We start from the raw sequence: 136,061 nt of genomic DNA, 5'->3' as shown, positions 1-136,061 counted from the left end.
ATATTGAGCAATTATAAATGAAACACGTTATATAGATTTTATGTGTATGCAAACTTACGTAATTTTATAACAAATCAAAATATTAAATTAATTTTAAATAACAAACTATTTTGAAATTAGATTTTTCTTTTAGTTCAATATTCTTCTAGTACTTACGTATAACTCTCTTTACTCATTTTTATGAGTTAACTCTATAAAAAGTATCTTTTTTAAAAAAATTCCTATTCACTTTAGTATATCAAAAGAGAAATAAAAAAAAATTACTTTCGACGTAAATAATTCATCCTTCGAGGTATCGAAATAATCTATTTCAATTCAACTTTAAAAATAAGTCAAATTAATTTTATTTTTAAAAAAAAACCTATGACCACTAATTTGTGACGGTCAATATTTTTGTGTTCTATTGATTAATATTTTAAATTTTTTTAAAAAATATAAATACATCCCACACAAACGAATGAAATATTTTTTCTAGTGAAAGTAAAAATAATAAGCTATATTAGTAACATTCCACATTAATTGTATCATCTTCACCTTCCAATATACGAGATGTGTATCCATGCATGGAGCCACTTTACGCGAAGGGTGGTTCAGTACATATTCATCGTTCAAAAATTATATGACGTAGGAAGGTTAAATATTAGTTATTATAATTATATATTTAATTTCTTGCATTCCTTACTAATTAAATTTCTGTCTATTATTTCCGACCCACTCCTAACCCTCATTCCCATTACCTACGCCCTTACTTTTACATTTCTACTTCTTATAACATTTATCTAAATTATATATAAATATTTTTTTAATACTGTCAATTACTTTAAGTATCAAATACAAGAAAATAGCTAAGGAATCTATTTTTTTGTATGACCGTGATGTCTGTCCAAGTCAACTTTCGTGTTCATCGACTAATTTCATGAGATATTTATCTGAAATTCAAATATGAGACATCGTAATTCTTAATCAATTTACTGATCACTAGACCATAGGTATTTTTCAAAAAATACTTCCTTTTTTTTTTGTTTCTCATATGAAAATTTGCAAACAATTGGACCATCACATTGAAACGACAAGGCCATCAAGTTGAAAACGACGTTGCCGTCACGTAAATTAACCTCGAAATTCTCAATTTGTTTTGCGAATGTGAAGTTAACGATTGGGAGAGACAACATCAAACAAGGGGAAAAGGAAAATCACAGGAAAATGCAACCTTTGTCCTTCTGTTCCTCTTCTATAACTTTGAACAAATCATTTTCTTCTTCCCATCTTATAATAGTAGCTAAGAGGAGTGGATTATTCGTCCATATTAGTAGTCGTAATATTACTTTTATAGTTTGTTATTATTTTATTTTTCTTGTTGTATTGTTCTTTTACGATTCGCTATTTTTACTCTATCGGTTTAAATTATGTTCTTGAGTGATTTCTATAATATGTGTGTTGTGTATATTGCCTTACAGGTTTAGTTAATACTCATTGTGTTCTTATTCATTTGTCGTCTTTGTTACTTAATATTTGTCATTTTCACAAAATCAATGCATAAATAACACTATTCATCCTATTTTATCCTTATGAGTTATTAGGTTCGAAAATTAATGTACATTTGACTAACATAGAAAAACTAAGTAAATAATTCGTGTTTATTGATCAAATATTAATCAAATTAAATTAATTCTTGTTCATTTATTAAGAACTTGACTTCAAAAAAAAAAACATAAGATAAGGATAGAATAGTAAACTTACTTAGTTTCTTAATTTCTTAATGCATATGAAATCTAAAATGATGACATATAAATAGGAACTGAGGGAGTACGGAGTACTTTAGTTTGACTTGAAATGAAATTTAAGAAAAAAAATTAAAAAAATTTAGTCTAAAATAAGTGATAGATGTTTGTGTAACAAGAAATTTTTTCATTAAGGATAAAATAATAATTTTAAAGTTGAATATTTAGGAAAACTACATAATTAGACATTCTTCTCTATCATATGTACTATTATTACCTATATTTTAAAATATTATGTATCTTACCATATATTGAAGAAAAAACATTATTTTTGCAATCATATAAATAAAACATAGGGGAAAGGCAAGCGAAATTGGGGAGGGAGGCGAGCGTGATTTACATGTATCAGATACATGCGAATGATACTAAATACACACTAGATACATATATATTTATGTATCTGAAGTGATTCACATGTATTTAAGATATCTGATACATGAAAGAGTAATGAGTGAGGCAAGCGAAATTTGTTGTGTATCTCAAATACATGTGAATTTACGTGAATATAATGTTGATCACATGTGTCTAACATTCACATAACTATAATATCCGGAGGCACCAACATCTGATAAGATGCGTAAAATTACAAACTAGATTGTATCTAAGTAATTAGCTCCTAAAGTAGTGAAATTTATTAGTTCCCCAAATTATTATCCTTCTTCCTTTTGTATTAACTGAATTTGTAAGGCAATGCATACCTATTAAGAAAAAAAAGTATTCAAGGACATAATTTAAATCACTTTTTTTCTTTTGTTTAAGTTATTCTTAAAAATACTACAATTTATCTTCAAAAAGTATACAACTTCATTAAAGAAAAGGGAAGGACAAATAAGGGGAAAAATTCATAACATTTATCTTGAACTTTAAACAATAAAAAAAGGTTCAGAAATTCATTTAATATAAAAAAGAGATAGTATTAAATATAAAAATGTGTCATTTTTATAGAATTGACTAAGAAAAATGTCAATCATATAAATTAAAATAGAGAGTATTATATTATTTGATGATGCGAGGTGGAACACAAAGTAAACATACAAGTATTAACAACATATGATTATAGACAAACAATTTAATGACACTAATTATTGTTGTTGCTGGTTCAGAGAGGAAAAAGAAGATGACAAAATCAATCAAACAAATATAAGCAAGAGATCACAAAATCAATCAAACAAAAGTCATACTGCATGATTGTTTTATGTGTGTTGGCAGTTCGAATTCAAAATGAAGAAGAAACAAATTAATTAGTTGCTGCAACAACTAAAATTTGGTTCTTTTGTCCATCTTCAGTATCGTCCATCTGTCGACTTTTAGCCTTTGTATACATGACTCACTTTTCTTGTTGTGGACATAACATTAAATGAGTGAACAAAGTCTAACATAAGGTTTATATGAATATTCTAATGATTAATTTTTTTTAAAGAAAAATCATATGAACTTAATTCAAAAAATTGAATAATATCTTTCTATGTCAAAGATTAGCTATGTATTTTGGATTTGTTTAGCCCATCAATTGGTATTAATAATTTGGGGGATAGATAAAAAGATGACAAAGTGATGATATGGAGCTTGATTTATTATCTTTAGTTTTTTATACATGTCAAAAGGTACTTAGAGACTCATGCTCATAAGTAGTTAGACTCTGGGTTTTAGTGACCATAAATATTCGATCATATGGATAACATAACACATAATGAATCTCAAAAAAATTGACATGTGAATCGTGTTGATGAGTCATAAACTACTTTGGGTTTTAGTGACCATAATATTCAATCATATGAATAACGTAACACATAGTAAATCTTAAAAAAAAAAAAAATTAACGTGTGAATCGTGTTGACGAGTCATGTGGAACTTAGTTGGAGGAGCTTGTTGATGGGCTAATTGTTGTGGGGGAATGTTGATATAGGTCATGCATAATTTAGTTCTAGGGAAAGATGGTTAAAATATGCTAACAAAATTCCATATTGATAACTGGAAAAAAAATGAAGCTACATATAAGATGTATGAATATTTTAAATGGCATAATACGTATCATTTAACTTAATCTTATTTCATATTTATATACTCTAACTTTGGATATGTACAAATAGACATTTTAATTTGTATAAAGTTAAATAAGTAGACACGTGACATAATACACGTAAGAGACCACGTAGAATGAAAATTTTCATGTAAGATGTCACATACTATCCGTGTGTTTATTTGCTTAACTTTATATAAGCTTAATTGTATACTTGTGTACAACCAAAATAAGAGGGCATAAATATAAGCAAAAGCCAAATTATGACATTTTTAATAGTGTAATGCCTTGTAAGAAAATCATAAAAAAATGAAGCTACACATAAGATGTATGAATATTTTTAATAGTGTAATGCCTTTTCAAGAAAATAATACTGACTTTAAGTTCGAAATAAATAATATAACACTATTTTATTAAAAATATGCTTGAGCTGATTTAACCCAACAGGTAGACATTTGTCACTCTCCTGATATGTTTATTAAAACCATCACTATCCAATGTCTTTCAAAGAAATTGGATTTCATCATTATTACATGAAATTGTGGAGGATATATGGTGAACACATGTCATCCATTCCAATTCTTTATATTTTGGCATAGCCTAAAACAAGCTGCACTTGCCAGTGCATCCCCCCCAAACAAGAGGAAAAAATGAAGACTACTAGTTGGTAATACATTGTATTTGGCTGTATATGCATTTACTCTGTTATGTGTTTGTCATGGACCATAACTTATGGAAGAGTTTCTCATTGTTCAAGTTGTTCAATAACATAATGCATAAACAAACAATCAAACTAAATCACAGCTAGCAAATAAGTACCTTAACCTAATCTCTACTAGCACCTAAGCGTTCTACTCCTCCTCACTGTGTCTCGTGGACACATAAATTTTGAAGGTACCTAGATATTTATTTTAAAAGTTAGAGTGTTCAACTAACACAATAGAAACGAGTTGAAGTACCTAAAAGTGCATGCTCAAAATTAGAGAGTTTACTTGACAGTTGAGGTCAAGTTTGAGTGTTTGCTTGTGTATTATTCCTTATTTAATCATGACTTGATACAATTTTTTTAAAAATAATCTAGATTCTTTGAACTTGGCAACATCAAAAAGATGAATACTGATACATTAAGATGGATGTAGCAGACAAATCAAGATTTCAATGTCTAGATATTCTAAGCTTAAAATTAGGTGCTTGAAGTGATCAGTATAGAAAGCAGCTTCCACTCATTGAAAATGTTTGGAATAAAGATCAATGGGCCATTTCTCCTTATCCTGAGCCAGGAAGGCGAACATTCTGAGACGCATCTGGCATTTTGAATTTACAACGAGTTTTCTTATCCCAGTAAAACAAAAAACTCGTTAAAAGGCTTACTTGAAGTGGACCACTCAATAAGCTGAAAGCTGACATTATGCCTTGCAACATCACTCGACAGTAGCTACACTTTAGGTGCATTTGCTTTAGCTCGATTGAGTGCTTTCCTTACACTGTAGAAAACAACAACTACGACAAAAGAAATGTTCAATGCCAAACAAGTTGGTAAAGTTGATGAATACTTGGAAGCCATTATATAACCAACCAAATCCCATCACCAAGAACTCCATAATCATCTTCTTACAATTGAGTATTCACATTCACTTAGAAGCTTCAAAAGAAGAAATAAAGGTTTAATATCATTCACATATGCTCGAATAGTAACAAATAAGAAACTAGAAAATAAAAACTTGCATATATATATATATATATATATATATATATATATATAATGGATTAGAGTATGATAAAACACGTCACCTTCAAAAGAGATTTCAATTCTTGGCCCTGATCGAGTTGTTTTCCTTGATCCTAGCTCGGTTATCTAGCTTGACAAAGCATTTAAGGCCCTCTTAAAGGAGAGACTCAATGTCTTTCCTTCTCAATTTACTGAGTGCAGGACATTTATCCAGCATGTGCCCTAGCCATTCCGAGTATTCTGAGTCCTGCAATATATTAGGATTTGCTCCATCCTTGGGGATATTTGCTCCAACAACTGCAGTGGCCTTGACTTCCTTGCTGATTGTTCACGCCTTTGAAGCATCGGCAGCTGCACCCCCTTTACCACCCTTCTTTGATTTACTGCCAGCAGCAAATGTTCTGCAGCCTCCCATTTGAATCAACTCTTTGGGAATTGTTCATGCTTCTCAATGATCTGAGGTAGATCAATGCCATGTCTTTTTGCCTGCAGCAACTGTTATGATTAATATAATATGATCAGTTCCACACGGAAAAAGTCAGAAGAGGGCAACTGTTAATCTTCTTGTAGCTGATGCATGTTAATCATGCATGATCATAAAGCTACAGTAGAGAAGAAGATGAAGAAAAGAAACAGAGAAGAACAGAGAAGAACAAGGAAGAAGAAGCAGTATAGAGGAAGGATTCGTGTGATCCTTGTGTATTTTCTCAGTGTATTTGTAACCTGTACATTCAACTATATATACAAGAATAACAAATTGAATTTATTCTAACTACTCTAACAATCTTCTAACTACTTTAACAACTTCTTTGATGGATAGTCCTCTTAATTACAATTATTTACATAATGAACCTAACACTAAAGCTTTAAGTAATCCCTTCTTTAATACTCCCCCTCAAGTTTGTAGGTATGAATAGGTTCAATACACCAAACTTGGATAGGAGATATTCATGTTGAGTTTTTCCCAAGCCTTTTGTTAGCATGTCTACTTCTTGTTCTTTGGTGTTCAAGTATTGAGTTTGCACTAATCCATTCTGTATCTTCTCTCTTATAAAATGACAGTCCAACTCTATATGCTTTGTCCTTTCATGTAGCACAGGATTAGCAGCTATTTGAATAGCTGACTTGCTGTCACTGTATATAGTTACTGGAGTGTGTACTTCAACTCCAAGTTCTTTGAATAGCTTCACTAACCACACAACTTCAGCCACTGCACTTGCCATACTTCTGTACTCAGCTTCAGTTGAGCTTCTAGAAATGGTTGCTTGCTTCTTAGACTTCCATGATATTAGTGAGCCTCCCAACTTTACCATGAAACCTGTAACTGACCTCCTTGTATGTAGACAGCTACCCAAGTCTGAATCACAGTAAACTTGAAGTTCTTTGCTCTTTGCACTTGATAATAGAACACCCAATCTAGCTTGCCTTTTGACATATCTTACTACCTTGAGGGCAGCATTTAGATGAGATTGTTTGGGCTGATGTAGAAATTGACTTAGAGTCTGTGTAGCAAATGCAATATGTCTGGTCTAGTGACATTTAGACTAATCTTCTGTACACTGTTGGCTCTGTCAACAATTTATCATCTCTGTTTGTTCCATTTATTTCATCATATCTTTAGTAGTTAACTGTACATAAGGATCCAATGGAGTAGCAGCAGGTTTTGCTGCACTAAGACCTGCCTCAGATATGATCTCCAAAGAATATTTCCTTTGATGCATTACAATGCCCTCTTGTGATCTTGCAAACTCAATTCCAAGGAAATACCTGAGATTCCCTAGATCTTTCATTTTGAAGTTTTCTTGTAAAGTGCTTTTTGTTGAATGAGATTGATATCACTTCCAGTGATGATCAAGTCATCTACATATACTAAAAGTATAACCAGAGATGTACTAGTTTTCTTGATGAATAATGAGTAATCAAGATGACTTTGTACAACTCCCAATTTGACAAGAACTTCAGTGAGTTTTTCATTCCATTGCCTAGGTGCTTGTTTTAATCCATATAGGGATTTAGTGAGCCTACACACTGGTTTCTCCCCCTGCACACTAAAGCCCTTTGGAGGCTTAAAGCCAAAAGGAAGTACCATATAGACTTCATCATGTAAATCTCCCTGAAGGAATGCATTAGACACATCCATCTGATGAACATGCCAATGTTCTTTTGCAGCTAAGGACAGTAACACTCCTAACAGTCACCATTTTCACAACTGGAGAAAAGGTTTCCTGATAATCCAGCCCTTCTCTTTGATTAAATCCTTTTGCCACTAGACGTGCCTTAAACCTGTCAATCTCACCAGAGGCATGATACTTGATTTTAAAAATCCACTTGCACCCAATAGCTTTCTTGTTAGTAGGTAAGGGAACCACCTGCCATGTTTGATTGGACTCCAAAGCTGATATTTCAGCTTGCATTGCTTCAACCCACCTTGGATCCTTACAGGCTTCCTCAAAAGAAGTAGGTTCAACTTCAGTACCAAATGAAGTAAGGAAGGCTCGATAAGAAGAAGACAAGTTGTCATAGCCAATGTACTTATCAATGGAATACAGAGGTTTATTGGATTGAAGCTGAGTAGATGCAACATAATCCTGTAGCCATAAAGGAGCTTTGGTACTTCTTTGTGATCTTCTTATAGAAGAAGTATCTTGAGCTGGAACTAACTCAGTATTTACAACTGTGGTAGGAGTAGGCTGGAACAAAGGTGCAATCTCTAAAGATTCATCAACCTTAGGGAACACTTGCCATGCAGTAGATGAAGGAGAAGCAAATGGAAATATAGTTTCTCTGAATAGTACATCTCTGCTAATGAAGAATGTTTTGTCCTTGATGTTGTATAACATATATCCCTTTGTATGAGCACTATAGCCCATGTGTACAGCAATGACACTCCTAGAATGAAATTTGTCCTTAATGTGCATGTTTTTAGCAAAACATAGACAACCTATCACCCTCATATGCTGTAGGGAAGGTTTACACTTGTGAAACATTTCGAATGGAGATTTACCATGCAAAACAGATGTAGGCAATCTGTTTACAATATATGCAGCATTAAGAATGCAGTGCCCCCAAAATTTGATAGGAATATTTCCTTGGAATCTGATGGCTCTAGCTACCTCAAGTATGTGTCTGTGTTTTCTTTCAGCTATACCATTCTGTTGAGGAGTGTGTATGCAGGTTCTTTGATGAACAATACCCAAGCTTGTATACAAATGTGTACACTCAGTGTTAACAAACTCAGAACCATTATCAGTACGAATGCTTTTAACTAATAAGTTGAATTGAGTTTTGACTAGAGTAAAGAAAATTTTCAATACAACACAAACATCACTCTTCAACTTTATTAGAAACAGCCACAACATTCTAGTACAATCATCCATTATAGTGACAAAGAATCTATTGCCATCATATGTAGGAGTATGAAATGGACCCCAAACATCTATATGTAAAAACTGGAATGGACTAGAAGATATAGTAGAGCTATTTGGAAAAGGAAGTCTTGGTTGTTTAGCTAGAGGACATATGGTACAGTTGTGAACCTCATCTGAGCACTGTGTAACTGGAAGATTGAGAGTTTTAGCTAAAACATTAGATGAAGTATGACCTAGTCTTTGGTGCCATAGAACAGTTTGTGAACTTGATAAACCATCATGAACCAAATGAGAGTATGCTTGAGTACTAGCTGCAGGAGATGAAGGATGAGGAATGAGATAAAGTCCAGCCTGTTCTCTACCAATCACCTTCACCTGCCCACTGGAGAGATCCTGAGTAGTCACAAAGTCAGGATAGAAACATACTGCACACTGTAGATCCTTTGTAATTTTTGAGACTGACAATAGACTGAACTTAAAGTCAGGAATAAGAAGAACATTATTGATAATGTCTCGTGAGGTCATACTACTAGAACCTGTATGTGTGATCAATGTACTATCTCCATTTGGTAGTTGTACACTTCTAGGTGCATCACTAGGCAATGGATGTTTGTTAATCAATAATTGTGAGTGAGGAGTCATATGATTTGTTGCACCAGAGTCTATAATCCATCCTGTATGTGCTATACTAGCTGAAAGAGCAGTGACATTACCTGATGAAGGATAGTTCTCTTGAGCTAGATTTGCACTGGAATGTGAATTTGAGTCTCTTTCAGTGGTGTTCTGCCTATTTGATTGGCCAAGCATCTGCAATATTTGATTATATTGTTCCTGCAATGCATTCAATCCTTTGTGATAATCAACAGAATCAGCTTGACTATCACCTCTACCACAACCTTGATTTCTTGGATTCTCAACTCTATTAAAATCAGAATGATCAGTGTCACTAATTGCATTGTTAGCAGATGGATATGATCTCCTATCATTACTTGATCTTCCTCTCCCTTGACCATTGTAAGTAGGACCAGTAGAACCTCTCTTCTTTCTTTCATAACCAGGTGGATATCCATGAAGCTTATAACACACAGCTTGCATGTGTCATGTTCTTTTACAGTACTCACAAAATGCATTTGGATCATAGCTTGAACTAGTATTAAACCTTGGTTTGGGAATTGATGATTGAGCAGTAAACAAGGCATTTAGATCAGATGAACTTGAACTGTGAGAAGTTTGTGACATGATACGTTGGCTTTCTCTTTCAATAAGCAGTGAGTATGCCTTATTTATAGTAGGCAAAGGTACCATCATTAGTATTTGGCTTCTAGCTTGCTCATATGAGTCATTTAATCCCATGAGAAACTGCAGTAACTTCTGATTGTGCATGAACACTACAAATTCTCTTGAATTCACACAATCACACCCAGGAACAGGTGCCAAACTATCATACTCTACCCACAACTCACGTAGCTTAGAGAAATAGCTTGAGATCGAGCTTGTACCTTGGCTAACAGTAGCAATCTCTTTGTGTAGTTGAAAGATACGTGATCCATCAATCTTGTCATATCTTTCACATAGATCCTTCCACACAGCTGCTGCATTGGTAGAATAAACAATACCTCCAAGTAACTCCTTCAAAACACAATTCATAATCCACGACAGCACTATAGCATTACATCTTTCCCACAGATTTGTCAAGTTAGGACCATATAATTCTTTTCTACATGATCCATCAATGAATCCAAGTTTATTGCGACCTATAATTGCAATTTTCATAGCTCGACTCCATACTGAAAAATTATCAGCTCCAGTTAGTTGAATTGAACTAAGTAATACGCCTGAATTATCTATTGAATGTAAGAACAAAGGATGATTATGGCTCAGCTTCTCAGGCAACTCATTATCGACAATTGCCATGGTTTTGGCTGAGATCTTGAAGCTCTACTGTGCTGGCTCTGATACCATGTTAATCTTCTTGTAGCTGATGCATGTTAATCATGCATGATCATAAAGCTACAGTAGAGAAGAAGATGAAGAAAAGAAACAGAGAAGAACAAGGAGGAAGAAGCAGTATAGAGGAAGGATTCGTGTGATTTTTGTGTTCTTTCTCAAAGTGTATTTGTAACCTGTACATTCAACTATATATACAAGAATAACAAATTGAATTTATTCTAACTACTCTAACAATCTTCTAACTACTTTAACAACTTCTTTGATGGATAGTCCTCTTAATTACAATTATTTACATAATGAACCTAACACTAAAGTTTTAAGTAATCCCTTCTTTAATAGCAACACATTATCAAGATCGTCCATTTAGCATCACAAAATTAAGCCAAAAACACATCCCTATATCTGTTATTTGACCTTGGAATATAATCGATAACGTGCTAGAACAGGATCAATAAGGCAGAACTCCTAGGACCTTTCTTATTTATCCTCCACAAAAGTCCCACTGCATCCTACGCACAGGTTCATACAATGTTTAAGGTAAGTATCGCATGCAGGCCAGATCCATGGTGCCAAATAATCTTGACCATAACAATTCAGGACTGACTACCGACACATTTTACAGAAGACGCGCAGATGGGGAATGTAATTTCTTTCATGACACATTTGAGATCCTTGACTATAAGAAGCTGTATTGGCAAGTTGTTCATGCATCAAAGAGAATCTAAAACACTGGTTCATTTTAGGAACCTTAGGTTCTCCATGGATGCAGAGATCTTTTGATATTTTTGTTTTTGCCATCCCCAAAGGAGAGACGGAAAACTTTTGAATAAATAGAAAGGGGCACAATAATAAGGTGAAAGGTTTTAGAACGTTGAAGATGTTAAAGAGAAGAAAGGGAAAACTAGAAAGAAACATAAATGAAGAATGATCATTCACCTTTTGTGCTTTCAAAATTGTGAAACAAAAGTAAATCTTCCCTGATAAAACATGAATGTACTGCAAACAGGACCAGCACAAGCATACAGTAATAAGGACAAGGACAAGCAATTATGGGATGTACTCATTGATGAATTAACTCAACATCAATTCTGGCAGAATCCTACAGCTGAAAGGCAGTGTTTTCATATATTTGAAGATGACATCTGCATCTAACTAGTTAACACGCAGGAACCACTCATTTAGTCATTAATCAGAAATACACGAGGATATGGTGTATATACATCTAAGGATAGAGGCTTATTCCTCAATTGAACAGTATGAGTTAGAGTTTGGTATTCTGACACAACACAATTGATTCACTAGGTTCAACATCTATTATTTATACTTATTTAGTGGATCTTTTAACATCTATAAAGGGCCTAAGCCAAAGCTACTAGGTTCGGATGAACCCATAAGTTACCTTCTACATATACCTGGTAAAGACTATTACATGGGTTATTCAGGAAATGAATTCACTTTCAGACTTCACTTTTGGTAATAAAGAGTCCTAAGTTTAACATCAGTTAACAAATTAAAACATAAAACCAAGATTATATATTTACCAACATTAGCACAATTAAGTAAGTGATCAACTACTATACAACAAATTCAGTGCAGTCTGCGGAGGGAAGAGTGTAGCCTTAACTTGGAAGGTAGAGTGATTGTTTCCAATAGATCCTCAGCTCAAGAAAAGTAAATGAAAGCAGTTCGGAAAAGAAAACAACGGAAGTGAAGAAGACATGACAAAAAAGTGAAAAACTACTCTTCTGAAAAAGTAAAGCAAAGCCAGTCCTTTACAATGCAAAGCTAGAAGAAGAGGTAAATTTGATGCAATTACGAATGAAATTGTAGATTCTGATGCAAGAACAATTTGGATTTTTCACTTGTAATTTATAACTTTCTCATGTGTTGGAAACCTATGTTGCTATGCCTCTTTAAAAATGACTATGGATGTGAGTCGGATTCTCCAAAAGTAGTGCATTTTTGAAGAATCTAACACAGGCGCAGCATCGGTTTTGGAGAGTCCTGAGCAACATAGCTGAAAACTAATAGCAGTAACAAAATGATTATTAAAAATTCATCATTTATTACTTCATACAAAAATTGTTACTATTATTTCGCAGCATAGTAGCACAGACTCACAAATTAAGATTCATTAAGCAAAATAAAAATTGCAGGTGAATACACAACACATAGTAAATCCGATTCAGTGAATGATATTATAACAGCTGAAATTCATCGAAAAAGGATTATAGAGATTTCGTTTTGTGTGTGAGAGAGTATAGATCGGAATCAACAGGCAAAAGAGGAAACTTACAACTGAATTTTGCCGGAAAATGAGACGGCGAAGAGTTCACCGGAGGAAGAAACAGAAATTGTGAGACCCGAAGAAGCTGGACCGGATTCAAAAATGGGCCAAAAGTACTCAAAAAGATGGGTCCTGTATTTGGATTATCCATGGATAAAATTAAAACAATAGCCTCTTTCAAACCATTTAATTGGAATATAGTCATTGTTATCGAGTTTTCCGCAAGTGACATTTCATGATATTATGGTGTAATTTCAATTCAGAATCTTAAATTTCGTCATAACAAATCTAAATTCTTCTTATAAGTTTGTTGTTAAGTAATTGCGTAAAGTAAATTATTTTTTAATGATATAATTATAAAGTGATTAGTTTACTTTATGCTATTACTTGATTACAAACTTGCACGAACGAATTTAGATTTGTTATTCTATGATCCATAATAACGGCTAAATTTTCTAATTTAGCAATTGGAGAGAAATTCAAAAATAACAACCCATTTAAATAAAAATCAAAATTTCAGGTTTAAACTTTAAACTATTAAGCCTTGAGTCTATATTTAAGCTTCGACATAATCCAAATATAGAACTGTTTGTTTGGATTGAAGTTTTGATTTTTCATACTTCAGACCTTCCGATATCCAATTAGGGAAAATTATGCACAATTAACATACCTTCGGCTTATATTAGGTATTATAACTGCAGTTTAAAAAAATAATATTAGGTATTATTTGACTGATTTGTATAAAAAAGAATTTGTAAAGTTTGATTCTTGATTGTATAAATGCAGAAATTTGAACATGCTTAATCTAACTATCTGTATACGATTTATGAAAAAAAATCATAATAAATTACCTTTTTTGTATATCAGCAAGCGAAATATACAAATGTAGTTTTAAAATATTCCTAAATGCATAGATACAAAATTTGTATATATTTATCCTATTTGTATATTCACAACAGAAATATATAAACCACAACCTTCATAGTAAAAAAATTTATAAGCATAAAACACAATTATCGAAACTATAGCTATAAAGCCTTATTATGTTTGTTATTTCTACAATTTTCTTCAGAGCAACATCAACTAAATTTTAAATAGACTCAGAGCAGCTGGTGCTATTATTTTAAAGTTGAAAGTATGAGTAATGTGAAGGCCCAAATGAGGCAAAGACCTCAGTCCATAAAGGCTCAAATGGTTCCAGCAGCCCGGCCCACATTTACAGACAAATAAAAGCAAAATGGAAGGTAAAGAACTTCCAAAACCGCTCATTCCATTTTCTAAACTTACTCTCTCTAAAACCCCTCTTTCTCTCTCTAGAATACAGAACCATCAATGGCGTCTCCACGTGAAGAGAACGTGTACATGGCGAAGCTTGCTGAGCAAGCTGAACGCTATGAGGAGATGGTAGAATTCATGGAGAAGGTCGTCGCGGCCTTGAACGGTGAGGAACTTACCGTCGAGGAACGCAACCTTCTCTCCGTCGCATACAAAAACGTGATCGGAGCTAGGAGAGCATCGTGGCGTATAATTTCATCGATCGAGCAGAAAGAGGAGAGTCGTGGTAACGAAGATCACGTTGCCTCCATTAAGAAATACAGATCTCAGATCGAGAATGAGCTGACTTCGATCTGTAACGGCATCCTCAAGTTGCTTGATTCCAAACTCATCGGTTCAGCTGCTACCGGAGACTCCAAGGTTTTCTATTTGAAAATGAAGGGAGATTACTACCGGTACTTGGCTGAGTTCAAAACCGGAACCGAGAGAAAAGAAGCTGCAGAGAATACTCTTTCGGCCTACAAGTCTGCTCAGGTATTTAGACTTTCATTCTTTATAAAATGTGGAGGAAAATCTCATATGAGTTCTGCGAACGGGAATGTTCTATGTGTGTTAAATTAGGAAATTGCATAAACAAGTACTGCAAGTCACCATTTTTATTTAGAAGAGTAACCAAAATCCATTAGAATTCGTCGTCCAAGGGAAAAAATGTTTCCCGTGGTGAACCATGTAGTATTATTTAATCGAAGCATGAACATGACGTCTCTCTCTTTTTCAGGATATCGCTAATGGCGAATTGGCCCCAACACATCCAATCCGATTGGGTCTAGCTCTCAATTTCTCAGTGTTTTACTATGAGATATTGAATTCTCCTGATCGTGCTTGTAATCTCGCCAAACAGGTAACAAATTTATTGTATTCCTTGTTTCTTAATTGAGCATCCAGGGTGATTTTGGAAAGAAAAATAGATGTTTGTGTCTATTCAATGATGTTTATGGTTTGTATGGTTGTGTAATAGGCCTTTGATGAGGCAATTGCGGAGCTTGACACCCTGGGAGAGGAGTCCTACAAGGATAGCACTTTGATTATGCAACTTCTGCGTGATAACCTCACTTTGTGGACCTCGGATATGCAGGTAAATCCTTGTGTTCTTTTGTTAATTTGATTGTTTTGCTTATTAGATTGTTTGGCTAATCCATCTCTTGTTGACTTTACTTCTTCAGGATGATGGAACTGATGAGATCAAAGAACCATCAAAAGCTGATAATGAGTAGTAACATCGTGAGTGAAACTTCTTTGCTTAGAATTGACAACCGATGATGTAATTTTACTCATTGATCAAAATTGGCTGTTTGTAGTCCTTATCCTGTGATTTGTAATACCTATTACCTAAAGGCGCTGTTTCTTGCCATTTGTTGTTTTCATCAAAGATTACCTTTTGTCTACGTATTTCTCTTGTATTTGGATGCTCTGATGAAGCTCTCTTATTTCGTGGAAATGAATATTTATTTTCACGAAGCAAGTAGTACTTTTTATTTCCTTTTTCTCGAAGAAGTAGAGCATTGTGGATTGATCTTCCTTCATATTCTGCATTTTGATTGTCTACTCCATTTTGTTCACTTGGATATGTGTCTATTAATTTTGAATCAAGTCAAGATTAAACTTTATTGAAGGCAGTAAGTACATATCCATCCATACCTTTAGCTTGGGTTTTTAAAGAAGAATATGACTTAATATTCCATCTGTTTTAATAGAGGCCCTTTTTTTGGTAGGCATTTACAAAGCATATGATAGATCTATGTTTACCTCAGTAGTTAGAGGGGTAAGGTTTCTGTATAAACTGTGGGATTACGCTACTATGTTGTTGTTTCTGCTGCTGCAGCAACATGATAGATCTATGTGACAATTCTTGGAAATGACGTTTGCTCTGTTTCTGAGTTGGCAAATGTTGTAACTGGTTGTTGACTTTTGGTTTCATTTTGTCTAATTTAAAAATGTATTGCCAAGCATGATGTGCATACTAGAACCGTCCTTTTTTGGTCTATAATGAGTGGCCCGCCATGGTCCATGCTTTCATTGAATAAAGTTCTCACTTTGGGGCGGCAGCATCTCATTGGCTAGCTGTAGTTTATTCAAGATTCTTTGATGAAATTTAGGTTGGAATTTCAAACTTCAATTACTGTAAATATTGGTGATAAATTAGTGCTCTTTTGTCTTTACCCTTTAGTAATTATGAAACTGTTTCCAGCCATCAGTACACAGAAAATTTGACTGGCTAAAGGCAACATAACTTTAACTGATATGCTAAAGCATTCTTCTTGATGATTAAAGCTGACACTGGACTCTTTTTGTTCCCCTTTACCAATTTTCACAGTTTGATTCTCGAGTCTTGCAAAATTATTGGTGCTTTGGTGTACTTTTCATTGGATCTGTTACTTATTGCTGATAGTGCAACCTAACATTAGTGTTGGGGTCTCAATTGAACAGATTGGTGACACAATGCGCCTCCGCTCTCTCCCTTTCTTTCAGAGTTATTACTGGGTTACACGATGTGCTTTTAGATAAGCGTGCACTTTGAGTAATGACATTCAAAGTGATTCCAACAGAAGTGGCTTCAACTTGAAGGAGTTGGACTAATGTTGATACCATTGTATATTGGATACATAAATTAGTTAGTTTTAGAGAAAAGACATAAAGGCACCATTGAAGTTGTCTCGTATTTTTATAACACCCTAACTTTGCAACTATCCTATTACCCCACTAAATAATTTTGAAAATATATTATTATACCATTTTTTGATTAGCCCCAAATCTTAAAAAGCAAGTGAATTCACACCCCAATCACTACATGACACGTGTTAATTTAATTAAAAACATATTTTTTCTTTATCTTTTTCTTTATTTATTTCTTTCTCTCTCTCTTACTTTTTAAATTTTAATTTTGATATATCTTAAGTTTCATTTCACCTTCCATCTCATTTCTTTTTTTTCTTCATCTCACCCCCCCACCCCCCCTCATGTCAAATTGAAACCCATTTTTTTTCTTCTTTTCTTCGATCAAATTCTTTATAAAATTCATATTATTATTTAGAATTTATTGAATTATTGATAACAAAATTAATTATTTTTTAAAGAAAATTTAAAATTTTGAAGGTACCATCAACTACCCATTTTTCATATATATTAGAAATTATAATTTTAAAAGAATCAATTAATTTCTCAAAAATTGAAAGAACTTAATTGAAATCGAATTAAAAAACTATATGATACTTCCTAATCACCTTGAAATCTAATGAGTTTATTGAATGTAAGAAAATATTTAGATAAAATTTTAAAACTAAAGAGAGTAAAATTAATAGTAATAAAAAAAGAAGGAAGGTGAAATTGTGATAAAAATGGTGACATGGAAAGTAAAAAGCTTTTGAAAAGAAAGAAGAAAGAAAGAGAAAAAATAAAAAGGAAAAAAAAAGTTAAAATAATAAGAAAACTAAGAAAATATATTTTATGATAAAATATTTGTAAAAATAAAATTATATTAATTATTTTAGGCTGCTCACTCTCTTTAAGAGAGTGCACACCACTCTCTATGTTTGATGGACGAAAAATGATGTAATTATATCTATTCAAAATTGTTTAGTGGGGTAATAGTACTGTTGCAAAGTTAAGGTGTCTTTTTAAAAATTCGGGACAACTTCAATGATGACTTTATGTCTTTCCTCTTAGTTTTAATTGCACTAGTGGTTTTCCGCTTCCGGCCTCATGAGACTTGGTAGTTTTTTTGCGTTTTTTGCCTTTATAAATAGTTTTTTCTCTCTTCCACCCCTAACATGCAATGGCTACTAGTTTTGTTGCGTGTGCCGTGGATGTCTCCTCCAATTTGAATACATGTGTGAATACAACAGAGCTTTGCAACGCCTTTGATTGTGAATTTGTGCCTGGTTGACTTGCAGAGTTGCAGTAATTTGAAGGCATTTTGTCCTTTAACCCTTACAAAAGGGCATTAAATGGGGCTCACACAAAGTAAACGTTCTTTGAAGTTTGCAATGCCTAGTGGGTCCAGATTTTCATCCATCCATACTGTGCGGCAGGTTTATTCCGTCTCAAAAACATTAAATTGAATGACTTCTCAAAAATCATTCAATTAATTGGGAAATTGAATAAGCAATAATGGTAGAAAAATACATCTGAAGATAATTTCTGCGAGTTAACAATCTGAAGTTTGTGTTTCTTGGCTGAACCATAGCCAATTATTTATCAAAATATGCCTCAAAATTAATAAGTCTTTTGTCATGTGCACGAAATTTTATGGGCAAATCACATTGTGACATGCCTTTTAGCGATTGTATTACAATACTTGATCTAGTCAATTTTGAGGTGTGTTTTAATAAAGGTATAATACATAAATGTTCTTTTAACTTAGCTTCGAATCATATCTATGTCCTTCAACTTTGGGTGTGCACAAGTAGACACTTAAACTTGTATAAAGTTGAACAAATAGACACACATGTTTTACATGTCATTTTTTGTCCTACGTGTATTTTGTCATGTTGGGATCATGTGTTTATTTGTTTAAAAGTTGAATAATTAAAGTGTCTGTCTGTGCATTATGAAATTTGAAGGTCAAAATTAAAATTTGAAGTTAAGTTTAGGGTACAATATATGTGGTATGCCTTTAATAAATATTGGTTAATACCTCAAGTAAGAAACACAAAAAATATACCTCAACTGTGTTTTTGGCCATTATCTTTTTTGTTCTTATCATAATCTTTGAGTCAACTTGCACGTTATGTTTAATTTCAGTTTTCACAACACAGCTGCTATGTCATTTTAGCACACAATTTTATCCACCAAAACTTGAAAAAAAGTCATGTTTAATTTCAGTTTTCACGACATAGTTGCTATGTCATTTTAGCACATCTATAACTTTATCCACCGAAACTTGAAAAAAAAGTGACAAGTTCAATAAATTAAAAATCAACAAGTTGATGCAAAACATTTACCACACAGGTCTCCTAAAAGGCAATAATATCCAACTCTCTATTATAACTTGTGAAGACAAATAGGAAAAAATATTGGATCCTTTCAATTATATGTACTTTAAAAAGCTACTACAACTTAGAATGATGATTTCAAATTTTGAGTTGTTTGATAGTACCCATGTGAGCAGCAAGACACAAGTACATTCCATTTCATACAAAGGGCAAATACATAGATAGCCCTCTAACTTCGCACCAAATTTTCATTTTTTAACATTCCATCTTAACGAGTTTGGCATTTAAATAGACACTTTTAAATCATAAACATCAAAAGGGGAACTCTCTATAAACACACACCAAAACGGACCGTTCGCCAATTTATGAGTGAATTATAACTATTATCTCTTAACGCTGTCATCCCAGTTAAGTCCAAATCCATCCAAAATAATATCAAACAAACTCTAAAGATAGTTCACCCACAAATGGGCGAACGACACGTGAATCTATCTCTTTCTTCAACTATAATAATCTTAATAAAAATAACACCCTATACACATTTAAGGTTATATATATCAAGTTATAAACTTACTTTTTAAAAATAAATTACTTATAGCAGATTATTATCGAGTTATAGCATATCAATTAAAAATATATTTAATTAAAAATAAATTATAAGTAATTATTTAAATACTAATTAATATGTTTAAATATTTATTTTTATTTTTTACAACTAACTTTTTATTTTTATTTTTAGATAAAATAAAAAGAAAAAAACGTTTATGTATGAATTGGTAACCAGCACTAATTGTGGGATTTGAATTAATTTTGATTAATAATGGATAATTAACAAATTAGCACATGTTAAGGAATTCAAAAAGGACTTAAATTATTCAGTTTCCTTAAAATGCTCAAACTAGTTTAAATCAAATTAAAACATGATTTTTTTCTCTCTTTTTCACCTTTTAAGGCTTTTAATATAAATAATAAATTATTATTAATTAAATTTTACATTATATAGTTACCTTTTAAAAAATAAAATCTAAATAATAGGGATTTGATTTTAATTAATTCCCTATTATACGGTTGCCCAATAACTATCCACCCCCGTCTCAACCAATACATACATAAACATCTTTCCCCAATACACTCCATCTCTCCCCAACACGCGAAGATATTTTGATCTTTCCCAAATCCTGTCTCACTCATCATCTCTTTCCAACACACAAAGATTTTTTGTTCTTACCCAAATCTCGCCTCACTCATCTTCCCCATTATCCCTCTCAGATCAGTTCACTCAAAATCCAAACATACCTCTCAGATCAGTTCTCCATTTAGTTCATACAAAATGTCTAGGAAAGGTAGTGAAACCCCAAGTAAAAGTAAAAGATTGGTCGATGAGACTGATGACTTTCATGTTCCTTCATTCAATATATTGTCACAAACTCAAGCACAGAAATCAAAGGGAAAAGAGAAGTGTAGTTCAGTTAATTCGAAGATGGAAAAAAAATCAAAGAGGCATTGAAAGTGATCGATCAACAAGAAAGTTTTCAAAAAAAACATCAGGGATACAAGCTACAAATAAACCCAAAAAAATTGATAAAGTCAGTAAAAAGATTATTTCAAATTTGGATTACAATGTGTTGTGTTAGTGTATTTAATTTTTGCTTTTATTTGTCAATAGTATACTACATGAAATTGTATGATTTATGTATGAGTTGAATTTTTAATATTTTATATTATAATTAAATATGAATATTGAATGATTTAGTGTTGTATGTTTTGTATATGATATAATTTGAATATATCAGTATATGATTTTATACATAATAATGTATTAGTTTTGTATGATTTTGTGTATGAAATAATTGGTCATTATCGATACAGGAGTGTATGCATTATGTATTACCTTTGTATCATATATGTATGAAATGATATTCTTGTCCTGTTAAATATATGTGTTTGAATGATGTATTAATGTTGTGTATCCTATAATTTTGACTATTATAATAAGTATTGCAACTATATATTTTATTTTGATTTTGATGTATGAATTGACATATTCATACTAAATGAGTTTAGTATGTAGTTTTAAAGTCACATATTAGTGTTTTTTTTAAAATCGTATATGTATTAATATTGTATGAATTGTGTATGAACTGAGGCATATAATTTGTATGATTTCTGTATGAATTGAATTAAATGTCCATCGAATATGTATTAATATTGTATGAATTTTGTATATAATTTGTATGATTTGCGTATGAAATTGAATGTCAATTTAATATAGAATTGTATATATGATTTTTTCTATGGAATTTTATAGTATATAAAAAGTAATAATTTAGTTTTACAAATTTTATAGGAGAAGAAGGTTCAAACACATTTATCTTTCTGTATCAACATGATTTTGTTTGCTAATTTGTTGACCTTCCTCGGTCAAGATAAGTTTTAGCAATTTTTACAAGAAATTTCATTTGGATTTTTTTTATGATTTACATAACATAAAAATCTGATGTCAATTGTTGCGTCATACTTTCCTTCTTGAATTTGAAACTGGCAGGGATGACATGTTCATTATCAATGTAAAATGGTACAGAGTTACGTTTTGACTTAAAAGAGTTGATCGTTGTAACCGATCTAAAATCTTGACCAATTTCTGATTTTGTTTCTGATCCATCTGTTTCAAATAGATTAATTGCAGAAAATTTCGGAGAGTTTGACAAAGTCCCCAAGTCAAATTTTTACCACAAGTTTAAATTGGAAAACTATTGGAAGAAGATGACCATTTATAATTAGTTAATATAATTCATACACACTTTATACACATTTAATATATCATTCACTGTCCTACAAACTACTCCAATTAAATAAACACAATATAATTTCAATAAAAAATTAATACAAAAACATATATTCTAATTTCAATAGAAACTAGAATATTTTTTTTTTTAAAAAAAAGGACTTTCATAAACATTTGATACACGTTTCGTATACTTTTCATACACTAATAATACAAACTCCAGACTTCAAATAAGCTATACGTAACATGACTATTTCATTCAAAAAAAATAATATACAAACTGTTTTCAGATAATACAGTTATCAAAAAAATCTAACACTGTTCTACATGTAAAAAACATTAAATTAATTAAAATAAACAAATCATAATTAAAAACCAACATGATGAATTCCACTTTCCATCATGTTCAATTAATATTGACATAATGTTCTTCATCACATCAAATCAAATTGTTTCAAACGCCAAAATTTATCAGGTTACTAAAAAAACGAACTGAAATATGCAGATCTAAAAATAATCGTGAAATTTTGGGAAAAAATGACTTCTACGTTGATGCCAATCTGAAAATAATCGTGAAAATTTGGAAAAAAAATGAATTGTAACGATGATGCAAATAGATTTCAAAATGCCAATTTGAAAAAAATCTAAAAATAATCGTTAAAATATGGTAGAATTTTTTAAGAAATTAAATAAAAAAATAATAATATCATTTAAACTAACTAGAGATATTTAAGGCAATGATGCTAATCTGAAAATTTTTGATATCCCTAAAAACATATTAATCTAATATTAATTTTTAATTAAAATTCCTTAAAACGTGCTAGTGTACAGTTTCAAAATGTGCTAACTACATTTAATGTAATTAATAAAATATCTCATTTTCCATTATTAGTTTATCCGTTTGTTAATTAGGTATATTATTGTTAATTTATCCCTTTTTTTATTAATTTTTTAATAACAATTCTTTTTAATAAATTATAATTAACATTATATTTATTAATAAAATGCTATAGATTGAAATATTAAATGTTATACACTGAAATTCAAACTCTAATGCTATAACTTGAGAATATTACTATATAAAATGCTATATACCTAATTTACACATAATCTTAAAAGTCTAATACATACTACATAGAAACTGAGGTTAAGTAAAAATAACATTGAACTAATCAACTATAATATATTTCCAAATCAAATAGAAAATCAAAAACGTCCAACAATTATTTTTTCTCTTCTTCATTCAATTTTCTTTTCAAAATACAACTCTCCTGCTGGGTTTCATTAACCATATTCTTAAAGTGATTTTGTTTTTCTTCTGATTCTTTTAGCAATGTCCTTTAAAGATCTCTATCTTCTACAAATTTCATATTGGCGTTTGAAGTGAACAACTTACTTTCTTTTTTTACCTTTGAACGCGCAAAACTCTAAAACTTACTACCAAAATTTCTCGGAGTCCTTGATGTTTTCATTTACAATACTCTTTGCATTTACAAACATTTGGTTCAATTGAGTACATACACTTTCCGGATTATTGGGACATAACTATCAAATTTCAAAAATCAAAATATAAAGTATACAAATGTAGAAGATGTACGAGAAAATGTGGAGTGAATAATTCATACTTATAGTTGAAGAAAGAGATATATAACTTCTCACGAGGAAGAAAGAGATATAGATTCACGTAAGGAGTTAATAGAAAGAATTGTAATTTGCTCATTTGTAGGTGAACTACCTTTAAAGTTTGTGTAATACTATTTTTGATGAATTTTGAGTTAACGGGGATGGCGGTGTTAAAAAATGATGGTTATAGTATGCCCATAAATGGGCAACTATCCGTTTTGGTGTATGTTTTTAGAGAGTGCCCCTTTTGGTGATTAGGATTTAAAAAGTGTTTGTTTGGATGCCGGACTGCATCTCAACATTGTTCCATCTTAATCCCCCAACTTCATCCATTTGAACCATTATTTGAACTTTAAAAAACTGATTAAAAAACAACCTATTAACTTGCTACTAAAAAAGAACACCACTTTAAGAGATGCTAATGTCTATGTTCCCAAAAATGTGTTCTTGATTTTATTAAGCCTCTTGACTACGTCTCTCATAGTTATCGTTGACTCTGGCATTTCCTTTGTGCAATCCAAAGCTAATTCCATCATGGAGGCTATGCATATTTCACTTTTGAAATTGACAGATTCTTCCTCATGAAAAAGATTGACATCCACGACTTCCATAATTGTCCCGGGAAATGCTCGTCTTATCCACTGCCTCAAGCCAAGATTTTCGTTGAATATCTCGTCTTCAGTTGGTCTTCTTTTTGTCAATACCTCATCATCATGATGCCATAGCTTTAAACATCACCACTAATGGACAGTACTCCTTCCAAGCCATATTCTTTAGAAGAATGAAAATGAATAATATATTACAGTCCGAGGATAATAATTGTTTTGTAAAAGGAAAGACTTGATTTCTATTTAGTTCCAGAATTCGGAAGAGCTTAGTTCTGATACGATAAAGGGTTAATGATTAGTGAAAAAGAACGAAACTAGCGTATGTACCTGGTGCAATGTAACCAAGAGTGCCTAGTGTCTCAGTATGTACCATGGACTTACTTACAGCTAATATTTAAGAGATGCCAAAATCACCAACATGTGCCACCATTTCTTCATCCAAAAGAACGTTGTCTGGCTTTAGGTCGCAATGAACTATTGGAGTATAATGACTGTGGTGTAGATATTCAATTGCCACAGCCACATCAAGCATTATGTTGACTCTTTGAAGAAGGTTCAAGTGGCAATCTTCTCTGTACAACCAATTCTCAAGACTTCCATTGGGAATATACTGCAGAACAAAGGCTCTTATGTATTCACTAGAACAAGTAGTAATCACTGAAATAAGGTTTTTGTGCCTAACATTTCTCATCACTTCACATTCAGTATCAAACCTCTTGCATACTTCATCATTTTGCAAATCGAGAACCTTTATTGCCACCACAGTTCCACTAGATAATGTACCTTTGTACACAGAGCCAGAACCTCCTGTACCAATTAAATTGGATCCATCAAAATTGTTTGTTGCTCATTGAATTTCATGATAAGAAACCAATTGATAAGTCCTGATATCTGGTACCTTTTCCACGTCTTTGGAATTTCCTTTCGTCTTTTGTTTCATTATTATCCAAGCTAACAACACCATCAATAATATCACAAAGGATGAAGTAACCACTGGAATAACAATTTTCAGCACAAGATTCTTAGACTTTTGATTGTTTTCCAGGATTAGTGATAGCACAAGCAGGAATCTCCAATATGTGTACTCCACATAGACCTTTGTTCCCGAGAAATGATTGCAAAGTGGAATTTGAAAACACACCACCACTAGGTATCTCACCATCTAAATCATTAAATGAGACATTGATGCTTTTAAGGTATGAAAGCTTTTCCAAAGACTTAGGAATAGTACTTGACAAATGCATTGAAAGACAAATTCAAGTATTCTAGACTTATCAAATTGGCAAAGGATAATGAAATTGAGCCTGAAAATGAATTGTTTGACAGGTCAAGAACTTCCATGTTTTGGAGATCTCCCAATTGGATTGGTATCATGCCGGAAAAGTGGTTACCAGAAAGATCTAGTTTTACAATGGTCTTCAATATCATGTGGAACTTCTCCCTGTATAGAATTTTGTGACATGAAAAGATAGAGAAGGCCACTCATCTTCCAAAGACTCAAAGGGAAGCTTTGATGAAAATTTGTTATAACTCAATGAAAGAACTCGTAGTGTGGTAAGATTTTCTAAACATTTTGGGACCACCCTGGAGAGCTCATTAACATGCAAAAATAATGTAACCAAATAAGGTAATGACAAACTACCTCTGGAATATTCCCTTGCAATTTGTTGCCATAAAGATACAGACCTTGGAGTTGTTCAAGCTTACCGACTTCAGATGGAATGGCTCCCATCAAGTTTTTATCCTCAAATGCTAGCGACATTAGACCGCTCATGTTTCCTATACTTGTGGGAATGAGGCCACTGATTTGTGCACTTCCCACGTGAATTATTCCAATATTTTTGGGTATTTCTCCAGTTATCTTGTTGAAAGATATGGACAACGCTTTGAGCTCTGCGAGCTGGCAAATGTTGGAAGGAATGTTGCCAGAAATTTGGTTGTTAGATATTGTTAAGGACTCTAGATTTGACACAATGTTCCCTTCATCAAGCAAGAAAGGGCCGGAAAGGCTATTGAATGCTAGAGATGCGACAAGAAGCGAGGAGATATTAAATAGTGCTGCAGGAATTGAACCTGTTAATTGGTTATCGAACAAGGACAAAAATTCAATTTGGCTGAGATTACCAATTTCCTTTGGAATGTTCCCACCGACTCTATTCCCATACAAACTGAAGTTCAGCAACTTTGTGGCATTTACAATAGGAGGAGGGATTATGCCTGTGAGGCTATTGTTCCTGAGATTTATACCATGGCCCTTTCCACATTTCACCACCGAGTTTATTGAAAGCCAATGAAATGATTTGAACTCTCTGGTGTTGAAATAGACTTGTTGGAATACTTTCTTGGAGCTGATTGTTTTGAAAATCAATCACTCGCAAGCGAGGCAAGTGGCCAAGTCCGTAAGGAATGCCGCCATGGAACTTGTTGTTCCGGAGATTGAGCAGGCTGAGAAAGGACAAATTGGCCAAAGACGGGGAAATTGTGCCTTGAAGTTGCAAATCAGGAAGAGTCGAGGCCACAACCCTTTGCCTTTTTGGACTGCAAGTGACACCAAACCAAGAGCAAAAAGAAGTATATTTGGTCCAATTATTGGCCAAAAATTGACTCGTACTTGTAATAAGATTTTGGAAAGCTAGTAGAGCTTCTTGGTCCGTATCATTTGAGGAAGCAATTGATACAGAAAACTGAACTAGAAAGAGAAGAGTCAATAAAAAAATGTGCTTCATCATGCTGTTACTATGCACTGGAAAGGGAATTTGGATTAATTTGTGTGTCTGGTTTTGCCAAAGATCAAAGTTACTCCACAATATTTTGAAAATGTGAAAACAAATTAATACGGAGGAAGAAAATAAGTAGCAAGAAGATTAATGTGCTAAACAGATCAAATAACTGGCAAAAAGAGTAATGTGAAAATAGATCAAAACTAAAGGAGCAAAATAAGTGGCAAAAGAAAAAAGAATCTGTCCACTTCACTTGATAGTTGACATTAGTAGCTAACTCGAAGAAATTATTTTTTCTATATTGTCAAGTATAAATCAGAGATAAGTACTTGAAGAATTTGATCTCCTATATCATTACATGAAGGAAAGAATACATATACATGAGTTTAGTCTCCTAAACCTAAAATCTCCACTAAAAATATTCCTATAGCATATCTTACAATATCTAATAGAATATTACATCTCTCACATATACAATATAAACTTACTATGGCAATTTGATATCATTGATAATGCTAGATTTGGCAAGAAACAACTTGAAGGGATCAAGTCCGCTTCAACTTGTGTTTATAAAAATAATATTGTTTTCGGTGTTATTATTCCTGCCTCTGTAGCTATAGGTTTATATTTTTACCCAATCTTGTTACAACTTCTGTTTACCATGAAACTACACTTGGAAAGAAGTAAAAATTATACATTAAGGGTTTGAAATCAATATATATACAGTAAATACCACTTTCATCCGCAGTTACTTTTGAGTATTGTGTTCCCAAAAATTAGATTACTTATCTTTTTTTTTCTTCTCATCGTCAATCAATACATATTATGATTTTTTTTAATGATAAATTTGGTTGAGTGATTTTGTCAATACAAAGGTTTAAGTTGAGTGATTTTATAAATACAAAGCGAAGTTTAATGACTCGAATGAGAACTTGTGCGTGGTTGACTTGCAGAATTGCAGTAACTATGAACCAATTATGTCCTTCAGTTGACCCTTACAAAAGGGCATTAAATGGGGTTCACACAAAGTAAACGTTCTTTGAAGTTTTGAATGTCTAGCTGGTCCTGATGTTCATCCATACTGTGCAGCAGGTTAGTTTCTTCTCAAACATTTATGAAGATTGACAACTTCATCTTATCACGCTTGACTAATTCTGCAGGTATCTGCTATATCTTATCATCACACAAATATCAATACCGATAATTTTGTCCACCAAAGCTTGAGAAAAGGTGACCAACTTGAACAAATACACACGTCGACTCAAGTTTTTGCAAAAGATTTACCACAACCAGGTAAGCTTAAGGCAATAATATGCAATTCTCTATAGTAACATGTGAAGACAAATAGGAAAATTATTGGATCCTTTCCTTTATTTGTACTTTATTTGCATATTAACACAGCTCAATTTTGTGCCGTATAACATTTTAAAAAATACTACACAGAATGTAATTCAAATTTTGAGCTTTTTGATAGAACCCATGTGAACAGCAAGATGCAAGTACATCCACACAAGGTCAAATACATTGATAGCCCCTCTAACTTGCACCAAAATTTCATTTTGGTACTTGTTTCATTTTAACCCTCTAACGTCATTCCTTATAAACCAATTAAACAGAAAAAGCTGATTAAAAGACAACATATTAACTTGCAACTAAAATAAAACCACTTTAAGAGATGCTAATTAATTTCTATGTTCCCAAAAATGTGTTCTTGATTTTGTCAAGCCTCTTGACTACGTCTCTCATAGTTATCCTTGACTCTGGCATTTCCTTTGTGCAATCCAAAGCCAATTCCATCATGGAGGCTATACATAGTTCACTTTTGAAATCGACATGTCCTTCCTCATGAAAAAGATTGACATCCACAACTTCCATAATTGTCTTGGGAAATGCTTGTCTTATCCACTCCCTCAAGCCAAGATTTTCATCGAATATCTCGTCATCAGTCGGTCTTCTTTTTGTCAATACCTCTATCATCATGATGCCATAACTGTAAACATCACCACTACTGGACACTCTTCCTTCCAAGCCATATTCTTTAGAAGAATGAAAATGAAAAAATATAAATTATAGTCGAAAGATAATAATTGTTTTTTACAATCAGAGACTTGATTTTTATATATTTCTAGAAATCGAAAGAGCTTAATTTTGATTAGAGAAAAGGTCAATAATGAGTGAAAAGGAATGAGACTAGTGTATATACCTGGTGCAATGTAACCAAGAGTGCCTAATGTCTCAGTATGTGCCATGGACTTGCTTACAGCTAATATTTTAGAGATACCAAAATCACCGACATGTGCCAACATTTCTTCGTCCAAAAGAACATTGGCTGGCTTTATGTCGCAATGAACTATCAAATTTTCATGACCATGGTGTAAATATTCAATTGCCAGAGCCACATCAAGCATTATGATGACTCTTTGAAGAAGGTTCAAGTGGCAATCTTCTCTGTACAACCAATTCTCAAGACTTCCATTGGGCATATACTGCAGAACAAAGGCTCTTATGTGTTCACTAGAACAAGTAGTAATCACTGGAATAAGATTTCTGTGCCTAACATTTCTCATCACTTCACATTCGGTATCAAACCTCTTGCATACTTCCTCATTTTGTAAATCGAGTACCTTTATCGCCACCACAGTTCCACTAGATAATGTACCTTTGTACACAGAGCCAGAACCTCCCGAACCAATTAAATTGGATCCATCAAAATTATTTGTTGCTTGTTGAATCTCATGATAAGTAACTAATTGATAAGTCCTGATATCCGGTACCTTTTCCACGTCTTTGGAGTTTGCTTTCTTCTGTCGTCTCATTATCCAAACTATAACGAACAAAAATATCAGAAAAGAAGCAGCAACCACCGGAATAACAATTTTAAGCACAAGCTTCTTAGACTTTGATTGTTGTCCAGTTGTAGTGATAGCACATGCAGGAATCTCCAATATGTGCATTCCACATAGACCTTTGTTCCCAAGAAATGATTGTAGAGTGGAATTCGCAAACACACCTCCACTCGGTATTACACCTTCTAAATCATTAAATGAAACATTAATTCTTTTAAGGTATAATAGCTTTTCCAAAGACTTGGGAATAGTACCTGACAACGCATTTAAAGACAAATCCAAGTATTCTAAGCTTATCAAGTTGGCAAAGGATAATGGAATTGAGCCTGAAAATGAATTGTTCGACAGGTCCAGAGTATTCATGTTTTGCAGGTCCCCCAATTGGCTTGGTATCATGCCTGAAAAGTGGTTACCAGAAAGATCTAGTCCTACAATGGCCTTCAGTCCTCCAATATCCTGTGGAACTTCTCCCTCTATAGAATTTTGTGACATGATTAGATAGAGAAGACCACTCATCTTCCAAATGCTCAAAGGAATCTTGGATGAGAATTTGTTAGAACTCAATCTAATGGCTTGTAGCATGCTAAGATTTCCTAAACATTCTGGAATTAATCCAGAGAGCTCATTACCATCCAGACTTAACTGAACCATATTAGATAAATTGCATACCGCCTCTGGAATATGTCCCTGCAATTTATTGTTATTTAGATACAACCCTTGGAGTTGTTCAAGCTTAACAACATCAGAAGGAATACGTCCCGCCAAGTTGTTCTCTCCAAGGCTTAGGGTTATTAGACCGCTCATGTTGCGTATACCCCTGGGGATGGGGCCATAAATGTGTGCATCTGATATATGTAAGTATTCAACAGTAGATGAAAGATTCCCAATAGAATTGGGCAGAATGCCATTCAACGGATTGGAACCCACTTGTAGATATCGCAACATCCTACAGTCCGACAAAGAATTGAAGAACTGCAACTCATGCTCTCTTGGTTCATTGGTAAGTTGATTATGATGTAGGAACAGTTCTTGCAGCTCATGAAGATTCCCCAAATTAGTAGGAATAGTGCCTGTGAGAAAGTTATTTTCTAGCCCCAATATCTCAAGCTTAGAAGCATTTGTTATGAACAATGGAATTCCCCCTTCGAGCTGATTGTGTCCCAAGAAAAGTTCTTTAAGGTTCTGAACATGAAGACCTGATGTGGCTGGAATTCTACCCGAGAGGTTACTGAAACTGCAATCAATCATTTCCAAAGAAGATAGGTTAAAAATAGCCTTTGGAATTTGCCCCACTATACGACTGTTTCCACAGTAAAGATTTCGCAGAGTGGAAATATTGCCCAATGAAGTGGGAATAGTCCCTGTTATTGGATTATTACCAGCATAAAACTCCTCGAGTTTTGATAAACAACCAATATTTCTGGGTATGTCTCCAATCATATTGTTATATGATATGGACAAAATTTTGAGCTCTGTGAGTTGGCATATGTTAGAAGGAATGCAACCAGAAATTTGGTTCTTAGATATACTTAGATACTTCATATTTGACACAATATTCCCTTCATCAAGTAAGAGAGGACCAGAAAGGCTATTGCTTGCCAGAGATGCTCTAATTAGCGACGAGATATTAAACAGTGTTGCTGGAATGGAACCTGCTAATTGATTATTGAACAAATGCAACTCTATAAGTTGGCTGAGATTACCAATCTCAGTTGGAATGACACCATTGATTCTGTTCCCAGACAAACTGAAGTTCAGCAACTTTGTGGCATTTCCAACAGAAGAAGGGATTATACCTGTGAGGCTATTATTCCTGAGATTTAGGATTCTGAGTTCGGGTACATACCATGGCCCTTTCCACATTTCACCACTGAGTTTATTGTAAGCCAATGAAATGATTTGAACTCTCTGGTGTTGAAATAGACTTGTCGGAATACTTCCTTCTAGCTGATTGTTTCGAACATTAATCACTCGCAAGCGAGGCAAGTGTCCAAGTCTGTACGGTACGCCACCATGGAATAAGTTATTCTCGAGATTGAGCTCTCTGAGAAAGGACAAATTGGCCAAAGACGGGGATATTGTGCCTTGAAGTTGCAAATCAGGAAGAGCCAAGGCCACAACCCTTTGCGTTTTTGGAGTGCAAGTGACACCAAACCAAGAGCAAAAAGAAGTATTTTTGGTCCAATTATTGGCCCAAAAATGACTCTGACTTGTAATAAGTTTTTGAAAAGCTAGTAGAGCTTCTTGGTCTGTCTCATTTGAGGAAGCAATTGATATAGAAAATTGAACTAGAAAGAGGACAGTCAATAAAAATATGTGCTTCTTCATGCTGTTACTATGCACTGGAAATAGAATGTTTTCTGTGTGTGTGGTCTTGCCAAAGATCAAAGTTATACTCCACTATATATGTAAAAGATGTTGAAAAGGATAGTCTACATAATTTCCAAAATGTGAAAGCAGATTAATGCGGAGGAGGAAAATAAGTATGTGAAAACAGATGAAAAGTAGGAAAATAAGTAGCAAAAGGAAAAAGAATCTGTCCACTTCACTTGAGTCACTTGCAGCAGTCCCATTCCTTTCCAAAGGAGGGTGGGGTGGCCTTGATAGTCAATCAACTTGTATTGAGAAAAAATAGAAACTCTTCATATTTATATGGTTCAGAACTAAGTCAATGGGAAATTATGCAGCCCAGAGAAGCTGTCTCATAACTCAAGTCAATGGGAATCACTTACTGGCAAAAAGAAAGTTCTTTGTTAATAGTATTTTGGAGAAGAATAATTTATATTTGACTAATCAATTTTAAAAATATTTTACAATACTTGATCAATGCTCCAAAAGGGGTTCTTGGAAAAAAATACTATTTTAACGAGGCATCCTAACGACTACCTCTCCCTCCTAGCTTACCAAAGCGGAACCTGATTAAATACTTAAAAAGGGTGATAAAATTAATAGTTTGAGTTCACGTTACATATATATACTGTGTAAGAAATGTTGAATCACTAGATCTGGCATTTCATTCACCTGCAAAATTCACAGAGTCTAACTAAGCATTTCCATTTAGCAAATAGTTTAATATGACAGAAGAAGCTAATGAATCAACATATGAAGGAGAGGAAAAAGAGGTGCAACTCTAAACATTCATAATATTTCTTCATTTAATTCTTAATCTACTCAAATCTGAAATCACAAAATGAGGGAAATGCAACACTATAAAGTACAAACAATACATGACTCAGAAACCAGATAACTGAAAAAAAAAAAACATATTAACTTGCAACTAAGAAAGAACCTAACCAGAAGAGATGCTAACTTTTACAATTCCCAAAATGCGTTCTTGATTTTGTTAAGTCTCTTAACGACATCTTTCATGGTTATTCTTGATTCTGGTTTTTCCGTTGTGCAATGTAAAGCCAATTCTATCATGGAAGCTATGCAGATTTCACTTTTGGAAGTAATTTGTTCTTTATCTAGAAAAAAAGATTGGCATCCACAACTTCCAACATAGTTTTTGGAAATCCTCGCCTTATCCACTTCCTCAAGCCAAGATTTTCATTGAATATCTCTTCATCAGTTGGTCTTCTTTTTGCCAAAACTTCCATTAGCATGATGCCATAGCTATAAACATCACCACAAGCGGACACTATTCCCTCCGAGCTATATTCTTACAAGAATGAAAATGGAAAAGATTACTCACTTGAAATATAACAACAATGCTGGTACTAGAAAAGACTTGCTTTTTATATATATAGTTCTACCACTTGGAATGGCTTAATTTTGATAAGAGAAAATCAAAGAGAGAGGTTTAATGTTTAATTAGAAGGAAGAGAGTAGTATAGGTACCTGGTGCAATATATCCAAGAGTGCCCAATATCTCCGTGTGTGCCACGGATTTGCTTACAACTAAAATTTTTGAAATGCCAAAATCACCAACATGAGCCACCATATCCTCATCCAAAAGAACGTTGGCTGGCTTTAGGTCGCAATGAACAATCGGAGTATCATAACCATGGTGTAGATATTCAATTGCTATAGCCACATCAAGCATTACGGTGACTCTTTGAAGAAGGTTCAAGTGGCGATCTTCTCTGTACAACCAATTATCAAGACTTCCATTGGACATAAATTGCAGAACAAAGGCTCTTATATGATCACTGGATTCCAAGTAGTTATAACTGAAACAAGATTTCTGTGCCTAACATTTCTAATCACTTCACATTCAGCATCAAACCTCTTGCATACATGCTCGTTTTCCAAATCCAGAACCTTTATTGCAACCACAACTCCACTATATAACATGCCTTTGTACACTGAGACTGAACCTCCCACACCAATTAAATTTGATACATCAAAATTATTAGTTGCTCGTTGAATCTCATGATAGGAAATCAATTGAAAAGTCTTGATCTCTGGTACCTTTTCAACATCTTTAGACTTTCCTTTCTTCTGCCATTTCATTATCCAAATTGAGACCAACAAGAGTATCACAAAGGATGAAATAATCACTGGAGTAACAATTTTTACCACTACCTCTTTAAGGTTTGATTGTTGTCCAGGATAGGTGACAACACAAGCAGGAATCTCCAATATGTGCGCTCCACATAGATCTCTGTTCCCAAGAAATGATTGCAGAGTGGAATTTGAAAACACACCATCGCTGGGTATTTCACCTTCTAATTCATTAAATGAAACATTGATGCTTTTAAGGGGGAGTTTTTCCAAAGACTTAGGAATAGTACCTGACAACGCATTCAAAGACAAATCCAAGAATTCCAAGCTTATTAAGTTGGCAAAGGATAATGGAATTTGGCCAGAAAATGAATTGTTTGACAGGGCAAGAGACTGCAGGTTTTGGAGGTCACACAAATTGCTTGGTATCATTCCTGAAAAGTGATTACCAGAAAGAACTAGCTCTACAATTACCTGCAGTTGTCCAATATCTGATGGAATTTCTCCCTCTATAGAATTTTGTGACACGTTAGAAAGAGAAGACCACTCATTTTCCAAAAACTACGGAATTTTTGGTGAAAATTTATTAGAATCCAAATAAAGATGTTGTAGCATGCTAAGATTTTCTATACATGCTGGAATTATACCAAAGAGCTCATTACCTTCCAGATTTAATCGTCCCAAATGAGATAAATGGCATACCGCCTCAGGAATATGTCCCTGCAATTTATTATTATTTAGATACAACCCTGGGAGTTGTTTAAGATTACCAAACTCAAGAAGAATATTTCCAGTAAAGTTGTTATTTTGAAAGACTAAGGTTGTAAGACCACTCATGTTGCCTATACTTGTGGGGATGAGGCCATTAATTTGAGCATCGCTTATTTCAAAGAATTCAATAGTAGATGAAAGATTCCCTATTGAGTTTGGCGGAATGCTATTCAAAGGATTATAACCCACATCTAGATATTGCAACATCCGACAGTCTGCCAAAGATTGGAAGAATGGCAACCCATATTCACTGGTAAGATGATTATCATGTAGGAAAAGAAGTCGTAAATCACGAAGACTTTCCCAATTAGTTGGAATACTGCCACTGAAAAAGTTGGTTGCTAGCCCCAACCTTACAAGCCTGGAAGCATTTGTGATGTGCAGAGGAATTTCCCCTTCAAGCTCATTGCCAGACAAGTAAAGTCCTAAGAGGTTCGGAAGATGAAGACCAGCAGAGGTTGGAATTCTCCCCGAGAATTTGTTTAAAGTTAACGCAATGTAATTCAACGAAGATATATTAAAAATAGCCTCTGGAATCTGACCAATAAGATTATATTTTTTGTTCAAAATCGAATTCTATCAAGTTTGACAGCTTCTCTACTTCTGGAGGAATTGGCCCCTCCAAGTTATTGCTTGCGCAGTAAAGATTACGCAGAGTGGAAATATTTCCCTGAAGTGGGAATAGTCCCATCTATTGGATTATTACCAATATAAAACTCCTCGAGCTTCTTAAACAATCAATATTTTTGGGTATTTCTCCAGTTATATTGTTGAAAGATATGGACAATATTTTAAGTTGTATGGGTTGGCAGATGCTGGAAGGAATGCGACCAGAAATTTGATTGCGAGTTAAACTTAAAATCTCCAGATGTGATAAAATATTTCCTTTACCAACCAAGAGAGGACCAGACAGGCTATTCTTTCCCAGAGATACAGAAAGTAGTGACGAGATATGAAACAGTGCTTCAGGAATGGAACCTGTTAATTTATTATCAGTCGAGGACAAAACTGCAAGCTGTCTCAGATTACCGATCTCCTCAGGAATATTGCCGTTGATTCTATTAACAGACAAACTAAAGTTCAGCAACTTTGTGGCATTTCCAATAGTAGGTGGAATTATACCTGCGAGGCTATTATTCTTGAGATTTTAAGACTTTGAGTTGGGGTACATACCATGGCCCTCTCCACATTTCACCACTGAGTTGATTGAAAGTCAATGAAATTACTTGAACTCTCTGGTTTTGAAATAGACTTGTTGCTATACTTCACCGTTGAGCTGATTTTTTTTAACATCAATCACACGCAAGCGAGGCAAGTGGCCAAGTCCATAAGAGATGCCCCCATGGAATAAGTTGTTCTCGAGGTTGAGCTCTCTGAGAGAGGACAAATTGGCCAAAGACAGGGAAATTGTGCCTTGAAGCTGTAAATTAGGAAGATTCAGGGCTACAACCTGTTGGCTTTTTGAACTGCATGTGACACCAAACCAAGAGCAAAACGACGCATTCTTGGTCCAATTATTGGCCAAAAAATGACTGGGACTTATAATAAGACTTTGAAAGCTATTAGAGCTTCTTGGTCTGTCTCATTTGAGGGTGCACATGATACAAATGCAGAGAAATGTTGAAGTAGAAAGAGAAGAATCAATAACAAAATGTGCTCCTCCATATGTTTTATTTGTTTTGTTGCCAAAGTTACACCATTATATAGCAATCCTTGCTGTAGAATATTATTTTTCCACCAGAATCTTTTGTCTCCTCTAATTGGCTACCGTTCTTATGTCATACAATCATATTGTTCTAACACAAGGCAATGAGATTCCCTAATTATTAAGCTACATTAAATAATTAGTATAAGTAAACTATTATTATATCTCATCCTATATTATCCACGACTTGACTACTTCCGGGGGGTGTTTGGTTTAAAGAATGAGAAGAATTACTTGTACAAAGTCTACTTTTGAGTGTAAAATTTAGTAACTAACGTATTCTCTGAATAAATAATACAACGTTGATTTCTGATATTTAACTCCGTCTATGTTATGCAAAGTTATTTTAATATGGAAACCCACTAAGATGTTCCATAAGAACATACAATGACCTTTCCTGCCCTCAGGCTTGATCTTTAATAATATTTCTTAATTTTATTCCACATTCAAAACATATTAAAGACTCTGAAGTACAAACAGTATATGACTCCAAGAAACCAGGTAAACAAAAAGCAACATGTTAAAATGTAGCTGAGAAAGAACACCACTAGAAGAGATATGCTAACCTCTATGTTTCAAGAAATGTGTTCTTGATTTAGTTAAGCCTGCTGACTACCTCTTTCATGTTTATTCTTGATTCTGGCATTTCCTTTGTGCAGTCTAAAGCCAATTCTATCACGGATGCAAGGCACATTTCACTTTTGGAAGTGATCTGTTCTTTCTTAGTAAAAAGATTGGCATCCACAACATCCATCATAGTCCCTCGACATCCATGTGTTATCCATTTCCTCAAGTCAAGATTTTCATAGCATACTCTTCATCGGTTGGTCTTCTTTTTGACACAATCTCCATCAACATGATGCCGTAACTATAAACATACCAGTAGTGGACACTATTCCCTCCGAGCCATATTCTTAGAAAAAAATAAATTATTCAATTGAAATATAACAATAATTATGTCCTAACAGACACTTCTTTTATTTAGTTCTAGATTTTGGAAGGACTATATTATGATTTGTGAAAATAGAAAAGAAAGGGTCAATATAAGTGAAATAGAAAGAGACTAATACCTGGTGCAATATATCCAAGAGTGCCTAATGTCTCAGTATGTGCCATGGACTTGCTTACAGATAAAATTTTAGAGATGCCAAAATCACCAACATGAGCCACCATATCTTCATCCAAAAGAACGTTGGCTGCTTTAGGTCGCAATGAACTATCGGAGTATCATTACTATGATGCAGATATTCAATTGCCTTAGCCACATCTAGCATTATAGCAACTCTTTGGTGAAGGTTCAAGGGGAAATCTTCTCTGTACAACCAATTATCAAGACTACCGTTGGGCATATATTGCAGAACAAAGGCTCTTATATAGTCACTAGAACAAGTAGTAATCACTGGAACGAGATTTTTGTGCCTGATATTTCTCATCACTTCGCATTCGGTATCAAACCTTTTGCATACTTCCTCACTTTTCAAATTCAAAACCTTTATAGCCACCAAAACCTTTGAAATTAATTAATTTTTTCCATTGTACCCTTAGTATTATGTGTTGTCAAAAATAGGCAATATTAATTGTATAGAATAGAAATTATTATTAGTTTGAAGAATTCAAAAGTAGTGAGATTTATTTAAGAGAGACAAGTGTAAAGTAGAGTATTCAAGCCTTGACCTTGGATGATGCAATATTCTCATTCTCTTTTGCCAATTCTAGTTCAGACTCTAGATTTTCCATTTTATTTCTATGTTGAAATGACAATTTCCTTTTAGTTATAACTAGTTCCTGGACACATGTATCGCACGTGTTATTCAATGTCAATTGCATCATAGAAAATAATTTTAAATTGTTTATTTAACTTTTTAACTTTATTTTTTCATCACCACAATAATTGATTTTAAAACTAAAGATCTATTGAACTTTGGTAAAATAACAGGAAACAAATTTTAGAACTTAATTAAATAAAAATAATAAAACAATATTGTATTTCATCTATAAATAAAGTAATTATAATAAACTATAAATAATGAACTAATTAACTAAACTAACAAAATTACTATACCGGAGCAATCAATTATCAAAGCTTTTGAAGCTTCCTTTTGAGTTTTTAAAAATAATTTTAGTGGCAATTTCAATTATTTTTGTTTCTTTCAAGATCAACAATCCATCTAATATAGTAAAATTGCATTAATACTCTAATTTATTGATATTTGTAATCATCATAAAATTCAAATTAAAGATTTGTTAAATCTTAGTAAATAATGACTTGGAACAAAATTTTAGAAATTAATTAAATAAAAATAATTAAGCAATATATTATTTAAGACTCCCAACAAATACACTATACAGTGATAACATATTAAATTGTACACATTGTTTTTCATCTATAAATAATATAATCATAAGAAACTATAAAAAATAAATCAATTAATGAAAATTATAAAAATCAGTCTTTCAAAGAAACCAATCTTCTTTCTTTCATACCTCATGAATCTTGCTAATGTTGATGATGGAAACGGTAACCTTCATATATCATCCCACAAAGTTTGAATTTGGCAATTCTTTGATTCCATTATATATTCATTAAATCTACATTCTTCACCATCTATTATTTCATGCAAATGTTGTTTTAAAGAAAAGGGGAAAATGATGAAAAAGAAGTCGAAAAACAAAGATAAAAGAAATCCTACTCAACTGAAACATGTCCATGAGAAAAATGGAAACAATTTTCTTTGATGTTCTTTGGGATTCCTTTAACAGATTTATTAATAGTATGTATTAAATTAAATTAGTCTACATTTAATTACTATAGAGCTTTTAAAATTCTGCAAAATATATATATATATATATATATATATATATATATATATATAAAAGAAGTTGGAAAGACATTACTAATTGATAAATTACCATTAAGAAAATAACTTTTTACGATAAATAATAAATGGTACATGTCATATCTATATATATATATATAAAAGAAGTTGGAAAGTCATTACTAATTGATAAATTACCATTAAGAAAATAACTTTTTACAATAAATATAGGACATGTACCATTTATTATTTATTGTAAAAAGTTATTTTCTTAATGGTAATTTATCAATTAGTAATGACTTTCCAACTTCTTCATTGTTTATCACTTAGAAATAATGTTTCATCTTCTTTTTTCTTTTAAAATTTCATGATTTTTGATAATGTAGTACAAATGAAATAGATACATGAACTCTCTAATTCCACATTTAATTTCTTTTTCAGTTTCTCTCAAGATAAAAAATAGTTAATGAATTTTGTATGTGCATTTAATATTTAAATAATTTGATGTGTTATCATATATTATTATAAGTGTGAAGCTCCAAAACCCAAAGTTGAATTACCATTTTACACCTATAATAGTTAATTATGTTTTAGATATTAGTTCATATGATAGATATTATTAAATAATACTTAGTGAAAGTAATAACATAATAAAGACCTAATTCAATTCTTAAAGTGGAAATTTATTGTCCTTCATTCATAATTGATTTCTAGATAAAATTTTACTAGATAAAAAAATATACATGCATTGAAATAAATAATTTCAAAAATATAGCAATAATGATTTAGCCTTTTAAGTTACCTACTTTTATTATGCTCTTTAAACCATTGTCATTTTTTTTTTTAAAAAAAAGGTTTAAGTCATATACCGCCCTTCAAAGTTGTCCGCATAATTCACTTAGACACCTCAATTGAGATTTGTACCTATTGAACACCTAAATTGTTCAAAGCATGTACCTGTTAGACACAAAATGTTGATATGGCAAAATAATGTGTATTGCACTTCCCTGAAGCACGTGAAAAGACTTAAAATAGTTTATTTATTTTTTTTACATTTTTTCTTCTTTTATTGACATTTGGCATTATAATTAACTTAAAAAATATTTTCTTCTTTATTTACACTTTTTTCAAAAAAGAAAACACCCCACTCCCTATCTATCATCTTCTTCATAATTTAGTTTACAAAACTTTCTTCATTTTAGCTCTAACACTATTTTTTTTCTTTTATTATATACAAAAAATTTATATCTTCCAAATATGAAGATAAATGAAAATCAACTATAAAGATTCAGATTTGAAAGAAAGTGTTCGTATGATTTATTTGAAATCTCATAAAAACAAGAAACAAGTATGAAGGAGATGAAAAAAGATAAATGATTTCTACGTATAAAATAGTTTTTTACTCAAATTCATACGTGGTCATTAAATTTATCAAAAATGATATAAAAAAATTTGAAAGAAATAATTTTGGAGCTATCAATTTCATTTTGTCATCGATGTAGAGTTGAATAACCGCCAACAAAAGTTTCTTTCTTCTTCACTCTTAGTATGAAAAAAAAAATTAATCTTGAAGTTATTTCAAAAGAATAAGATTTTGTAATTTGAGAAAGAATGTGTTTTGGGGAAGAAGATGAAGATGAAAGGGGGTTAGAGTGGGGTAGGGTAGAATAGGTTGACATTTTCATTTTTCTTTTTCTCTTTTACAAAATTAAATATTAAATGTTTTTTTTTTAATTTTTGGGCTCAATGTCAAATGTTATTTTTTAATTAGTCATTTTGCCATGTCATTTGCAAGTGTATCACACTCTTTATTTTTTTTATTGATTATCAAAAAATGTCTAATAGAAATGATTATTATATAGGTAAAAGTGTTCAATTGGTACTAGTATTAATTGAAGTGTCTAAGTGAATTATACGGACAACTTTAAAGGGCCACTGATGACTTAAGCCAAAAAAAAAAAAACTCATATGAAGGTGTTAGGTTAAAGATATTAAAAGGTCACTTCTTGAATTACTTAATTTGTAACGTTTTTATCTTCTATTAGCAGATTCTCCATTCTCCTGTATTATGTATTCTACTTTCTCATGTAATCATGTTATCTCTATTATTTTTTTATATGAGTTTTTTATGTTCAATGTTTTATTTATCTTTATTTTAACTCATCTATTTGTTGAATATTTCAACTACTAAAGAATTTTGTTTGACTTTTTTTATGAAAATACAGTTAAGAAATGACGTTAATATTTCATAGTAATGATGTAGTAAGTGAAGCAACACACATTGAACTGTTTCAAGTGGTATCGATTTCCAGGTAATATATATCATTGTTCCTTACATGCAATTAATTGCTTCTATGTAAGTTGATGTGGTCTTAATAAATTTTTTGTTTGATTTTTATACAAAAATCATTATATAGAAGTTGAGACGGAACACTTAATTGGATTCTCGAATAAAAAAAAAGAGTCTTTTACACAAGGAAAAGAAGAAAGACTTCTAACTTACTCACTGCATTCATGAAAATCAATGGAATATCCTACAAGACAAAAAGTTGATGTGATTTCTGTCCAAGTGAATCCAACTCACTAACAAAAAAATTAAAGAAAGATTAAAAAAAATTACCATATATATATATATAGTCTAAATTTATTTTTTGCAGTACAAACTTTATATGAAGGATTTTAGGATAAACTTGCAACGCACGTTCTCGGAAACTAGTAATATTTAAATTTGGTGAAGGACATTTTCGTAATTCAACTTTAAACTCAAAATCTTCCTACTTGTAATAATATATGATTATTACTATAAAAGGGAAGGGAACAATCTGAAGTACAAACCAATACATGACTCCTGTGGGGTTCATCCCCATGTATCAAATTTTGAATAACTCTCTGTCAATTTCAAAGTTTGGCAGATTTGGTGTGCTGATTTATTTTCAGCTTTTGTTATTATTCAAATATTGATAAGATGTGAAGACGAAAAAATTGTTTTTCTTCTGTAGCACATTTGGAGGGTAGTGTATTTGTACTCTATAAAAAGGAGGACAATTCTTCATTCTCAATGTATATAAAAAAAAAATACAAAGGAGAAAAAAGAAGAGTGAGGCATCATAGAGGAAATAGTCTGTGAGAAAAATAGAGAAGTGTTAACGATATTGTAGTAAGGTGGAAAAATCAAAAGAGGGTCATTTCTTTTGAGCGTGTGGTGGTCTTTGCAGTTTTACTCAGACCTACAATTGTAAAAGTCATTACTATAGCGATATCAATTGCTTCTCTCAGGTCGTGATTTTTTCCTTATTTATGAAGGTTTTCACGTAAAATCTTGATGTCATTATTTTTCTTTTATTCTCGTTGATTAATCATATTGTTGTGTTCCGCTTTTATTACCGCAAATATTATTTCTGTTACAGATTTATTTTCCAACAACTCCAAGTGGGATGTACGTCTTTATGATTGACAGACTTTATTTGATCCCAAATTTTGTAGATTTATTAGTGATGATCTAGTGAATGATGTTCTTTCGCTTTGACAAACTGACAATACTTTTTTGAAGTTTTGAGGTTACAAAAGAAGAATTCATGATTATCTAAAATTTTTGTATGTATTTTGTCCACGAACTTTTTGGAATATGTTGACTGACTCTGTTCAACACCAAATTTTGTAGGCTCATTTGAAACGACCTAGTGAATGATACTTGTGTTTCTCCAGAAATTGGCGTCACTTTTTTTGAGTTTGTGGGTCACGAATTAGGAATTCAGGTTTAATTTATCTTACTTATTTGTGTGTATAAGCTCATGATTTTTTCAGAAAATGACTAACGGACTCCGTTTGACCCTAAATTTTATGGCTATATTTGTGATGACCTAGTGAAATATACTTTTTGCCTTTACAAGACTGACGTCACTTATTTTGAAGTTTTGGGATCACAAAAGAGGAATTCATGTGTATATTTAGTCCATTAGTTGTTGGAAATTTGTTTGATCAATTCTGATTCGATTTTGCTTATCGTTTATTGGTTTGTAGACTAGCTAAACCATTAAGTTATCGACTCTTATCAGTTCGGTTATCGGGTTAACCATTAACATATCATACAATTTTTTAAAATAAAAATCACATGAAATTTCGAAGATTAATCCCACGCACTTTGCAAATTAAGTCTACAGAATTGCAATTTACAATTTGCACTTTACACTGCAATTTGTAGGCAGAAAGTGAAAACAATTTAGTTCACCAGAAATCATTACATGAACATGCCCTCTCATTGAAGTGATGGAATCTATTTGCATCTCTAATGACAATTTTTCGGTTTGTAATTCTTTATATAAACTTTATAATTGTAGCCAGGTTCTTTTCTAACTTCCAAATTTGCCAGCTGCTTCCTCAACTTAGAGACATTATCCCACGGAGTTGCACCAGCATATGTATTTGACAGTAATATACAAGTTGAAGGATATTTTGGTCCGAGAATTAGTAAGCGATTGGCGAACCTTACTCCCATTTCAGTGTTTCCATGTTGCTTGCAAGCACTTAACAATATTACAACTGTACAATACATATATAAACTTTGCAACACAAATATGAAATCTCACAGTAAAATAACATAATAAAGCAGTCAAAAACTGTAACATAATAATAGCCAACAGTACAAGCTACAAGCATGCAAGTTGCAACATTACAGAAGTAAAAAATTCAACACAATTCCAGCCTACCAGGCTGCCACAGTTCACACTCCACACTTCACACAGTCACACACAGACAAATTTAAAATAGCAGACAACAGACAGCAGTAACACAACCTGAAAATTAAGTCTAAACATAATAATAACTAGTCATCAATCCTCAAAAGTTGACGATTTTGGTTTCTGTTTTCCAAATAACCCTTAACATGCCTTCTTAAGGAGGCAGTCTCAGTATTGCGTGAATGGTAATAAACACAGCCACAATGAATACATTTTACCTTCCACGATCCATCTTCATTTTCTTCAAGTTTTTCATAGTGATTCCAAACAAGTGATCGATGCATGATGAAATCTGATTAGCAAAGAAACAGAGAAAGTATTAGATCAATAATAAATCAGATACAAAGACAAGATAGCACATGTATATACCTTCCTTCCTCCAATTTTACATGTCATCAATGCAAAGTTCTTTTCCAAGTTTAGCAAAATCTAAAAAGAAATACGATAACAAGTCAAGGCTCAAGACTTAAACAATAAAAGTATTAAATAAACAATTCACAATTTAACATCAATGAGATTCTTTTCTTACCTTCTTCAAGTTGCTCAAGAAAATCTAAATCTTCCTCAATACTTATGGGTTATGGCTCACTCCGAAGCCAATCTTGAAGGTACACTAGAGCTTGTACCAATCTAGGAGTTAATGAACTCCTAAATGAATCAAGTATGCGCCCTCCAGTACTAAAAGCACATTCAGACGCCACACTTGAAACGGGAATAGCCAACACATCTCGAGTCATCTCAGAAAGAAATGGAAAATCTAGGTGAGTTAACTTTCCACCAAATTAATACATCAAAATCTGATTTTTCAATTTCAATGTCTTCATCAAGATACTTAACTAATTCTGACTTTGAACTTGCACCTCCCTTTTCAAATTTATGTTTATGTAATTCCTCAAAAAAAATTTCAAATTCTCCTACAGAACTTGAAATAGAAGTATCCACACCAGTTCAAGAAAATTGGCCACTTTTATCATTTGAAATGGGGTTTGTATACTCATTAAACAAAGCTTCCATGTACGTTCGCGCACCATTTTCTATAGCATCCCCTTTTTCTCCAAACATCTTCTTAATTGCAAAGCCAAGAGTACTAAATTTGTGATGAGGATCCAAAACACATAGTATGAAAACCATCTTATTCATTTTTTCAGCATCACCCCAAATATTTGTCAAATTTCTCCTTCATATTTTCTGTCATTTTAGCCAAAACTTGATCTTCATTTGATATCAATTGATTCAAGTAAACACCAACTTGATAAATTTCAAGAAAATGAAGATTTGATGTAACATATCGTGAACCATATATCTTCAAAGTAAGATTAAAAAACATTTCAAGAAATTTTGTAGTTCTCTTTACGCCCTCCCAATCACTACTCAAAAGTGTACCTGTAGAATTTTTATCAACAAACTTAAGTATAGTGCCAAGCCAATATCACGATCGGCGTACTCTACAATTGCCCCTTCATATTCAATAACCCTGCTCAACATCATGTAGATGGAATTCCACCTTCTAGGAACATCCAAGCATAAAGACTTTTTAACAAGATTTTCATCTTCACAACATTCTTGAAATATTTTCCACCTAGCAGGAGATTGCCTGATGTATCTCACTGCTTGCCTAACTCGTTCAATAGACACATTTGCTTCTTTTGTACCATCTTGAAGAATAAGATTTACAGTATGAGTCATACACCTTATATGAAGGTGACTACCACCCATTAAGTTGGTTTCCCAATTAGTTAATTGCTTAGACAACTCAGTTATTGCCACACTATTTGAACCAGCATTATCAACTGTTACAGTGAAAATTCGATGCAATCCCCACTCATGTAAGCACTTACTAATAGACTTTCCAAGATCTTCACCTCTATGACTAGTGATTGGACAAAAGTTGATAATTCTTTTATGCAAAGTCCAATTTTTATCAATCCAATGAGCAGTAATGACCATATAATTGATTCTTTGTATGGAAGTCCAAGTATCAGTGGTTAAAGACACCTTTTGTTGTGTTTCCTTAAAAACAGCCATCAAGTTACGTTTTTCTTCATCAAAAGGAATAAAATAGTCACAAGTCACAGTGGTACGGGAAGGAATGTGAAAAAAAGGTTGTGCTACTTTCATAAATTGTTTAAAACCTTCTTTTTCAACAAATCTGAAAGGAAGTTCATCAATAATTACCATACGACACAAGGCCTTTCTACACTCTTCCTGATCAAATATCCATGGAACAACAACTACATCACCATTGTTACCCCCTATCATTTGTTGAAATGCTATTCTTGATTGTTTAATATCAATATTATAAGGTATCTTTGTGCATTTGTTTATATGAGTAAGCATTGACGTTGTACCATGTTCTTTTGTGTCAGCAAAATACTCTTTCTTACAATAGTTACAAACAACCTTTTCACTTCCATCAATATCAGTTTTACGGTAAAATGATCCCACGCACGAGATCTTTTTTTCCTTCCTTTCTTTACTTTAGACTCAATAGTTTGACTTTGATCTATTGCATTTGAATTAGAAGCCCCACTTTCACCAATAACCTTATAAATTATGATATTTTCAGCCATGTTACATTCACCAAAAACTGCGAAAAGATATAAACACTAAGTAGTTTTATTAAAGAAAGAACTACAAAGTACAAACAATAGGCTAAGTAGTATCAACTGGCAAATTTAAAATCAACAGTCAGAATGCCCTATACTAAATTGCAGTATCATATTCAAAAACAAGGTTAGTTATTTTCTATTTTCCCCAGGTATTATATATTTATATTATTACTAGTTCTCGAACACGTGCAACGCACGTGCATTTTACCATTTTAAACTACATAAACACACAATCAACTATGAACCTGTGTGCTCCAAGCATAGTCCATGTCCACATTTCAAAGTTCAAATATGCAAAGGCATTCACAGATCAACTTGTATCTGAATTTTAAATTTTATTGCAATAGAAGCTTTTCATAAATAGATATTATACTAAAAGAAGTGAATATGTTGCTAGCTTAGCAATAATACAAGAAGTGTTGGTCAATATTTGTAGCTAAATCAATTATATTGGAATAGATTTATCTGAAGTAATACTCTTTTTGGAGGAGAATTCTAACCAAAGAAGGCAAATGAAATAATTGGACAAACTCACCTTGTGATACACTTTATAGAGTATTTAACGAATGTTAAAAGATTGATCAGAATAAATATTATTGAGAAGATTAAACTATGTACAACCAATAAAACAGAGAAATTTTATATATTAAAATATGACTAATTAACTACCCGTAGGACTTTGTTTTGCATAACCATAGGGAAGTAAAAGTGCGAAAAAGAAGCTTTTTCTAAGCGTATATAGTGGTATAGTCCTTAATGCGCAGGAGCAAGAAAAGGGACCAATCCATACCTCTTCATGAAGATCTCCAGTTATTGGTTAGGATGGGTAGATAAATTATGTGTGATTTTTTGTCTACTCTATCTGGACAGAAATAATAATGATATGGCCGCTGCTGTTTTATCCTGCCACATCTTGCATAACTAATCGAACATCCAAACAAAAAAGAGTCTTGACTATACTCAGAATTATGTCTATTATTGTTTTACTTCTACCATGTATATACATAAAGGAGCAGAGATTATCAAGGTTCTGCACTAATCTGCATCATAGGGTCTTCGTGAGTTGTGCAACATTGCTCTTGCTCTTCCGATTCTGGTTGTGGATCTTCTTTTCCCCACAAAAGCAAGTACAATCCAGTAATGACAATTACTGCTCCAATGATGCTGAAAATGTTTTTAAGGAGCGTATTATATAGAGTAAATGAATTTGACCCAAAGAACAAATTGAGGGGGTAAGATCTCGATTGCTTACCTTCCTGTGTAGAGCTTTTCACCAAGGACGAAATATGCTACAACTGCAACTAGTACGGTTGAGACTGGATTGAACACTGTAATGAAAACTGGTCCCTTTTGTTCAATGCACCAGAGTTGTATGTACACTACTAAACCAGACATCACTATGCCCTATTCCAGATACAAACAATTCTAATTAAAATGTGCAAGTTCATAATTGTTTTGGTGAGAAACTATTGAACTTGAACCCTTCTTACCCCATACAAAGTAGACCACAATTCAATGTCTAAACCCATCGTCCAAGCTGTTCGTTTGTGTTGTACAGTTACCGTATAGAACGCTGACTGTGTTGCACCGACAAAACTCATCCATGTTGTCAGTGATAGTTGTGCTGGATATCTTTTCAAAGTGTAAGCCTGAAAAATTCCAGTGTCAACTTCTCATATTACATGCAAGTCGATATAGGAAGAGTTATAGTGCAAACCTGCATGATGTACCACATTGACCACGTAATGCAGCTTGCAGCAGTGAGGATCAAGCCTTTTGACCAATTCTCGTGGACAACACCATTCCCTCTGTGGATGTAGATGAGGGTACGTCCTAAGCTTTTCACAACAGGTCCTTTGTACAAGGTCATGCCCGAGACACCGGCCAAGGAAACCAAGGTTCCTATGACTTTTGCTATTCCTCTAGGATTTCGAATGTTAGCATCTTCCAACCTACACCAATAAAGACCATCTATGAACTTTGATTGCAGTCATATTTTCTTCATGATGGGAATTGTATGTGTTACCTCAGAATAACTGCTAGTACAAATGATAAGGCAGCTATAGTGTTGACCATCGAGGCAAGAAGAGTCGGAGAAGTGTAGTTCAAGCTCGCAAAGTACATGTTCAGTGTCAAACTCACTCTGTTATGAATGATATATACTGTTAACACTACATCAAAATTGATCTTTAGTGTCAACTAATTAGCAATTGCCGCTAAATATATATTTTTGGTGGCAATTAACATTCTTTATATATGTCTCTAGAGGCTTTAGCCATATTAGATCTAACGACACTTAACTAATACCGATAAATTAAGGTTTTAAAACTTTTTATTAATGTATCTATTTATTGCCGCTAAAAGTTATTTTTGTTATAGTATAATATTCCTCATCAAACAACATAAGAAAATTTGATGTTCAATAGATCTTACCCCAGTAGAGATAGTACAAATATCTCCAACAACAAAGCTATAGTTAACTTTGGCCTTTTATTTCTGCAGAAATCAACATAAACATCAGAAAAAATGCATTTCTGCATTGGAAATGAATTTGTGATTTACCTTTCAAGAAAATAAGCAAACGGTAGCGTAACAAAACCCGCAACGATATGTCGATAAGTTACATAAACGTGCGGATTCATTCCATGATTGAATGATGCTTCAGTTAAAAAGTACAACAAAGTATAAGCAAGTTGACCTAAAACCATAAGTATGTGAGGCTTGAACCTCTTGTATGTGTCTATGCTAGTCCCCATAACTACGTAGAAATCTCAAGTCTGAATTGATAACAAGAGAGGAAAAATAATTTTGAATTGATCGAAGAGTCCTGCGTACTTTTTAAGAAAAACATTTAGAAGTTAAAAGTTTGATGATCTTTTTTCGAGAAAATGCATGAGTATTCCCTCAATTTATGTTTGAAATCTCAAAAACACACTTATACTATTACCCGTTTAACTTATTTTATAAATAATTTTTTACCCTTTTTCGACCTATGTAGCACTAGTTTAAATAAAATGTCAACACACGCTGGAAGATAGTGTCACGTAGGACGAAAAAGGTAGAAAATCATTTATAAAATAAATTCAGGAAGATAATGAGACATTAATATGGTATAATTGTGTCTCTGAAATTTAAGACGGGTTGAGAAATACTTATCCATTATCCGTATCTTTTTTATGAGATTAAGTTTAACACTAGATTATATTCATTATATCATTATAATCAGGAGGATATGCATAGAGACATGAACTGTATTCAGTGAATTCAGAGGATAATTATGAACTGTATTCAGCAAATTCAGAGGATAATTAACTTTTTATAATTTTATTAAATCGTTAAAAAGCTTATCTTAAATATATTGAATTTTATACTTATTTTAAGAAATAGTAAATTAATAAAACTTTCGACATTTTTATTAAAATAACGTAAATCAGAATATTTCAATATACGTTTTTGTTCGTTTCATTACTTCTTTACTTTCAAATACAACATGTTTTTTTCTGTAGATTATTAAAGTGAACGGAACTAATTACTTAATTTTGTTCTCAACGTATTTTATTGAAAAGTTGCATTGTGTTTGACAAAATCAAATAAATTTTCAATATATTGTTTAGAGCCAAGTCCATTGGAGTCAATCTTTCAAATCATATCTTATAAAGTTGCGTACCATGTAAAAGAAAATAAAATAAAACGCAACACACATTCAATATTTTTCTTATAAAATATTTATCATTGTCTGTCGTTATTATACTATGCTATAGTAAGAAGATGCCAAGTCAAAAATTGAAAGACGAAGATATTCATAAAATGTTGAACTACCATTTTACCATTCACTTAAACATAATTGCTACTCGTATAATATTAATCTTGTATTGAAAAGTATTTAAATTTACCTTCCAAAATTTAATAAAGTTGTATTAGAATGATACTAAATGAGAAGAGAAATGTGTGCAATCAGCTATTCATCAAGTGTCTATACTCAAACACATGGTATACACATATTGATTGATTTAATTTGAACATTTGATACGAGTACATTTTTATCGAGTTATCTTTGAGCTTTTTCACAGGGGACATTATGTGAAGACACTCACTTATATGCTTGTACATCCAGTACCTTGACAGTTTGGAGAATGATTTTCAGAAATTTTCCACATTAAATTTAACAAACAAATTAAAGTTGTTGAAAGTCTCAACTTGTTGACTTGGCTATTTCCGGTTAAACAATATTAAGGGGTCAGTTAAACACCATTCGTTGAAAAATTATATTGTACATATAGATAAACAATACGAAATATATAGGTCAATGTAGTATATATTAATTCTTAAACATCCGTAGTGAAATTTCAAATTTTGCCACTAACTAGGTGGATTCAAAATTGAAGTTTATGCGTTATTGTATAGCAATTTCAAGTTCATATGCAATAATAATTCGGTTCAAATTCGATTTGTTGATATTTGATGATATTTTTTAGGACATATACAAAGTTCGGCAAACATTGCTATATATTTATTGATCTCCCATTAATATTTTGAATCCGCCACTTTTAAAATCCGATTTATTTAGTTAGTAGAACCTTCTTTAATCAAGTGAAGGTTCATGGACCAGACATATAGATGCAAATCTCATGAAAATTATCTTTGAAAAGCCCAAAGTTAATACCAGAAATACTATTTTTCTTTGGACATATTTGCGAAGTCCAAATGAAACCAAAATATCTAGAGGCAATTTGCACAAATAGCCAATTGAACTGCATAAATTTATCTTACAAATTTAGCCATTTCGAGATCAATATCAAAAGACAAACAATGCCTGAACTCTGAACTCTTAAAGTGATGTTTAGGAAAAGTTCAAATTCAAAAATCGTTGACAAGGATGATTAAACGTAGATTTCGTCAATACTAAATACTAGACATTTTTTGGTTTGAATTTTGATTCGACCATCTCAAACTTTCAAATAAAAATATCTAACAATTTTTTATTTTTGAAAAGAATGGTGAAATGAACTCAAATTTCAAAATTTGAACTTTTGAATTATTTTTTAATTTTATTTTAAAATTCAAATATGTAAATATGTTGACTTTCATTACAAGCTTAAAGTTTAGAATCCCAAAAAATGACAACTAAAAAAATTAAAATAAACAGTACATAATGGCCCAACTTCCAAATTCCAATCTTGTAACAAAAGCTAACCAATTCATTATAATTTGGTCCTACCTACCGCAACAAAAAATTATAAAAATTGGCGGCAAAAGTATAAATTATACAAATGAGTATTAAAATTGATATTTATTATTTACCACTAAAGTTTACCACTAAAGTTAATCATAAATAAGAACATTCAATTTTGTTCCTTATTAGCTAGAGTACAATAATTCTTATGTTGCTGCATAATTTCATAAATATATTGCCAATACATTAAAAATGATAATTTGGTGCATAAAATATTTTACTTTAGAAATGTGACATAGAAAAGTAGACAATCTTATCATAATATTCTTCCACCTAATCTATGTGATATTTTTCATATTTTCAAATTTAAACAATTCTTTTAACAACTCAAGCAAATCTATTTTTACGGTAATTTTTTAAATGTATATTTTACACAATTTTCAAATATGATAATCTTATTTAATAAACTTAAAAATTTCATGTCCAAATATATGATTAATATAAATTATTTTACCATCAAAAGTCACTACATGAATTAAGAGAAAGAGGAATATACCTATTAGTGATTGTTTTCTGACTCAAATTTGTTATTTATATTTAAAATGTTTTTTTTTAACTCATCCATTTAAAAAAGAATGTCGATATTTTCTTTTTAGTTTGTTTAAAAAAGAATAATTCCTTTTCTTTTTTGGCAACAATTTAACTTAAACTTTTCACGTGATATATTTAAGATCACTAAATTAAAGAACACTTTGATACATTTGATATAATTTTAATTTAAAATCACAAAATTAAAATTTTTTTTTCTTTTTTAAATTTCGTTCCAAGTCAAACGGAGGGAGTATCAATTATGTGAAATTATAGTTTCCACAAAAATCTCGACAAAGTGGCCCCCACAGATAGCTTCTCCTCCACTTTTCCAGCCATATTTAGTATTTTTACCCGCCAAACCCTACATAACCCGCTCTTCCATTTGGCGGGAAAATTTCAAAAAATTTCATTTCTACGAAAAGAAAAGAGAGGGAAATTCAAATACAAAAGTTCAAAGAATTGTTTGTTAAATGTTATATATACGCACAGATCTCACTGAAATTTAAGTAAATTCTTATAGTCTGACTTTCCATTTTTTTGTTTTGTAATCTGTTCCTTCTGCCAACTGTTTGACGAAATTCCTCACTGAAAAAAGAGAAAGGAACAATGTATGTTGTGAAGAGAGATGGGCGTCAAGAAGCGGTTCATTTTGATAAGATTACTGCTAGATTGAAGAAATTGAGTTATGGGCTTAGTCCTGATCATTGTGACCCGGTGCTTGTGTCTCAGAAGGTTTGTGCTGGTGTTTATAAAGGGGTTACTACGAGTCAGCTTGATGAATTGGCTGCTGAGACGGCGGCTGCTTTGACTGCGAATCATCCTGATTATGCTTGTGTGAGTCTCTGATTCGTGTTTTTTTAAATAGGGATTTGAATTTTTATGGATAAGGTGAAAAATCATGTTGTCAATTAAGTTGGTTTGCTCTATGCCTATTGATGTGTGTGATTGGATGTGTTGAATTTGGAAATGGTAATTAGACCAGGTATTTAGGTTAATTTGAGGTAATAGTATTTCATCTTCTAATGAAATGGGTTCCAGTAGTGGGAATTACCTTGATTATGCTTGTCTGTGTCTCTGATTTGCTTTTTTGTTTTAAAAAAAAACAATTGAGGATATATATGCGGAAAATGGAGATGAGATTATTAGGTGGGTAATTGAATTCTCATCAATATGGTGAAGAATTTTAGGTAGTCAAGCGGTGAGCTATTCTCCGATTTGCTTTACATTTGTTGATCTGTGTTTTGAGTATGTTGAATTTTAATGAAATGGAGTTAAATAGTGGGAAAATGTTATAGAAGATTCTTATATCAATACTTTGACTGTTAATATTTGATTGGAAATGGAGTTTAAGATATTGATTTAATTTAACCTACTGTATTAGTAGTATTGAAATAATATATCGTATTAAACCATTGATTGAGAAACTAGTTTGATAGAGAAGTATTATATCAAACTGTTAAAGACTGTTAAAGTTGAAGTCTAATGATACAGCTAGTGAAAGGCTGTGTTGAAAATGTTTTGAATATTGTGTGATTGCATTCAAGAATGTTTGACAACATTTCTATGGCTATAATCAAGATAAATTGTTTTTGATAATTCAAATTTAACAAGTAAAAGTGATCTGAGGGAGTATTTATTTTTGCCTTCAACCATTGGGGGAAGCAGTGCAGTAACCCAAAGAACCACATTTTGAATTTTTGAGAAAAAAAGAGATTAACAGTCTTGTTATTCAGTAATTTAAGATATGGTTCTTTGGGTTGCTGCTTTATTCCTTTTTCTTGATAATAATGGAATCATGATATGTTTGAGTTGTTGATTTCAAAGTAAATAAACTAAATTTGATTCCATTATTATCAAGAAAAAGAAATAGAGCAGGAGCTCCAAGAATTATTGATTGAACAAGTAAAAGTGATTTGAATGATTGTAGTTGTGTGTATATCTTCATATTAACTAAAAATATTTATTTAATATGAAAATACATATGTAACTGGTTCAATTTGAATAATCAAGAAAATAGTTTATCTTGATTATAGATATTACAATGTGTCATTAATTGGAATGGGGTAGTGACTATTCTGTTTTCTCCCCTTGCTGTTCAGATACAGTTCAAGCTTCTGTAGAGGAAACATCTAAATATGAGTTTTTGCTTTCTGATCATGGTGCTTTTAATCATCCATTTGCTTAAATGTACTTTTGTTGCAGCTGGCTGCTAGGATTGCTGTTTCAAATCTGCACAAGAACACAAAGAAAATATTTTCTGAGACGTAAGGGCATTATTTGTCACCAGTACTTTTAATTCTTTGAAAACAAAAGGTTGGCCTAATGATTGAGATAGAAAGGTGTTGCTTACAATATTGTGGTTTTCACAGGGTCAAGGACATGTATAACCATGTCAGTGAGAGATCTGGACTCAAGGCACCTTTGATTTCTGATGAAGTGTATGAGATTATAATGAAGGTATTATTGCCCTTTCTGAACATAATTTTGTGTAGGGTTATGATGAGATTGAAAGTTTGTTTGTTCATTACATAATAGCTTAAACGCAGTTGACTGGAGTAAAATATTGTAGAAAAGGTCATTGAATTTTGAAAGCACCAGTTTCCCTGAGTTTTGTGTCCCTTTATTATTCATATCAAAATATATGCATCCAGACTTGTTCCTGTGCTCTTCACTTGATCATTGTTGACATAGCTTAGTTATGCTGAACACTGTACCTGTATTTCCATTCAACCTTGAAACGTTATCCATTTTTCATGCACATGACATGTCCTTGCTGCTACTAAAACCAAGTAGTAATGAGATTGTTGCCAATCTTTCTGCCACTCATTAAGTATGCTGAGTTCCATTTTCAGGCAATAAGATATTTTGCTTTCTGTTAATTTTCAACCTTCTATCTATAAGTTTTTGGCTCAATATAAACATGATTTACTAAGTTGTTTCCCAAGGTGGTATGCCCAATTGAATGCTGATGAGATAGTATGAAGTTCAGAGGTCAGTTATTAACTTACTTATCTTCCACAGAATGCAGCTCGATTGGACAGTGAGATCATATATGACAGAGACTTTGACTATGATTACTTTGGTTTCAAAACCCTGGAGCGATCTTACCTCTTAAAGATTGATGGGAAAGTTGTAGAAAGGCCACAACACATGCTGATGAGAGTCTCTGTAGGAATACATAAGAATGATATTGAATCTGCCATCAAGACTTATCATTTGATGTCTCAGAGATGGTTCACTCATGCTTCTCCAACTCTTTTTAATGCTGGAACTCCAAGGCCTCAAGTATGTCTATTTGATTGGAAATAGCTTCTGAGCATAATTTCCAAACAAAAGTTGTTTAATAGTTTCTTCCTTGACTTGCAGTTAAGTAGCTGCTTCCTGATATGCATGAAAGATGATAGTATTGAGGGCATATATGACACTCTTAAGGAGTGTGCTGTTATTAGCAAATCTGCTGGAGGAATTGGAGTATCTGTGCACAATATTCGTGGCACTGGGAGTTATATTCGTGGAACAAATGGGACATCAAATGGAATTATTCCGATGCTACGTGTGTTTAATGACACTGCTCGATATGTTGACCAAGGAGGTGGCAAAAGAAAGGGTATACCTAATTACTTGTCTCTATTAGATTTATTATAATGGACCCAAGCCTTGAAATTGATTTTTTTCTGACAATTTTATGTTGTGTATAGGTGCTTTTGCAATCTATCTTGAGCCCTGGCATTCTGATATATTTGAATTTCTGGATTTGAGGAAGAACCATGGAAAGGTGTAGTTACTATCCTTTATGTAATCAACTCCCAATATGTTGTATTAGTCTCACAGGACTAAGGTGGCTTAATCAAACTGTTCTTTTCACTAGGACTTTTGTAATCCTTTCATGTCATAAGGCTTGTAATTGCAAAACTGAACGTGTCTATCTCTGCAGGAAGAGCATCGGGCCAGAGATCTTTTCTATGCTCTTTGGGTGCCTGATCTTTTTATGGAGAGAGTCCAAAGCAATGGGCAATGGTCTTTATTTTGTCCAAGTGAGGCTCCTGGATTGGCAGATTGCTGGGGTGATGATTTTGAGAAGCTGTATTCGAAGTATGAAAGAGAGGTAAAAGCAAGTCAACTATTGTGCTTAATTGCTTGCTGAGCTTGGAATCCTTAGATTACTTGATGTTTGTCAGCATATGATATATAATGATCCCATTTTGTCAATTCAGGGTAAGGCTAAGAAGGTTGTGCAAGCACAAAATCTCTGGTTTGAGATCTTGAAGTCTCAGATAGAAACTGGGACCCCATACATGCTATATAAGGTGACTTTTATATGGTTTATCTTGTTATTTTTGTTATTTGGATGCATTGTTCTTTCTTTTTAATCCTTTCTTCTGTTTGTTATCATAGGATACTTGTAACAGAAAAAGCAACCAGCAGAATCTTGGCACAATCAAGTCTTCTAACTTGTGTACTGAAATTATTGAATACACAAGTCCTACTGAAACTGCTGTGTGCAATCTTGCCTCAATTGCTCTTCCACGATATGTTAGAGAGAAGGTAGTTACAAATGCCATACACTTGAAAATATTGCTTGGTTTTAAGTTCTTTGTCCTGTTTTTAAGTACCTTTTTTTATATCTTGTAGGAGGTTCCTAGTGAATCACAACCATCTAAGCTTGTTGGGAGCAGAGGCGCTAAAAACCGGTACTTTGATTTTGACAAACTGGCAGAGGTTAGATTTTGTTCTGTCAAATTGGCCTTGTCAACTTCTGATGTTTCTTAGTTATTTATTTTGGATATCTATCTTACTGTGTTGTATTTTTCATGTGAGACAGGTCACTGCATTGGTGACTACAAACCTGAACAAAATTATTGATGTCAACTACTACCCTGTTGAAACTGCAAAAAGGTCTAATTTACGACATAGACCTATTGGACTTGGGGTCCAAGGTCTTGCAGATACATTCATATTGCTTGGCATGGCATTTGATTCACCAGAGGTAAGTCACCCTCCATCAAACTTTGTTATTTGTAACTGTTTCAGTGTGGGCTAATCTTATATTTTGTCTATGTACAGGCTCAACAGCTTAACAAAGATATATTTGAGACAATATACTACCATGCTTTAAAAGCTTCTTCTGAATTAGCTGCCAAGGAAGGCCCATATGAGACATATGCAGGAAGTCCAGTAAGCAAGGTATATTTGTAGCTTTTGCTTTAGTTGATGATTTGCTTTGTGGATTGCTTGGTTGATTGTCCAGGACTTCTGAAATAAGCTAGGGTTTAATCTGTGCCCTTCTTGATAAAGAATTGTGATTTTCTGTTAAGTGCGAAGATGATATCCAAGAAAAGACAATTAAAAATGTGCCAAAAGTAGAACCTGATATTATGGGGGCAAAAACCTGATGATTTGTCAGATGTGTGTTTGATTCACTATTGCCTATTTCTTTTTTATTTCACATTGTATTTTGTTAAGATTAGACTTTTCTGTTCAGGGTATTGTCCAGCCAGACATGTGGGGAGTAACACCCTCAGATCGATGGGATTGGGGTATTCTCCGTGAAATGATTGCAAAAGATGGTGTAAGAAACTCACTTCTTGTAGCTCCAATGCCAACTGCTTCAACTAGCCAAATTCTTGGAAACAATGAATGCTTTGAACCATACACATCCAATATCTACAGCAGAAGAGTTCTAAGGTTACTTTTGCTGCTTGTCCTTTAGCTCAATGCTAATAGAGTTAATTTTGCTGTCTTCAGATTTTAACTATGTATATTCTTTTCAGTGGTGAATTTGTTGTGGTGAACAAGCATCTTCTTCATGACTTAACTGAGATGGGTCTTTGGAATCCTACCCTCAAGAATAGGATAATTTATGATGATGGTTCTGTGCAGAAAATCCCTGAAGTTCCAAATGATCTTAAACTCATATACAAGTATGGACTTCTTTAATTGTTTTGGTTTGTTTGTCGTGTTCATTTTACTTCAAATTCCATGCTTATACTACCTAATGATGTCAGGACTGTTTGGGAGATCAAGCAACGGAACTTGGTTGATATGGCTGTAGACCGTGGATGCTACATTGATCAAAGCCAGAGTCTCAACATCCATATGGACCAACCCAATTTTGGAAAGCTTACATCCCTGCATTTTCATACTTGGTCCAGGGTATGCTTACCATTTCACATAACAGTTTGTTGTTACAATTATATGATTATTGTGATCTATCATTTCATTTCTACTAGTTTGGATATGCTCTTGCTTGAAATTCATGTGTGAAGATGGTTTGTACATGTCTTTGAATTTCAAGCTTGTTACTGGCAGGGTTTAAAAACAGGAATGTACTATCTAAGATCACGCGCAGCAGCAGATGCAATCAAGTTCACAGTTGATACTTCCATCCTGAAGGTAGTAAACCATTACATCTTTTACTCTCTCATCATAAACTCAATATGTTCCATCGTTACAGAACGCGTTTTGAACTTGAATGCAGGAAAAACCAGTGACTCCAGTTGATGAAGAAACTAAAATGGCCCAGATGGTGTGTTCTTTGAGTAACCGTGACGAGTGTATGGCTTGTGGAAGTTAGATGCTCCTATGCAGATAACCAGAAGCATTTTGAACTTTTGGCTTTTGTTATTTATCTCTCCCTGCCTGCTGGGAGAGCTTAGTATCAATATGCCATATCGAGACATGGCTAGTATTAATGTCCCTGGTTTAATTCTTTGTACATATATTAGGTTATAGTATCATCATGCTATTACTACCAAGTATTTTCCTTATATTAGTTAATGGTAAACTTGATGAGTCGATCCATCTAAGCGTTTGAATTTATCTTAATGTAACAGTGATGACATTGTGTTAATGCCAAGAAAAACAGATCTGGAATGCCTGTATTTCCTCTATTCATTTTTTTTAGGAAGATATAAGTCGAATTCTAAATAGAAATCAGAATATTAACTTTTAAAATAAGTTTTGTAGTTGATATTTTCCCGCTATTAATAGATTGTTTTATAAAATTCAAGTCAATATTAAGAATAAATGATGTATATAATAACTTTGTAAGCAACAAAGAAGTCAAAAATGTATGAATTATTTGTTATTTTGGTTTTTGCTAATTTAATTTAATAAAGCATTTAAAAAACGACACTAACCCATGAAATATCCAAACTCTTGTCAATTATTTGCATATTTTTGGGGTCTAATATTTGACTTTGACTTCCACTAATTGCGTAAACTATTTACGATATTGACAAATTATAAAACTTTTATACTTACATATTATAAATTAAGAATTATTTTTTTGTATGACAAAGATGATTATTTAAGATGCAAAATCTGTAAATTACTTATTGCAACTTGTAAAATTATATTACACAAAAGAAATAATGTGGAACTCTTTTACAATATAAAAAGAGGGCATAATTATATCATTTGATTAACGATAATTCATTTTTTTTTGTCAAATAACTAACAAAAAGAATATAATTATTTAATTTTGAATAGTTTAAAGGATATATTAGCTTCTCTTGACTAACCGTAAGAATTTATACTTTCTATAAGTTGTAATCATGTATGTATTAACAAAAATTCATCATATTGTGTTTTCAATTTTAATTATTCGCGTTGACTTTATTTGATTAATTAATTTGTTATGTTTAGGAATGTTCAGATCAACATAAAATCAAATTTGATATATTTTGCAATTTAAATAATAAAGCTTTAGTTTATTTGAATTCAATTATTTATGGCTAAAAATTTCATAAAGTTGGACCTAAACTAGCTCATACATGTGGAACAATTCATGCCTCATGAGTCATGATTGTTACTTTAAAAAGTCGATTCAAATTTGTGGACAAAATTTATCATTGAAATATTCGTTTTATATAAGTATTTATACAAAAGAAAATATTTATATTAATTAATAGGTGTGAGAAAGGTTTGACTTAACAAAAATTAAGAGATATAAAAATAGGATAAATTTATCTATATTGGATGTTTACATTAATTTAATACATGTCTGTCGTGTGTTTAAATTTACAGTTCATTTTTACTCAATTTAAATAACGAATATATTTTACTTCATTAAATTACGTAAAAATAAAATTACATTAATTTAATATAAAAATCGAGTGCGAATAAATTTTATTCATAAAAATAAATTAAAATAATATCAATAAAAAGTGTTTAATCTAGACATATGTGACACATAATGGATGATATGACCTTATATAATTTTCTTTTATATATAAATATAAAAAATTAAAGTAGATAGTAAAAGGCCGAGTGTGGTCACTCATTTGGTGGGATAGCAGTGTTTAGTATAATCGCATAATTTCTTATTTTTTAATATTTTTAAAAAAATTATATGTGGCTTCATTTTACTCTTTAATTTTTTTATTTTGCTGTTATTTTTCTTTCTTTTTTGCTATCTTTTTCTGAATAACCAATTCTCCTTTTGAAATTTGAGCTAAAGATTTATTGAATATATGTCGTTGTTATTATAATCAAATACAATATTTTTATTTTTCGAATGATTAGTAAACATTGGACTTTGTATTATTTTTCTCGTGAATAGATTAAATTCTTCCTTTTTAGGGTTGAGGAATAAGTCTGATGCATGCACATGTAATACAAGTGGACTTACGTTCTATTTAATATGATCAAAAAAAAATATTAAAAACATATTCGTTATTAAAAAAAGGAAAGAAAAGAACAAAACAGAAGTCTAAATGAAAAGTAACTCCCAAGAATGTATATACATCAATGCAAAATGGTCACATAAATATTATAATATATTAATATTATAAATTATTTTTAATATTGAAATTTTAAGCTTTAATATGATTTTATTATATTGAAAAGTTATAAATAAATTGAAAGTGAGGATATTACGTCTGCAGTAGTTACTAGCAGTATATGGAGGAATATTTTCTTTTTTGTCTAATTAATATACGCTATAATTGAGATTCGACTAATTTTAATTTAGATAAAAAAAATTCATGCACTTCAAGAGTAAATTGCTTGCAGAGTTATGTAATATTTTATATTAATGAAATATAGCAAGTGAAATTAATTTGAATGCATGCAAATTGAACCAACACGTTACTTCGATTATATATATTTTCTATTCACTTGTTAAATATTTTTAATGTAATTTTTTTTTATTTGTCATATTTCATATATCTCAAGAAAGGATAAATTTGTTTTCTTCCTATTATATTCACAATATATTTTTTCTACTGTTACTATTGACTTGATACATTTTTTAAAAAACAATAAATAATAGGTGTAATATTACAATATAATCATTTGACTTTATTAAATTTAATATTTTGAAAAATATATTAGATGATAATTATAATTTAATAGCAAAGTAAAATAGATACAAAAGGTAATTATCTTTTAATTTTCTAAATTAGACATGTATTGTTGGACAACTATTTTTAGTATGGTGGCGTTGGACGGAGGCAGTAATATTGAGTGAATGTCTTTAAAAAATGTAGTGAATAATATGTTTAAGATTTTATTAATTAATAGAGGTAAAACTGACTATACCAATAAACTCCTCTTATCTCTAATTACTTGTCCATTTTTAAATTGTTATACTTATTAAAAAAAATAATTGACATAGTAAGTTTATCATTTTATCCTATTAATTATGAAGTAGGTGAATTAAAAACTTAAGATTTTTAAAAAATTCTATCTTTTTTATAGTAATTAATTGAGATTATAATAAATAAAAAAATACTATGTCCTTTTTTAATTTATCAAAATAAATAAATAATTAAAAATAAAAAATATATTATTTGTTTAATGAATACGTCGAATTAAAACTCGTCTAAGTAAAAAAAGGACAAACAACTAATTTTTTTAATAAAAAAGACAAAAAAAATTACATGTGTGACAGTTACAAAACCGCGTTATATTTCACAGACTTTGACTAAAGTCAGCGTTGACCAATCACTTCCGCTTTTATAAATGATTTTCGGCGTCAGCACCGTCAATCTCCGTCGACAACAAAAAAAAGATTTCCCATTTGACTCTTTTAAAACTGTTTTAATACTTATTAATATTGTAGTATTTTTATATCTGAAGGTAGCATATTGAATAAGTATTTTAAATTTTTAGAGGGCCAATTCAAAATTATTAATTAATTAAGAGACGATAAAAAATTATTCGGATAATAAACAATCTTTTACTTTCAATCTAAAGATTATAAATTTGAATTATTACGAGAGGAAAAAGAACGAGAGTTTCTAAAGAAGAGTTAAAAACACTAATTAGTTGAGAAAGAAAAAAATTCAATTATCTCACCACCATTCATAATAAACGCGTTTAATTTATTAATTTAATAAAAGTATTGGATATGTATAATTTTTTTTTCTTTTATTGTTTAAATATTTAGGAATTTCTTGAAGAAAATATCATTGTATATAAATATAGAGTATAGAGTATTAAAAGAAGTTAGAATATTCTACAAAATATATATAAATTTAAGAAATTAATTTGACAAATTTCTTTTCAAAATATCTATAGCAGCTGGTCACTACTCTATTTTTAGAGTGTGTTTTAGTCAATGGTTTTCCAGAATATACTTATAAAACTACTTATAGGATAAGTCTCCATTATTATAATTGTTATTATAATATATAGTATTCTATCTTATTCTTCAAAAATTATAATTGTCATTATAATATATAGGATAAGTCTCCATTATTATACTTATAGGTGTGTATTGAATTCGTTAAAATATAATTTAGAGAATTTAAAACGAATATAACATCAAAAATAAAAAGTTCGTGCAATTAAATAATATTAACTCGTGATCGTTACTATTTACATATTGCATGTTTGGATCATTTTGGTCCCATAAGACTTGGTCATCTCAATTTTTTCAATTCATCTTTTTTACAAAATTGTAAGATCTTTCACCAAAATCAAATAGCTCGTCTCAAGCTCTTTTCCTTTAAATGTATCTTAAATAACACAAAATTAGTGTAATCAAATTTTTACAATAAATATTAAATACCGAGTGATAAATAAAAATAAGTAAAAATTATTATGATATATGCTTGAGTTATCACATATTTAAATCGTCACGCTTTATATAATTAAAAAAGATAAAACTTTACTGTTAAATTAATTAAATTTTTTTAAAATTACTTTATTATATAAGCGCTTTTGACAACTAGTAATTTTGGGTATATAATAACATTAAAATATTTAATAAAATAAGATATGAAATTCGATCAAATATGATAATCTAGATATACGTTTATTCAAAAGTGAAAATATTTATTTACGTAAAGTGCTATTTGGCACCTCTTTTGCTCAAAAATAGAGTCAGCTATTCAATTAATTGTGTCTTAACACATAAATAATAATTCCTTCTTTCGAAATTGTTTGTTATGTTACGCTCATCGAAAGTTAATTTGATTAATTTTTAAAGGTAAATTAGATCATATTAATTTAATATTTTAAACAAAAAATTAGATATTTTAAAACTACATAAAAAGTATTATAAATTACAATTTTTTTGCATATTAATATGATGAAAAAATATATCAATATTAATTAAAATTTTTATAATTTAACTCTAAAAATAAAAATTATGACAAATATATATATATATATATATATATATATATATATATATATATATATATATATATATATATATATATATATATATATATATATATATATATATATATATATATATATATATATATATATATATATATCGAATATTGAATCGAAAATAATTTTTTTAAGAAAAAACAAGTGGAATGGGTTATTCATGTCGGCCTTTAACCAATATTGGATTTAACGCCGACTGACCAAAGAAAAAAAAACGGCTAAAAAGATTCTCATCCTCAATTTATTACATCTCCCTTCACACGTACTCTTCACACTTAGCTTCTCTAAAATAATATTCCCTCTCCGTTTTAATTTACGTGATTTATTTTTTTAAAAAAATAATTTTTATATTTAATATTAACTTTTTAAATTATATTTTATGAAATTATATTATTAATATATGTTAATAACGTTTTAATTTACGTGATTTATTTTTTTAAAAAAATAATTTTTATATTTAATATTAACTTTTTAAATTATATTTTATGAAATTATATTATTAATATATGTTAATAACATTTATATAATGTAATTATAATTCTAAAATTTAAAAATATTTAAATATACAACAATCAACCTTTATATAATAATGTTAAATAACTATTCGTTCAACTTGAAAGAAAATCTATCTTAGCCCATGAGTTGACCAACCGATTCTAGCACTTCTTGTAGATTTGTTTTAATTTTTCTTTATAAACCTAAGTTTTTATTAATAAAAATAAAATAAAATAAAACTCGAGTTTACTTTTTTTTTCCTTTTGTTTTTTAGTATAATTTCAACTCCCAACTTTAGCTCCTTAAAATCTCTATATATTACGGTTTGTTCAAGGAATCTTTTGATAGAAAACAACCACTTAATTTTCTACTTCTTGTCAACCTTCTTGAAACCTAATTTGTTTTCTCTTGCGGGGGAAAATGTTCAGTGCATTAGACTGTCTGTCGATATTTAAACTTGTAATTTTATATATAGTAGTAAGTATTTGTTAGTACTATTATATACAATTAGCTTCTTCCTTTTTTGTGTGTGTTACATGTGTAAATTCAAGGTGGCGAATTATAGAAAGAAAGGGAATTATAAGGCAATTATAAGAGATGATGAAGAAGAAGAAAGTGGGATTAATAATAATGATAATATTAATGTGATGTTTTCTGGGAATATTAATAGAGAAGAAGAGATGTCTATGATGGTTACTGCACTGACACGTGTCATTACTGGTGAAGATAGAATATTAAATCAAGAAAATAATAATAATAATATTATTGGTTCTTCATCTTTGAATGAATTTTCTGGAGGCGTTGGAGAAAAAAGAGGACGTGAAGAGCAGCAATATTTCTTGTCTGATATTATTAGTTCATCAAAAGGTATGCAAAATAATTCTGTACTTTTTGCTTCATATTTTATTTCGTTTGTAGGAATAAATTTGGAAAACATACTGAAATATTTCGGTTTTTTCGAATTTCGTATATGAATGATAAGGTTTATATGTGAGTTTTCTATCTGATTTATCATCACATCAAATGTTTATTGAATCGCATCTTATCTATCATTTGTTTAGTTTTTCTATGAAAAACAGATAGTTGAAGTATGTTTCGATAAATATTTGATGATAATGAAATAGAAAACTCAAAAAGAATTAAATTAAAATACTTAAGTGTGTTTTTGACTCTTAATTTTTTTTTAATGTATACAAGATAGAGTTTATTAGTTGGTTTGGAAATAAGTCATACAGTTATTATTGATGTCATACTAATATAATATTTAATTTATAATTTCAAAACTCGCATTATATATTCGAAATTCTAACCCCGCGAAGCGGCTGCTCTTCATCTCAAAAACTAACTAGCATGTCAATATTGTATGTAATGTAAATCCATGTAAGATAACATGAAGTAAGACTAGAGCCTCAAATTTTACTTTAGGTCATGTTAGTTTATTTACTTTAGTTTAATTTTTATGTTCTTTAAGAGTATAATTAAGGAGCTTAGTCCTTATATATAATACTACTACTACTAATAATAATGATATCATTATATTTATAGACCATTTTGTACTATATATAATTAAATATGAAGCAAAAGGAATTTCATTTTGGACTATCAAGTTATCTTTATTTGATGAACAAGTAGTATTTATAAATTTTACAGTATAATAAAAAGAAGTATCTACCAAACTAAGTCATTATATAATTTTTTTTTAAAATTCTTACAAAATTAGTATAAACGTATTTCACAGTAACGTTTTAGGGTATATTTTATTTTTTAAAAGCTGACGGAGTTAGATTGATATACATTACTCATAGTAACGTTTTACTCCTAAAACGTTAATGTGAGTAACGTCTTACTCTTAAAACGTTACTTACAATAACGTTTTAGGAGTAAAATGTTACTCACAGTAACGTATATCAACCTAACACTGTTAATTTTTAAAAATTGAAATATACCCTAAAACGTTACTGTGAAATACGTTTATACTAGTTTTATAAAATTTTGAAAAAATATATTATTTTGATAAATTATTTTATATAATAGCTTAATTTGATTTAAAAAAAAGCTTACGCGTAGTTATCTTTTCTGTGATTTGACACGGTAATAAGTTTATTTATACTAAAAAGGTATATAACAACTAGACATTCCCTTAAAATTTATGTTTTCTTGAAATGTGTGTTTTTATGTTAATTTATAGTTGGTGAAGATTCAAGCATTAATAGAACTATTGCAAGCAACACACCAACAACAGAAGCAACATTCATATACACTACTCCAACATATGATCATAATAACAACACCAATATTATTGATTGTGATCAACCAAGAAGAAGATATAGAGGAGTGAGACAAAGGCCATGGGGAAAATGGGCTGCTGAAATTAGAGATCCATACAAAGCTGCTAGGGTTTGGCTCGGAACATTCGATACTGCTGAAGATGCTGCTAGAGCTTATGATGAAACTGCTCTTAAATTTAGAGGTAGCAAAGCCAAACTCAACTTCCCTGAAAATGTTAGGCTCTTGCCTACTTCTTCAATGGAAAAAGGGTCTCTGACAAACACATTTCCCTCAAACTCCGTGGAAAGTAACTTGGAATTTTTGACGAAGAAAAAAGTTCTGACAAGCACATTTCCTGCAGAAAATAATATGGTATTTTCAACAGAAAGACAGTTTATGACGGACACATTTCCCACGGAATATGTACCTGTTTCTAGTATTATTTCTCCTAATACTTCTCCAAATACTCTTTCAACAATCTCTTTTTTCCCTAATAGTAATCCAATAGCTCACACTCAGTTATCTAATAGCAATAGTGATGACATAAACACTCAATATTTCTTGAATGGTGATTTTCAAAGGGGCAATTCATCTCTAAGTTTGTTAAACCAATCCATGTTTTCTACAACATTCCAGTATTCTTCTTCTTCTCCATCATCGTCTTCTTCTTCTCGAGTTCCTTTTGTTCCGAGTATGTATTTTTCAGGTTCTCAACCTACTAGCCAGAGTAGTGAAAATGATTTTCGGGCTACTTCGTCAGATTCAGCTCATCACCCTCCAAAATGATCTAGTAGAAGTGACTAGTTAGGGTTTTATGTTTATCATATAAATGTGATATATGAAAGGATTGCGCGTGTAGGTGGACAAAGTCCCCTTTTTTGGTGATATTGTTGTGGTAGATTATAAAATGAGAGGTATTTTTGGAAATTTCTTGTTTTACCAAAGAATATACAAGATGATGATGGAACATGTAATGATTATAGCATAAATTATCACTCATGTTCCATATGTAGTAGGTATTTAACTAGACAAGAATCAAAATAAATTTAAGCATTTTGAGTACACAAATATCTTAACATATGCAAGATACTATAATTGTAATCATTACAAACAATTAAATAAGAGGTGATCAAGGCCATTAAGCTGGTCCTAACAGATGTTATTAAAGGTAAAATATGGTTGATAAGATTAAATAGCTCTCAAATACAAATTATGACATTTTTGAGCTAAGTCTCAATTGGATTCTTCCTGAAAATACCTCTTCTGTGTGTCTTTCTCATGGATGGAACAGAACAAGGAGGGAAATCCCCAGCTTAGGGTGTTAGTTGGAGCAATCCAAATGCTCGATAGAATTGAAAATCGTACAAAATGCAAGTATAAATATCTTGACATACTTGAGTAAACAAGACAGCACATGATTGATATCAACCTAGTATATTCTTCAATCATCATCTGATACAATTTGACGAATAACTCGAAGAGTATATTAACCTGTGATCTCTTAGCATAACTGAAAAACGTTGTTGAAAACAATGAGTAAAGCAGCATCAGGAGAACACAAAACAAGAAAGTGTAAGCCAGGGAAGTTGAGGAAAGCGAGCAGGCAGATGAATATAACAGGGGTGGAAGGATTGATAGTACGAGCTTTTTCCCCTTTGAGGGTCGGGCAGACAGACTGGAAAACGATTTCAATTTTGGCACAAAACTGCTCCTTGATTACAATTACCATAATTGATGAGCTACCTTTGGAGTCCTGCCAATATTTCAAGCCCTTATTGCAGCTTTGTGCACCATTGTCTCCTTATGAATTTGGTGGCAACTCTTCTCAACAAGGTCAAGCAGCTTTTCCAAATTAGAAGCCCAGGAATTTAGTATGTCATTGCTGTCTTTTGCAGATTGAAAACAGACTATACCCACAGGTCTATCAATCTTTGCAACAAGTGCTTTTGATACAACCATTTCTGAAAGGTGTTTTTCGGCTTCCTGAAATGAGACATCACCAGACGTTAATGGGTAAAACATGCAATCTCAATCAGGTCAGATGGATACAAAAGATGATCAGAAAGATTATGTGGAACTGAATAACAGATTCTTCAGCGATAAAATAATTAACTTAGGCCGCCAGATCACAGTTTTCAGTTTTTATACCCACTCAAACTAATACCCATCTACACTAGCAATATCAATTGCCAATGGAGCTTTGAGAATTTGGGATACTATTAAAATCTAAATTCAAAGACTAGCTATCAGGAGGGCTCTAAATTTGAGAGCTTTTAGTAGCTCTCAGGGTAAATTCAAGTCAACCGATTATTATTCACAACATCATGATTTTCTCTTCTTTTTTTCCTTTTCCTACAAAGATGGGAGCACAATTTTCAGGCTATCCATGAGAGTTAGTGAGTTACAGATGCTAGTGACAACACAGATTTTTCAAGAAACAATGTTAGCGACCCAAGGGGAAAGAAAACACAGTTACATTGCTATTTGTTACCGCGCGGTGTGTGTGTGTGTGTGTGTGACCCACGATGTTCTTGCAGCATATACATATTTTGCAATAGAGAATTAATATAAAGGAAATTTATATATATTTCAATAGTAAAACTTATAACGGAACATCTAAGATGTGATTTATAATCAGGAATAAGGAACCATGAATACCAACCTGGATGGAAAGGCACAATAAATCTGCTAATCTCTTCAAAGTTATTCTTGAGTAGTATTTTGAGACAACAAGAATGTTCTGCCAGGAAATAATCATAGGAAAAATGAATCAATAGAAACCATTAAAAGGAGCAAAACAGATACTTGCAGCATAGAGTATTACATGCTCTATAACTCTCAGTCTAAGATCTTCAGCTGCCTTGTCACCCAAAGGGCCACCAAGCATATTCTTCTCATTTTCAAACTCATCCTTGAAAGTATTCCATAATGATGTCCATTGAATGACTTCCATGGTAATTAATTGTTTCAGAAGCAGCCTAAAATAAAAGAAAAGGTAGATACTAATAAACCTTACACCAAAACTGATTGCCTACTGGAGAAGAAGGATTGAAGAAAATTGTAAATTTTCATATTGTAGCTGTTCCATGAAAGATGAGAAAAATTTCAACTAGTTTGCTTCCAGGTTAATAGTTTGAGACTAAGACGATGCCAACAATACCATATGGCTAATTCATCCCAAGCCATTATAAATTATTTCCCTTTAGAGTTTCTACTTAGAAAAAAAAAAGATTCAAAACTAAATTTTGTTAATACGGCATTAATAATCAAATTAAAACAATTTCTTTTAATGTTGGTTGTCAATAATGTGCGCTTAAAGTTCATAAAGAGAAGCCTCACCACTAAACTTGTTATCATATTATACACGATTACTTCTTGTAGAGGTTTTACTTAAAAACAGCAGTTTTGAGAAACTAAACTTTGTTAGTTTAGAAGAGATAACTATGTTATGATAATCTTCTTTTAGTACTTGTAAAGAAACAATATTTTGCTGAAGAAGCAGCCTAGTAAAGAGTGATATTCTTAAAGTCCATAAAAAGGCAGACTCGCTGCTCAATTTATTCCGACAGATGCACACTAAAAATTATCAGACATTCAGGCTGATGGCATCTAATCTTGACTATGTATTCAAGTCATTATGAGAACAAACATAATTTTACTTTGTTTAAGGTAATTATCATACAGAAGAAAATTCATATCTAGCTTGCATAAAGAGATGTAAGCTAAATCATGGGGTTTCTTCTCCACTTTATTCAAGAATAATTTACTACCTAATGTCAATTGATACAAAAGCAAGGATCTTTTCCAGAAAGGGTGCTGATGGTTGGAAAATATTGGGTAACATCTTTCCCCACAAGCCTCTATGGACAAATGAAAGATAATTGCTTCTCCTCAATTCCAGAGAACAATATTGGGCAAATAGAGTTTTCAAGAGAACCTGAAATGAGGGATCCCCGAAAGATTCTTGTCCTCCAAAGTTAAGTTATGAAGACTTGATTGCATAGGATCATGCGGTGACAATACCAAGTACCAGCAAATTTTCCTCAGCACCTGCATAATATAGAAACAGGATTCAGAATAATTTAGGGGTATCAGAGATCCTGTAGCCCAGCTTTTCATGTAGCTCTTAAGTGGCACGTAATCAAATACTTCTTTTGGATATTTTTGACAAAGCTGAACTAGATGTATCTGGTTATTATTGCAACCCCTTTCTTTATCAATTTAGGGGGAAAATGCATCAACTCAAGCTCCGCTTAAGTAGGAAATGTTTGCCATTTAAGTTCTGAACATATTGGATATGTCCATCATACAACACATATAATTCCCAATATACCAGGTTGCTCTATGTTAATTGGCCCCTCAAAGAGTTTAATAATTTCTTTAACACTATCAGCTCATCATAGATATCTATTGATTTCTATAGAAGTTGTTTGAGGAGTAGAAAAGCTAGCACTAATTCATTAGAAAGGGATTGACTTGAACAAGCATATAACAAAGTGTCTCCTTTTTTTTTTGTTTTCCCATGAGTCATCTTCCTGAAAAATGAGAAGGATTTCTCCTTCTTTCTTAGCTTAAAACAGACTACATGCAGAAAACAAAGGCCCGGTTTGTTTTTGCTTAGTGGAGGTTTGAATCCGAATCATTCATATCTCAACCCACTTAAGTACATTTATTATTCTTTACAACTGCTAGCACTGAAGATCTGATTCCTTCATATATAATGGATATATTTTCAAGATCATTAAAACATTTACTTAGAAACTTCTGCAAATACAACCTTTTACTACTCTTCCCAATGCCACTTTACAACCACCACCAACTTCCAGTCTTCCACTGTCATCCACCACTACCAATCTATGTTGCTCAGACTCTTCAAAAATGTAGACGGGTGTGTGTCGGATCCTTAAAAAATGTTGACGGGTGTGTATCGGATCCTTCAGAAGTAGTGCATTTCTGAAGGATCCGACACAGGTGCGGAATCATTTTTGAGAGTCTGTGCAACAAAGCTGCCAATTATCTAAGCACATTGCCAGCTCAATCAGTATCTCAAAAAATTGAGAACAGAACAACAAATTTCACTTTCTTTTCTTTACAAAGCTAATCCATTTCCCCATGTCAGAAAAAGGAAGATCACTGTATCGAGTAAATATTTTAACATTCAAAACCTTCTTTTACTTGTGTCACCAATGTTCATTGACATTTGATATCGCATGTCGATGTTATTCATTAGTTCTCAGTTTAAGATTGATAATTCATGGATGCCATCTTGAAAAAAGAAGATTTGCATATGAATTGACAGGTTACCATAGCACTTCAAAAATAGAACTGAATTAGGCTTACTGGTATCCACTGTGCTGGGTTTTCCTTTACAGAAGGGATTTCATATATGGCCTTGTAACAGCGACATATCTCAAGGTAATCATTGTTTTGAAAGTAATACCTGCAGCACCGGGATAAAAGAAATTATTGTGACAATTAACGACATACAATACAATGAAAACATTCCAGATGCAACAACAGCAGTCTCTATCTTTCTAGTAAGAGCTTAAAGTTATCTGAAAGCAACATAACTAAGCAAGTTCTTTTAAGCTCTAGAATTGACAAACTTGTAAACCACAGATGAAGTAAATCAGGTATGATCAACAGATCAAGTGCTTGCAACAGTGAGCCCTACTCACGCATAAACTTTCTGTGAGGGCATGAACTAAGTCTATGATATGAAGCATGACTTTTTTTGGAAAGGAATTTCCCACTTCACAATCAGGTGCCTGAACTTTAAGAGCTCTGATTTTAACAAGGTCATAATGGCAGATTGAATAGCTTATGCTGTTCTCATGAAGCATAGGTCACTGTTAGCCACTTTCTAGCTGCTCAGGGATGAACCCAATAGTCAATCTTTCCATGGCTTAGAAGTTCACCATTAGGTTAAGCAGGGCAACACTAAAATCCTCAGCTTCATGTAAGTCAGAGCACCCTGCTTGAGCGTGATTTTTTTTTTGTCAAACCCTGCTTGAGCGTGATATCAATTACACGGTAGAAGCATGACTTGAAAAAGAGGAGGGGTTAAGCCAATCACAAAGGTTAATTTAGATTTATGAAATACACGTTTTGCCACCCTCATAAACGGATGATAGAATCCACCATCCACATACTAACAATTATCATGCAAGTGAAAACCAGCACTAAAAAGTTTTTGGAGTGAAAAACTAGTATAGAAAGAAGTATAATTGACCTTCTAACAGCTTAATATTCCAGTCCTAGCGCAATCTTACGATGAAACTTTAAAGTCCACTCGATCAATCAATCAACTATGTTTCAATTCCAAACTAGCTGGGATCAGAAATGCAACATTTTCACCATGCATCAATTCCAGACTAACTAGAATAAGTAATGTAGCCTTTTCAATCAGACCATTTTATTACAGGAATTGAAGTCCATGCTCATAATAAAAAATAATCCTAAAAGACGGGAAATGAAAACTATCACTCTCAAATACACATCTTTGCAGAATTTGAATGAGGTCGGCATAATATCACAAGCATGAATAGCATCTCTTTGGTGGAAAATATAAATCCTTTGTGTAGAAGCCAAGTAAACACAGCATTTCCCTTGGTGTTACCGAATAGTTGATGACAGTAACAAGTTCTACATTGTATCATTGTCAAATTCCACCACCATAAGGACGATTAACTTTCAAGAAATTGCAATAAATCCAAATTCATTTATAAGACAAACCAAATTATAAGCAAAATGAGGACGGTCAAAATGTTTTTCTGGAATGTGGAATGCACATTATGAAAAGATTCAATTGTAATGGGGCCTGCACTACAAAAACAAGACAAACAAACATCCGAAAATATGGAGAGTCATAAAAGTTACACTTAGAATGCACATGTTAACCTTATTCAGTAGTAAAATGAGCAATGAACATCCAAGGGCCAGGATGCATTGAAAATCAACTAAGAAGCAAGTCAGTGAATTTTTTCGACACTAATCTGTTCAAATTAGGACCCACTACAATCATCAGTGAAGAAGATAGAGGCATCAACTACTAGTCTACAATATTAATCTGTTCAAGTTATGAGTTTGGCATAAATATGCTGAGCCTCTGAGCGCTTAGGGTAAGAATTGTCTAGTTTATCATCAAAATCAAGAGAAAATAACTCGAGGCACACTCCACATAAAATTATAACTCACCTAATCATCAATTCATAGTAAATCTGCTTCAACTCTAACAATGATGGAATATCTGGAGCAGGCTCTTCGACTACATTATCACCTTCTTTTGGTTTCTTCTTTTCTTTAGAAGGATCGGCTTCAAACACTTTGGGATTGATCTTTCTTGAGAGTATTTGTGCACGCACATAATCTAGACTATCCAAACAGAGACGCACCTGCAGAGTTCAGCATTACATAACTATCCTAAAGTCATGCTTCAGTTTTGTAGAAAGAGAGGGATCAATCATACATACTTGTTCAAGAATAAAAGCAATCTTCTCTGTTTTTGCCATTGCTCCAAAAGTTTCAACCTGTCCGTCAACATACCCATCAATGGGAACATTGCAAGTAAGTAAATCCCAAAAATCTTCCAATAAAAACTGTTGTTCAGTTTGACACTGATCTCTAGAGCAAAAAGACCAAGAAGTCACCAAGGAGAAGGTCAACAAATACTGACCGCAACTTCTTGCATCAAATTAGCAGCCTCAGCTATGAGTCCTTGTTCTTCTTTAATTTTTGCAAGCTTCTTAATCAGACGGGCTCTCTCAATTTCAACATATATCTACATGCAAGATTAAAGTCGTTCGGTGGGAAAGAAAGACAAAAGGAACCATGGTTTCTAATCTACAATAACAACAAAAAAGCAGACAAAAAGAACATTTACTTTTCCTGCAGACACATTGTTAAGGGTTTTGATGAGTTCTATCTTAGTTTCAAGATCAGGTGTCTGGTCAATATACTGCATCGCTTGTTGGACCATAGCCTGTACAGCCTGCACAATTTCAAATTAAAAAACACTAAACAACATTATTATACAGTGGTATAGGACAGACAAAACCATGAGATCATCCATCACCAGCTGAGAAACACCGCGTCTCACAGGTTTCTCATAGCAATGGATAGTTCCACGTACAATATGATATGTAAAGAACGGACGTGCACATCAGCAATTGGCATAAGCAACTAGCAGGAGCAGTTATTCAACACTATCATGTTAATTAAACTTTCCAAGTAAAATAGGCACATGACTAGTAGCCAAGCATTTCTAAGCATTTAGACATATACATGTCGCCACATCACACATCTGATCATGCAATTGATGAGTGAATTACACAAAAGGAAATCCTCGCCTCTACCTAAATGTGTATGACTTTTAATGATTATTTCTGATAGGTAAGTAAGCTAACATTAGAAAGCATCAACAAGGTGCAAACCAGTTTTATTAAAGTCTACATTAAGGCAGACCTCACTGTTCATGACAAACATATCAACTATAATCACTGCATACCACAAAAAGAGTAACTGTTCTTTCTTTGATACCCCAATAAGGAAATTACTCACTTTCATACTTCTAGTACAACACAAAGTAGAAAATAAAAGCATGTATATCTCCATCTAGAACAAGAGAAAATATTAGCTCCGTCAGGCCATCACCCTTTTCAATTATCCTTCCTTTCCAATTCTCACTTCTTAAATCAAAGATATTAATTGTCCACAACATACACTAGAATTTCAAACTACACGCTAAGGAATCAATAATTTCTTTGACATTTAAAAAATCCCTACCAGTTTGAAAAGGAAAAAGGTATCATTAAGTCCTTTATACTCTTTTCATGGGCTTCAAACTATCTAAGTGAAAGTGGGATTTTGACAACTATTCCCTAAAATATGTCCTTTCTTTAAAAAATAATAGATCATTTAGTAGTGCAGTCCGAAAAGATTTGGAAAAGAGAACTAGATAAGATAAATTTTGTTTTCCGGGGGACGAGGGATTGAAAAACATTTATTCATTTCTGACAATTCCAATACTAGTTCAAAATTTCCAATAACATATGATACATATATAAATCAAAAAGCATTTTGTTATAGCTCAACACTTTTAAAGGTGTTATTATGTTAATACACATTGTCCTCCTTATTGATGGAAGTTATCCTATAGATGTATTCATGCCTGTTCGAAACATGAATCACTTTTTTATATTTTATTTTTTTTCCAAATTTCCAATAACATATAATCCATATATATATATATATATATATAAACAAGCATTTTGTTATAGTTCAACATTTCTACTGACTGACACTATCAAAATTCAGCTCAGTCTAGCACATTACATTCTGCTACAAGGACACACATATAGTAATATGAAAAACGATACCTGTTTCAATTGTCCACGACGCTTAGACAATAGAACAATCTGCTCATTAAGTGTAGTCCATGCACGAGCCTCAAAGCAGAGCTGAAGAATATCAATGGCGGATTTCCTCGTACCCGCAACATCTCCAGCTTGCCGCATCTGCTTCTCCACATTTAACAGCATCTCTATTTTCGACTCCAAATTCCTATCACCTTCCTGAAATTGAGCAAAATTGAACAAAAACAAAGACATTGAACATACCGAAATGAGATCTGAATCGAATGAAAATACAGAGAAATTCAACATGAGAACAGTAGATTACCATTATGAATTCGATCGATGTGAACCCTAAGAGTGAGAATGGGAGTAAAGAGTCTTGAAGATGGTCTCTTTTACTGCTTTTTTGAGTCTATGCTTCTTTTTTTGTATTTTTTTTTTCCTCTCTTTCAATTTCAAGCTAGTTTTCTTGTAGAAGACGTTAGGAGATGATGAATGTTGCAAGATTTTATCTTCACCTTTAGTTAATTACACATTTTTATCAAATAATTTTTTTAGAGACGTATTAGTATATACAATATGAATAATAATATATTGGATATAATTACATATACAAAAAGATGTTATCGAGAAATTATTTTTTATATAAATAATATATTCTAGAGTGTGATTACTTAATATTAGGTGAATGTATGATTTTAATTTTTATCATTGAATTTAAATGTTGCCTAAAATTCATTACAAAACTTTTAATGACAACAAAGATGGCTATGAAATCTCATAAAAGACTTTCACGAATTTTTGGAGGCTACTAAAGGCCACTCTAAAAACTAGTTTTTCAAAAAAATAATTTAGTAACTAATTTTTTAGTTATGAGAAGCACCAAAATTTACTTCTCAATTCGAATTTCCTACTACACAATGTATAATAGTACATTTTGTATCGTCACACATGACATAAAATAAAACATATAGTATACTTCTCCTTGATTGATGTTATTCGTGATTTTTATAAAATTATTTCCATAACAGAAAAAAGAAGATAATTCTTATAATTTAGTGCTAAAAATTAGTGATAACCTTTAGTGATGATATTTTGAAACTTTGTGGTGACTTTTATCGTTACTAAAGGTCTTATTATTTCTTGTGGCGAATCCTATTTGGCAGTGTACAGATGGAGAGATTTGTCCCATATGGCCTTCCATCTCACTTAATCAACTCTTTTTGGTATTTGTGGTCTCTTGAAATAACATCCGAGATATTTTTTATTATCATAAAACTATTTTGCATAGTTTAGAGGCAATTTCAATCTTTTTTATTTTTTTTAAAAAATAATATCCTTACACTTCTCCATTCTAAACAAGTATAGCTAGACACAAAATTGAATTTTTAAAGTGAAAATGCGATCATATCAACAGTAACATATCAGATTTAATCAAAACTAATAAGTTAAGCACATGAGGATTCAATCCCCTTGGACACATAAAATAGGACAGAGGAAATAAGAATTTCCAGAGTGCAAGGAAAAGAATGACTAGATGTATACATTTTCAAAATCCTTCAACATATGTCCATTGTTCTTTCAAGAAATAATAACCAGCAAAAGACATTATAGAAGTCAGCAGATTATCTGTGTTTTGTGACAAAGCTGTTCTGTGTCTGGTCTCGTCCACCACGAAAACAGGTTGAGCCAGAATGACACCACGAAAGAACACTGGAGATGCACTTTCATGGCTAGCCACCTTAATGTATATCACATTTCAAATCTCAGAACTGACTGCAAAATCATTGCAGTAGATGGCTTTGGAAAGATGGCAACATAAGAGGAACAGTTCCTTTCACTTCATCTTCACCAGCCAGAATGGCGACTCTCAGACCTGGAAGAAAATTGCGACTCCAGACCAAATCCAAAGTCAAGCTCAGAACGACTTATGGGCGACCTGTCACTTCCTCTACCTCTAATATCACCAATATCTTGAGAGTTACGTCGTTGGGATATCTTCATCAGATCATCTCCAATCTCAAGATCGTCTTCTACCTTCACTCTTCTATCCTCATCAGAAATGTCAACTTCTGTTACTTGAACGTTGCCGCCTTTACTAGTCTTTGATGCCCCTTCATGTACATATCCGCGGAAATTGTTCTTTGAAGGTTCTATCTTCGAGCAGAATACTTCAACAAAACTGTTCATGCAACCGCGATAATACACATTGATTCTGTTGTCTCCTCTTAGTCCTCTGTGACGGAAGTTCTCATATGTGGTCTATGGAGTTGAATATAACTAAAACAAATCAAAATTATGCATGGGGAAAAGAATGAACAAGAACATAGTGACATCAAATCAACTGTCTAATCTATCATTCGACAGCCACCAAAGATTTTATCTTCTGACCAATGCACTCAACAGCAGACCATTTAAATCTCAATTTAAAACAAAGCAGTCCAATCCATTGATTGTAAACAAATGACCAAGCATACGACATAGACAGCTCAATGAGTTTTATGATTTGTCATACCAATTCACATAATTTGAATCGACCATGTCATAAGTGTTCCCTAACAGCTGTCTAGAAAAAGTATGGTTGTCGAACATTCCTACACATATATATTGACTCCAACATGCTGAAGCTAGAGAGACACATGTTCGTAAGCAAAAAAAATGATTAAGCATATAGAAACTAAAGCAGTACTGCAATTATTATGCTTGCAAACTGAAGGAATTGAATTATATATTGACATAAGAGGTGTAAAAGAGTAACCTGATTTCTACTTATGAGGTATAAATGGAAGCCAGTGAGACCCCCAACAAACCATAGAGAAACAAAACAATAAGCCATCAGCGCCACTGAAGCTGGCGATACTTTGACAGCCTTCCAAACGGTTCCACAATCATCCACAAGAAGTTTAAGATATAATGCCGACATCGAAAAGACGTAAACACAGAGGAGAGCAGTTGAAGAAATAAATAGGAAGAAGCAACGATAGTTGCGCTGTACACCAAAAAAGAAAGAAATGAGTCTCAAAAGGGCAACAAGGTGCAGCTAAAAGTAGCAAGCGAAGTTCTTTCAGATAAGACTTTTTATTTACATCCACATAAGCACAAAACAGGGAAGGCACTACATTTTTCTCCTGCCAGTTCCTTGCACTAAATGTCATGCCTCACCGTTGCTTCATCATATTATCCCTTCTTTTAAAGCATCTTCACCATTCATTAATTATAACATATGCACAGTCTTAAGTAAAGATTTACTCCCTTCCTTTCAATTTGTTTGCGTTACTTTCCTTTTGAGTTCATTTAGAAAAGAATGCCTCTTTTCTTTTTTCGCAGCTCCTTAATTCTAAATTTCAACATGGCATGTTTAAGACCACAAAAAACAAGATTAATGGAGATTTTGGTACATTCTACATATCTTTAGTTTAAGACCACAAGATACAACTCTTTTCTTCTGTGCCAAGACAAATCAAACAAACAAATTGAAACGGAGGGAGTATTTTAAAATGACATATTTTCAAATCAGTACATTTAATCATACACCTTTCTTAATATTGGGTTATGCTTTAGCTAAAATAGTTTTCAGTACATAAAGGGTTGCACAATACACATATGTGAGATGGAAGGCTATAAACATATAGCACAAATGCCAATTCCTGCACCTGCCAGTCTTGCCAAAGCTTACAGAAGCCAATCAGTCAATTCAACAAAAAGCAGCTTATACACGTAAAGTAATCACTTTCTACAACTACTAATCAACTAAAACACCGCTGATATTTTTCTGCAAAGCAGCAAACTTGAAGCTGAAGTGAATTTCTTAAAAGCAATAGCAAAGGTGGCAGCTTCATCTTCATGATGAGCCCATAGAGGTAGTCATATAAAGAAAAGGAATAGAAAGTGGAATCACAAACGAAAATTGAGAAAAGAAAAACCTCTGGAAGGAAGATTCATTACCTTTCCAATGCATTGACCAACCCAAGGGCAATGGTGATCAAACCGCTCCACACAGTTATTACATACTGAGCAATGAGAGCATCTTGGTGGACGATACAACATACATGTTTCACAATATTTAACTCTCACAGGCAGACCATTTACAATGATTTCTTTGGTGCGAGGCAAAGGCTTCCCAACATCAATGGAAGCTGAAGAATCATAACCTGATACTTCCTCTGGAGGATGAGAATTGCGTGGAACAATGCCAGGATCCTTAGTTGATGTTGAAAGTAGAAGAAACAAGACCTATTGCAACAAGCACATTATTTTTCACATTAATCACATATAAACTATGTTGCTCGAACTTTTCAAAAATGTGGACAGCTGCATGTTGGATCCTCCAAAAGTAGTGCATTCTTGGAGGATTCGACATGGGTGCAACAACAATTGGAGAGTCTGAGAAACATAGCAGGTAAGTGGGAAAAAATCTTGACAGTTGTCAGTTGCTAGGAAAATCAAGGGCAGCTGAAAAGACATAAAGAAAAGAGGTGGACGCTTTGGGGATGTTTGCAGAAACATAAACAGAAAGTTACAAGCAGAGTTCTGCTGATGAAAGTAAGAAGGAAATAAGTAATACCGGAACTTTGCCCCGCATATGAGAAAAATATTACAGGCCAAATAAAATAAAGTGTAAGGAAACTAACATAGATTGTGAAGACAACTGCTAAGACCAAAATTGCATATCCTATACTTCCAGCTGTGAATTTGTGAGCAAGATTACTTGCAACAAATACACAAAATATAACAACAGGGACAAGGATAAGCGTAAAGGTGATGATCAATGACTTAGCATCTGGCCCGAATATCAGCCTCCCACCAAGCAAGAATTTCTGCAGATAACAAACATTAACCAAAAAGAAAGTTAACTACGAACAAAATTTCAGCAAAGAACAAATCCTAGAATAGCATCTCATTTCAATAATAACATCAGCAAACTAGTGATTTCCCAGTGAAGCAATTTGTGAAGTCAACTACCTTGGGTGTTCCATATAGGTTCCAAGCATTTTATGTTATTTTTAGTTTTAGTTCTTTTTACTTCAAAAATACACCCATTTCAATAGTTCAAATAAAGAAAAGGCTAACTTAAATTTGGTAATTGCTTACTTGTCTTCATGGAAATGATACTTTACTTATCACTAGTTACTTTTGCAATAATGTGCAGCGGTGTATAGAAGGTCCACAACATTGTCAAATTGTTTATTGAAACCTAAAGTAACAAACTCAGCCTATTGGCCACTACATTTCAGTTCTGCACAATAATTTGAAGTGGCAATCAAGCATAGCACACTATAGCAGTCATCCCATCAACAAGCAAGAGATAATATATGCAATTAAAATCCAAATAAAGGAAACAATCCTTTAGCTTAAACAAGTAACAAACCAATACAACTAATCCAGTAACCAGGAAGTCCAAATTTTCTTTTCTTGACCAAGAGAGGCAAGTAAAGCAAACCCCCCAGATCAAATCCGACATTTCATTTCCGGAAATTAATCTATTTGCATAAGCAGTTAACAATACCATTCAAAAGCCATTAGCTTACTGAAAAAAACTAAAAAAAAACTTTATATCCAAGCATACATGATCGTTAAGGTAAAATAAATTATCAAGCAATATAACTAAATCCAGCAACCCAACAAGACCAAATCTTTTTTCCTTGTCGAAGGCAGGGATGCAAAGCAACAAAAAGCTAAATCAAATTCCCTCTAAAGTACACAAAAAAACGAGTTTTAACAATATATGCACACAGAAACACCCATATCCCTAAAAATCCATTAGCTTTCTAAAAATCAAAGAATAGTCTCTCCAAGTCAGCGTAATCCTTGACCTCAAAAAGAACAGTCAACTAATGCAATTCAATTTAGCAACCCGAACAGGCCAAAACTTCTTTTTTCGTAAAAGATAAGCAAACAAAGCTACAACAACCTAGATCAAACTATTCTGAAATACACAAAAGAAAAAGGAAAACGGAAACAAGTTTCAACACAATATATGCACACCAAATACATGTATCCCTAAAAACCATTAGCTTTCTAAAAATCAAAGAATACCCTCTCCAAATTTGCATAATCCATAAGCTCAAAAGTTAACATTCAACTAATACAGCTCAATCTAGCTACCCAAACACAGCCAAGCAAGTAAAAACCACAACAACAAAAAGTTAAATTCCACTAAAACAAACCAACCCATCGAGCTTTAACACATTATATGCATACCCATTTACTCATATTTTTTCAAAACCCACAAGCTTCTAGCAACCCCAACACAACCAAGCAAGTAAAAACAACAAAAAACCCAAACCAAATTCCACTAAAAATAAACCAACCCATTGGGTATTAACACATTTTATGCACACCATTTAGCCATATCTTTCAAAAACCACAAGCTTATAACAACCCCAATACAACCAAGCAAGTAAAAACAACAAAGACCCAAATCATATTCCACTGAAACAAACCAACCCATCAAGTTCTAACACATTATATGCACACCCATCTAGTCCATTTAGTCATATTCTTCAAAAATCCACTAGCTAACTTAGAATATTTTTTGACAAAAAGTACAGTATACTGTATACACAAGCTTGAATAATGTAAAACAAGTAACAAGAAGCTCTCACATTGTTCCCTTTCCAGGACTGGTACAGCCTCTTGGGCTTAGCCATGAAATAATAATGATTCTTGATTTGTCACTTTGCTAAAGCTGAAAGAATATGAAAGAAAAAGAAAAGAATAGAAGAAGGGGAAGAAAACATGAAAACAATTTGGAAATCTTTTTGCTTTCATTTTACTGTTCTATCTTAGTATAAGAGTTATTTTTTAAAAAAAAATAAAAAAATCATAGTACTAAAGAATTACTTATAATTTCAAATCATCATTAATAAGTTTGATTTCATATTTATTTTAATAATGTGTTCAATTAATTAGGGGTTCAAGAAATATAAAACGGAAGGAGAACGAAGAAATAGGTATTTCATTTTATTTTAATATAAAGTATTTTGAAAACACTGTTGTTAGCTTTATTTCAAATTATTGCAAATTTTAATAATATTTTATTATTTAATTAACTGAATTTAAGTATTAGATATTTTCTTTATTTTTAAAAATTAAAAATTAAATATTTTCATAAGAATTTGAGATTACTCGATATATCATATGACATATATAATTTTAAAAAATATTTTTCGCTGCATCATCAATTTTTTCTTGTGATGGAGAGATTCATAATATATATATTTGAAGAAGGACTCGAGTGGACCCCTAAAAGCCACATGGATATGCCCCTGATCAAAATGTATCAAATAAAAATTACATTTTTAAAATTATTAACCCCACTTTGTTCAATTTATAAAATCAACGAAATAATTTATTTTATGTTCATTTCACCAATTGCATAACACTTGTTTAATATTATTTTTCAAACATTAAATTTAATAAAATCAAAAAATAATATAATAATATTGTCTTCATTTTTTATTGTTCCTTTTTATCTCTAATTATTTGTTAATCTTTTAGTTACAACTGACATAGTGAATTTATCATTTCTCCATTTAATTATGAAGCATATGACTAAAGACTTAATATTTTTAAAAGTAATTAATTGATGATATAATAATTTTAAAAATTGAGATTTCTTAATTTGTAAAAATTGATAGTAAGTAATTAGAGATAACTAAAAAAAATATCAACAAATAATTAAAAACAGATGAAATATTTCTTAAGAAATGTATCAAATCAATAATAAATATATTGAACAAATTTGATTACTTTTCACTTGCTCTTTTCCTTAGTTCATTTGAAAAAAAATAACCTAATTTTATTTGAAATAAAGTTAAATAAAAAAAAAAATTTAATTTTATAATTTTAAATTAAAGTTATATTAATATATCAAAATATTTTTCTATCTTTAATATATGATGTGAATTATTAAATTTAAATATCATTTAAAAAAAAGATCGAAATTCTTTTTCTTTTTTTTAAGAGTGCATACAAATTCGTGTCAAAATGGCGGTCTATGGTTCAAATGCGGTGGATTTCATCATTTGTGTATGGCTTTTCCTTTCTCTTTTTTTTTCTTCTTTTTTTCTGTCGGCAGTTCCTTTTTTCTTTGTTTTCTTTTTGGGATCGTCTATTAATATGAATAAAAAATGGTACTTCCATTGTTTTTGTTTTTATTTATATCATTTTATTAATTTTGATATTTTTATTTTATAAAATTGATGTATCAATGATATTATTATTTTTAAAAATTGTTAAAATCAAAAGTATGAATTTGATCTACGTGTCTTTATTTCATATTAAGTTAATTTTTGATGTGTTTTACATATTTTAAAAAAATAATATATTAAGATATAATTTAAACTTGGTTTTTTTATTTTTATTCTTAATAATTATTGTCAAATTTATAATTAAAATAACCAAATATTAATTAATCACGATTTTGTAATACTAACTAATAAAAGATAAAATTAAAGAAACACTCTAAAAATAGTCTTGAAAACTTAACAAGTAAATTAAATTGATAAACAAAAAATACCTCAAAAAATTAATTTGATGTAAAATAAAGGAAGTAATTAGTTTAATTTATGTTCACTTATTAAAAATTTGACTCTAAAAAATGGTAAAGAAAGATAAAAAAAATATGCTTATATAGTTTCTTAAAGTACTAGAAACACAAATAGTTACATATAAATAATGACAGAGAAATTATAGTTAGCGATATTAATACTCTCTTCGGTCATTTTAACTTTGAGATATGTATTAAGAAAATAAATAATGACATAAGTAATTTATAAAAATATTCTCCATTAAATAATATTTAAAAAATAATTTGAAGAATAAATATTTAATGTTGATAATAAAATATGAAAGAAATTATTATATTTTTTTGGTATCTCAAAAGTGACAAGTAAAAATTAAAAAGATATTTTAATAATAAATAATAAGTAAAAGTGAATGAATAAATATAATTATATTAAAAAAATTTAAAATTATAACATTCTGTTTTATAATAAGAAATTTAATACATGATTTATATGTATACAATATTTCATTTTAATTAAAATTATATTATATATATAATATAGATATAAAAAAATCAGAATTTGCTTTTTGCAAATAAGAAAGTAGTCAACATTATCAATGGCACAATTCACGTTGTAATTGCGTAACGTTAGTTTTGACCAAATAAGAAAAAGCAAAAGTAATGTGGAATATATATCTTCTATTCTTAATCTATTCTTTTTATATTTATATACATAAAAAGAAAGAAAATTGATAACAGATACTCAATAAAATAGTTTAAAGATATGTACATTGACTCGAGTACTAATCATATAATATAAAAAAAAAGTATAAAAATATTTAGTCGTGATCGTGATAATAGTCGAGTTAATAGGTAAAACTATTATGTTAATGCTTTCTATTTGTGTAAATCTCGATGAATAGGATTATTTTATAAAATAAAATATTTACTATAATTTTATAACTCAACAAAAAAATATGCAATGTGCATTCATATATAACCTTAGTATAATAAATTAATTTAATTTAATATAAATATTGAATACGAATAAATTTATGACATAGAATTGCAAAAGGATAGTCAAGCAGATAAAGGAATGTTTTGGAAATATTTAAGGAATATTTAAGTACTAGGGATTAGGGAGAATAAAGATTAGATTATGAAATCCTATATTATTAATTTAATCCACAAGAGTGATTTCTTGTGACAAAACTGTTGGAAAAGAATCTGCCTTTACTTGCAATTTCAAATTTGCTCCATGTGACCTTTAAAATTGTCTCAAGAAATTAAAAATTGATGTAAGGTTTTAAAATATGGTCCATTTGCATGAATATGGTTCAATAAAAAAAAAATATGTTTCAATTTTTCTTTATTTTTTGTTCGTCTTTAGGATAAGTTGAGCGAACTTCGACGAGTCTTATGAATAATTATAATTATCTTCTACCAACGTAAATAAATTGTGAAATTTGAAAAAGAAAAGTAAAATAGTTTTAAAGCTAAAAATGGTATTTGAAATTCACCATATTAAAAATAATTTTTAGCGCTTATAAATACACACTAACAAAGAGTAATAAAGTGTTTACCAATATTAATTAGTCAATTGTTATTGGATTTAATGTTTTGTAGATTTTAAGGAGATTTACAAAGAGTGTTGATTGTCATTAAAGTACATATTTAATGACAATTAAGCTATTGCCACTAAATATATATATATATTTAATAGTAATTAAGCTATTAAGGTTAATTAATTATTGCTAAAGATTATGTAAGTAATTGCAAGTTATGTTTGGATGATATACATATAAATTTAAGTTATTTTTGAAATTTTTAATGAGTGATATGGAGTGAAAATTGTGAAAACAAATTATTGGTATTTCAAAATCAACTCAACTAAGGTCTTTTATTTATGGTAAAATTGTAGCAATTCCATGTTTAAACAATTTTCAAGAATAAATTTTCGACCAAAAAGAAGATGCTATCCATGGCCAAATGGGCACCTAGTGGTTTTGCCTGAACTAGATTTTAAATTTATTTTTCATAATTTTCAACATATTTTATTAATCACTAGATTATACGTTCCTCGTATTTCTCTTAGAACGTATTTATATAGTTAATGAAAATCCTACCTTAATATATTAATCACTAGATTATACGTTCCTCGTATCTCTCTTAGAACGTATTTATGTAGTTAATGAAAATCCTGTGGTTAATTCCTAGTGATGTTATATGTTTATTGTATTTATTTAATTTTTGGCTTATGGAAGATGGAATATCACACGGTAGGAAAAGAGATACTTATTAATGACAATAATTTATTTTTTTAGTGGCAAAACATAATTAAGTGATACTATATTAATAATGCCATTGTATTCAGATTAATTGAAACTTAGCTTTTATAATTTTTATATAAAGTGTTGATATTATTATTGCTAAATCAAAACAAATCAGACTCAACTCAACGAAAACAAAAGAAAATGGAATGATAAAACAAGAACAAGATATATAAAAGCACAAAAACTATTCATTCTATTAATATCCAGAAATCTGATTGTTATACACAAAATGCAATATTAAGAAATAAGTACAAGTCTTCGTCTGTAGAGATGACAAACATTTACCTCTCAAGTCCTTCAACAAGTCTCGAAAAAGGAAAAGAAGAACAATCACACAATATCGGGCTCGAAACCTACATAAATGTAGAAGCACTATAAAAAAAATTATGAATTACGTGACGATTTTCACGGAGATCTGTATGAAATTTGCAAGAAACTATTTCCTTCGAGTTTTCAAATTAATCCTCAAAAAAATTCCATATAATTTACACTTTTTTTTATAGTGAAGCAAGAAGTGAATACAAAAAGAGGATATTGTGCAAGCAATCTAATAAATGAAGCAACCTTTATAGCTAAAAAGCATATCCATTATTAAGAATGCAAGGTCACTAAGAAAAATGAAGAGAAAAGACCTTTATGGCTAAAACAATTGGAAAAAAGGCCTAAAATACCTTGAATTATTAGAAATGGTACAAAATTATCCTCTATCCACTTATTGACTTCAAAATATTCTTCTCAACCATCTATTGACTTCAAAATACCATTGTCATCCACCTTTAGGTTTAAAATCGACCACTTATTTTCGGTTTTAAATTTAAACTATTTAAATATTTTTTAAAATATGTGAAGCTCAACTATTTGTTGTAATTTAACTTATTAATATTATTTATAAACAAATTCACTACCCAATCATTACTAATTAAACTCCATTAATTAATAAACTCGCCCCATCATTAATGCAACAAAAAGAAAGCTACTGTCAATGAGTGTTTCTAAAAATTTGAGACAAAAATGTCCATAGAAGTACATTATCATATATACATTCAAGTCCGCATTCAAAACATATTATAATTGAAGAGTCTAAATAAAAATTATCGATAAACTTAAAAGTCTGACTATGCTTACCTCAATTATCCATTCGTCTCAATAATGTGATTTTACTTAATAGATAACTTTTTTTAAAAAATAATATATTAAAGTTTTAATATTTTAAAAAAATCATAAATATTTATAAAATTATATTTTAAAAAAGTTCATAAATTATTCGGAATGTACTACTTTTTATATTTAGTCATAAATTCGAATTCAAGCTTCAAACATAATTCTAGTGAAAGTGACCTCCAAAATAAGCGGCTCAACCTAAATTTAATTGGGACTTCAATTCGGACTCAAATAATTTTAAATGTCATTTTCAGGAGTCCGTAATTTCGTCGTATTTTAGTAGTATTTAGGGCGATTTTTATATTAGAATTGTTTCATTAATTGAGTGGGTAATGGGTTTATTTAGTTGAGCGCCAAGTATTTGAAAAAATATTTAAATAGTTTAAATTTAAAATTGTTAAGTAAGTTGTCAATTTTGAACTCGAAGGTGGATGCATGACAAGGTATTTTGGAGCCAATAGATGGATGAGAAGGGCATTTTGGAGCCAATAGGTGAATGGAAGGTATTTTTATACCATTTCCAATACTTTGAAGATATTTTAAACCCTTTTCCGTAAAACAATTTTGAAGGACATACATCATTTTAGTAACATTATTTTAGTTGTGCAAATATCTTTGAAGGATTCGATTGAGATAACATTTTTAAATGTTTGAAATAATATAGATGCTAATTAAATAAAAATAATATATATGATTTTATTTCTCACTATATATAGTAGTTTATAATTCTACTTCAACTTTAATTTTATTATTTCAACTACTACACATTTGAAAAATCACCACCAATTTGTTATTAATTCAGCTTATTTACTCATAAATCAATTAGGCTTGTCTAAAATGTGTAGCTTTAAGAAATTTATTATTATTACTTAAATCTAATTAATGTGTGGTAGCAGTTTGGCATCCTGCTTACCCCATACATATTTTAATCACCTAAATGTTTGTTAGCCGTTTAAATTAATAAATTTTATTATATACAAGGATGAAGAAAGTGTGTTTAGCAAATATTTATACAAAACAACAAAAACAATGCTCTACTAAAACTGGTATTAATTATATTTGATTTTAATATTTGCGTAATTCACTTTCTACCTAGCAACCAAATGAACCCAATCAAGAACTTTTTAATTCTGTGATTATAAATTAAAGATATGTTAAATTTATCAAAATATCTTTTAATTTTGTGATATTTTAAATATATTTGGTGAAAAACTAAAATTGAATAATTATAAAAAAGGAAAATAGATTTTTTTAAAAAAGAAAATATTAAAAAATAAAACAAGATAAATAAATTAAAACCGAAAGAAGTAACTACCCCACTTGTTTGTAAATTGTCACCTATGTAGTGTTAATTTGTCTAGAGTACACTATTTATATTGACAACTCCTAAAAGCTAACAATGTAGACCCTTTAATAGGTTAGTCTAAATAATTTATTGCTTATAAAATAGTTTTCTTTAATATTCATCTACATATATATATAAATATAAAGTAGTATATTAGTTAATGTACAAAATACACACTACATAATTTTCTTGAATATTTCAAACAAAATTTGTATCAAACAAAATATGAGTAGTAGTGTATCAAGACTTGTATCCTCAGTTTGTAAAAAAATAATCAAACCATATTCACCTACTCCAATTTCACTTCGTTGTCCCAAACTCTCCTATCTTGATCAAATGGTTGGTGGCATTTATATTCCATTGGCCCTTTTTTACCCTAAATTGAGCAACACATGGTCCAATAAACCAAATAATGTTGTATCTCAACATCTTGAAAAATCCCTTTCAAAAGTTTTGACCAATTACTATCCATTTGCAGGGAAATTGAATGACAATATTTCTATTGATTGTAACGATAATGGAGTTGAATTCTTCGTTACAGAAATAAATTGTCCAATGTCTGAAATTTTCAACCACCCCTATTTTGAAAAACATAATTTGGTCTATCCAACAGAAGTTATTAATAATCAGTATACATACGAGGGTAGTCTTGCAGTATTTCAACTCACTCACTTTAATTGTGGAGGAATCGCGATCAGTATGTGTTTGTCACACAAGGTTGGGGATGGATACACGTTTGGCAACTTCATGAACCATTGGGCTACTATAGCGCGTAATCCATTAAGTTCAGAAATATATCCGATAAGTCCTAAGTTTGATGGATCCTTTTATTTTCCACCTGCGAAAGATGAGGACTCATCAAACGTATCTAACAACAATATCGTGCCACAAAGAGAAGAATGTGTGTCCAAAGGTTTTTCTATTTCATCATCCAAATTAACCGCGCTGAAAGCTAGGGTTATTAATGATTCAGAAGTACAAAATCCAAGTGATACAGAAGTTGTGTCTGCATTCCTTTACCAACGCGCCATGGCTACAAAAAAGTTGGTAAATTCAGACTCCATTCGTCCATCTTTACTTCATCAGGCTGTAAACTTACGCCCTCCATTGCCCAAACACACTATGGGAAACATTTGTTCTCTATTTTCTATACTAACAAAAGAAGAGAAAGAAATGGATTTAGCACGAGTTGTTAGTAAACTAAGAAAGGAGAAGGAAGAAGTCAAACAAAAATACAAAAATGCTAAAATAGAAGAACTACTTCCTATAACACTTGAACAACATAGAAAAGCAAATGATTTGTTAGTCAACAATTCATGTTATGATCTCTATAGGTTTAGTAGCCTCATCACATTCCCCTCATATGAGGTAGACTTTGGATGGGGAAAGCCTGAAAAAGTTATTTCACCAATTTCAACAAGTAATCCACCAATTAAAAACATGTTTTTTTTGATGGCTGATAAAAATAGAGATGGAGTGAATCTAACATGTAGCATGAAGAAACAAGACATGTTAGCTTTTGAGAGGGATGAAGAGCTCTTACGATTTGCCTCTCCAACTAGCTAAATCAATCGTACTCACAGCCAGAGTAATATCGTGGTGAGTTGTGTGAAATAAAAGAGTGTTAGCTTGTTTTGAAGGTGTGGTAGTAGTCTCTTCATGACACTATCAAGTTGTAACACTTTTTACTCCGTTAAAAGATATTTGGTATTGTTGTTACTCTATTGTTCTAGTCAGATTCTACAAAATTTTCTCCAAGGAGCTTGATAGAATGATTATTTTGAATTTTTAAAAATATTGAAAGAATCCGAATTCATTTCTAATTTCCGTGTGAATCAAATAAAAAGGTAGGGGGAGAAAGTAGACGATGTGTGTGGTAGAAAAGATCCTTTGCCCTTTAACACTGATGTTTGATTATGTAGTGTGTGCTATTGAGAATCTAAATGTCTAAACTCTATGACGATTGAGCAATTGGAAGGTTTTTAATTAAAATCAAGCACAATTGAATGATTATGGAAGGAAAAGAGTACTTATAGAGGAAATGTAAAAGGAAAATATTGTTGTGGAAGTTGTGTAAGAGGAAGAAGCTATTTTAACAACTTAAAAAATGATCATAAACATTGTGGATCATTCAAAGATCGTGGTCGCAGACAATGAGGACGTGACTATTATTAGGATACCAATGAAATGTGGTATGTCAAATCACTACAACCAAAGAGATATTTAGTGACAATATATATTGCCGCAAACAATTGAATTTCTACTCAGCCTCTTGTTCTTGTTCAATATGTCGTGTAGAATCCTCAACAGTAGTGTCACAGTTATGTAATTCAATGAGAAACACGTATTGTAAATGAACAGAGGAAAACAGATTCAAAGTGTGAAATCAACGATTCTTACACGCCGTAGGCAATGCATAATATATTGAAAAAAATGTCTATTCCGAATAATCACATAACACGGAATACATATTACAGTACATCAATATATACAGTTTACAAAATACCAAAATCACAAATGTATTAAATATGCTTATTCCTTAAACATGAATTTCACGAATGATCAGAACAGGAAAAAAACCCGAAAGATTTTACTTTTCAAGTTATAAATGAAAGGTTGTTCATTTGGAAGATGGCATTAGATGGTCCCTTGAAATAAGCTTCATTTCCCTGTATATGCAAAAGATAAAATGTCGAAATCACCATCTTAATTATTTGAAGGATGTAGATATAATAACAAAGATGAGAGAATCGAAGAACTTACTCCGACTTTTATGGATGTAGACCTTAAGGAAATAATTCCCCATTTCCTCTTGTTCTTGTACAATCTCTCTTGCAGAATCATCAGCAGTAGTGCTGCAATTGTGTAACTCAATTGACTCCAAAGTACCGATTTCGCCAAAATCTGCTGGAATTTCTTGCAGCCTGTAGCAATTCTTCAGAACAAGGCGTTTTAGATTTGGAAAGTTATCACTGGTAGCTTCCCAATGCTTAAGACTTGAGCCACTCAGTAACAACAACTTCAAGCTTTTGAACTTGTCTTCGTCACTCAATCTCCATGTCTTTAACATGTCTCCACATTGTTTAAGTTTGAGCTCTTCAAGATTTGGCAACATCACAACAGTTGAAGATATGTTTGTCTCAAAAAATTCATTACACTGAGTTAAAGACAACCTCCTAAGTGATGCTGGAAAATAAAATCTCTTGACACGGTACGCCGTTAAAAATGTCCCATAATACTTGAATGATTCGAGTTTTGTCAATCTGGATATATCCAATTGCCAACATCTATAACTCCTTTTATTATTAGGTAGATGAAAGATCAATCTCTTTAGATTGGGAATGCCAGAAAAGACTTCATCTGTAAAATGACCAGAAAATTCCTGTAGATTTGGCATCCCTGTCACAAGACTTTGTGTTCCAGGACTTGGTAAATAAGTGGGACGATCCAGACGTATATACCTCAAGTTCTTCATCATCCATATCTTCATAGGTAAAGTCATATCGAAAGGAAAAGTACCACTCGAAATTAGAGTTTGCAAATTCTGAAGCTCTGAGATTGATTCAGGAATATCTCCTTCAAAATGAACTTGAAGATATCTCAAATGAAACAACTCTGTAATCACAAGTGGAAATGACTCGAAGGGTACACCTTTATTGTTCATGGACAACACCCTGAGAAGGTTGAAATGGGAGAAAAGTTCATGTATTATAGGATCATGGCGGTAGATGGGCGATGACAAGTGAGACTCAGTACTGGGTACAATAGGTAGATTCAATTTAGAAAATAAGTAGATAGATCTGGAAACCGGGGGTAATAGCTTATAACAATCATCAACTGAATAATATTCAGTTTGAAAACTGAATCGACGAACATTATGCTTTTGTGTTGGAAGAGTAGGGTGAGTTCTCTCAACATGCATATGCTTTGTCATTTCAGCTTCTGTCAAACAGAACTCACGCAATAGATCGTGTATTCCACATGTTTTTATCTCACCATTGAATCTCCTTTTTCTAGCCTGTAACAAGTTCCTGCTAATAAGGTCCTCCAAATAATATATTGCCACTTCCTCCAAACTTTTACCATTTTCACAAGTCCTTATGAAACCTTCTGCGATCCATAATTGGATCAATATCTGAGTCTCAAAACGAAAATCCTCTGGGAAACTACTCATAGATAGGAAGCAGGGTTTGAGCCGACTAGGCAAGTGGTGGTAACTCAAACCGAGCACTGCTAAGCATTTGTCTGGATGACTAGCAATGATTTTACTTAAGGTTCGGGCAACATCCTTCCAACTTTCTAATGTCCTGACCACTTTAGAGAGATGTCCCGCAATCACTGAAATTGTTAAGGGTAGTCCTTGACATTTTTCTACTATTTCCTTTCCAATTTCTTCCAATTCAGGAGGATGATCATTATTTGGTCCAAACACCTTATCACAAAGTAACTTCCAACCATTTTCTGCACTCAAAAGGCTCATCTCATGAGGGCTACAACTATTTGCATACATCGCTACCTCATTTTCCCTAGTAGTCAATAAGATTCGACTTCCATTGTTGTAATTAGGAAATATTCCTCTTATACTATCCCAGACATCTGAACTCCAAATATCATCAACAACGACAAGGTATCTTCGACCCTTTAGTTGTTTTTGCACTAGGTCAGCTAACTCATTCTCATCATAAGGATATGAGTCAAAGGAATCTGGTTTCCCTAAGATACAATGTAAAGCTTCTAACAATACATTTCTACAGCGAAATTCTTGAGATATTGTAAGCCAAGCAAAAACGTCAAAGTGATACCTGATTGTTAGATGATCATAAGCTTTTTTAGCGAGCGTTGTTTTGCCAATGCCACCCATACCTGTTATAGTGACAATGTCTATATCCGATGGTGGTCCTGTCAATCTTTTAATTATTATCTTCAAGTCATCCTCAAGACCCAACTGATCTGAGTCTGACAATATTGGATAACTTGTTGAAGGAGTGCTAATCAAGGAATCCACGGATAATTCCAGAATTTGATGAACATCATGTGAAACAATATCCATCACTTGTTGCTTAGTTGTATTCATTTTTTCAGCCACTTGTATCAAATTCTCAAATGTCCAGTTTGAACCTTGAGAAATTTTCAACTCAACAACATCTTCTGCGCCACTAGCAGCAACTCTAATTTTTTCCTCCAAAGTTTTGATCTTTTCATGGTCAAATCTTCTAATATTTTCAAGAACATCATGAAAATAGTGAGCAGTAGCATGAATAGATTCGAGGGTTTGATCTCGAATCATTAGTTCTGGGGTTCTCTGCTCAAGAGTTTGAAGAAGAGAAATTACAGCACTATACGCTGCCATTAAAAGTCAAAATTAATTTTGAAGGAGTGGAGAGGATGCAATTCAAGATCTTAAATAGTACGTCGATATAAACACCCGTAATATATATAATACATAATTACAAATGAATTAGAAGGAGAGAGGTTAGGTGGGTAGAAATTTTATATAGCCATACTTTTTTAAAATAAACTAGAAATAACTTAAATAATAATAATAATTAATATGTTTAAATATTTACTTTTATTTTTTCAGTTACCAAATTTTACTGATTAATGATTTTTACGGTTTTTAAAATAAATAATAAATTATTATTAATTAAATTTCACATTATATAGTTACCTTTTTTAAAACAAAAACTAAATAATAAGGATTTGCTTTTAATTAAATTCCTACTTTATCGTTGTCCAATAACTACTCAATCAATACACGACATCTTCCTCAATACACGCCATCTTCCCCAACACGCCTAAATTGACTGATTACCATTGCTATTACCCTTCATAAATCAATCCTCAAACATGCCTCGCTCATCATCTCTTTCATCATGTCTGATCTCACTCAATAAAAGCCCAAGTTATTAAAAAAAAAGTATTAAATGTGTATTACAAAATAGTTATAATTTATTTGTATGACATATAAGTTTTAAGAAAAATTATAAACTGACGCTTGCATTATGAATTAGTAGTGTATTAAACATGTATTAAAATTGTTTTAAATAAGTATTTCTAAAAGTTGACACAAATGGTAATAAATAAAAAGTATACTTAAAAGTGGTAATTATTAAATAAAAGACCTTCACTCGTGTAATTTTCACTATTTTTTGCATATTTCAGCCTGCAATTTGGACTTCAAACTTTGTATACCATTATATTTCAGACTGTATATCTCTGTATACAACAGGTATATCAGCCTGTTTTTGGGCTTTCTGGGGCCTGTTTTAGCTTCTCTCTCGCTGCAAATATAAGGATGACTCGAGACGACTCAAGGATATGCAAGAGTAGAGTCCAAAGTTAACTCGAATTGGTATCACATGCAATGATAACAAAAATGAGAGATTAGCACTTGGAGAGCATGTAGATTATTTAAAGTTCAAAATTAACCTCACATTTTGCAAAAGAATAAATAAGAAACAGTAAATCATTAGAGGAAACAGTAGCGCTATCATATGAGGAAACCAACAACAAACAGCTATGAATCTATACTCAAATTCAAGAATTGTGTCTAACACGTTACTACTTCATTGTTAAAGATTGACCACCGCTGTTTTGAGATACACCTAGTAGTCAATAAAATATCAACAACAACAAGGTATCTTGGACCCTATAGGTTCTTTTGCACCAGGTCAGCTAACTCATTGTCATCCATTTTATCATAATTTTTTGCATTCACAATATCTGTTTTCTTTGAAATGCAATGTAAAGCCTCAAACAATACATTTCTATATTGAAATTCTTGAGATATTGTAACCCAAGCAAGAATGTCCAAGTGATACCTGATTGTGAGATGATCATAAGCTTTTCTAGCGAGTTTTGTTTTGCCAATGCCACCCATGCCTGATACTGAGACAACGTCTAGATCCGACGGTGGTCCTGTCAATCTTTTAATTATGATCTGCAAGTCATCATCAAGTCCCTGCACAGTATCATTTTCCAACTGGTCTGTCAACATTGGATAACTTGTAGAAGAAGTGGCAATCAAGGAATCTCCAGATATTTCAAGAATTCGGTCGGCTTCGTGAGAAACAATCTCCATCACTTGTTTCTTTGTTGTATCCATTTTTTTTAACAACTTTTAGCAGATCATGGTGTATTAAAATTCCAAATGTCCACCTTGAGACTTTCATGATTCGAGAATTTTTCTGCTCAATAATATCCTCTGCATAACTACCTGCAACTCTTATTTTTTCCTCCAAAGATTTGATCTTTTCAGTGTCAAATCGATCTACTCTTGCTAGCATTTTCAAGAACTTTTTGCAAATATTCAGCCATAGCATAAAGAGAATCGAGCATTTTAGCCGTATGACCATGAAAGAGTTGTGCATTTCGTTTATGAAGTGTTTGAAGAAGAGAAACTACAGCACTATAAGCTGCCATCAGATCAAATTGCAAGAAGAGAAATTGGAACAAAATAATTATTGAAGAAGTAGAGTGAAAGAATAAAAGATTACAAATAATCATTTGTTTTTATAGCAACTTGTTGTATAGCATCCTTTAATTAATCATGTTAGTTGGGTGTTTATTTGTTATGATTGTAGGAAAAACCCATCTTTACTGTTTACAATTTTTCAATTGAGGAACAGCCCATATTTATTTATTCCTAAAACATGAATTTTTATAAACGTTCAGAACATGAAACAGAGGATTTTACTTTTCAAAATATAAAACTATAACGTTCTGCATTTGGATGAGGGCATTAGATTGTTAGAATGTATGCGTCCACGAGTTATCACTGCACCAGGTCCTCCAACAGAATAATAATGCAGAAAATAAATAACTCAAAGTAAATCAAGCACAAAGATTTAACGTGGAAAACTCCTTGCTCAAGGAAGATGAAAATCACGACCCTGTACTCACAAGAATTCAACTCAAACTCCATTTCACTCAAAACGGAGCAAAACTTCAGATTACAAACTCTTGCAACCTAGGATTTAAACTCTTAATTCTTTCCCCCTTACTGTAGCAACTCTACTACAATAGAAACTAAGCAATAACTTTATTGCCCACTAAACCAACTAACTCTAGTTGATCTAGACTTTAAGAACCCAACAAGGCTAGCTCTAGCCACCAACTACAGTTCTCAAAGATAAGAGAAGAACAAATTGCAGCAACTCTGCTGCACCCACACATCCAGTGGCGGACCTACCCTTGGTCAGAGAAGAGACTAATATAAATTGGACACAAACCCTTGGGACCGAGCCATTGGCTGAGCCTGCTGCTATGAAAAGACATGCACCAGTCACAACAGAGTTGGCAGTTGTGGCAGCTTTTAGACAACTGTGTTTCTGTTTTTTTTCACATACACAATCTCTCATCGACCAGGTCCTTTGTTAGAACCCGAAGTTTGTTAAATCATCAAAGTTTCATATCAGCTCCAAAATAACATAGATGGTCCTAAAAATAAGCTTTAGTTCCCTGCATATGCAAGATAAAATGTAGAAGTTATCATCTTAATTAGGAGGAGGTAAAATTTAAGAAAGATGAGATCGAGAATCGAAGAACTGATTACAACTTACTGTAATTATAGATGTCGACCTTAAGGAAATTATTTCCCATGTTATCTTCATGTTCTTGTGCAATATTTTTTGCAGAGTCCTCAGCACTAGTGCAGCAATCATGTAACTCAATTAATTCCAATGTAGAAATTTCCCAAAAATCTGCTGGAATTTCTCGCAACCAGTGGCATTCCTTCAGAACAATGCATTTTAGATTTGGGAAGTTATCACTGCTAGCGTCCCAATGAGTAAGAGTTGAGCCACTCAATTGCAACAACTTCAAGCTTTTAAACTTGCCTTCATCACTCAATCTCCAGTCATCACTCCATTTATCAGTCCATCTCCAATTATAACCCCAATTATCACTCCATTCATCACATTGTTCATCACTCAAGGTTTGACAATGTTTAAGTTTGAGCTCTTCAAGATTTGGCAACATCATAACAATTGGTGATATGTCTGCCCAAACAAAACTACACAAAGTTAAAGACAACCTCCTAAGTGATGTTGGAAAACCAAATCCCTTGATGGTGTATTGAAAAAGAGTTGACCCTTTAAACTTGAATGCTACGAGTTTTGTCAATCTGGACATATCCAATTTCCGATGGGGGAATTGTTTTCTGAAATAAGGTACATGAATGATCAATCTCTTTATATTGGGAATGCCAGAAAAGACTTCATTTGTACAACTCGTAAAACAAACACCAGAAAGTTCCTCAAGATTTGGCATCCGTGTCACAAGACTTCCTCTTCTAGGGCTGGGTAAATAAGTGACTCCCCCCATACATATATACCTCAAGTTCTTCATCATCCATATCTCCCTAGGTAAATTTACATAGAAAGAATAATTACTACAAATTAGAGTTTGCAAATCCTGAAGATCTGAGATTGAGTTAGGAATATCTCCATCAAATCGAACTTGGAGATATTTCAAATGAAACAATTTTGTAATCACAAGTGGAAATGACTTGAAATATCCATTTGTATTGAAGATGGACAATACCCTTAGAAGGTTGAAACGAGAGAAAAATTCATGTATTATTGGATCATGACGGTAGATGGGCAATCTCCTGTGAAGCCTAATACAGGGTTGAAGAGGTAGATTCAATCGCGAAAATAAGTAGATAGATCTGGAAACAGGGGGTATTAGCTTATAACAATCATCAACTGAATAAGATTCGGTTTGAAAACTGAAGCGACAAACATTATTCTTTTGGGTTGGAAGAGTAAGGTGAGTTCTCTCAACATGCATATGATTTGTCATTTCAGCTTCAATCAAACAGAACTCGCGCAGTATATCATGTATTCCACATGCTTTTATCTCACCACTGAATCTTCTTTTTCTAGCTTGTATCAAGTTCCTGCTAATAAGGTCTTCCAAATAATGTTCTGCCACTTCCTCCAAGCTTTTACGACTTCCAGCGGATGTCCTTATGAAACCTTCTGCAATCCATAATTGGATCAATCTCCGAGTATCAACCTGAAAGTCCTCCGGGAAACTACTCATAGAAAGAAAGCAAGGCTTGAGGCGATTAGGCAAGTGGTAGTAACTCAAACCGAGCACTCCTAAGCATTGATTTGGATGACTAGCAATGATTTCACTTAAGTTTCGGGCAACATCCTTCCAACCTTCTAATGTGTTGGCCACTTTAGAGAGATGTCCCGCAATCACTGAAATTGTTAAGGGTAGTCCTTGACATTTTTCTACTATTTCCTTTCCAATTTCATCCAATTCAGGAGGATGTTCATATTTTTGTCCAAACACCTTATCACAAAGTAACCTCCAACCATTTTCTAAACTCAAATGGATCATCTCATGAGGACTACAAGTACTTGCATACATCGCTACCTCAGTTTCCCTAGTAGTCAATAAGATTCGACTCCCATTTTTGTAATTTGGAAATATTCCTCTTATGCTATCCCAAACATTTTTAGTCCAAATATCATCAACAACAACAAGGTATCTTCGACCCTTTAGTTTTTTTTGCACTAGGTCAGCTAACTCATTATCATCATAATCTTTAGCATTAAAACTATCTGTTGACTTTAAAATGCAACGTAAAGCTTCTAACAAGACATTTCTATTCCGAAATTCTTGTGTTATTGTTACCCAAGCAAGAATGTCAAAGTGATACCTGATTTGGAGATGATCATAAGCTTTTCTAGCGAGTGTTGTTTTGCCAATGCCACCCATGCCTGTTATTGTGACAATCTCTAGATCAGACGGTGGTCCTATCAATCTTTTAACTATGATCTCCAAGTCATCATCAATTCCCTGCACGATATCATCTTCCGATTTATCTGACCGCATTGGATTAATTGTAGAAGAAGTGTCAATCAAGGAATCCCCAACTAATTCATGAACTTGATCAGCATCATGTGAAACAGTCTCCATCACTTGTTTCTTTATCGTATCCATTTTTTCAACAACTGGTAGCAAATCCTGGTGTTGTAAAATTCCAAATGTCCAACTTGAGCCTTTGATGATTTGACGAGTTTTCAGCTCAACAACATCTTCTGCCTCACTTGCAGCAACTCTAATTTTTTCCTCAAAAGATTTGATTTTTCCAGGTTCAAATTCATCAAGAACTTTTTGGAAATATCCAGTAATTGCACGAAGAGAATCGAGTGCTTCAGCAGTGTGATCATGAAAGAGTTCATGAATATTTCGTTCGTCAAGAGTTCGAAGAAGAGAAATTACAGCACTATAAGCTGCCATCAAGTATTCAAGATTATTGTAAAAATGGAAAGTTTGAAGATAAACGAGCTCTGTTTGCAAGGAGAGTAATTTTTTAATATAAAATTTTCGAATTTGGACAGCCCCAATAACATATAATTGGGCCAATGACCTATCCATTTATTAACTCAACTTGTTTTGACATCCTCAAATTCAGCCCATCCCTAATAACACTCTTTAATTAATTTAATTTCCAATACCATGTTAGTGTTTATGGATAAATTAGTTGACTTACTAAAAAAACTAAGTCAATGCCAGTTGTGTGTGTGAAATCAGATCTGTAACATTTATTTCCCATAACTTTTAAAACACAATTTTTTTATTTTGTTGTGATTGGAGAAAACAAGCATCTTTACAGTTGACAATTAATTGATAGCACATAGGTTGATTGTTAGTGTTCTAAAAGGTATTTTCTGGACTCGCGAAACATCTCGAGGCTCAACTTTTATGGGCTTTAAGCGCGTCTAACGTTCAACGATCGGGGCGATTGAGAGAATGATGAACTTCAGTTACTTGTTGTATTTAATTTAATTTCCAGCACCATGTTAGTCTTTATAGAAAAAATAGTAATAAGCAGTAAATATTATAGACATAATACATATATTGGATCTTAAACTTGGCTTCAAATTTTAACTTTGATCTCTAACTTTCGTAATGCACAAATAGAAACTTTAACTATTAAACTTTTAGATAAATAAACACATGAGTCCTACACGACACAAACACAAAAAATGACATATAGGATGACATGTAGGACATGTGTGTCTATTTGTGCAACTTTATACAAGTTTAAGTAAGGGCATAAATGTAACTTGAAGTCAAGTTAAAGGATATATTTATGTATTATGCCAATATTATAATTGGCTAAAGTAGTCATAAATCTGTCAACTTTATTATTTAGAGTTGATATACTCTCGTTACAAAAATGACTCACATATACTCCGACCTTTACAAAAATACTCACATATACATGTGTATTATGCGACGTAGGATGCATATGTTTATTTTTTAATTTTCAACAAATTTAAGTATTTACTTGTGAAAATTCAAATTTGGAGTACATAGACGTCAATTAAATCCAAATTAAGCAACATATTTATATAGTCATTTGATTGGTATCAAGTGTAAAACATGTATAGTACTTGAATAGAGGAAAACAGAGTGAAACCAACGATTCTTATACTCCATATGCTATGCATAATAGGTGGAAAACCTTGTTCCATTTCGAATAATCACATAACACAAGATAGATATTAGTACATCAATAAATATTGTTTTACAAAATATGAATCAGAAATGTATTAAACATGCTTATTCCTAAAAATGAATTTAACAAACGATCAGAACATAAAAACGAAAAAATTTACTTTTCAAAATATAAACTAAAAGATTGATCTGCATTTGGAAGATAGCATTACATGATCCCGCGAAATAAGCTTCATCTTCATTTCAAGGAGGTAAGATTTAAATAAAGATGAGCGAACTGAAGAACTAACCGCGAATGTTATGGATGTAAATCTTAAGGAAATAATTCCCCATGTCCTCTTGTTCTTGTACAATCTCTCTTGCAGAATCATCAGCAGTAGTGCTGCAATTGTGTAACTCAATTGACTCCAAAGTACCGATTTCGCCAAAATCTGCTGGAATTTCTTGCAGCCTGTAGCAATTCTTCAGAACAAGGCGTTTTAGATTTGGAAAGTTATCACTGTTAGCTTCCCAACGCTTAAGACTTGAGCCACTCAGTAACAACAACTTCAAGCTTTTGAACTTGTCTTCGTCACTCAATCTCCATTCATCAATCAAGGTTTGACAATTTTTAAGTTTGAGCTCTTCAAGATTTGGCAACATCAAAACAGTTGAAGATACGTCTGTCCATAAAAAATCACTACACCGAGTTAAAGACAACCTCCTAAGTGATGTTGGAAAACGAAATCTCTTTAAGGAACATCGATAAAAACTTGAACCATAGAACTTGAATGCTTCGAGTTTTGTCAATCTAGACATATCCAATTGGAGCTGATCGAGAATACTTTTTCGGAAATAAGGTAAGCGAAAGATCAATCTCTTTATATTGGGAATGCCAGAAAAGACTTCGTCTTTAAAATGACCAGAAAATTCCTGTAGATTTGGCATCCCTGTCACAAGACTTTGTGTTCCAGGACTTGGTAAATAAGTGGATGTATCTAGATGTATATACCTCAAGTTCTTCATCATCCATATCGTTACAGGAAAAGTCATACTGTACATGTAACTATTATTACCTCTAAAAATTAGAGTTTGCAAATTCTGAAGCTCTGAAATTGATTCAGGAATATTGCCATTAAATCTAACTTGGAGATATCTCAAATGAAACAACTTTGTAATCACAAGCGGAAATGATTCGAAATAAAGATAATTATTGTTCATGGACAACACCCTGAGAAGGTTGAAATGAGAGAAAAATTCATATATTATAGGATCATGATAATAGATCGGTAATCTCCTGTGAAGCTTAATACGGGGTAAAGCAGGTAGATCCAATCGAGAAAATAAGTAGATAGATCTAGAAGCAGGAGGTAATAGCTTATAACAATCATCAACGGAATAATATTCAGTTTGAAAACTGAAGCGACGAACATTATGCATTTGTGTTGGAAGAGTAGGGTAAGTTCTCTCAACATGCATATGCTTTGTCATTTCAGCTTCTGTCAAACAGAACTCACGCAGTAGATCATGTATTCCGCATGTTTTTATCTCACCATTGAATCTCCTTTCTCTAGCCTGTAACAAGTTCCTGCTAATAAGGTCCTCCAAATAATCTATTGCCACTTCCTCCAAACTTTTACCATTTTCACAAGTCCTTATGAAACCTTCTGCAATCCATAATTGTATCAATATCTGAGTCTCAAAATGAAAATCCTCTTGGAAACTACTCATAGATAGAAAGCAAGGTTTGAGGTGATTAGGCAAGTGGTGATAACTCAAACCGAGCACTGCTAAGCATTCATCTGGATGACTAGCAATGATTTCACTTAAGGTTCGGGCAACATCCTTCCAACCTTCTAATGTCCTGGCCACTTTACAGAGATGTCCTGCAATCACTGAAATTGTTAAGGGTAGTCCTTGGCATTTTTCTACTATTTCCTTTCCAATTTCTTCCAATTCGGGAGGATGATCATGTTTTGGTCCAAACACCGTATCACAAACTAACTTCCAACCATTTCCTGCACTCAAAAGGCTCATCTCATGAGGGCTACAAGTATTTGCATACATTGCTACCTCATTTTCCCTAGTAGTCATTAAGATTCGACTTCCATTGTTGTAATTAGAAAATATTCCTCTTATACTATCCCAAACATCCCTACTCCAAATATCATCAACAACAACAAGGTATCTTCGACCCTTAAGGTTCTTTTGCACCAGGTCAGCTAACTCATTCTCATCCATCTTATCATAGTCTTTTGCGTTCACAATATCTGTTTTCTTTGAAATGCAATGTAAAGCTTCTAGCAATACATTTCTACATTGAAATTCTTGAGATATTGTAACCCAAGCAAGAATGTCAAAGTGATACCTGATTGTGAGATGATCGTAAGCTTTTCTAGCGAGTGTTGTTTTGCCAATGCCACCCATGCCTGATATTGTGACAATGTCTAGATCTGATGGTGGTCCTGTCAGTCTTTTAATTATGATCTGCAAGTCATCATCAATTCCCCGCACGATATCATCTTCCAACTTATCTGACAGCAATGCATAACTTTTAGAAGAAGTGTCAATCATGGAATCGCCGGATAATTCAAGAATTTGATCAGCATCATGAGAAACAATCTCCATCACTTGTTTCTTTATTGTATCCATTTTTTCAAAAACTGGTAGCAAATCCTGGTGTTGTAAAATTCCAAAAGTCCAGCTTGTCCCTTCGATGATTTGATGAGTTTTCAGCTCAACAACGTCTTCTGCCTCACTAGCAGCATCTCTGATTTTTTCCTCCAAAGATTTTATTTTTCCAGGTTCAAATTCATCAAGAACTTTTTCGAAATATTCAGCAATAGCACGAAGAGAATCGAGTGCTTCAGCAGTGTGACCATGAAAGAGTTCATGAATATTTCGTTCATCAAGAGTTCGAATAAGAGAAATTACAGCACTGTAAGCTGCCATCAAGTATGCAAGATTAAATCAAAATATTGTAAGTGAGAAGTTTGAAGATGAACAAGCTATGTTTGCAAGGAAAGAAAAAATTTTTGGTGCTAAGAAAATACTTTAAAATACAAAATTTACTAATAATTAGATAGGTTGGGTTGTGACTCGATTTTTATCTCATTTTAGCCCAAATCATACAAACGAGACAAATGACCTGCTCATTATTATGTAAAGATATGACACTTGGGCCTAATTTAACCTCAAAAACTTTCAGCCCAAACAACATATAATTAGCGGAACAAATGATCTGCTCATTTATTAACTCAACTTGTTTTGACATTTTCAAATTCCGTTCAAACCTGCACATTTTGATACCCTAGTAACACTCTTTAATTATAATTTCCAACACCATGTTACTGTTTATGAATAAATTATTTGCTTACTGAAAAAAAACTAAGTCAATGCTAGTTTTGTGTATGAAATCAGATCTGGATAACTATGCCTGTAGGTATATAATAATGAATTTCCAATCCCTTTTAAGCACCAATTATTTTTTATTTGTTCTGATTGAATAAAACAAGCATCTTTACAGCTGTCAATTAATAGATCAGCAAATTTAAGAAAACATTAATCAAATGAACAATACTAATTGGTGCTTTTTTAATCAAGCAAGAAATAATAAATTTAAGACATAATATATAAACATGATGCATAAACTTGGCCTCAGGTTCTTAGCTATAAGTAAATACTCCAACTCTGAGAATGCACATCTAGGCACCTTACTTGGTCTGAACTCTCAACTGATAACAAAATACTTTTAACTCGTTCCTATTATGTTTCATGGACATCTTACATTGACGTGAAACATATTTTTTCCAGTTGTTTAAATGATCATTTTGGATATCATAGTAACTAAATGATATTTAAAGATCACGCCGGTATTGAGCACCCACCGCCTGTATTAGCCTTAAAAGCAGTCACAATTTCGATTAAGTAACTAAAATAAATAAGGATAGTCTTACAATTGGCAAAATTGTGCCTAAATTAGAACTTTGAGTGTAATGTATCATTCTTTTGTGGTCTCTCCAAGAAAATGACTAACATTTAATCTTTTTTTCTCTTCATATCTCTGATATCCTAAAATCGAGATGAATTTAAATGGAGCAACATAGTTGAGCGACCCTAACTTATTTACGATTGGAGAATATTAAATTGGAGTATCATGGTCAACTAATGTTCACATAGTCGAGTCTTATCTTATTTGGGATTGAAGTGTAATAATTTATTGTTAGTTTATGTTTTTTCAGTATATCATATCAACGCCTCTGTTTTGATGTTGGATTTAACTCCTCTTCCCTCCCTTTTTAGCCTTTTTATGTACAATAACTCACAAATCATAGCAGAGATGTAAATCATTCTAGGCATGTAAGTCTAATGCAACAAACTCTATCAAGAAAATTTTGGCAAGGGAAATCGATTTGCTGACATCCTTCATGACATATCACCTGTTGCACCAACTCAGTCACCCTAACGGGTTAGCCATTTATTACTTGTTACTCTTATCTCTTCTTCAGAGTCGTAATATCGTATTGAATTATGCTTATTATAATATGATGTTATTTAGTAATACATTTGTTTGCTTGCTTCTTCTAACATTGACGTCAAATTATTTAAAATAAAAATTCTGCATACGTCACTGATAAACCATGTTTAACTAAAACTATATGTCTAACTAATTTAACTAACTTGAGAATTTAATTCAAATAATTTTATGTGTTTAATGTTAGGAATGTTTGTTAAATTCCTATGTTTAGGTATTGGTCACTAACCTATCTAATGGGTTACGACTAATTAGGAATTTAGATCATCTCCTTGTTTCTAACCTATTTAACTTTAATATAAATAACAATATTTGACCGGGCATAAAATGAAAAAAAAAAAGGAAGAAAAAAAGACTTTGAAATATATAATAATTTAAAGAATATAAAGATATTCATGTGGCAAATTATCATCATATTAAGAACAAAAATAAGAAATATAAAACTATTTTTTCTATATATAAAAACCAATTATTATTTTTTATAACAATAAAATATAAGTGAGTCACTTCTAATTTGGAGTACTATATATTAACTCTAAATTGTAAAGTTAAGAGGTATATATATTATCACCTTTCACCTATAAGTTATGCTCGTCTGATTTATATAATACATAACTTCGAATTTAGTCATACTCTAATATGGATATCATAAAAATAAAAAAATATGTATACAAAGACATATTGTGATACAACGATTCTTATTATAATATAAGGTGAATAGAAATATATAGAGTGTGTTAACTTTTCCATTTTCAGTTAATGCAGTTAGTTAGTTAGCAGGTTCACGTGGTTAGTTAGGATTAGATTCCATTAGTTAGTGTGTGTGCGTATGAGTGGAATGTGTAAGTGGAAGGTGTGAAGTTTGTTACTGCACATTTGTATATATATGTAGCATCTGTAAAGTGTGAGGAAGTGAATAACACTACTTCTTCTTCTTCAATTCTGTTTTCTCTTCAATTCTGCTTGTTCCCAGAATCATCAATGGAGCTTTTACATGCTTCTAGATAGAGTTTTTACATGGTATCAGAGCCACAGTAGATCATAATCGTGTAGGCTGCAAAGAAAACAACAATGGCTATAGGAAGAATTGATCCAAACAATCCTCTTTACATAGGACCATCAAATGCTTCAAGTGCAGTTTTGATTCCTATCAAACTCACAGGGCCTGAAAACTATGTAGTATGGAGTAGATCAATGAGAATTGCTTTGACAGGAAAGAGGAAAATTGGATTTGTTACAGGAGCTTGCAGCAGGACTTTGTATAGAGATGAGTTACATGAGCAGTGGGAGACATGTAATGCAATCGTATTATCTTGGTTGATGAATTCAGTTAGTGAAGATCTATTAAATGGAATAGTGTATGCTACTAGTGCTTATACAGTTTGGCAAGACTTGAAGGAGAGGTTTTGATAAAGGAAATCGAATGAGAATTTATCAATTACACAGAGAGATTAACACACTCTCACAAGGCACTGATTCTGTTTCATCATATTACACCAGATTGAAAAACTTGTGGGGGGAATATGATGCATTTGTACCCTCTCCTAGTTGTGCTTGTCCAAAATCCAAAGAGTATGCTGATCATCTGTATCAGCTCAGATTGATTCAGTTTCTTAGTGGTTTGAATGAATCGTATGAACAGGCTAAGAGACAAATTCTGCTAAAAGGTGTTACTCCTACCATTAATCAAGCATATGCTATGATTATAGAGGATGAACTACAACAACAAACTGCTTGTGTGTCCATTGCTAATAAGGTTTCTGATGTAGTAGCTATGAATGTTAACAGAGGGAACAATTATAATCAAGGAAATCAAAACAATAAGGGAAAAAGATGTGAACATTGTCAGTACACTGGACATACTAAAGAGAATTGCTACAGGTTAATTGGCTATCCAGCTGATTGGAAACACAGAAAGAAGTCTGGATTCAATAACTCAAGGTCAGGCCAAATGAATTCTTCATATGGAGGAAATAGTCATAACTATGCTGGAGAAGCTAACAATGTAAGCAAAGAGAACTCTGGAGAAGCTTCTTCTAGTCATCATGAAGTAAACAATACTTTTATGGCTAGAGGACATGCATTCACTGATGGAGAATACAAGCAAATAATAGATATGTTGGGGAAGGATAAAAAGGAAGTGAACAGGTCAACATGACAGGTATGGCAAATTGTTTTTCAACTAATATTGCCTCTCATTGTTGGATAGTAGACTCTGGTGCTTCTCATCATATTACAACAAATGAGCATTTACTAAAAAATGGTAAGTGTACAGCTGGTTCTCATCAAGACAAGGTGAACTTACCCACAGGTGATAAGGCCTCTATAACACACATAGGAGATACACATTTGTTTAACAATGAAGTGATCAAAGATGTGTTGTGTGTACCTGATTTCAAGTTCAATTTATTGTCTGTATCACAGTTAACTAGGGAGCTGTCTTGTTTTGCTACTTTTTACCCTGAGTTCTGTATATTTCAGGATTTTTACAGAGGCAGGGTGAAGGGGATTGGTAGGGAAGAAGGAAGCCTATACATATTCAGAAATGATTCTAGCATGAAGGGCAAATGTGAAGCTCAAAATCCTCAGAGAATTGTTGCAGAGGTATCATTACAAGACTGTGAGTTGTGGCATAGAAGGCTTGGACATCCATCAAACCAAGTACTACATGGTTTAAATCTGTTACATGATAAAAGCACTGATTCACTTACTAGTTGCTCAGTCTGTCCATTAGCTAAGCAAACTAGATTTTCATTTCCTATCAGTGTTTCAAAAACCTCTAAATGCTTTGAACTTGTACACATGGATCTTTGGGGACCATACAAGGTTCCCACATTTGATAAGAAATACTACTTTCTTACAGTTGTTGATGATTACAGCAGATATACTTGGTTACATTTGTTACAGCTCAAATCTGAAACTATAGTAGCTATAAAGAATTTCTTTACTTTGATAAAGAATCAATTTGGATGTATCATCAAGATAGTAAGGTCAGATAATGGAACAGAGTTTTTCAACTCTCAGTGCAAAGAATTGTTTACAAGCTTGGGCATTATACATCAAAGTAGCTGTCCTCACACACCACAGCAAAATGGTGTAGTGGAGAGGAAGCATAGACACATATTGAATGTAGCAAGAGCCATCAGATTTCAGTCTTGTATGCCACTTAGATTCTGGGGAATTTGTGTTCAAGCAGCTGTATATTTGATTAACAGATTACCAGCATTCAATCTCCATAACAAAAGTCCTTATGAAATGCTGTTCTCTAAGCCTCCTAATATCAGTCATTTAAGAGTTATAGGCTGTCTTGGTTATGCTTCTGCTATTCCTAAAATGACAAGTTTTCAGAAAGGGCAAAACCTGTGATCATGATGGGATATTCAGAAACTCAGAAAGGTTATTTGTTAATGGATTTACAGACTAAAAGGTTCCTAGTCAATAGAGATGTAGTGTTTCAAGAACACATTTTTCCTTTTGCCACTTCAAAATTCTCACAAGAACCTGTCAAAGACTTGTTACCTGATAGCTTTGAAGAAGAAAATGATTTAGAAGATACAACACCTGATGATTGTATACAAGCAGGCACACAGATTTCCACTAACTTGAATGATGCTCCTAGTGAAGTGTTGCACATTCAGAATGAAGAGATGACAGTTTCAGACTCAACTATTGATTCAGCTTCTACTAGAAAGTCATCTAGACATACCAAACCTCCTATTTGGATGAAGGATTATATGACTACTGCTGTTGGACAGAATAGTAAGTACTCTTTGGCAAACCATCTTAGTTATGATCATATGTCACCAAAGTATCATAGCTATCTAGCCAATTTCTCAGATTCAGTAGAGCCTCATACATTTGGTCAAGCTAGTAAAGATCCAAGATGGATTGAGGCCATGAAGTTAGAAATTAAAGCCCTTGAAGATAACAAGACATGGTTAGTGGTTGATTTACCTTTAGGTAAACATACTGTTGGTTCTAAATGGATTTACAAAATCAAATACAAGGCTGATGGAAACATAGAAAGATTCAAAGCTAGACTTGTAGCTAAGGGCTATAGTCAACAAGAAGGATTGGATTATCATGATACATTTTCACCAGTAGCAAAAATGGTTACTGTTAGAAGTGTCATTGCAGTGGCTGTTTCAAAAGGATGGTCTCTTTATCAAATGGATGTGTACAATGCCTTTCTACAAGGAGATTTGGATGAGGAGGTGTATATGGAAATGCCTGATGGTTTCAGATCTCAAGGATCAACCAAAGTTTGTAAATTGCTCAAATCTTTGTATGGACTTAAGCAAGCATCTAGACAGTGGAACATCAAATTAACTAACACCTTGTTATCTGCAGGCTTCATCCAAAGCTCTTATGATTACTCATTGTTCACTTTGAAGAAGCCAGAGGGGATGGTTATTGTTCTGATCTATGTTGATGATTTACTCATTACTGGTGACAATGAGTTGTTAATCAGAGAAGCAAAGGAAGCATTACATCAGAAGTTTAAACTCAAAGATTTAGGAGAACTCAAATATTTCTTGGGGATTGAGGTGCTAAGGTCCAGAACAGGTGTCATTTTGAATCAAAGGAAATACATATTGGAGCTGATTTCTGACACAGGATTGAGTGGTGCAAAACCTGTAAACACACCTTTAGAAACTAATTTGAGGTTGACATCAGTAGAGTTTGATCAAACTGCTGGATTACAAGGAGATGATGTGCTAACAGATAATTCAGCTTATCAAAGATTAGTGGGAAAATTGATGTATGCTACTATCACAAGACCTGACATTAGTTATGCAGTGCAAACACTAAGTCAGTTTATGCAACATCCAAAAAGATCTCATTGGGAAGCAGCTATCATGGTGGTGAGATATCTGAAAGGAACAGTTGGTCAGGGCATATGGCTAAAGGCTCAACCAGCTACAACATTAACATGTTGGTGTGATTCAGACTGGGCTGCATGTCCTAACACTAGGAGGTCAGTAACAGGCTACATAGTAAAGTTTGGAGATTCTTTAGTGTCCTGGAAGTCCAAGAAACAGTAGACAGTGTCTAGAAGTTCAGCTGAAGCTGAGTACAGAAGCATGGCTTCAGCAGTGGCAGAAGTAACATGGTTGATAGGCTTATTCAATGAGCTCAATGTATCAATACAAATGCCAATCACAGTGTGGAGTGATAGCAAATCTGCTATTCAATTAGCTGCGAATCCTGTGTTTCATGAGAGAACCAAGCACATTGAGATAGATTGCCATTTTATTAGAGATAAAGTTAAGACTGGATTGATTCAAACAGAGTATGTACACACACATCAACAAGTTGCTGATCTGTTAACCAAAGGATTGAGTCAAGCTCAACATTTTCATCTGTTAGGCAAGCTAGGTGTGCTTAATATACTGCACCCTTCAGCTTGAGGGGGAGTGTTAACTTTCCCATTTTCAGTTAATGCAGTTAGTTAGTTAGCAGGTTCACGTGGTTAGTTAGGATTAGATTCCATTAGTTAGTGTGTGTGCGTATGAGTGGAATGTGTAAGTGGAAGGTGTGAAGTTTGTTACTGCACATTTGTATATATATGTAGCATCTGTAAAGTGTGAGGAAGTGAATAACACTACTTCTTCTTCTTCAATTCTGTTTTCTCTTCAATTCTGCTTGTTCCCAGAATCATCAATGGAGCTTTTACATGCTTCTAGATAGAGTTTTTACAGAGTGTTTAAACAAATCAACAATAAAATAGAATAAAATTAAAAAATTGACTCGTTCATAAATCTTAGGTCCAGCTTCTCTAACGAACACATTCTAATTGGCATAATTAATATTTTATAGTAAAAAGAAACACTAAAAAAAATATCTAAATTTTGTATTTATGCATAAGTCAAAGTGATGACATTTTTTTTCTGAATAAAGTTAGCTTCATTTTTGCAAACTAACATCCACCAACCATGAAATTTCTTTATTTTGTAAATGCATTTAATCACATTTTTAATGTCCACACCACACTAGGACTTGCAAAATGGTTTTAAAAAACGAGTAACGATTAAACTCGACCTGTTAATTATGGGTCGAATAAAAAATAAACGGATAAAATATTTTATCCATTTATATATAGTTTATTTTCAATCGATTCATATTTGACCGGATGAGCCTGCTTATCACTCCTACATCACATCTTATTGAGTATTTTCGTAGAGTGATGTATAAGAGATGCATTACAACATGTCAATGTTCAATATTTATGTCTACAAAAGTTGAAATAATACGTATGTAAAATTTTGAATTAATAGTCAAATTAAATCTTCGTAGTGATTTTTCATATAATGATGCATGTGTTGATTATGAGATGATTCCCGTATTATTATGTAGCTAATGAACTCTCATATTTTGAAACTCTTACCATATATATATCAATATTAAATGAAGTAAAGTTATATTCATGTAATTTATAGGTTACGAGTTCGAGCCGTGAAAGCAATCACTAAACTAATAATAAACTGTTTGTATCACACCTATGAGGATTGCAGTCTTTTATCAAATTATGCTAACGAAATGTTTTATATATCGGTTTAACTTTTTCTTCCATATTATATCAAGAGCGTCATATTCATTGAAACCTCCGAATAGTTCACCGTTACATATGACATACTTTTTGAGTGTATTTTTTTTTTAAAAAAGGTCTTGAAAAGGACAACTTTATTATTAAATGTTAAAATAGTATAAGGCAGATCAACTAACTATAATGTATGCCATGTTTAATATATGTTACAAATAATTTTTTGTAAAAAAAAAAACACAACAAAAAATGCAGATAGAAAATTTTGCATCCCAACTAAAACCATACTCCTTCTTGTTCCAATTTATACGTAATTTTTCCCTTTTCAAGAGTCAGTTTTACTAATCTTTTAAACTAAATTCGATCAGATTAAGTCATTGTTTTAAAAATAAAATTTAGATATTTGAAAACTATATGAAAAGTACTATATATTGTAGTTCTTATAATATTAATTAATACGGTCATGAAAATTACACATTTTAAAATACTGATCAAATTAAGTTCATATAATTTGAATATCGAAAAGCGAAATATGAAAGATATTTTAGGCTCGAGGAAATGCCTTTTACTTTCATTTTTTATGGTAGTTCAAAATAGGTAGTGAAAATTATTTGTGAAGAAAATTTCAAACATTAAAAAATTAGTGGGAGAGCTTTCACTGCTAACTACTTTGAGAAAATGTACTATAAAAGCAAGTCTTAAATTTTATTTACACACATCATCACCCTTTTCACAAAAACACACATTCACACAGTGCCAATTTCACTTTGAAATCTTACAATCTTAGCCAAATTTTTTTTAATTAAAATGACACTTTTAGGATTAGGCTACATGGAAATTTTCCTAGCTTTGTTCTGTTTTCTTTTGTTTTATTGCTTTAGACATTCAAATTATCCAATAAATTTTCCAATTTTTGGCATGTTACTAGGATTACTTTACAATATACAACAAATACATGAAAGGTGCACTATGTCAATGAAGGCCTCAGGGTGCACATTTTTATTCAAAGGTCTATGGTTTGCAAATATGGACACATTAACAACAGTTGGTCCAACTAATGTTCATTATATCATGAGTGCAAATTTCAAAATTGATCTGTTCTTGGATACTTGATCAATCTCAACATGCTTGTTAGATTCATCTGAAATCACCCTAGTTGTATCAATCGATACAAATGCAACATTTGTTTCCTCCTACTCAACAACAATCATACCATGACAATCATTTTCTGCAACAGTTGCCAACACCCCCATCTCTGTGAGGGGAGTCACAAAACAACACAAGTAGGATACAACACCTACAAGGATCGACTTCAAGACAATCAACCAAATATACTTCACCAATTTACCAAAAGAAATTCACCACTATATTAACCAAGCTCAAATCAGCAACACATCAATTGAATCACAAGCAAATATGAATTATAAATACGCAAGTGACACACAAGATTTATACGTCGAAAACCCCTTCGGTATGAAGGATAAAAACCACGGGACTTGAAGGAGTCCACCCTTCTTCTTCTCTTATTATGCAAATTGAGGGTAAAAACACCCAAATCAGTCTACAAGGATGTCACAGCCCACCAACAACAACATACATAAGAGCCAACACAAAAGAGAAGAGAAATTGAGAAATATCACCAAAAAAAATGCAGGTTACGCCAGCTGCGATAACAGACGATCAAGAACTCCGATTGACGATCTGAACGGTCAAGATGTAGTGCTATGTGTTGTGAACCAGCTGTGAAAATTTCAGAACGATCCAACGGTCGGATCTCTTGCAATCTGAAATTTTGTCTCGCTGTCCAGAAAAACCAGCAACCCTTTTCTCTCTCAAACCCTCTCTCTATTTCTTTTTTTTCTCTTCCAAAACAAAAAACCCAGCCCCAACATCAGCTGCCCAAGACTTCTAGAAGAAGTCAACAAAGCCCAAAATATATGGGTCACCCATCAATGGGCTGGACCCTTAACAATCTCCCCCTCCAGCCCAGTTCGGGGAGACCAAACATAAAAGGTCATCAAGAAGACATACCTGCAAGCTTGGAACAAAGTTCAAGCTTGCTTCGAGGGACCACCTTTGTCAACATATCAACACCATTCTTGTTGGTGTGAATCTTCTTCAACTTCATTAGTTGCTCTTCAATGACAACATGCAACCAATGATATCTCACATCAATATGCTTTGTGCGAGCATGGTACATGCTGTTTTTGCTCAAGTCCATAGCACTTTGACTATCACAAAACACAACATACTCGCTTTGCTTCAAACCTAACTCTTGAAGGAAACGCTTTAACCAAAGCATTTCTTTGCTTGCTTCCACTGCTGCTATATATTCTGCCTCGGTTGTAGACAACGCTACACACTTCTGTAGCTTGGATTGCCATGAAATGGCTCCCCCTGCAAATTTGAACAAGTAACCCGAGGTAGACTTCCGGTTATCAAGATCTCCAGCCATGTCAGCATCCGTAAATCCCTCAAGAATAGGCTCACCACCTCCAAAACACAAACTCAGATTTGATGTGCCTCGCAAATATCTTAAGATCCACTTTACAGCTTCCCAATGAACCTTGCTCGGATTTGCCAAGTATCTGCTAACCAATCCAACAACATGTGCTATATCCGGTCTTGTACACACCATGGCATACATCAATGAACCAACAGCAGAGGAGTAAGAAATATGAGACATACTTTCCTTTTCTTTCTCGGTTGTAGGATAACAACGCTTGCTCAACTTGAAATGGGCTGCAAGTGGTGTATTAACTTGCTTGGCATTCTTCATATTGAACCTTTCAAGCACCCGTTCAATATACTTTTCTTGTGACAACCAAAGCTTACCAGCTTTTCTATCACGAGCAATTTCCATACCAAGAATTTTCTTCGCAGGACCCAAATCTTTCATATCAAAGGACTTTGACAAATCCTCTTTTAACCTGCAAATCATCTCAACATCTTGTCCCACAATCAACATATCATCAACATACAAGCAAAGGACAATGAAGTTACCTTTAGAGAATTTTCTAAAATACACACAAGGATCTGCAGTAGTCCGCTTGTACTCATTACTACTCATGAAGGAATCAAACTTGTGATACCATTGCCTTGGTGCTTGCTTGAGTCCATAGAGACTCTTTTTCAACTTGCAAACAAAATTCTCTTTTCCCTTAACTTCAAATCCTTCCGGCTGCTCCATGTAAATCTCCTCATGCAAATCACCATGTAAGAAAGCAGTTTTAACATCAAGTTGTTCAAGTTCAAGATTCAAACAGGCAGCTAGTCCCAAAATCATACGAATGGAAGTCATCTTCACCACCGGTGCAAAAATCTCATCGAAGTCGATGCCTTTTTTCTGATGGCATCCCTTCACCACTAATCTTGCCTTCCGCTTCACTAGCTTGTTGTCAACTTTCTTGTTCTTAAACAACCACCTGTTCTTCAAGACTTTCTTCCCTTTTTGAGGCTTCACCAAGTCATAGGTTTCATTCTTCTTCAAAGAATCCATCTCCTCTTGCATAGCCTTGAGCCAGTGGTCTTTGTCTGAGTGTGACAAGACCTCTTGAAGGCTTTCAGGATCCCCCTCATCAGTGATTAGGATGTATTCTGAACTTGGATAAAGTCTTGAAGGTTGACGAACTCTGGTCGATTTTCTAAGTGTTGGCTCTTCTACCTGTGGGCTGGATTTCTCCCCCTGATTGGAAGACTCTCCATGTTGAACATCTACAGCTTCATCATCAGGTTGTGGTACAACAACATCAAGTTGTACCTCTTCAATATGGTCATGTTCATGAGCAATTTCATGACCATCCTCTGGAGCATCACCTGTTAATTGATCATCAGAAGCAGAAACATGAGGCATGGGCATATCAATAACATCATGAGAGAAATTAGAATAATAAGTCTTATCAGCACCCAAGAGATGAAAACCCATCTCGTGCTCATAAAAGACAACATCTCTACTTCTCACAACTTTTTGCTTTGCTGGATCATAAAGTCTGTAACCAAACTCTTCATCACCATATCCAACAAACACACAAGGAGAAGTCTTGAAATCAAGCTTCAATCTATGTTCCTTCGGCACATGCATAAAAGCCTTGCATCCAAACACCCTCAAGTGAGAATAAGAGGGATCTTTCCCAAACCAAACTCTCTCGGGAATATCAAACTCCAAAGGAACTGATGGTGCTCTATTTATCAAATACACAGCAGTTCCAACTGTTTCACCCCAAAATGACTTAGGAAGATTGGACATTCTAAGCATGCATCTCACTTTCTCAATAATGGTTCTATTCATCCTCTCGGCAACGCCATTGTGTTGTGGGGTACTCGGTTCTGTTCTCTCATGTCGAATGCCATATCTTGAGCAATATGCTTTAAACTCATTTGAAGTGTATTCACCTCCATTATCAGTTCGAAGACGCTTCAGTTTGCAATCTGTCTCCCTTTCAACCATTGCATGAAACTTCTTGAAGATACCGAACACCTCACTTTTGTGCTTCATCATATAAACCCAAGTTCTCCGAGTAGCATCATCAATAAAAGTAACAAAGTATTTGTTACCACCAAGTGATTCCACCTCTATGGGACCACACACATCAGAGTAAACCAACTCTAACTTCACTTTCTTTCTTGTAGATGTCCTCGGAAAAGAAACTCTGTGTTGCTTTCCTGCAAAACAATGATCACAAGGGTCAAGTGAAATAGTAACATCAGCAGGAATAAGAGACTTACCGGCCAACAGCTTTATACCCTTCTCACTAACATGCCCCAATCTTCGGTGCCATAAGTTAGGAGATGTTTTCTCCTCAATAGCATTCAACTCACCACTACACACTTTCAAATGTGTCTTATACAAGGTGCAACAAAGCTTGCCACGAGCAACAGTCAAGGAACCCTTAGACAATTTCCATTTATCCTCACCAAAAGTGTGCTTGTAACCCTCTTCATCAAGTACGTTAGCAGACAATAAATTGAGGCGTAAATCTGGAATGTGGCGAACATCTCTCAACGTCAAATAGCACCCTACATTGGTTTGGATTCGAATATCTCCAATGCCAAAAATACTTGCTGAGCTCTGGTTCCCCATCTTCACACTACCAAAATCTCCAGCTCGGTAGTCAATAAAGTACTCCTTATTAGGAACACAATGATAGGAAGCTCCTGTATCAATAAGCCATTCAGTGTCAGAACTATCAACATGACAACATTCTCCAGTAGCACATATCAAAGAAACACGATCATCAGAACTAGAAGTTGTAGCAGCTGTATTCTTGTCATCACCCTCTTTATGATGGTCATTTTTCTTATTTTGCTGGTCTCTTTTCAACTTGTAGCAAAACTTTTGAATGTGGCCAGGCTTGCTACAATAGTGGCATATCGTAGGTTCTCTCCTATCCTTGGACTTTGACCTATACTTTGACTTGCCACACCCTTTGGGACCTCTACTCTTGCTTCTTCCTCTATTCTCTACCACAAGTGCCTGCGAAATATCAACACCCATCTCCTTTCTTCTAAGCTCTTCATTGAACATGCTCTCTTTGATGACATCCAATGAAAGCGGTATCTGGAGCTGAGTTGCTGATGGACACAACCAAAGTTTCCCAACTGTCTGGCAAAGAACTCAAGAGGAATAAAGCCTGCAACTCATCATCAAGGACAATTTTCATAACAGTCAACTTGTTAATAATATCTTGAAAGTCGCTAAGATGCTCAGAAACAGACTTCCCTGGCTTCAACTTGAGATTAACAAGCCTCTTAATCAACGAGGCCTTGTTATGAGCGGTCTTCCTCTCATAAAGACCCTCCAATTTTTTCCATAGCTCAAGCGGCTCAGTCTCCTGGGATACATGATTGAATATGCTAATATCAATCCACTGTCTGATTGTCCCCAAGGTCTTTCTCTTCAGCTTTTCCCATTCTTTTTCTGTCATCTTCTCTGACTTAGTGGGCTAGTCATCTTTCTTTGTTTTATCCACATCAATTGGATCAAACAAATCCTTGCAATATAACAAATCTTCCATCATCAGACGCCAAATGGAATAATTGGTTGATGTCAGTTTAACCATAGAGTTATTTCCATGCTCCATGTCTATGGTTTAACACTCAGCTCTGATACCAATTGTGAGGGGAGTCACAAAACAACACAAGTAGGATACAACACCTACAAGGATCGACTTCAAGACAATCAACCAAATATACTTCACCAATTTACCAAAAGAAATTCACCACTATATTAACCAAGCTCAAATCAGCAACACATCAATTGAATCACAAGCAAATATGAATTATAAATACGCAAGTGACACACAAGATTTATACGTCGAAAACCCCTTCGGTATGAAGGATAAAAACCACGGGACTTGAAGGAGTCCACCCTTCTTCTTCTCTTATTATGTAAATTGAGGGTAAAAACACCCAAATCAGTCTACAAGGATGTCACAGCCCACCAACAACAACATACATAAGAGCCAACACAAAAGAGAAGAGAAATTGAGAAATATCACCAAAAAAAAATGCAGGTTACGCCAGCTGCGATAACAGACGATCAAGAACTTCGATTGACGATCTGAACGGTCAAGATGTAGTGCTATGTATTGTGAACCAGCTGCGAAAGTTTCAGAACGATCCAACGGTCGGATCTCTTGCAATCTGAAATTTTGTCTCGCTGTCCAGAAAAATCAGCAACCCTTTTCTCTCTCAAACCCTCTCTCTATTTCTTTTTTTTCTCTCTTCCAAAACAAAAAACCCAGCCCCAACATCATCTGCCCAAGACCTCTAGAAGAAGTCAACAAAGCCCAAAATATATGGGTCACCCATCAATGGGCTGGACCCTTAACAATCTCTCCATATGATAGACCTTGACACTGAGAAATCTGTCTATCACATGAATCCAAAATAGTTATACAAATAGGAAATTTGTTAAAATCAATGTTGGCCTTTTAAAGCATTATGTACACCCTGACACCCATGTCATTGTGTATAACCATTCGATTATTACTTTCTTCAACCTTGTACTCAATCTTCAAAGTCTTATTATTCAAATCAACACCAATCTGTGTGGCAATAGTAGTATAAAACTCAAGAAACGTTGACTGTTCCTTAAAAACTACTCCCTCTATAGTATAATCAATGTAACTATTTCTATCGTCCCATTTTCCAGAATGTATAACCAAAATAGCCAAAGAGGCCATTATCTGTACAATTTTTAAAAAAAAATTATTTCAAATCATTCACAGAAATCATATATACAATTAATACAACACTATTATACAATCAGATTAATGAATTTTACGTTGATCTTCGTTTTAATATACAAATTCTACATCAAAAAAAGTATATAATTGTATCATATGAATTTTCTTCTTTAAATTTTTTTATATTTTTGAAATCAGTTCTCAAAAGCAAAACACTTACGTTATGGCTATATACAATTATCACCAACGATTACATGTATTCGATTACATTGATCTTCTTTATAATATACAAATACTACATCAACAAAAAGTATATAATTGTATCCTACGAAATTTCTTCTAAAAAATTATATATTTTTGAAACCAGTTTTCAAAAGAAAAACACTTACGATATGGCTATATACAAGTATCACCACAATAACGAACGCACATACATCAAAATTTGTAAATCCAATAGAACATTGTATAATTATTGCCATAATAAACATGAATTTTCATCCAATGAACAATTACCTGTATTCAATTATAAAGAAAAATAAAAAAATTGATGAACTGCTGTTTCATAAACAGCAAAAACAAGTTTATCTTGTGTTTCAATTGTTGTATACTTCTTATTTTTTTGGAAAAAAAATGAAATTGAACATTTACCTTAAATTATGGCATTATCTAAATTTATTGTTAGCATATTTAACGCTTCAGTTACAAACCACTCTTTATAAAATAAAGGAAAAAGGGTCTGATATACCCCTCAACTTTGTCATTTGGAGCTGATACACCCTCGTTATAAAAGTGGCTCATATATGCCCTTACCGTTATACAAACGGCTCACACATACTCCCACCGTTACAAAATGGCTCACATATACCCTTCATTTAACGAAACTTAAATAATTAGTTTTAAATTTATATTTATTACTTATAATTTTTTAAAATAATTATTTAGCGGTATATATGATTCTTCTATAAAAGTTCAAGGTATATTTTAATTTTTTTCATACATAAATTATTTTTTGACTTCTTTTATTATAATTATTTGAGTTTCTTATTCTTTTTTTTTCTTTCGTTCCTTAGTTTAAAGGGAAAAAAATTAAACTATCTTTTTGTGTGTATTGTAATTTAATTTCGTATTCGAAAAAAAAAAATTGGCCATCTACAATAAGTTTTACAAGAATATTAGTGAAACATAAATAAATTTGATTATCAAAATAATAATTATAAATTAGTCATTGAAACAAAAAAAAGTCAAAAAAAATATGTTTGACGATGATTAAATTTACTCATATGGATTATATTTTTTAGAAAAAAATAATAAAAAATTAGATTGAAAATTATTATTTTTTCATTCCCGTTAGAGGAAAAGGGTATATGTGAGCCATTTGTTTACAAGTAGGGGTATATATGAGCCACTTTCATAACAAAGGGTATATCAGCTCTAAATGACAAAGTTGAGGGGTATATCAGACCTTTTTCCCTAAAATAAAATTGTATAAATAAAAAACAAAAGAAACCTTATATACAAAATTAAAGATACCTAAAATAACTAAACTATACTCATAGCATGTAATTAGGTAAACTATACCCATATAATGTTATTTAATCAATTAAGTTTGTCATATATCTAGGGGCGACCCACATGGTGTCTGCCGGGTGCTCGGTCACCCATTAACTTCGTTACGAAATATATATATCTATGTAGAAATCGATAGATATTTGTATAAAATTAACATAGAGCACTCAATAAATAAATCATATAATTGGCCCAATGGTTATAGGATGGATACTTATGACTCTTTTAACCTTGTTGTACCAAGGTTCGAATCTCATTGTTAACACATATTTTTTATAGTTTCACTTCAGAACACCCACAACCTTAAAATCCTAGATCCGCCACTACATATATCCGAACATAAAAATGAAAAATTTTACTTCTCAAAATATAAACTAAAAGATTGATCTGCATTTGGAAGATAGCATTAGTTGATCCCGTGAAATAAGCTTCATCTTCATTTCAAGGAAGTAAGATTTAAATAAAGATGAGCGAACTGAAGAACTTACCGCGAATGTTATGGATGTAAATCTTAAGGAAATAATTCCCCATGTCCTCTTGTTCTTGTACAATCTCTCTTGCAGAATTCTCAGCTGTAGTGCTGCAATCGTATAACTCAATTGATTCCAAACTACAAATTTCCCCAAAATCTGCTGGAATTCCTTGCAGGTCACCACAATTTTTCAGAACAAGGCGTTTTAGCTTTGGAAAGTTATCACTGGTAGCTTCCCAATACCTAAGATCTGAGTCACTCAGTAACAACAACTTCAAACTTCTGAACTTGTGTTCATCACTCAATCTCCATTCATCAATCAAGGTTTGACAATTTTTAAGTTTGAGCTCTTCAAGATTTGGCAACATCATAACAGTCGAAGATACATCTGTCCATAAAAAATCACTACACCGTGTTAAAGACAACCTCCTAAGTGATGTTGGAAAATGAAATCTCTTGAAGGAATATCGATAAAAAATTGAACCATAAAACTTGAATGCTTCGAGTTTTGTCAATCTGGACATATCCAATTGGAGCTGATCGAGATTACTTTTTCGGAAATAAGGTAAGTGAAAGATCAATCTCTTTATATTGGGAATGCCAGAAAAGACTTCGTCTGTCAAATGACCAGAAAATTCCTGTAGATTTGGCATCCCTGTCACAAGACTTTGTGTTCCAGGACTTGGTAAATAAGTGGGACGATCCAGACGTATATACCTCAAGTTCTTCATCATCCATATCTTCACAGGTAAAGTCATATCTAAAGGAAAAGTACCACTCAAAATTAGAGTTTGCAAATTCTGAAGCTCTGAAATTGATTCAGGAATATTGCCATTAAATCTAACTTGGAGATATCTCAGATGAAACAACTTTGTAATCACAAGCGGAAATGATTCGAAATAAAGATATTTATTGTTCATGGACAACACCCTGAGAAGGTTGAAATGAGAGAAAAATTCATATATTATAGGATCATGATGATAGATGGGTAATCTCCTGTGAAGCTTAATACGGGGTAAATTAGGTAGATCCAATCGAGAAAATAAGTAGATAGATCTAGAAGCAGGAGGTAATAGCTTATAACAATCATCAACGGAATAATATTCAGTTTGAAAACTGAAGCGGCGAACATTATGCATTTGTGTTGGAAGAGTAGGGTAAGTTCTCTCAACATGCATATGCTTTGTCATTTCAGCTTCTGTCAAACAGAACTCACGCAGTAGATCATGTATTCCACACGCTTTTATATCACCATTGAATCTCCTTTCTCTAGCCTGTATCAAGTTCCTACTAATAAGATCCTCCAAATAATCTATTGCCACTTCCTCCAAACTTTTACCATTTTCGGAAGTCCTTATGAAACCTTCTGCAATCCATAATTGGATCAATATCCGAGTCTCAACCTGAAAATCCTCTGGGAAACTACTCATAGATAGAAAGCAAGGTTTGAGGTGATTAGGCAAGTGGTGATAACTCAAACCGAGCACTGCTAAGCATTCATCTGGATGACTAGCAATGATTTCACTTAAGGTTCGGGCAACATCCTTCCAACCTTCTAATGTCCTGGCCACTTTACAGAGATGTCCTGCAATCACTGAAATTGTTAAGGGTAGTCCTTGGCATTTTTCTACTATTTCCTTTCCAATTTCTTCCAATTCGGGAGGATGATCATGTTTTGGTCCAAACACCTTATCACAAACTAACTTCCAACCATTTTCTCCACTCAAAAGGCTCATCTCATGAGGGCTACAAGTATTTGCATACATTGCTACCTCATTTTCCCTAGTAGTCAATAAGATTCGACTCCCATTGTTGTAATTAGGAAATATTCCTCTTACACTATCCCAAACATTTTCAGTCCAAATATCATCAACAACAACAAGGTATCTTGGACCCTTTAGGTTCTTTTGCACCAGGTCAGCTAACTCACTGTCATCCATCTTATCATAGTCTTTTGCGTTCACAATAGCTGTTTTCTTTGAAATGCAATGTAAAGCTTCTAACAATACATTTCTACATTGAAATTCTTGAGATATAGTAACCCAAGCAAGAATGTCAAAGTGATACCTGATTGTGAGATGATGATAAGCTTTTCTAGCAAGTGTTGTTTTGCCAATGCCACCCATGCCTGATATTGTGACAATGTCTAGATCCGATGGTGGTCCTATCAGTCTTTTAATTATGATCTCCAAGTCATCATCAATTCCCCGCACGATATCATCTTCCAACTTATCTGACAGCAATGCGTAACTTTTAGAAGAAGGGCCAATCATGGAATCCCCAAATAATTCAAGAATTTGATCAGCATCATGAGAAACAATCTCCATCACTTGTTTCTTTATTGTTTCCATTTTTTCAAAAACTGGTAGCAAATCCCGGTGTTGTAAAATTCCAAAAGTCCAGCTTGTCCCTTCGATGATTTGATGAGTTTTCAGCTCAACAACGTCTTCTGCCTCACTAGCAGCATCTCTGATTTTTTCCTCCAAAGATTTTATTTTTCCAGGTTCAAATTCATCAAGAACTTTTTCGAAATATTCAGCAATAGCACGAAGAGAATCGAGTACTTCAGCAGTGTGATCATGAAAGAGTTCATGAATATTTCGTTCGTCAAGAGTTCGAAGAAGAGAAATTACAGCACTATAAGCTGCCATCAAGTGTGCAAGATTAAATCAAAATATTGAAGTGAGAAGTTTAAAGATGAACAAGCTATGTTTGCAAGGAAAGAAAAAAATTTTGGTGCTAAGAAAATACTTTAAAATACAAAATTTACTAATAATTAGATAGGTTGGGTTGTGACTCGATTTTTATCTCATTTCAGCCCAAATCATACAAACGAGACAAATGACCTGCTCATTTATTAATGTAAAGATATGATACTTGGACCTAATTTAACCTCAAAAACATTCAGCCCAAACAACATATAATTAGCTGGACAAATGATCTGCTCATTTATTAACTCAACTTGCTTTGACATTTTTAAATTCCGTTCAACCTGCACATTTTGATACCCTAGTAATACTCTTTAATTATAATTTCCAACACCATGTTACTGTTTATGAATAAATTATTTGCTTACTGAAAAAAAACTAAGTCAATGCTAGTTGTGTGTATGAAATCAGATCTGGACAACTATGCCTGTAGGTATATAATAATGAATTTCCAATCCCTTTAAAGCACCAATTATTTTTTATTTGTTCTGATTGAATAAAACTAGCATCTTTACAGTTGTCAATTAATAGATCAGCAAATTTAAGAAAACATTAATCAAATGAACAATACTAATTGGTGCTTTTTTAATCAAGCAAAAAATAATAAATTTAAGACATAATATATAAACATGATGCATAAACTTGGCCTCAGGCTCTTAGCTATAAGTAAATACTCCAACTCTGGGAATGCACATTTAAGCACCTTACTTGGTCTAAACTCTCAACTGACAACAAAATACTTTTAACTCGTTCCTATTATGTTTCATGGACATCTTACGCTGACGTGAAACATATTTTTTCCAATTGTTTAAATGATCATTTTGGATTTCATAGACTACTATGTTTCGTGAACATCTTATGATAGATAGCCTGATCTGTTCTGATAGATCGAAAGAGATAGAGAGGGAATCTCTCAAGAATAGGGGGAAATCTCCTATTTTTATGCTGACATGAAACATATCAATGGGCATATTTAATTGCCTCTTTGAGTGAAGAAGAAAAGTGTAATTCATCGCTCTACGCATACCATTATTTCAAAAAATAGATAAATGAAGTTGCATCTTCGCCTAATTTGGTTTGACTCTTTACTTTTGGTATCACACTTATGTCAACACGACATAGATGTGAGCGTGGTGTGGAATCCGTACTGGATTTGATCAATCCATTTTTGAATACATTAACTAAAAATGACAGAGAAATTAAAAGACACAAAAGATGATTTCTATAATAAAAACAAAAGCTAAGGTGAAACTGAAGAAAATGAAATAAACTTGTATATATAAATTTCTATGTAAACCCTTTTCCTTTTGTATCTCTCAAGGATTTTTCTCTTGATCAATATTTTTCCTTGAAATACCTTGTATAATGTCTCATAAAAATTGTTTTTAGCCGTATCCCAACACATGTATCCTTATCTTGATCTGTACCCTCCAAATCTTAAAATTTAAACCATTAAAGATTCAATCTCAAGATCCACATCCGTATTGAGCACCCGCCACCTATATTAACCTTAAAAGCAGTCACAATTTCGATTAAGTAACTAAAATAAATAAGGATAGTCTTACAATTTGCAAAATTGTGCCTAAATTAGAACTTTGCGTGTAATGTATCATTCTTGTGGTCTGTCCAAAAAAAAAAAGACTAACATTTAATCTTTTTTTCTCTTCATATCTCGATATCCTATAATTGAGATGAAATTAAATGGAGTATCATGGTCAACTAATGTTCACATAGTCGAGTTTTATCTTATTTGGGATTGAAGTGTAATAATTTATTGTTAGTTTATGTTTTTTCAGTATATCATATCAACGCCTCTGTTTTGGTGTTGGATTTAACTCCTCTTCCCTCCCTTTATAGCCTTTTTATGTACAATAGCTCGCAAATCATATCAGAGATGTAAATCATTCTAGGGATGCAAGTCTAATGCAACAAACTCGATCAAGAAAGTTTTGGCAAGGGAAATCGATTTGCTGTCATCCTCCATGACATATCACCTGTTGCACCAACTCAGTCACCCTAACGGGTTAGCCGTTTATTACTTGTTACTCTTATCTCATCTTCAGAGTCGTAATATCGTATTGAATTATGCTTTTTATAATAGGGAAAAGGGTCAAATATGCCCCTAAACTATTTGAAAAGGTTTAGATATACCCTCCGTTTAAAGTTTGGTTCATTTATACCTTCGCCGTCCAACTTTTGGTCTACATATGCCCTTTTGGGCGTTAGTTGGCCAACTCGGAATATCCAACTCATTTTACTTTTATTTAAATGCCAAATGGATTTTTCACGTCATTTTTATGTATTATTACTTGACATTTATATTCAAGGGAAAAGTGTCAAATATGCCCCTAAACTATTTGAAAGATCTAGATATACCCCGTTTAAAGTTTGATCCATTTATACCCTCGCGTTCAACTTTTGGTCTACATATGCCCTTATGGGTGTTAGTTGGTCAATTCGAAATATCCAACTCATTTTACTTTTCTTTAAATGCCAAATGAGATTTTACATCATTTATATATATTATCACTTGACATTTATATTAAAAGAGAAAGGGGTCACTTATGTCCTAACTATCCGACCCAATTTTAAAACACATATACGACCGTCTTTTAAATGGTTCAATTATGCCCCTAATCCGACTCATATATGTGTGAATTATTTTGTTATTTACATCATCATCGCCTGCTGCAGCTTGCAGTTGTGTCTGTAACGTTGTTGCGGTGAATTCCTGTGCTCTAGCCCTTGCCTGCCAGGTTTGCGCCTCCAGCTCTGCGTTGTGGCAAAACGCTTTACAAACCTCAACTTCCTTTTCCTTTAGTTGTCGTGCCATTGATTCCTCGGCGGTTCCAATCAGAGCACGATAGTATTCGCCATTAAATGGTTCAATTATGCCCTAATCCGACCCATATAGGGTATTTAAAAAAAGGGTCGGGTTGTATAGATTATTTAAAAGACGGGTCGTCTATATGTTTTAAAATTAGGTCGGATAGTTAGGGGCATAAAAGACCCCTTTGTCTTTTAATATAAATATCAAGTAATAATATAAAAAAATGATGTGGAAAATCCATTTGGCATTTGAAGAAAAGTAAAATGAGTTGGATATTTCGAATTGACCAACTAACACCCATAAGGGCATAGACCAAAAGTTTGGACGCGAGGGTATATATTGATCAAACTTTAAACGGGGGTATATCTAGACCTTTCGAATAGTTTAAGGGCATATTTGACCCTTTTCCCTTGAATATAAATGTCAAGTGATAATACATAAAATGACGTGGAAAATCCATTTGGCATTTAAATAAAAGTAAAATGAGTTGGATATTCCGAGTTGGCCAGCTAACGCCCAAAAGGGCATATGTAGACCAAAAGTTGGACGGTGAGGGTATAAATGGACCAAACTTTAAATGGAGGATATATCTAAACCTTTTCAAATAGTTTAGGGGCATATTTGACCCTTCTCCCTTTATAATATGATGTTATTTAGTAATTCATTTGTTTGCTTGTTTCTTCTAACATTGAGGTCAAATTATTTAAAATAAAAATTCTGCATACGTCACTGATAAATCATGTTTAACTAAAACTATATGTCTAACTAATTTAACTAACTTGAGAATTTAGTTCAAATAATTTTATATGTTTAATGTTAGGAATGTTTGTTAAATTCCTATGTTTAGGTATTGGTCACTAACCTATCTAATGGGTTACTACTAATTAGGAATTTGGATCATCTCCTTGTTTCTAACCTATTTAACTTTAATATAAATAACAATATTTGACTCGGCAAAAAAGGAAGAAAAAAAGACTTTGAAATATATAATAATTTAAAGAAGATATAGATATTCATGTGGCAAATTATCATCATATTAAGAACAAGATAAGAAATATAAAACTAATTTTTTTCTATATATAAAAACCAATTATTCTTTCTATAACGATAAGATATAAGTGAGTCACTTCGAGTACTATATATCAACTCTAAATCTAAGTTAAGAGTTATATATATTACCACCTTTCCCCTATAAGTTATGTTCGTCTGATTTATATAATACATAAATTCGAATTTAGTCGAACTCTAATATAGATATCATAAAGATAAAAAAAAATATACATACAAAGACATTGTGATACAACGACTCTTATTATAATATAAGGTGAATAGAAATATATAGAGTGTTTAAACAAATCAACAATAAAATAGAATAAAATTAAAAAATTGACTCGTTCATAAATCTTAGGTCCAGCTTCTCTAACGAACACATTCTAATTGGCATAATTAATATTTTATAGTAAAAAGAAACACTAAAAAAATATCTAATTTTGTATTTATGCATAAGTCAAAGTGCTGACATTTTTTTTTCTGAATAAAGTTAGCTTCATTTTTGCAAACTAACATCCACCAACCATGAAATTTCTTTATTTTGTAAATGCATTTAATCACATTTTTAATGTCCACACCACACTGGGACTTGCAAAGTGGTTTTAAAAAACGAGTAATGATAAAATTCGACCCGTTAATTATGGGTCGAATAAAAAATAAACGATTAAAATATTTTATCCATTTATATATAATTTATTTTCAATCGATTCATATTTGACCGGATGAGCGTGCTTGTCACTCCTACATCACATCTTATTGAGTATTTTCGTAGAGTGATGTATAAGAAATGCATTACAACATGTCAATGTTCAATATTTTAATAATACGTATGTAAAATTTTGAATTAATAGTCAAATTAAATCTTCGTAGTGATTTTTCGTATAATAATGCATGTGTTGATTATGAGATGATTCCCGTATTATTATGCAGCTAATGAACTCTCATATTTTGAAACTCTTACTATATATATATATCAATATTGAAAGGAGTAAAGTTATCTTCATGTGATTTATAGGTTACGAGTTCGAGCCGTGAAAGCAATCACTAATACTTACGAGACTAAATTGTTTGTATCACACCTATGAGGATTGCAGTCTTTTATCAAATTATGCTAACATGAAATGTTTTATACAATAGGTTTAACTTTTTTTCCCATATTATATCAAGAGCGTCATATTCATTGAAACCACCGAATTGTTCACCGTTACATATGACATACTTTTTGAGTGTATTTTTTTTTTTGAAAAAAGTATTGAAAAGGACAACTTAATTATTAAATGTTAAAATAGTATAAGGCAGATCAACTAACTATAATGTATGCCATGTTTAATATATGTTACAAATAATTTTTTATAAAACAAAAACACCAACAACAAAAGATGCAGATAGAAAATTTTGCATCCCAACTAAAACCATACTCCTTCTCGTCCCAATTTATATATAATTTTTCCCTTTCCGGGAGTCAATTTTATGAATTTTTTATAACTAAATTCGATCAGATTAAGTCATTGTTTTAAAAATAAAATTTAGATATCAAAAACTATACGAAAAGTACTATATATTGCAGTTCTTATAATATTAATTAATACGGTCATGAAAATTATACATTTTAAAATACTGGTCAAATTAAGTTCATATAATTTGAATATCAAAAAGCGAAATATGAGAGATATTTTAGGCTCGAGGAAATGCCTTTTACTTTCATTTTTTATGGTAGTTCAAAATAGGTAGTGAAAATTATTTGTGAAGAAAATTTCAAACATTAAAAAATTAGTGGGAGAGCTTTCACTGCTAACTACTTTGAGAAAATGTACTATAAAAGCAAGTCTTAAATTTTATTTACACACATCATCACCCTTTTCACAAAAACACACATTCACACAGTGCCAATTTCACTTTGAAATCTTACAATCTTAGCCAAATTTTTTTTAATTAAAATGACACTTTTAGGATTAGGCTACATGGAAATTTTCCTAGCTTTGTTCTGTTTTCTTTTGTTTTATTGCTTTAGACATTCAAATTATCCAATAAATTTTCCAATTTTTGGCATGTTACTAGGATTACTTTACAATATACAACAAATACATGAAAGGTGCACTATGTCAATGAAGGCCTCAGGGTGCACATTTTTATTCAAAGGTCTATGGTTTGCAAATATGGACACATTAACAACAGTTGGTCCAACTAATGTTCATTATATCATGAGTGCAAATTTCAAAATTGATCTGTTCTTGGATACTTGATCAATCTCAACATGCTTGTTAGATTCATCTGAAATCACCCTAGTTGTATCAATCGATACAAATGCAACATTTGTTTCCTCCTACTCAACAACAATCATACCATGACAATCATTTTCTGCAACAGTTGCCAACACCCCCATCTCTGTGAGGGGAGTCACAAAACAACACAAGTAGGATACAACACCTACAAGGATCGACTTCAAGACAATCAACCAAATATACTTCACCAATTTACCAAAAGAAATTCACCACTATATTAACCAAGCTCAAATCAGCAACACATCAATTGAATCACAAGCAAATATGAATTATAAATACGCAAGTGACACACAAGATTTATACGTCGAAAACCCCTTCGGTATGAAGGATAAAAACCACGGGACTTGAAGGAGTCCACCCTTCTTCTTCTCTTATTATGCAAATTGAGGGTAAAAACACCCAAATCAGTCTACAAGGATGTCACAGCCCACCACCAACAACATACATAAGAGCCAACACAAAAGAGAAGAGAAATTGAGAAATATCACCAAAAAAAATGCAGGTTACGCCAGCTGCGATAACAGACGATCAAGAACTCCGATTGACGATCTGAACGGTCAAGATGTAGTGCTATGTGTTGTGAACCAGCTGTGAAAATTTCAGAACGATCCAACGGTCGGATCTCTTGCAATCTGAAATTTTGTCTCGCTGTCCAGAAAAACCAGCAACCCTTTTCTCTCTCAAACCCTCTCTCTATTTCTTTTTTTTCTCTTCCAAAACAAAAAACCCAGCCCCAACATCAGCTGCCCAAGACTTCTAGAAGAAGTCAACAAAGCCCAAAATATATGGGTCACCCATCAATGGGCTGGACCCTTAACAATCTCCCCCTCCAGCCCAGTTCGGGGAGACCAAACATAAAAGGTCATCAAGAAGACATACCTGCAAGCTTGGAACAAAGTTCAAGCTTGCTTCGAGGGACCACCTTTGTCAACATATCAACACCATTCTTGTTGGTGTGAATCTTCTTCAACTTCATTAGTTGCTCTTCAATGACAACATGCAACCAATGATATCTCACATCAATATGCTTTGTGCGAGCATGGTACATGCTGTTTTTGCTCAAGTCCATAGCACTTTGACTATCACAAAACACAACATACTCGCTTTGCTTCAAACCTAACTCTTGAAGGAAACGCTTTAACCAAAGCATTTCTTTGCTTGCTTCCACTGCTGCTATATATTCTGCCTCGGTTGTAGACAACGCTACACACTTCTGTAGCTTGGATTGCCATGAAATGGCTCCCCCTGCAAATTTGAACAAGTAACCCGAGGTAGACTTCCGGTTATCAAGATCTCCAGCCATGTCAGCATCCGTAAATCCCTCAAGAATAGGCTCACCACCTCCAAAACACAAACTCAGATTTGATGTGCCTCGCAAATATCTTAAGATCCACTTTACAGCTTCCCAATGAACCTTGCTCGGATTTGCCAAGTATCTGCTAACCAATCCAACAACATGTGCTATATCCGGTCTTGTACACACCATGGCATACATCAATGAACCAACAGCAGAGGAGTAAGAAATATGAGACATACTTTCCTTTTCTTTCTCGGTTGTAGGATAACAACGCTTGCTCAACTTGAAATGGGCTGCAAGTGGTGTATTAACTTGCTTGGCATTCTTCATATTGAACCTTTCAAGCACCCGTTCAATATACTTTTCTTGTGACAACCAAAGCTTACCAGCTTTTCTATCACGAGCAATTTCCATACCAAGAATTTTCTTCGCAGGACCCAAATCTTTCATATCAAAGGACTTTGACAAATCCTCTTTTAACCTGCAAATCATCTCAACATCTTGTCCCACAATCAACATATCATCAACATACAAGCAAAGGACAATGAAGTTACCTTTAGAGAATTTTCTAAAATACACACAAGGATCTGCAGTAGTCCGCTTGTACTCATTACTACTCATGAAGGAATCAAACTTGTGATACCATTGCCTTGGTGCTTGCTTGAGTCCATAGAGACTCTTTTTCAACTTGCAAACAAAATTCTCTTTTCCCTTAACTTCAAATCCTTCCGGCTGCTCCATGTAAATCTCCTCATGCAAATCACCATGTAAGAAAGCAGTTTTAACATCAAGTTGTTCAAGTTCAAGATTCAAACAGGCAGCTAGTCCCAAAATCATACGAATGGAAGTCATCTTCACCACCGGTGCAAAAATCTCATCGAAGTCGATGCCTTTTTTCTGATGGCATCCCTTCACCACTAATCTTGCCTTCCGCTTCACTAGCTTGTTGTCAACTTTCTTGTTCTTAAACAACCACCTGTTCTTCAAGACTTTCTTCCCTTTTTGAGGCTTCACCAAGTCATAGGTTTCATTCTTCTTCAAAGAATCCATCTCCTCTTGCATAGCCTTGAGCCAGTGGTCTTTGTCTGAGTGTGACAAGACCTCTTGAAGGCTTTCAGGATCCCCCTCATCAGTGATTAGGATGTATTCTGAACTTGGATAAAGTCTTGAAGGTTGACGAACTCTGGTCGATTTTCTAAGTGTTGGCTCTTCTACCTGTGGGCTGGATTTCTCCCCCTGATTGGAAGACTCTCCATGTTGAACATCTACAGCTTCATCATCAGGTTGTGGTACAACAACATCAAGTTGTACCTCTTCAATATGGTCATGTTCATGAGCAATTTCATGACCATCCTCTGGAGCATCACCTGTTAATTGATCATCAGAAGCAGAAACATGAGGCATGGGCATATCAATAACATCATGAGAGAAATTAGAATAATAAGTCTTATCAGCACCCAAGAGATGAAAACCCATCTCGTGCTCATAAAAGACAACATCTCTACTTCTCACAACTTTTTGCTTTGCTGGATCATAAAGTCTGTAACCAAACTCTTCATCACCATATCCAACAAACACACAAGGAGAAGTCTTGAAATCAAGCTTCAATCTATGTTCCTTCGGCACATGCATAAAAGCCTTGCATCCAAACACCCTCAAGTGAGAATAAGAGGGATCTTTCCCAAACCAAACTCTCTCGGGAATATCAAACTCCAAAGGAACTGATGGTGCTCTATTTATCAAATACACAGCAGTTCCAACTGTTTCACCCCAAAATGACTTAGGAAGATTGGACATTCTAAGCATGCATCTCACTTTCTCAATAATGGTTCTATTCATCCTCTCGGCAACGCCATTGTGTTGTGGGGTACTCGGTTCTGTTCTCTCATGTCGAATGCCATATCTTGAGCAATATGCTTTAAACTCATTTGAAGTGTATTCACCTCCATTATCAGTTCGAAGACGCTTCAGTTTGCAATCTGTCTCCCTTTCAACCATTGCATGAAACTTCTTGAAGATACCGAACACCTCACTTTTGTGCTTCATCATATAAACCCAAGTTCTCCGAGTAGCATCATCAATAAAAGTAACAAAGTATTTGTTACCACCAAGTGATTCCACCTCTATGGGACCACACACATCAGAGTAAACCAACTCTAACTTCACTTTCTTTCTTGTAGATGTCCTCGGAAAAGAAACTCTGTGTTGCTTTCCTGCAAAACAATGATCACAAGGGTCAAGTGAAATAGTAACATCAGCAGGAATAAGAGACTTACCGGCCAACAGCTTTATACCCTTCTCACTAACATGCCCCAATCTTCGGTGCCATAAGTTAGGAGATGTTTTCTCCTCAATAGCATTCAACTCACCACTACACACTTTCAAATGTGTCTTATACAAGGTGCAACAAAGCTTGCCACGAGCAACAGTCAAGGAACCCTTAGACAATTTCCATTTATCCTCACCAAAAGTGTGCTTGTAACCCTCTTCATCAAGTACGTTAGCAGACAATAAATTGAGGCGTAAATCTGGAATGTGGCGAACATCTCTCAACGTCAAATAGCACCCTACATTGGTTTGGATTCGAATATCTCCAATGCCAAAAATACTTGCTGAGCTCTGGTTCCCCATCTTCACACTACCAAAATCTCCAGCTCGGTAGTCAATAAAGTACTCCTTATTAGGAACACAATGATAGGAAGCTCCTGTATCAATAAGCCATTCAGTGTCAGAACTATCAACATGACAACATTCTCCAGTAGCACATATCAAAGAAACACGATCATCAGAACTAGAAGTTGTAGCAGCTGTATTCTTGTCATCACCCTCTTTATGATGGTCATTTTTCTTATTTTGCTGGTCTCTTTTCAACTTGTAGCAAAACTTTTGAATGTGGCCAGGCTTGCTACAATAGTGGCATATCGTAGGTTCTCTCCTATCCTTGGACTTTGACCTATACTTTGACTTGCCACACCCTTTGGGACCTCTACTCTTGCTTCTTCCTCTATTCTCTACCACAAGTGCCTGCGAAATATCAACACCCATCTCCTTTCTTCTAAGCTCTTCATTGAACATGCTCTCTTTGATGACATCCAATGAAAGCGGTATCTGGAGCTGAGTTGCTGATGGACACAACCAAAGTTTCCCAACTGTCTGGCAAAGAACTCAAGAGGAATAAAGCCTGCAACTCATCATCAAGGACAATTT

General features: G+C 32.7%; 15 protein-coding genes, 1 long non-coding RNA gene and 1 pseudogene across 16 annotated transcripts; 5 read left to right on the top strand and 12 right to left on the bottom strand.

The window, feature by feature from the left end:
• Positions 1 to 14,395: 14,395 nt before the first annotated feature.
• LOC543565 (14-3-3 family protein) lies at positions 14,396 to 15,981 on the top strand. The gene is given in 4 exon segments (NM_001247178.2): positions 14,396 to 14,944; positions 15,189 to 15,311; positions 15,429 to 15,545; positions 15,634 to 15,981. Coding segments are annotated over 4 exon segments (768 nt in total). The 5' UTR covers positions 14,396 to 14,467; the 3' UTR covers positions 15,685 to 15,981.
• Positions 15,982 to 24,811: 8,830 nt separating this feature from the next.
• LOC104646782 (receptor kinase-like protein Xa21) lies at positions 24,812 to 26,179 on the bottom strand. The gene is made up of 4 exons (XM_010321237.2): positions 26,060 to 26,179; positions 25,809 to 25,858; positions 25,316 to 25,410; positions 24,812 to 25,224 (listed from the first exon to the last, which is right to left on the bottom strand). The coding sequence occupies exons 1-4, from the start codon at positions 26,177 to 26,179 to the stop codon at positions 24,812 to 24,814; spliced, it is 678 nt and encodes a 225-aa protein (XP_010319539.2).
• Positions 26,180 to 28,493: 2,314 nt separating this feature from the next.
• On the bottom strand, positions 28,494 to 32,424 carry LOC101263015 (probable LRR receptor-like serine/threonine-protein kinase At3g47570). The gene is made up of 2 exons (XM_004237093.5): positions 29,341 to 32,424; positions 28,494 to 29,173 (listed from the first exon to the last, which is right to left on the bottom strand). Exons 1-2 carry the CDS (start codon positions 32,309 to 32,311, stop codon positions 28,827 to 28,829), a joined length of 3,318 nt encoding a protein of 1,105 aa, XP_004237141.1. The 5' UTR covers positions 32,312 to 32,424; the 3' UTR covers positions 28,494 to 28,826.
• Positions 32,425 to 32,823: 399 nt separating this feature from the next.
• LOC112941329 (receptor kinase-like protein Xa21) lies at positions 32,824 to 38,240 on the bottom strand (annotated as a pseudogene).
• Positions 34,991 to 37,659, bottom strand: LOC101263306 (LRR receptor-like serine/threonine-protein kinase EFR). The gene is made up of 4 exons (XM_026030443.1): positions 37,522 to 37,659; positions 36,470 to 36,650; positions 36,096 to 36,322; positions 34,991 to 35,737 (listed from the first exon to the last, which is right to left on the bottom strand). The coding sequence occupies exons 1-4, from the start codon at positions 37,657 to 37,659 to the stop codon at positions 34,991 to 34,993; spliced, it is 1,293 nt and encodes a 430-aa protein (XP_025886228.1).
• A 6,374-nt stretch (positions 38,241 to 44,614) lies between the features above and the next one.
• Positions 44,615 to 45,088, bottom strand: LOC104646692 (uncharacterized). Its single transcript, XR_740867.4, has 3 exons — positions 44,987 to 45,088; positions 44,827 to 44,886; positions 44,615 to 44,749 (listed from the first exon to the last, which is right to left on the bottom strand). It is a non-coding gene; the product is annotated as an uncharacterized lncRNA (long non-coding RNA).
• A 3,000-nt stretch (positions 45,089 to 48,088) lies between these two features.
• LOC101263602 (WAT1-related protein At2g39510-like) lies at positions 48,089 to 49,822 on the bottom strand. The gene is made up of 7 exons (XM_004237095.1): positions 49,629 to 49,822; positions 49,500 to 49,562; positions 49,093 to 49,209; positions 48,784 to 49,018; positions 48,557 to 48,715; positions 48,319 to 48,470; positions 48,089 to 48,230 (listed from the first exon to the last, which is right to left on the bottom strand). Exons 1-7 carry the CDS (start codon positions 49,820 to 49,822, stop codon positions 48,089 to 48,091), a joined length of 1,062 nt encoding a protein of 353 aa, XP_004237143.1.
• Positions 49,823 to 53,193: 3,371 nt separating this feature from the next.
• LOC101249065 (ribonucleoside-diphosphate reductase large subunit-like) lies at positions 53,194 to 59,711 on the top strand. Its single transcript, XM_004236661.5, has 17 exons — positions 53,194 to 53,664; positions 55,033 to 55,094; positions 55,200 to 55,287; positions 55,852 to 56,115; positions 56,197 to 56,437; positions 56,529 to 56,605; positions 56,765 to 56,935; positions 57,045 to 57,137; positions 57,226 to 57,375; positions 57,463 to 57,549; positions 57,653 to 57,817; positions 57,895 to 58,014; positions 58,313 to 58,515; positions 58,602 to 58,751; positions 58,836 to 58,983; positions 59,140 to 59,223; positions 59,309 to 59,711. The coding sequence occupies exons 1-17, from the start codon at positions 53,437 to 53,439 to the stop codon at positions 59,402 to 59,404; spliced, it is 2,427 nt and encodes an 808-aa protein (XP_004236709.1). The 5' UTR covers positions 53,194 to 53,436; the 3' UTR covers positions 59,405 to 59,711.
• A 5,018-nt stretch (positions 59,712 to 64,729) lies between these two features.
• ERF-D5 (ethylene response factor D.5) lies at positions 64,730 to 68,289 on the top strand. The gene is made up of 2 exons (XM_004237096.5): positions 64,730 to 65,820; positions 67,142 to 68,289. The coding sequence occupies exons 1-2, from the start codon at positions 65,490 to 65,492 to the stop codon at positions 68,005 to 68,007; spliced, it is 1,197 nt and encodes a 398-aa protein (XP_004237144.1). The 5' UTR covers positions 64,730 to 65,489; the 3' UTR covers positions 68,008 to 68,289.
• A 350-nt stretch (positions 68,290 to 68,639) lies between these two features.
• Positions 68,640 to 77,146, bottom strand: LOC101249344 (26S proteasome non-ATPase regulatory subunit 12 homolog B-like). The gene is made up of 11 exons (XM_004236662.5): positions 76,900 to 77,146; positions 76,599 to 76,793; positions 75,104 to 75,211; positions 74,897 to 75,001; positions 74,694 to 74,750; positions 74,419 to 74,615; positions 72,562 to 72,661; positions 71,159 to 71,271; positions 70,046 to 70,199; positions 69,884 to 69,961; positions 68,640 to 69,204 (listed from the first exon to the last, which is right to left on the bottom strand). The coding sequence occupies exons 1-11, from the start codon at positions 76,900 to 76,902 to the stop codon at positions 68,986 to 68,988; spliced, it is 1,329 nt and encodes a 442-aa protein (XP_004236710.1). The 5' UTR covers positions 76,903 to 77,146; the 3' UTR covers positions 68,640 to 68,985.
• An 808-nt stretch (positions 77,147 to 77,954) lies between these two features.
• LOC101249627 (DHHC-type zinc finger family protein) lies at positions 77,955 to 83,250 on the bottom strand. The gene is given in 5 exon segments (NM_001329393.1): positions 77,955 to 78,836; positions 79,333 to 79,563; positions 80,520 to 80,807; positions 81,206 to 81,391; positions 83,180 to 83,250. Coding segments are annotated over 5 exon segments (1,164 nt in total). The 5' UTR covers positions 83,225 to 83,250; the 3' UTR covers positions 77,955 to 78,422.
• Positions 83,251 to 90,147: 6,897 nt separating this feature from the next.
• On the top strand, positions 90,148 to 91,488 carry LOC101264207 (acylsugar acyltransferase 2). Its single transcript, NM_001329392.1, has one exon. The coding sequence runs from the start codon at positions 90,148 to 90,150 to the stop codon at positions 91,486 to 91,488; it is 1,341 nt and encodes a 446-aa protein (NP_001316321.1).
• An 806-nt stretch (positions 91,489 to 92,294) lies between these two features.
• Positions 92,295 to 95,382, bottom strand: LOC101264815 (putative late blight resistance protein homolog R1B-23). The gene is made up of 2 exons (XM_019213304.3): positions 92,686 to 95,382; positions 92,295 to 92,591 (listed from the first exon to the last, which is right to left on the bottom strand). Exons 1-2 carry the CDS (start codon positions 95,270 to 95,272, stop codon positions 92,584 to 92,586), a joined length of 2,595 nt encoding a protein of 864 aa, XP_019068849.2. The 5' UTR covers positions 95,273 to 95,382; the 3' UTR covers positions 92,295 to 92,583.
• Positions 95,383 to 97,768: 2,386 nt separating this feature from the next.
• Positions 97,769 to 101,828, bottom strand: LOC109118745 (putative late blight resistance protein homolog R1A-3). The gene is made up of 2 exons (XM_019213303.3): positions 98,484 to 101,828; positions 97,769 to 98,382 (listed from the first exon to the last, which is right to left on the bottom strand). Exons 1-2 carry the CDS (start codon positions 101,317 to 101,319, stop codon positions 98,375 to 98,377), a joined length of 2,844 nt encoding a protein of 947 aa, XP_019068848.2. The 5' UTR covers positions 101,320 to 101,828; the 3' UTR covers positions 97,769 to 98,374.
• Positions 101,829 to 102,690: 862 nt separating this feature from the next.
• LOC101265123 (putative late blight resistance protein homolog R1A-10) lies at positions 102,691 to 105,336 on the bottom strand. Its single transcript, XM_004237100.1, has one exon. The coding sequence runs from the start codon at positions 105,334 to 105,336 to the stop codon at positions 102,691 to 102,693; it is 2,646 nt and encodes an 881-aa protein (XP_004237148.1).
• Positions 105,337 to 107,989: 2,653 nt separating this feature from the next.
• LOC138347839 (uncharacterized) lies at positions 107,990 to 109,076 on the top strand. The gene is made up of 2 exons (XM_069296385.1): positions 107,990 to 108,321; positions 108,419 to 109,076. Exons 1-2 carry the CDS (start codon positions 107,990 to 107,992, stop codon positions 109,074 to 109,076), a joined length of 990 nt encoding a protein of 329 aa, XP_069152486.1.
• Positions 109,077 to 119,371: 10,295 nt separating this feature from the next.
• Positions 119,372 to 125,432, bottom strand: LOC138348248 (putative late blight resistance protein homolog R1A-10). The gene is made up of 2 exons (XM_069296985.1): positions 122,704 to 125,432; positions 119,372 to 120,649 (listed from the first exon to the last, which is right to left on the bottom strand). Exons 1-2 carry the CDS (start codon positions 125,336 to 125,338, stop codon positions 120,597 to 120,599), a joined length of 2,688 nt encoding a protein of 895 aa, XP_069153086.1. The 5' UTR covers positions 125,339 to 125,432; the 3' UTR covers positions 119,372 to 120,596.
• Positions 125,433 to 136,061: the final 10,629 nt, after the last annotated feature.

This window comes from Solanum lycopersicum, chromosome 4 (genome assembly GCF_036512215.1).
Source record: "Solanum lycopersicum chromosome 4, SLM_r2.1".
In the NCBI taxonomy this organism is placed as follows: domain Eukaryota; kingdom Viridiplantae; phylum Streptophyta; class Magnoliopsida; order Solanales; family Solanaceae; genus Solanum; species Solanum lycopersicum.
This window is presented reverse-complemented; position numbering and strand designations above follow the sequence as displayed.

Coding starts and splice junctions, on each gene's coding strand:
- LOC101264815 (XM_019213304.3), bottom strand. CDS start 95,272: ATGGCAGCGTATAGTGCTGTAATTTCTCTTCTTCAAACTCTTGAGCAG.
- LOC101263306 (XM_026030443.1), bottom strand. CDS start 37,659: ATGGATGTTGTGGATGCCAATCTTTTTACTAAGAAAGAACAGATCACT. Junction 36,651..37,521: donor CAAGAATAAACATGAAAGAG/GTAGTCAGCAGG, acceptor AAAAGCCAACAG/GTTGTAGCCCTGAATCTTCC. Junction 36,323..36,469: donor TAAAAAAAATCAGCTCAACG/GTGAAGTATAGC, acceptor ATAGCCTCGCAG/GTATAATTCCACCTACTATT.
- LOC138348248 (XM_069296985.1), bottom strand. CDS start 125,338: ATGGCAGCTTATAGTGCTGTAATTTCTCTTCTTCGAACTCTTGACGAA. Junction 120,650..122,703: donor TTACATCCATAACATTCGCG/GTAAGTTCTTCA, acceptor AAAATTGTACAG/ATAATGGCCTCTTTGGCTAT.
- ERF-D5 (XM_004237096.5), top strand. CDS start 65,490: ATGTGTAAATTCAAGGTGGCGAATTATAGAAAGAAAGGGAATTATAAG. Junction 65,821..67,141: donor TATTATTAGTTCATCAAAAG/GTATGCAAAATA, acceptor GTTAATTTATAG/TTGGTGAAGATTCAAGCATT.
- LOC101265123 (XM_004237100.1), bottom strand. CDS start 105,336: ATGGCAGCTTACAGTGCTGTAATTTCTCTTATTCGAACTCTTGATGAA.
- LOC101263015 (XM_004237093.5), bottom strand. CDS start 32,311: ATGAAGAAGCACATATTTTTATTGACTGTCCTCTTTCTAGTTCAATTT. Junction 29,174..29,340: donor TCTTGGTTACATTGCACCAG/GTATATACACTA, acceptor ATTCTTCTAAAG/AATATGGCTTGGAAGGAAGA.
- LOC101249065 (XM_004236661.5), top strand. CDS start 53,437: ATGTATGTTGTGAAGAGAGATGGGCGTCAAGAAGCGGTTCATTTTGAT. Junction 56,936..57,044: donor ATTCGAAGTATGAAAGAGAG/GTAAAAGCAAGT, acceptor TTGTCAATTCAG/GGTAAGGCTAAGAAGGTTGT. Junction 57,138..57,225: donor CCCCATACATGCTATATAAG/GTGACTTTTATA, acceptor TTGTTATCATAG/GATACTTGTAACAGAAAAAG.
- LOC101249344 (XM_004236662.5), bottom strand. Junction 70,200..71,158: donor TCGGGGATCCCTCATTTCAG/GTTCTCTTGAAA, acceptor CTTTTATTTTAG/GCTGCTTCTGAAACAATTAA. Junction 69,205..69,883: donor TATTGTGCCTTTCCATCCAG/GTTGGTATTCAT, acceptor GTCTCATTTCAG/GAAGCCGAAAAACACCTTTC.
- LOC101264207 (NM_001329392.1), top strand. CDS start 90,148: ATGAGTAGTAGTGTATCAAGACTTGTATCCTCAGTTTGTAAAAAAATA.
- LOC109118745 (XM_019213303.3), bottom strand. CDS start 101,319: ATGGATAGGTCATTGGCCCAATTATATGTTATTGGGGCTGTCCAAATT.
- LOC104646782 (XM_010321237.2), bottom strand. CDS start 26,179: ATGTCGCTAGCATTTGAGGATAAAAACTTGATGGGAGCCATTCCATCT. Junction 25,411..25,808: donor TGTAAAACTAGATCTTTCTG/GTAACCACTTTT, acceptor TTGTTATTCCAG/TGGTTACTTCATCCTTTGTG. Junction 25,225..25,315: donor ATTCCAAAGACGTGGAAAAG/GTACCAGATATC, acceptor TAATTGGTACAG/GAGGTTCTGGCTCTGTGTAC.
- LOC101263602 (XM_004237095.1), bottom strand. CDS start 49,822: ATGGGGACTAGCATAGACACATACAAGAGGTTCAAGCCTCACATACTT. Junction 49,210..49,499: donor TTTGTACTATCTCTACTGGG/GTAAGATCTATT, acceptor CATTCATAACAG/AGTGAGTTTGACACTGAACA. Junction 48,471..48,556: donor TGTGGTCTACTTTGTATGGG/GTAAGAAGGGTT, acceptor TATCTGGAATAG/GGCATAGTGATGTCTGGTTT.
- LOC138347839 (XM_069296385.1), top strand. CDS start 107,990: ATGGCTATAGGAAGAATTGATCCAAACAATCCTCTTTACATAGGACCA. Junction 108,322..108,418: donor TGGCAAGACTTGAAGGAGAG/GTTTTGATAAAG, acceptor ATATTACACCAG/ATTGAAAAACTTGTGGGGGG.